The 144,179-nt window shown below is 37.0% G+C and overlaps 1 protein-coding gene and 1 long non-coding RNA gene across 4 annotated transcripts in view; one reads left to right on the forward strand and one right to left on the reverse strand.

Moving 5' to 3' along the window:
• Positions 1-24,827: 24,827 nt before the first annotated feature.
• On the reverse strand, positions 24,828-65,305 carry LOC140497556 (uncharacterized). Its single transcript, XR_011964726.1, has 4 exons — positions 65,184-65,305; positions 31,442-31,539; positions 28,307-28,343; positions 24,828-25,987 (listed from the first exon to the last, which is right to left on the reverse strand). It is a non-coding gene; the product is annotated as an uncharacterized lncRNA (long non-coding RNA).
• Positions 65,306-95,930: 30,625 nt separating this feature from the next.
• CNTN3 (contactin 3) overlaps positions 95,931-144,179 on the forward strand; it is a 429,998-nt gene continuing 381,749 nt past the window's right edge. For all 3 annotated transcript variants that reach the window (XM_072598650.1, XM_072598651.1, XM_072598652.1), the window contains exon 1: positions 95,931-96,273. The gene's annotated coding sequence lies outside the window, so the exon portion shown is untranslated. The remainder of the gene's footprint in view (positions 96,274-144,179) is intronic.

Raw genomic sequence — 144,179 nt, forward strand, 5'->3', positions numbered from 1 at the left:
TCTTCTGAAGGAGATGGAAGGAGTTGAAATCAAAGATGTATCTAAAGGGGTTGGCCTTGGGAAGGGAGAAGGGCCATGTTATCACCTGAATCCAACACAAAGGAGTATAGATGGTTATAGAAGACATCTGCCTGATTTGAGCTGAGGAAAAAAGTGTGTGTGTGTGTGTGTGTGTGTGTGAGAGAGAGAGGGAGAGAGAGAAAGAGAGAGAGAGAGAGAGAGAGAGAGAGAGAGAGAGAGAGAGAGAGAGAGAGAGAGAGAGAGCTCATGACGAAGGCCCTCTTTTTTTCGATGAAGTATGTGGTGAGGAACTCAGGTGGAGAGGGGCTACCATGAGAACCTTGAGGAGAGATAAAAAGATTTAAAACAGCTACTAGGAAGAGTGAGATATTAATCAACATACATGCATGCCCACATATAGGCATGAATGCATGCATTCTGCATATATGCAATAACAAGTTTTAAAAATTCAAGGAAGGGACAATGGAGCTGATAAATGGAAGCTGAACTTCATAGAGGTCAGGCTAGAGTTCCACGTAGCCGCTGAGATTGAGTGAGTGGGGGACTGACATGTTTAGATCTGCGTTCTCATACAATTACATTGGCTGCTATGAGGAGAATGGACTGCAGATGGAAGGAAGTTGAGGAAAGGAGACAAATTGCAAGGTTTTTATAATAGTTCAGACAAGTTGTGATATAGGCTTGAACCAGAAGAGTCACAATGTGAGACAGATGAAAGAAATTTTGTGGATATACAACCAAAAGGACTTGATAAACAATTAGTTACATGGAATGCTACCTCATGATTTCAGAAAACTCAGGTTCAGAAACTCTCATAAACAAGTTCCTATACCTGCAACTAGCCCTTATATCCAACCATGGCTGAACTATTCTGTTTTGTAACTTCTAATTTTGGGTATTTTATTGCGCATGTCTTTGCTCAAGAAGTTGCCCATGCCTATAATGCACCATTCCATCTTTGTCTGCTATTCTCACCTCCACTCCTTACAGCCCAGCTGAAAGGCTACTTTGTCTGTTGATCCTTTCTAATCTCCATAGCGGATTAAGATCTTCCCTTAAGGATCCAAGAACATGTTTTCTAACTTTCCTATAACTCATTTAATATTTTGTGTTGTTGCTGCATGCATTGATGTCATATCCTTCTCTTAAACTAAGGTGGAGTAGTGGATAGAGCCTTTTATTTGCAATCAAGAAGTTGTTCAGCTATTCAGTCATGTCCAACTCTCCTTGACTCCATGGACTTTTATCCATAAGGTTTTCTTAGCAAAGATCCTTGAGTGGTTTGCCATTTTCTTTTTCAGTGTACCCCCATTTTACAGATGATTAACTGAGGCAAACAGGAGTTAACTAATCTGCTCAAATTCACAGAATTAGTAAGTGTATAAGGCTGAATTTGAACTCTCATTTTCCTGCCTCCAAGTCTGGTACTCTATTGACTGCACCACCTAAGAAGATCTGGATTACAAATCCTGTCTCAGGTACTTTCTCACTATATGGCCATCAACAAATAACTTAGCCATTATCAGTCTCGTCTTCATCATCTATAAAATGAAGATATTAATCTCTCTTCCTTCACAAGGGTGTTGTGAAGATCAGATGAGAAATTGTATGTAAAACACTTTGCATACCTTAAAGCAATATATAAAAATTAGCCCTTAAGCACCATTAATAATTGAAAAATTTCTTATCCAAACCTTGTATTTCTCTCACAATACAGAACAATGCCCTATATACAGAAGGAGATTAAGAAATGCTGATTAATTGATATATTCTTTCAAATCCTATCCAAATGCTTAACCAAGCAGGGGAGGTAACATTGGGTATAATCTCTGAAAGGTTATAACAAGTTATAAAAGTGTTGAGAACCAGTCCAATTGTATTCTCTGGCTTCTGCCAAAAAGCCCAATGCCAGAGGGATGGAGAAGTTTAGAGGTAAAGATAACTGCTGGTATCTGTCTACTAAGACGCAAGGAGCTGTAATATGCATGGGTGGAGAACAAACCTAGACTCACTAAACTATAAGCCTTCTGAAGATTTGAAGGATGTAACTATGACAAATGTATCAACATATGTGTAAGAGACATCTTCAAATTTTGCATTCTAGGAAATGAAAGTCATTATTCTTTTTAGTCCACTTCATGTAATTGGATATGTATTTCATACCTAAGATTTTTTTTGCACTTATTGTTCCAATTAACACATAAAAGTTCCCAGACATAGATATAGTCTTAGACCTGAAAAATATTTCAAGTATCCACCAAGTCCCTAATGTAACAGACAAGTAAAGTGAGGTCCAGCAAATTTAAATATCTTGGCCAGGATCCCACAGCTAGGAATTGTCTGAAGCAGGATTCAAATATAGGTATTCTTGATTCAAATTCCAGTTTGACATCTGCCCATGGAGAAAATTAATTATTACTAAAGTCCCTGAAATGAGTGTCCTGAATTAGATAACTCCTCCCACAAGTGAAGAAGGTAACTCACCAGAAATCTCTAAAGTTGGTAAATCTCATTACCTGAGACCAAAGAAGCTTAACAGAGACTTCTCTTACTTTAGGGAAAGTTCTAAATGATAATAAGATAATTGAACTTGGTTTTACAATGCAGACTACATGATTTTTTTTTTTATTAACTGTTTTCAGAGACATAATTATTTCTACAGGGGAATGAGCGTTAAAAAAATAATTTTTCCCCCTGCCATTCTGTTTACTCATATCAATATGTCAAATGATGGATAAACAGTGCTGTCCTTTTCCATTGTTTACTTCCGTATGTTCCCATGGTGTTTTGTTGTGTTGTGATTGTATTAGCAATCAGTAAAGATAGAATTAGCAAGGCATCTCCTTATTAACATCAACCTATTAATTTACATAGGAAATTCTCTCTACAATTTCCTATTTTGCATTGAATCACCTGAGGTTTCTGAGAGACATCTCATTATAAAATTAATTGTGAAAGAAGCAATATTTTGCCCTTACCATCTTCCAGGTGGGATCCACTGACAGATGGTCTTTTATGTTATACACTCCTGTGTTAAATGCTATGGAATGAACAAATCTTATCTGTTTTGGGTGACATAAATTATTCCTGAAATTTGCAGAACAAAAAATGTAGCATGGACTTTGTCTATATTTAATATTGACTTGAATTTTATTAGAAATAACTCAAAAATTTATGTTTCATTCACTTTCTATTCTTGAAAATTTTTAAACAATCAAGCTTTACTTACTAGTAGAAAGTAGAACTAGGTTTACTAATTAATATTCTTGTTTTCATCTACTTAATACCCTATAATAGTTGTTATCTTAACTAATTATAATGGTTGACACTGCAAAGCTTCTGTGCTAACAAATTTCTTACATAGATAATTTTATTTAATTTTCACAATAACCCTGTTAGGTAAGCCCTGAAAGTATTATAATGTTCATTTTATGATTTGGAAAATAAGACAGAGAAAGGTTAAGGGATTTTCCCAAGTCCACACAGCTGAGAAAGTGTTGAAGCAGGAATAAAACCCACACCTTTATAACTAAAAGCCCAGCCCTCCCATGTATGACTCCTCCTGGGTCTCTTTGTCTGCAGATGGTACTTTGCTGATTGCTTAAAGACCTAGAATGCTTTAAGACCTTCCACTCAAAAGAACTTGGGTTGATACGTTATCAAAAGTATTCCTTTACAAGCTGTGCAACACAGGCATATTCAAGTCCACATCATCACATGTGGATACATGTCTAATTACAGTGGGGAACTCAAGGTGCCTTTCCCCAAGGCACATGACACCCTGTTTTTAATAGATGAATCATCGTGGGTTGCCTGATACTCAGATCAATTGAGTGATTTGTCCAAGGTCAAACAACTAGTAAGTGTGAGAGACAGGATTTATAAAGCAGCTAGGTCTTCCTGATTCTAAGTTCAGCATGCTTTCTGCTCTGCATTTGCATGTGTATGTACATTTCAGCACTCATTCATAATGCATGTATATACTCTATGTATGCATTATGTTTGTGTACATGTACAACATGTCTCCAAGTCTTAGTATGGTTTTAAGCTATTAAAGCTATAAGCTATTAAAGTTTAAAACCACACTAAAACTTTTGGGTCACCCTGTATATGAGCTTATATATAAATATAACCTAACCTGGGATTTCATTGGCATATAGAATTGGCAATGGGAAATCATTCTGCACTGAAACACATCTGCCTCCTGTAGACCTTCTTTCTGTCTTAGGAGATTGCCCTGTGCATTTAGAGTTTGTGACTTGTCTACAATAGCTGATCAGTGTGGGCATTCTATTCACGTTTTCCTAACACCCACGTCAGCTCCCTATTCAACATACACATATATGTGTGTATGTATATATATATGTGTGTATGTGTATGTGTATATATGTATATATATGTGTATATACACACAAATGTCCATATGTATATATATGCACAAATGTCTCCATCTATAATGTGCATTTCTTTTAAAAGCCTCTCCACACATATACTTCTCATATATAATCTATTCTAAAAAGAAACTGAGAACAGAAAAGTTACCATGTCACCCCATAACTGCCTTTTTGCAGGTGGCATGAACAAATCATGGCACTTGTTGGTTTTCTCAAGCTCTTCTCAAATAAACACTGTTTATAGTAAAATTTACCAACATAAACAGCTTCCTTAGAAACGAGCAAATACCATGCCTTTATTACTGTAAGCAGCGTAGCTAATGTTTGCTGTGTTGGCAAGAATTGTTTATCAGTAGCTAGAACGGATCTTGTTCTTTTTAGTTTATCTGACTTGCATTGGTTTTTTCCTTTGTGGTTAAAAATGGGAGAAGTATAGAACTCATTTTGATTTCAGCTAAGGAAACAAAGGGGATGCAGCTTGGAATAAATCAGACTAGCGCAACTTGGCAATAGGTAGGGGCCAAAATTAAAATAGGCTAAACTTCTTCAGGCTGCAGATAGGTTAGGCTAGAGACAGACTGATGGTAGTTGGTTGCCAATGGTAGTAGGTCATGAGAAAGCTGCCCCAAACCCTTTGGCAGGCCATATGTTATTTAGGCCTGGAAAAAAGAGAGTGTGGGTTAAGAAGTTAAGAAGACATGGAATTGGATCTTATCATTGACAGTAGCTGTGTAATGGTGGGTAAGTCATTTAACCTCTGGAGATTAGGAAACTCTTGAAGTTACAGACATCTTATCTGGGTAGGTAAAGCGAGTTTCTATTCCAACATCAGAAGCCCTTAAGTTACCTTAAGTAGGCAAGGAAATAGGCACCCAATGTTTAGGTCTGTACAATGGCATTCATAATGTTGAGACCCATCTTGAATTGGATATTAGGTACTTTGGAGCTGGGAGGGGGGAAGATTTTCACTGAACATAACCACATGGGTTTCAGGACGTCTGTAAATGGATTTTGTTGTAATATTTTAAAAACCCAAAGGAAGAAGAAAAAAATCCCTACTAACAAGCTGAGAATAATCTGTTAAACAACTCTCTTAATTTATGCTCACACATCCCATAGCTTCAATTAGAGGTGAGAGTCTTCTTTTAGCAACAAACCAACTCAGCCCCATAACTATCAGTGAATTCCTTTAACTCCTTGAAGGTTATTGCTTATTATGAGGAGGAAAAAACATCAATAATATACAATCATAATTTCAGATTTTCCCAGTTTGGCACGTATCAGGGTTACACATGTAGGAGGTTTCATTGGCCCTTCTACAAAGAATGAAGTTCAGTTGATGTATGTGTGTTCCTTTCTTAAAAGATCAAAATTATGAATGTTATATAAATATATAAGAGAAATTATGAATGTTTTTAATGGGGAAAATGGAGTTTCTGAATTGCTAAATTTAGAATTATGCAGTATTTGAGGCTTCATTTTGCTCACATTATACACATGTATATGTATATATGTATATATATACATATGCATATAATATGTATATTATATATATACTTACATAAATTTAGTTTTTATTTGATCAACTAAATTCATCATTTTTATCAGTATCCCAGAAAATGGCTAGTGGGAAACTTTCGACCCCCCAATTTCATATTAATTCAAAGCCTCAAGCCACAGAAGCTAGACTGAGACTTATTAAAGAGGAAAAGACTGTAAATTCAAGTCAGGACATAGACTTAAAGATCATTCACTAGACAACGAATTTCTGTTTAGCCTTGAAAGGGAAAATGGAAACTATAACCACTAAGCTCAAGCTAAACTTGACATAGCTAACTGTTTGGAGGAATTAAGTCACTCCCCTTAAGCTGTTCAGGTTTTATAGTACAAAGACAATGCCTGCTAGGGGTATTTCACCATCTTAGTTTAAAAATTTTGTTCTTATTCAATTGTTTCCAATTTTTCATGACCCCACACACCATAGCACATCATTACTGTCCATTCTTGGCAAGGATATTGGAAAGGTTTGCCATTTCCTTCTTCAGTGGATTAAAGAAAATAGAGGTTAAGTGACTTGCCCAGGATCATACAGCTAGGAAGTACTTGAGGTTGCATTTGAATTGTTTTTCAGTAGGCCCACTGAGTCACCAGCTGCCTCCACTTTAAAAATTAGCAAAAGTACATTCTATGTCCACATAGTGCAAGGCATCAGAAATACAAAGACAATAAAATGAAGTCACTCAGCCTCCAGAAGCTTACATTCTCCTGAAGAAAAGCTCTATAAATGCAGATATAGAAATAGGAAAAGACAACAGTAAATGCAAAATAATTTTAGGTTAAATGATGGGGATTGAGTGAGGAGTACTAACTGCTAGGTGAAGGGCAATAGGAGAAAATCTCCTGCAAGAGGTGGCACTTGAACTAAACCCTGAGGAGAGTTTCAGGCATATGCAAAAGGAAATCAGCTTAGAAATACAGTTTGGAACCAGATTGGGAAGGGCTTTCAATTTCCCCAAAGAGAAATGTGCATTTTATCCCAGAGATAAAAGGGAGCCCCTGAAGTCTCTTGAATAAGGGAATGTTCATGTTATTTTCCCCTATTAGAATCTTAAATTCCCTGAAGGCAAGGATAATTATGTTTCTGTCCTATTGGAGTACATATTCTGTAACTATCCACTCGCCTTCTGCTCAAGCTGTCTGCTAGGGTCCCCAGAAGATTGCCACTACATGGCCTCTCTGAGCTCCAGGGAGAGGCTTGCGAGGTTAAGTGGTCATTTTCTAATGCTATTTCTTATGTGTGCCTCCACCACTCTGCTTCTCCCATGATTATCAATTGATATCAATTATTCAGCCAGAATTACTTAACTTTTATAAAAGGACATTTACCAAGGTGGTATAAGCAAATAGTCAGTACAAATGACCTTATAAATGTCTTTACAGAACTCTCCTATGAATACACAGAATCTAGGGGAAAATGGGGTGAATCTTACAACAAATCTGGTAAAAGGGAAACACAGCTCCTGGTTACTGAAAATTATCATCAATCCTTTGTGAGGTTCACATGATTTTTTTCCCATAGGCATGATAGAGCATCTTTTCTTCCATAGAGTCTTCAAGATATCTTTCCTTTGACATGTCTAGTTTATCAATGGCAAACATTGTTAACTTTTTGAAAGACACTGAAAGGACTAAGATGCAGATGAAAAATCCAAAATCCTCTGACCCTGAAAAGTTCACAAGGTCCTCCTGGACACTGAGGCTGAGACTGAACTTTGGGTTCTTCTCCTGTCTCCCAAGAGATTCTCAGTGGCTTACATGGAGACTTCTACCAATCTGTCAGACACCTGAATCTCAATTCCAAACCTATTGCTAATCTTCTACAAAACCCATAAGGCTTCACCAAGTTTCTCAACCAACCTGAGGAGACTTCTTGATACACCTAGTTGAAATTCTTTTGATTGACTGATTCAAGTTGATGTACAGATATTCTTGGCTCTGATGGTTCAATTGAATGATTTGATTGGAATAAGTTCTCATAGCACAGTATTAGTGCTTACTAAATGCTTGTAATTAATTAATTAATAGAATAGCATGAAAATACCTGTTGTTTAGGAATATGAAACCAACAGCTTTGTTGAGGACAGATTTGGGAGGAGAGAAATGAGAATAGAGTCCTCGACCTGAAGTCAGGAATAACTGAGCTTTGATCTGGCCTCAGACACTTATTTCCTAGCTGGGTGACTCTGAGTTAAATCACAGTATCCTCATCTGTAAAATGGGAATAATAATAGCACCTACCTCCTAGGGTTATTGTGAGTAACAAATGAGATAATAATTGTAAATAGCTTAGCCTATCATAGGTGTTTATGTAAAGGTTAGCCATTATTAAGTAGGCAGAACAATTCAGAGGTCATTATAATTGTCTAGGTCAGCAGTGATGATTACATGAATTTGAGAAGTAACTACCTGAATGGGAAGAAAGAAACAAATCCTTAGAGTCAACCAGGTTCATAATTTGTACTTACCTTTAACTCTTCCTCTCTTCTCCTTATATCAAATAAATTGCCAAACAAGTCATTATGTTTCAACTTCATATCCCATCCAGTCATCCATCCATGTCATCCTACCATCTGTCCCCCACTGCTGATCTACAATTCCTGACTGAACCTAGCATTCCTTAGAACATACTTAAAAGCTCTACACTGGCTCTTCCAGAATTCAATGGTGACTTCCACTATCATTGGTGACTTTCATCCACAACACTCTGTGTGGGATGACCTCATTAGTAAAATTAGAGTCATGACCAAAGGAGTAAAAAAGAAAGATATTTATTCAGCATTCTTGAGAAAAGGCGCTCCCACCTGTGCTCAATATAACGATAACTGAGGAGGGTGAGGGTGTGCTCTGCATGACAGTTTTTGTAGACCCTGACCACAATATCCCCACTCTAACCCCCTTTCTCTTAGCCCATTGGCTGAACCTTGAGGGTAAAATTTATCCACGGAAAATCTACCCGAGCAACAAGGAATAAGTATACAAGAGCCATTTTTGGCAAAGGGGGATAAGGGAGTAAGCAACTTTGGTCAAGGATTGTCATGTAACATAGGGTAACATCTGGGAAAGGAGATAAGGGAGTGAGCAAAGGCAGTCTGGGAGTGAGCAAAAGCACTCTGTATCAAGGATTATCTCATAATACAAAAATAATTTTAAGAAAAACAAGATCTCTATTGTTTGGTTTCTCAGGGCCAGGTGAGACAAACAGTTCTGACACGAGGAGTCCCTAACTATACCTGATGCACTCACCTCCATGATCACCAAACTTCTAACTGTACTGTTTCCCTTGTTGACACTGAAGCTCCCTGAGGGCAAAAACTGTCACTTAAAAAAAAAGCTTGTAGCCCTAGTATCTAGCCCAATTCTTGACATATAGTAAGTCTTAATAAGTTTTACTTATTTATTTATTCATTCATCCATGTTTGTCAATATTTGTCTTCACAAGGTCTCATTTATGTTAAATATATTTAAAAGAATAAGAATAAAGGAATGCTCCTTAGTATAACAAGCTGTAACTGAAATCAAAGCTAGCATTATTTAAAATCAAGAAATAATTGAGACTTACAATAAGATGAGTGAGAAATCAAGGGCCTAAAGAAGTCAAAGACAGAGTGAAAAAAAACTCATAGGCATATTTATGAATACTTTTGGTTGTAGCTAAGAATTGTAAAGAAAAGTTTCCATCAATTAAAGAATAACTACAAATTAGGACATATGAAGTAATAGAATAACACTGAACCTTAAGAAATGATAAAAGGGAGAGATTCAAAGAATCTTGAGAAGACTTGTATGAACTGATACTTCAAAATGAGCAGAATCAAGAGAAAAATATTATTAAATGACTATAATTTGTTAAGGAAAACAACTATGAAAAGATGTAATAGCTCTGATTGATGCTGCAAACAATCATGATTCCAAAGGACATGCAAAGTAGAAGTATGCTACCCATCACCTCAGAAAAGAATGATAAACTCATGATACAGAATGAGGTATATATGTGTGCATACATACATATGCGTATATATATGTCTGTATATATATACACATATGTATGTATAAATGGCAAATATATGTATGGATTTATTTAGCTTGACTTTCTTATTTGTTACAAGAGTTGTTTTCTTTCCTTTAAAAAAAATGGGCGGGGGGGGGGGCAAAGCCAAGATGGTGGAGTAGAAAGACATACATACTTTGGCTCTTCCCCCACAGTCCGTAAAATACCTGCAAAGAATGACTCTCAACAAATTCTAAAGCAGCAGAAGCCAAAGAAGGATGGAATGGAGGAGATTTCCAGCCCAGGATGACCTGGAAGGCTGACAGGAAAGGTCTTTCACATCAGATGCAGAGTGAAGCCCAGATCAGCCTTGGCCATGCTACTCTGGGAGGAGCAGGATCAGAGCAGGCTTCAGGGATGAAATGCCTGGAAGGAACAGCGATTCACAGATCCCTCAACCCACAGGTGCCAAAGATCATTGAGAAGGCTTTTTCAACCTGAGCAAAAAGGAGCAGAGTCCAACCCTGGCCTTAGCCCAATGTGGTGGCAGATGATGGGCTGCAGAGGCTTCTGGAGGCCATGGAAGGCAGGCAGCAGTCAGCATCCATTGTTCCATTGTTGGAGCACTAAGCATAAAGCCTCTGGGGGAATTGAGCAGCTGATCTGAATCTCAGCCCTGGGTACAATCCTGGGGTGAGCAGGAACACGAGGACGCTCCTTTTGACAAAGGATTCAGAAGTCAAGTAACTGGCTGGGAAAATGCCCCAAAAAGGGGAAAAAAATAAGACCACAGAAGGTTACTTTCTTGGTGAACAAGTATTTCTTTCTATACTTTCAGATGAGGAAGAACAAAGCAAACTGCCAGAGGAAGTCAAGGCTTTTCCCTCCAGTACCTGAAAAACGAATATGTAATGGGCCCAGGCCATGGAAGAGCTTGAAAAGCAAGTCAGCAGTTTGCCAAAGGAGAGCCAAAAAAATGCTAAGGAAAATAACACTTTTAAAAAGAGGCTAACTCAATTGGAAAAAGAGTTCCAAAAAGCCAATGAGAAGAAGTCTTTAGAAAGCAGAATTAGCCAAATGGAAAAGGAGGTTCAAAAGACCACTGAAGAAAATAGTTGTTTAAAAATGAGAGTGGAGTTAAGAGATGCTAATGACTACTTGATAAATCAAGAAGTTGCAAAATAAAACTAAAGAAATGAAAAAATTCAAGATAATGTGAAATATCTCATTGGAAAAACAACTGACCTGGGAAATAGATCCAGGAGAGACAATACAAAAATTTTGGGAATACCTGAAAGCCATGATCAAAAAAAACCAAAAAACCTAGACATTATCTTTCATTAAATTATTCTAGAACCAGAGGGCAAAATAAATATTGAAAGAATCTACTGATCACCTCCTGAAAGAGACTCAAAAAGAGAAACTCCTAGGAATATTGTGGCCAAATTTCAGAGTTTCCAGGTGAAGGAGAAAATATTGCAGGAAGCTAGAAAGAAATAATTTGAGTATTGTGGAAATAAAATCAAGATAAAACAAGATCTGGCAGCTTTTACATTAAGGGATTGATGGGCTTGGAATAGGATACTCCAGAAGTCAAAGCAACTGGGACTAAAACCAAGCATCACTTACCAAGAAAAACTGAGTATAATACTTCAAGGGAAAAAAATGGTCATTCAATGACATAGAGGACTTTCAAGCATTCTTGATGAAAAGACCAAAACTGAATAGCAAACTTGACTTCCAAGCAAGAGTCAAGAGAAGCATGAAAAGGTAAACAGGAAAGAGAAATCATAAAGGACTTTCTAAAGTTGAACTGTTTACATTCCTAAATGGAAAGATAATATTTGTAACTCTTGAGACTTTTCTCAGTATTTGGCTAGGTGGAAGGATTACACACACACACACACACACACACACACACACACACACACACACACACACACACACATAGAGACAGAGAGAACAGATTGGATTCAATCAGAAGGAATGATATCTACAAAAAATAAAATTAAGGTGTGAGAGAGGAATATATTGAGAGGAGAAAGGGAGAAATGGAATGGGGCAAACTATCACTCATAAAAGAGATAAGAAAAATCTTTTTTTTTCAATGGAGGGGAAAAGGGAGAAGGTGAGAGGGGAAAAGTGAAACTTACTCTCCTCATATATGGCTTAAGGAGGGAATAAAATGCTCACTCAGTTTGGTATGAAAGTCTAGCTTACACTACAGGAAAATAGGGGAGAAGGGGAAAAGTGGGGTGAGGGTGATGATAGAAGGGAGGACAAATGGGAGAAGGGAGTAATTAGAAGTAAACATTTTGGGGAAGGGACAAGGTCAAATGAGAGAATAGAATAAATGGAGGACAGGGTAGGATGGAGGGCAATATAATTAGTCTTACACAACATGACTATTATGGAAGTCTTATGCAAAATGACACATATATAGCCTGTATTGAATTGCTTGCCTCCTCAGTGGGGATGGGTGGGGAGGGAGAAAGGGAGAGAAGTTGGAATTCAAAGTATTAGGAATGAATGTTGAGAATTGTTACTGCATGTAACTGGAAAATAAGAAATACAGGTAATGGAGTATAAAAATCTATCTTGCCCTTCAAGAAAAGACAGAAGATGGGGTTAAGGGAAGGGTGGGATGTGATAGAAGGGAAGTCAAATTGAGGGAATGGGCAACCAGAATGCAAGGTGTTATGGAGTGAGGGAAGAGGAGAGATGAGGAGAGAAATTGAAATTCAATATTTTGTGGAAATGAATGTTGAAATCTAAAAATAAATAAATTAAATAAATAAATAAATATTTGGAATGGATTTTGGAGGGAGCAGATGAGTATTGATATTAACACAGAGAAGCAAAGAAACATTTAAAAACACACAGAAGCAAGGAGAAGGAAGTTCAAAGGTGAATACAGACAACAAAACATTTTTGGTACTTTCATAACAAATGTAATACAAACATAAAAAAACATATATAACAAAAGTTCACAATTTCATACACAATCTTATTTCTCTTCTTTGTTAATTAGCATATTCATGATTATATCTGTTTAAGTTCAAACTAAAAATAAAATTTTAAACAGCTACTTTTAAATCTTCTCTTAGTGCTATGCTTTTGAATGGCATAGGACCCAACCATCTTGAAAGAACTGAAAAGTATAATCACACAGAGGATAATGGACAGTTCTTTGGTGAGTATGAGCAGGTTGTAATATATAAGTGAAGAACTTTAAAAAACAAGAATAAAAGGTAATAGGGACATGTATGATTCAAATAGAAGATGGGACAGTCTGGGACAAGGGTGAATGATGCTTGGTGTACAATCCAATTGGTTCTCTGTTTTCTTTGTGATAGTAAGTAAAAGCACAGAAAGCCAATATGCTTGATATACTCCCTCAGGCATTTATTGACAGACTCAAGCAAAACTGGCACAGGATAAGTAGGCATGGGTAAGTTCTGTTCTGCTCATTACAGTAAATTCCAAATTGATGAGATTGCAGAGTAAGTACAGATTAAGTATTAACACTTATACTACATAATATCATGGTATTATTTCCCTCTGAAAATTAAATGTAATTTAACTCTTTTGGTACCTATCTAGCAAGTCAGCCTGTAAGCTATTTCCTGTGTTGAATTCACAAATCAGTGGGCAATGTTGTGGATGCTCACTGGAAAGAGCACGGGGTCTGAAATCATAGAACCTGGGTTTGAATCCTGGCTCAACCACTGAATTTAAGGAAATCATTTAACTTATGTGTAGGTTTCAATTTATTCCTCTGTAAACTGAAAAGATTAGATTTAAGGACTCTTGAGATCCTCCCAGATCTAAATCTTTGACCATATGGCCGTGTCATATACTTTTTGGAAGTATTGGGGTTAGTAAATAAACATTGACTAATGCTTCAAAGTAAATATTTAGGTGTCCTAGCACTCCGTACCTTTTATAAAATCTTTTAGTTCACAGAACTTTGGCCAATTTAAAAAAAATGATTGATTTGTTTTCATTCCTTTCCTGTCCCCTGTACGCCCTCTAGTGGAAGTGTCTATGAAGCCTAGAATTTTCAAAGAGTTGACAAAACCAAAAAGAAAACAAGGGCTTTTGTATCCATAATTGGATCTTGAAACCTTTAATAACAAAAGCTAAAATGGTCCTTTATTGCAAGTGGGAATAATGCAATGATATTTCTGAACCTAGGTGACCTTCTCCCTCCAGTAAAAGAAGCCTGAATCCTAGCAGGTTTTTCAATTAAATTCTGAAAACAAAGCCATTGCCAGTCCGTTGGTTCACCTTCCATGTCTAGAGATGCCCAATATGAAGTAAGCCATAAATAGCTTATTGGCATAATCACAGAAAACTATGATCTGAGATGCCATGTTTAAGCTTTTGCTTTCCTAGGGAAATACACATACATACCACATTTCTTTAATATACCTGTGGGAAAATATTTTAATTGTATTATGATTTCTTGAAACTTTTTTAATGAAGCCTTGTACACACATCTCCCTCATTTCCTGCAGTAAATGTGTGTTCTTTCTATTTTGAGTGGGGCAGCAGCCTTCTCCCTCTAGGAAAAAAAAATTCTCCAAAGGATCAGGCTGATGCCTTTATATGAAAAAGTGTTCATAAATTCATTGATTTAGACTTTGGTAGAACTTTAGATTTCAGTCAAATCCCCTAATTCTAGATATTAGAAATTTTCAGTCCATATTCTCTATATTTTTCAGTTAGTTATGAAATGATAAAGAAATAGCCCATTGTTGAATATTGCTTACAAAAGCCTGCTTACTCCTATAAATACCCTCATTGAGAATGTCCTTGATTCATGAATAGATGACCCTCAAAGAGATTTTGTATAGTTGAAAAAGGTACTATATGTTGGTAGTTATGTATGTTATCCTGGTTACCTTTCTCACTACAAACAAAAGCTAAGATTTTTTTCACTTCTCTTATGTTTTCTTCTCTTTTAAATACCATTTGTATTAGTGACTTAATACCAGAGCAATTGTATTACTTCTAGTGCAGGGATATGATTTATCCATTTCATTCACTACGACTGATTTCTCATCTGTGTTCTCTTTAGTATTGTAACAGCAAACAAAGGAGGATTTTTTTTTTTTTTTTTTTTTTTTTTTTTTGCTGCTGTTCTGGATTGAATTTTAGCTAATCAAGTTCCATTGATTGAATCAATCACAAATCTTTGATTGGAAACAGTGTGTGTGTAAATATAAATATATGTATTGCTTGGAGAAAGAGTAGAGCAGTCAGAAGGCAGAACTGAGAGAAGGAAGTGTGAGCAGGCTGTGGGAACTTGCTCATGGGGAGGGCTAACAGAAAGAACGTTTGTGATGTGGGAGCCCTGTTGATCTGTGTTAATTTCTCAGACAGAAGCCCTGTCTGTTAGTCTATATGAGTGAATTGATATTATATTGCTGGTAAGGTGTATTAATATTGTTATAGCCCTGTTAAGCTTTGTTTTCCTAGAAACAGAAGCTGCAGGTAGGAGCCCCCAGAGCTTGCTATCAGGGAGAAATGTAAAGACTTTGGAATGGAACAGTGCAAGCGAGCTGAGACAAGGAGTCAAGCAGAAGGAAGGTTTGCGGACTGTGTTGCCCTCTGCATGGCTACTGTGTATAGATTTTTTTTTTTTTGTTACTATGATGGATTTGGCTTTCTAGTATTGGGATTCAACTTTGTGTTGTTTGAATGAATGTTTTGGTTCTGTCTCCCATGTAGAGGGTCTGCTGTATTTCATGATTCAGCATTGCAGTAGCATATTCACAGCTGCCATAGGCATTGTGAACATTATGTTGGTGCTACAGTGTGAACCCAAGCAAGAGCTGGGAGCAGTTGGCCCAAGGAGGAGGAGCCATGAGGTTTGGAAGTCAGCCCCAAGTCAAGATGACAGAGGACTTTACTCCGACACTGTGTATTGATTAAGGAGATTGTTCTTAGAGTGACCTAGGGGTGAATGGTGTGGTATTTTCTGCTACCGCTTAAGGATGCATTGTGCTAGGAAGACCCTAGACTGAGACCCCCTGACTTTGGGAGATGTGCCATATGATACACTAAGTGTTATGACATATATATATATATATATATATATATATGTATGTATGTATTAAATATGTTTTGTTTAAGGATATTGCTATGAATGTTATGCTGAACAATGTTTAGTTTATTGCTGAATAAAGAGTTCATTATACTATGTGATTAGACCCTTAAAATTATTCACAACAGCAGTCTTCATGTGTGCTGCCATGACTGGTGTTACACTCCTCTCTCAGCCCTTCAGGATTTGTAATATGATGATCCAAGAGGGATCATTCTCCTATTCTTACTATACTTGAGTTGATGGTCTCACAAGGCAACCATCTCTGACAATGATGCATAGGGTTTTGCTTATTTGTTGTTTTAATAGTTTTATTTATCTATTTTTAAATTTCAACATTCATTTCCACAACACTTTCAGTTCCAATTTTTCTCTCCCCCTCCCCCCACCTTATAACACCTTGCATTCTGATTACCCCTTCCCTCAATGTGCCCTCCCTTCTATCACACCCCACCCTTCCCTTACCCCCATCTTCTCATTTTCCTTGCAGGGCAAGATAAATTTCTATACTCCATTACTTGTATTTCTTATTTCCCAGTTACATGCAATAACAATTCTCAACATTCATTTCTAATACTTTGAATTCCAACTTCTCTCCCTTCCTCCCTCCCCACCCATCCCAACTGAGAAGGCAAGCAATTCAATACAGGCTATATATGTGTCATTTTGCATAAGACTTCCATAACAGTCATGTTGTGTAAGACTAACTGTATCTCCCTCCATCCTACCCCATCCCCCATTTATTCTATTGTCTCATTTGACCTTGTCCCTTTCCCAAAATGTTTACTTCTAGTTACTCCCTTCTCCCATTTGTCCACCCTTCTATCATCACCCTCACCCTACTTTTCCCCTTCTCCCCTACTTTTCTGTAGTGTAAGATAGATTTTTATACCAAATTTAGTTAGCATGTTATTCCCTCCTTAAGCCATATGTAAGGAAAGTAAGTTTCACTTTTCCCCTCTCACCTCCTCCCTTTACTCTTCCTTTGAAAAAGATTTTTCTTATCTCTTTTATGAGTGATAGTTTGCCCCATTCCATTTCTCCCTTTCTGCTTCCTATATTTTCCTCTTTCACCTCTTAATTCTATTTTTTTTATGGATATCATCTCTTCTGATTCAACTCAACCTGTACTCTCTGTCTATGTGTGTGTGTGTGTGTGTGTGTGTGTGTGTGTGTGTGTGTGTGTGTGTGTGTGTATAATCCCTCCACCTACCCAAATACTGAGAAAAGTCTCAAGAGTTACAAATATTATCTTTCCATGCAGGAATGTAAACAGTTCAGCTTTAGAAAGTCTTTTATGATTACTCTTTCCTGTTTACCTTCTCATGCCTCTCTCTTGATTCTTGTATTTGAAAGTCAAATTTTCTATTCAGTTCTGGTCTTTTCATCATAAATACTTGAAAGTCCTCTATATCTTTGAGTGACCATTTTTTTTCTTGAAGTATTATATTCAGTTTTGCTGGGTAGGTGATTCTTGGTTTTAGTCCTAGTTGCTTTGACTTCTGGAATATCCTATTCCAAGCCCTTTGATCCCCTAATGTAGAAGTTGACAGGTCCTGTGTTTTCCTGATTGCATTTCCGCAATACTCAAATTGTTTCTTTCTAGCTTCCTGCAATATTTTCTCCTTGACTTGGGAACTCTGAAATTTGGTCACAGTATTCCTAGGAGTTTCTCTTTTGGGGTCTCTTTCAGGAGGCGATCGGTGGATTCTTTCAATATCTATTTTGTCCTCTGGTTCTAGAATATCAGGGATGATTTCTTTGATAATTTCATGAAAGATAATGTCTAGGCTTTTTCTTTGATCATGGCTTTCAGACAGTTTCATAATTTTTAAATTGTCTCTCCTGAATCTATTTTCTAGGTCAGTTGCTTTTCCCATGAGATGGTTCATATTATCCTCTATTTTTTCAGTCTTTTGGTTTTGTTTAGTAACTTCTTGGTTTATAATATAGTCATTAACTTCCCTGAATTCTGCTCTCATTTTTAAAGAACTGTTTTGTTCAGTGAGTTTTTGAACCTCCTTTTCCATTTGGCTAATTCTGCTTTTTAAAGCCTTTTTCTCCTCATTGACTTTTTGGAAATCTTTTTCGAATTGAGTTAGCCTCTTTTTAAAGGTATTATTTTCCTCAGCATTTTTTTTGGTTCTCCTTTAACAAGCTACTGACTTGCTTTTCAAGCTCTTCTATAGACTGAGCTCATTTCAGCCTTGACTTCCTCTGACAGTATGCATTGTTCTTCCTCGTCAGAAAGGATGGAAGGAGATACTTTCACCAAAAAAATAACCTTCTATGGTCTCATTTTTTTTTTCCCTTTTGGGGGCATTTTCCCAGCCAGTTACTTGACTTCTGAATCCTTTGTCAAGAGGAGGGTCCTAGTGCTCTTCCTCCCCGCAGGACCCTGCTCAGGGTTGAGATTCAGATCCCCTGCTCAATTCCCCCAGAGGCTTTAAGCTGAGCTGCTTGGACAATGCACCCAGGCTGCTTCCCTGGTCCCCAGAGCCAACTGCTACCTGCTGCTGCCATCCCCTCTGCCACCTGCTGGGGCCAGTGCTGGGGGACCCCACTCCTCTCTTTCCCAGCTGGGAAAACCCTCTCACACTGACCTTTGAAGCTTTCTTTGTCACTTGTGGGTTGAGGGAGCTGTGACTCTCCCTGCTGGGAATTCTGCCTTGGAGGCCTGTTCTGGTCCTGTTCCTCCCCATGCCATGTGTCCAGGGCTGGGTACTGCTCCATTCAGCATCTCATGGTATAGACCTTTCCTCTCAGCCTTCCAGGTTACCTTTGGCTGGAAACCTCTTTCACTCTGTCGTTCTGTGGCTTCTGCTGCTCTAGAATTTTTTGAGAGTCATTTTTTACAGATATTTTGTGAGCTGTGGGGGGAAGTGCTAGAGTATATGAGTCTTTCTACTCCACCATCTTGGCTCCACCCCTGATACACAGGGTTTTAATGGGTCACATGATCCCTCCTCAGATATTAGAGTTATAATAGAAGAAGAAATTAGTGAAACCCTCAAACTATAGGAGTTGAAGGATTGGAGTAGAATCATGTAGTTTTACAATTATTTTTTTCTTATATTGAGCAGACAATACATTCCTGATTTAAACCCCTACTGAAAAGTTTCAAGGCTCCCCTCCAGGAAGTTTACCTATCAGTGTACAATACTGACTCATCATCTGGGGAGTACCTCATGCTATCTTTGATACTTTCAGATACCTCTTCTTTTCTTCAAGAGACTTGTAATCTAGTTGGCAATCAAGAATAAATATGCATAGATCCTCTAGAGGATGTAGCCTCATTTAAGGCTCCTCATTTGCAGAATGAAGGAGTTGGATCAGGTCATCTCTGTGGTCACTTTCAGGGATAATTGTTAGCTCAAATCCTCATAAAGCAATGGAAAGAACATCTTAGAATTTATTTTTATGTCCACATATTAAATTTATCTTGCACCATGTCTGGTATCATACAATTTCATTCCAAATCCATGTCCCTCCAGGGACTTACATCCCCCAATATATGTTTGTTGAAATTTAACTTTATGATGACATGCAAATGCTTTGATTTTTAGTGTTCCTTTTCACAGAATCAATGAAGGTCATAGCTGGATAAGAGTCATCCCATCCACTTCAACCAACACGTGACCAAGAAGCCCCCTATCTCAAACTTGGAAAGCACTCATCCAGCCTTTACTTATAGATTTCAAGAGGGAAACTCTTACTTTCTAGGGAAGCCATTTAAGTTTGGGGCATTTTACACTGTTAAGATTTCTTTTTCTTTCATCAAGCCAAAATACGTCTGTCTGGGAAATGTTTGTAGCTGTCCTCTCTGGGACAAAGCTAAAGTTGTCAAATTCCTTTTCTGTGCAATAGTCCTTCCAAAACTGAAGATAGGTATGATGTCTCCTTTGATTGGAATTTATTTGACCTATCTCTAGCATGATCAAATCCTTATTTTGGTTGACAAATTTATTCTGGTAGTGAAAGAAAATGTTATCTTGCATATATTCTAGGGTTTAGCTTAAATGAAAAGATACGAAGTCTATTCTTTCCCAGGAATATTCTTGAATTCCACATGCACATTTATGGAACTGTTATAAATTCAGTTTATTTTGGACTAATACTTTCACTTGAATTTCATCCAACACTTGTCTGAATGTCTTGTCCCTTTGCACTAAGCTCCCTAGAAAATCAAATCAAGTCCACGTGTATCATACTTTTCACCAGGCCCTGCTGCAAAGACGATAGGATAAAATATTTCAAGCTAAAAGGGACATCTGAAGTCATGAAACCCAAACTTCTGATTCTATAGATGATAAAATTGAGTCTAAGAGCTTACCCAAGTTCACAAATCTAGTAAAGTGGGATCTGAACACATCTTCCTGACGCCAAGTCCATTGTCCTATCCATTAATTCATACTGCTTCTTCAAGCTCAGAGCTTATCAATTAAGTTCTTGAAGAACTGAAGAGATCATACCTCCCTTGTTCTTATTTACCCAGCAAAGTATTTATTTACCCTCAATAAATTACTATCCAGTCCTGTGCTAAACCTGAGGCTCTGAAGACCCACAGGTAACTGTATCTACTTTTGGATCTTCACTTCAGTCAAGCAGGGCCCAGGATCTTAGTGTCTGAGAGCAAGGCCATTTTGTGACTTGTAATAAGATAATCCTCACTGAACTAAACTGGACAGGGCCATGAGGGATGACTTACTGCAGAGCTATTTTCATTCATGCATTCTCCAGAACGAAATTTCCTGGACAATTTTGTTTTATCCCTAGAGGGCACTGAAATATCACATTGCTGTAAGGAATAACAAGAAAGGCTACTGCTGTATTTGCATGCTATTTACATATAAACAGCTTATAATCTGCATGTGCCTTCTAATTTATATTATTATTCCCCATGTGATCATTGATTCTTGGCCTTTCATTTCTGTATTCCTCCTCTCTTGCCCAGCCAGACCACCTACTCCAGAAATACCTGGCAGACAGAAGTGAAAAAAAAAAAAAAAGAGGAAAAAGGCCAGGGAGTTAAATTAGAAAACTTTTCTGAGTTAAAAATAGTCAGCCGCTCTTAATGTATCATGGTGGGGAGGGACAATGCAAAGACTTAAATAATTCATCCTGATTCTGCCACTAACAAGATGGATGAACTTGGCCCAAACACTGAGCTTCTCCCAATACTCACTTTCTTCATGTAGGACACAAGTGAGAATGTTGGAAAAAGGGGTGGGAGTGGGGGGGAGTCAGAATATCTTTAAGGCCCTTCTCAACTCCAACATTCTAGAATTTCTCTCACTATCACCCTTTTACATTGATTGCAGTATTGCAATATTTCAAAATATAGCTCCACATCTTTCTTTAAAAATAAGTATCTTTTTTACATCTACTAAATTTCCCCCTTTGTCTTTCTTTTATCATAGAAAGGCATCTCCTATAACTTTTTTTAAGAAGAAAAACGTCGATAAAAACAACCAATACATTTTAAAAGATTTAACAATGTACAAGATATTTCATACCTGAGGACCCATTTTCCTCTGCAAGGAAGAGCAAGAGATGGGCAAGGAAAGCTTTTCATATCTATTCATTGAGTCCCCCTGCATCTACCTTGAATATAAGCATGATAAAGAACTCAGATCAAGTTAAATATTCTTTGCAAAAGTTAAAAATGCATCACTCATCATACCTCATAGTTTTCACAGATTATAAACATTTCGCCAAGTTGGGAAAATATAATTGACTACAGATCTGGATCCTGTTCTGTCCAAAATTTCCTACTATAAAAATATTATAATAGATTTCCATTAAGTGGCAAACTTGGGTCAAACCTCACAGGGTCCCTAGCTTCATTCAGGGCATTGTTCAGGTGCCCTTTCCTAAATAAGATTATTATTTATTCCTTATATGTTTTGTCTTTACTTCTCTAAGCACATTATATATCTCCTGTAATTTTTCCCTCCATCATCGCTAAGGATCGGGACTATGTTGTTTTTGTCTTTATCTCTCCAACCCCTGGCACATTGAATGATAAATAAATGTTTTTGAATTCAACTAAAAACCACTGTTATGCTTGTTTTCCAGGTAAGAACATTTGAATGGAGAATTGTTTAGGATGCTTAAGTTGCATGCAATTGTTAATGCTATATTAAGTATATAGATGTGCAAAAATGTGCAAAAAAAATAGATGGGCAGAAAAGACATGATACAATAGAAAGACAGCTAATCGCAGAGGCAGGAAGACCAATGGTGAAGTCCAACCCATATATATGTATTTATATATATATATATATATATATATATATATATATAAAATAATTATAATAAATAAATATATATAGAGAGAGCACATTTTTTTTGTTGATTGTAGTTGTGAAACTGAGAAAGTTATCAAACCTTTCTGAGCCTCAATTTCCTTCTCTGTTAAAATGAAAGGGTTTGGACTCTGTGGCCTTGAACTTCCTTACCAGTTCTAAATCTTTAATCCAATTACCCTAAACAATTTAATTCTCAGTGTCACCAGGTAAATTCTCTAAAACACTAATTCTCAGAGCAGGCACCAATATGTATTAGTGGGGGCATTTTCTCAAACTAGTTGCCCGTACTCATGAAATCACTGAACTTGTCTCCTCTTCCCTCCAACCTCTCCTCTTATTCTATTCCCACCAAAACCAATAACAATAATAATTTGTATCTAGAAGACAACTTTTTTTCAATTCTTCTCTGGACTGTTATAGTTCCAGATGAATGTAGACTCAATCTATTCTAGACTTTGTTCTAGGAAATAAAACTGAAAGGTCTTCAAATATCACTTCTGTCTCAGAGGATGAAGCTTTTTCTCCCCTCTCCAAATGGCAGTGAGTATTCTTTTCATCTTTGTCACTGTGTCAGACTCTATGAGCTGAACACTCACTATTTTGAAGAACTAGGGCCTTTCGGAGGCACAAACAAGGCAGGGATCTACCCCTTTGCCCTTCTGGAGAAGAAGAGGTGCAGAGCAGTATTCAGTGTTTTAAATAAGGTTCCTTATTTAAATGCCTAACACTCATAGACAATAAATATTAGAAATAGAAGATATAGCTATGTCTATCTGTATAATGTTTTAGATGGGATTTAGAGAGAAAAAAGGATAAGAGAAGAAAAAGAACCATCTGTGCTCTTCTGTGAAGAATCCTATAGAAGTCAATTTGTGAACTATACCCAAAGGGCTATAAAAATGTACATACCCTTTGACCCTGCAATACCACTTCTAAGGCTGTATCCCAAAGAGATCATAAAAATGGGAAAAGGACCCACTTGTACAAAAATATTTATAGCAGCTCTGTTTGTAGTGGCCAAGAACTGGAAATTGAGGGGATGCCTATCAGTTGGGGAATGCCTGAGCAAATTGTGGTGTATGTATATAATGGAATGGAATACTATTGTGCAATAAGAAATGATGAACAGGCAGACTTCAGAAAAACCTGGAATCAGTTCATTATATGAACTTATGGTCAGTGAAGTGACCAGAACCAGGAGAACATTATACACAGTAACAGCCACAGTGTGCAAAGACTGTTTTTCATAGACTTAGCCTTTCATAGCAATGCAAGGACCTAAAACATTTCCAAAGAACTCATGATGCAAAATGCCATCCATATCCAGAGAAAGAGCTATGGAGTCAGAACACAGAATGAAGAAGACTATTTTTCTGTTTTGTTTTTCTCATGGTTTCTCCCATTCATTTCAATTCTTCTGTGCAATGTGACTAATGTGAAAATATGTTTAATAGGAATGCAAGTATAGAACCCCTATAAGATTGCATGTCATTTGGGGGAGGAAGCAAGGAGGAAGGAGGAGAAAATTTGGAATTTATGGAAGTGATTTTGAAAACTGAAAACAAATAAATTAATAAATTTGGGGAGAAAAGGAAGTCAATTTGTGATTTCTTATCTGATCATTATCTACAAAAATATTCTGAACAGATGTCCACTAAATGAATTATTTGTTGTCTGCCAAAAACTATTTCGGGCAGGATTTTTAGCAGGTAAATAGGAAATGAGTTAGAAAGCATGAATAAAACATAAACAGAGCAGCTGACAACACTTGATCATCCCATAAAATCCAAATCACCATTCAGCCCTAGGAAGAGTTATTCTGCAATGTTTCGCAATAGGTTGACTAAAAGGACCATCACAAAGATATTTAAACTTCCAATGACTCCATGAGGGAAGTTAAAATATTTAGCTACCCTCACTGAGAAGAGATCATCTGTTCTGCTTTGATAGAGGGAGTTTCTACATCGAGACTTCCTTATACTAATGACATAAAAGATCCAGGCCAATCCCATTCCATATTTACTATAATTATACATGCTCAAAGAATATGTAGATTATTCTCATAAAATTTTATGTAGATAGAAATGTAATCATATGGAGGAATAGCACAGTATCTGCCACATCAAAGGTGTTTAATAATTGTGCTTGTCAATTGAATGATTCATCACTAGTTGTATTCCCTCAGTCACTATTTTTTGTGGTAATAAGATCCAATAATTTTTTTTTCATGCAGTTGGTATCTTTCCTTTCATCAATTACCTTAATAATCGTGGATTCAAACCCTTAGAAGTGTGTTGTCTCCAGCATGGAGTTCTTCTACACACATTTGGTCCAGTCCTTCTGCATTTTGCATTTTTGTCCTCATCAGTTATGTTTCTATTTTCTTAATAATCACATTGAAATCTCAGATAAGAGGATCCAAACACTGTGAATCCATCATCTTTGAGAACAAAAATGTTTTTATTTTTTAACAGAAAGTCCCTTTGGACAATTTCATTCATTCATTCTCCTTCAATTATCATCCTTAAATGTCCTTAGGTGAAGTTTAGGTGAAAATTATTCAAAATTTCTTAAAACACATAAACACAGGGATAAACTTGTTCAATGACTCTGATCATTAATATCAAATCAGACATAAAAATAGTTAACCTAAACTTACCTAAGTTATTCTGCACTATCTTAGAGGATATTCAGTATAAGCTGAAGAGCAATTTCCCTGCAGATGATAAGATCCTGTAACAGCAAGCAAAGCAGCATCTTTTGCTGCTTTTGTTTTAGTATAATCAAGTGCCTCTGATTGAATAATGTGAATAATGAAGATCTTCCCCATCAATTAATGGGCCTGAGAAAATTTGTAGGAAGGTCCACACTTTTTGTTAATATGGCATGGTTCTCAAGGATTGTGATGCCCTCTGGCTCTAAAAAGTGTATAAGTTCTCTGAGGTGTGGGTTTTATTTTAAGGATGAGTTTTTGGAAGAAGTTTTGTGTGCCGATGACACTCTTGGAAAGCTCCTAAGCAGCCCATGGCATTGAAAATCAAGATGTTGGTGCTTCCCTTTCTGGTAACTATGTATGTAGGGTCAGGCAGTTGTATCTGCCTGTTGAATTGTGATATATGTATTGCTTACTGTCAGACAGTTTGTAAGTAATGTCTGTTTATTTAGATTTCTCTGTATTATCTCTGAAGTTCAGGGTGCTGACTTTTTTCCCTGAACTAAGTGAATGACACATGTGCTTGATTGAAGTGATTGTGGACCCCTCGAAAGTTACCTTTCCTTTTAGAAATGCAGATCTAAGAGCCTGTGATAGCAAGTCCCCCTGTGTATGGTGAGGTGCTTACTGTTACAGAACCTCCCCATAATTCTCCTGTTTGCGGATGACATTGTGCTCATTTCCTCAAACCCCAGAATACTGAATAGCTTCCTAAATGAGATGTGTAATCACACTAACAAGTTTTACCTACATACACAAAGCAAATACAAAGTAAATGAAGACTGCATATTTCCAGACTCTGAAAGATCGTTGGATGGACAATCAATATAGCTTGTCCTTTAGTACATTTATCTTGAAAAGACGCTGAAAATGCACGATGAGTTATACCTGGAATAGGACAGAAGGAAGAAAGTGGGTTAGATTGCGTTTAGGAACTAGAAAAGTTATCTGAATGATCTACGTTTTCTCCCTGAGACAAAGGAGTTCCTATTTAAAAGTAGTGTTTTTTGAATGCTGCTGCTCAGCCATTACCCATGGTGGGACCCCAAAGTGTCTGAAGAATTGAAGCTAATGATAACTCAAAAGGCATTTGGCAAGATGAAAAGTGAGAGTGAGTGACTTTAACATGCCACAAGCTAAGAATTGTAGAAAAGAAGTGATGTAAAGTTTTTTTTTAACAGAGAAATGTATGACAAAAACTATGACAGATTGAACACATTGTGACAGTAATAGGTAACTAATGGATCAACCAACTTCTTTGGAATGTTAAATACAAGCTACCTAGCAAATTCAATGAGCTGCTATGGAAAATTGTTGAGAAGACAGTGATAAATATTTCAGAGGGCAGGCATAGCTGGATGAGTTGTGAACTCACTGTTGGAAGTAGTATAGAGATTAATGAGTTCCCAGAGCCATTTGAGTACAATTTTATGGTATTTCATATGATAGTTGTAGCATATAGAATCATGTTTAGTGATAGTAATTTCATTCTATATTATATATAATTGGAAGGGAATAGGGACGTTTTATTCTATATTATGCATAATTGGATGAGGATAAGGACTTATACAGTATTATTTATAATGAATGGGATTAGGGACTAGGCCTGTATCTTCTTTGGTTTTGGGAGCTCCCAATGATAGACTTCCTCTATAAATGCATGCTGGCACATCCTTTGCCACTTATACCCTAGGAAGTTTTCTGGAGGACTAAGAAAATTAATTACTTGCCCAATAATGCTCAGCAATTAGAGGAGAATCCTATTTCTGATAGTAGCTTTCTATCTCTCTATCTTCTATAATATACTATGAAAAGAGGGAAAGGGAGAAGAAAGGAGAGAGAAGTTTCATATATGTATACTTACATATATTAATATTTATAATTTGTAGATAAATATGCATCATATATTAATTATAAGTTGCACCATATAATTTATATAGCATAAAATAATAGTGTTTTAATATTTTTTCTCAAAGTTGTGTTAAGTGCTCAAAGCATTACCTTTTACCCAAAATAATTTGCTCTTTCTAACTTTGCTGTTTCTATTGATGGCGCAAATATCCTTCTGGTCATCCAAGTTTAGGATCTTTGAGTCATCCTTAAGTCTTCTCTCCACCTCACTCTCATGCCTAATTGATTTTCAATTCTTGTCAATTATTCCTACACAATATTCTTTGAATACATCCACTTCTCTCCATTCATGTGGTCACAGTCATAGTTCAGGACCTTATCATATCTTGCCAAGGCTATTGCAACAAGGTTCCAATCAGTCTTTCTGTTTCCTCTCCAACCCATCCTACTCCTACCCCAGTTGCCAAATTAATATTCCCAAAATACATATCTAAAGCATGGCCTTCTACTGCTCCATTGTTTCAATGATTCCTTCTTACCTCTATGATAAAAAGTGAGCTTATCCATTTGACACTGAAAGTCTTTCACAACCTGGATTCAACTTATCTTCCCAGGTTTAGTGCATATTTATGCACCCTCTGTTCTAGACAAACTAACCTACCTGCTGTTCTCTGCAAAAGACATTCCACCTCTGATTTCTATTATTTTTTCTTTCTTTATTTTAGTATTAGGTTATTAATCATCAACAAATATGAGCATTTCAATTTATAGAATGACTTCAACTTGTTTATAGTCAATTATTTTTAGGTTATGTTTTTGAAAGGGAAAGATGTATTTTAACTTTGCATCACTATTCACCATTGTATTATTCTCTTTCTTTACCTTATCTGGGTATGAGGGCCACTAAAGTTCTTCATTTCTTATTTTCTAAGGATAACTTTTATGGCAGAGTTATTAACTGATCTTTCCAATGCTTAATAGAACTCATTCATAAATCTACCTCTCCTGTTTTTTTTCCCCTTTTGAAATGCTTTTTTCTTTGTTTGATTGACTTTTCCACATGATTGGGTTAAAAAGCATTCTTGTTTTCTGCTCTCTCTCTCTCTCTCTCTCTCTCTCTCTCTCTCTCTCTCTCTCTCTCTCTCTCTCTCTCTCTCTCTGATTTTCCATTCTTTTCATTTATCTATTTCATAAACTATCATTAGTTCATTTATCTTCTATATACAAATGGCTCTTAGATCAACGTAGTCATCCTTAGTCTCTCCCATGAGATCCAATTTTAAATCATAAATCATGTTTTGAAATAGATGTCCCAAAGGTTTCTCAAATTCAACAGAATTCATTATCTTTACCCACCTTCAACTCCTCCTTCTTCCCAACTCCTTTATTACTGCTGAAAATAGAAAACACAATTTTGGTGTCATTCTTACCTTTACACTCTCATTCACCCAAGATATGTATCAAATTAGTTGGCAAATGTATTCATTTATATTTCTATAATACCTCTCACCACTCCATCACTAATGATCTTCTTTCAAAATAGAGAATCATCATTGTTCATACCTTTATCATCATTCACCTGAATTATTACTTAATCCTAGTTTTTTCTCTCTTGTTCAACCTTGTCTGAACTCCAATTCATCCTCCACATACCATACAAATGATTTTCTTAAAGCTAAGGTTTAACCATACAATTGCCCTTCTAAATAAATTCCAGTGGCTCCCTAATGAATCTAGGATAAAATAGAAATGCCTCTTTTTCACAATTAAATTTCACTACAACTTGGTCCCAACCTATTTTTCCAAACATTATATATTGCTATCTTCCACACACCTGAGATACATTCAAAATGTCTTAATTACTGTTCTGCCCACAATAAACTTCATCTTCCATCTCCATACTTTTGTTTAGGCTGAACTCCACCTTTAGAAATATATGTATATAATGTGTTTATTATAATTATATTTTAAATTACAGAATGTTTGGTTTTCTTCAAGAATCAGCTTCTACATGAAATCAATACTAATGCTCTCCCTCAAAAATTGTCATTTCTATGTATTCTGTATATGCATAGATATGTATACATCTACACACACATATACATTTTACATATGCATATGGTATGCAAAAGTGTGTGTACACTGACATATATGTATACATGAACATATAAGGATATACTCCCCTATTAAATTTTAGGTTCCTAGAGAGCAAATACTTCTTTTACTTCTGTCTTTTTATCCCTACTGTTCAGCATGGTGAATGGTATGAATAAAGGTACTTTTTTAAAAGTATGTTTGGTGATTGCTTAAAATTTCATTTTGTAATTAGCCCATAGATCTACTCTATGGAGAATTCATTGGATTCCCATGCTCACATTTGATATATTAATTCTTTCTGCTAGCTTCATGTCACCTATAAATTTAATTAAGGATGCCAAGATTATCACTTTAGCTAAGTTACAATATCTCTAGCTGTATAGCATAATATCTATTTCATACATTAGCATTTGATTCTCACAAGTCCATTAACTGAAACTTCCTTTGTCCTTTAGCTGTACTAATGATTCAAAGGAACCCAAACAAGGTAATCATTTGTATTTTGATTGTAGAAATATTATGGGCCAAAAGAGATGAGTGGAAACGTGATAGAACTTCCTGCTTATATCCCCAAGTCAAAAAAAGTTCTTCTTCCATTGCATAGATCCAACCTTGTGCTTGATAAAATTAAGCTCACACTTTCCCTTTGACAGCAACAGCTGCAAAGTTTTCAAATATTCTACCCTTTTAATAAATCTTCAAGATTCATTTACTATATTAATAAAAAAACCATACAACTAGGCTAACTCTTCATTTTTTTTTCTGCCATGCTGCCAATTTTATCATCATCACCATCTTTTTGTCCCATGTTTTCATATTTTTTTTCTATTGTTGTTGTGGTGGTGGTTGTTATAATGTATTTTCATATGGAGTTAAAATAGAAATGGTCCAACTTATGCCCAGATAAATTAAGTAACTTACCAGGGACAAGTTGCTATCTTGATATTATTCCTTAATGTATACAGGAGGATATAATAATTGCATTTTGTAGTGAATGACAGTATTAGGAAGTCTTCTAATTCTCTGCAAGTTCCTTACAAGCTTTCCTGGGAAAACTCTAGTAGAAGACAGGAAAACAGGAATGGTGTATATATTGTGTTTTTTCTCATGCTATATTAATGCTGTGTACTAAGTTTCTAGCTCTTTTTCTAAGGCTCTTTCTTCCATGTAGTTTGAATATTATGAAATTTGGTATGGTAATATCTAATTCTTAAACTATTATGAATCCATGTCATATCTAGGTTCTTATAGTTTGGTCCAAGATGATGCTATTGTTCCAAGAGTTTATTTATTGAATTCTTAAGAATGTTTTGTGGTTTGAAATTGTAGTATGGGTATTTATTTTTCTATTGATTTATAAAGTTCAAGTGAGAGAGAAGTTGGATCTAAAGTACTTTGTAAAATATGAAGAATTATATCAATGTCAGTTGCTGTTGGAGTTACTGATTGTTGTTATCAGTTCTCCAAATGAATAAAGATGTTTGAATTGTGTGGACCTCTTCCCATTTCCCTTTGATCTCTGCTACTTTGAAAACTCTTAACCATGCACTCTTCAAAACTGTGTTCTTTGTGCTTCTGTGACATGATCTAATAGAAAGGTTATGTCTAAGTGCCTAAGGAATTCAGAGAAACATAAGAAGCCTTTTGTGAGATCACTTAAAGTGAATAAATTAGACATATTATACACAGTGACTAAACTAATGTAAGTAATGTAAGTAAACTCTACCTAAAATCTATCAGAATTCAGTTGGCATATGATTCCAGAAGATTGATGATGGAGATCTTGTTTGTAAAAAGGTAGTGGATCTCACTTGGACTAGAATTTGTTACAAGTTGTTACCATCAATCTGTTTAATTAACATTTTCCATTGTTTTAAGATACATTTCCATTGCTTGGATGGGGTAAGTGTTTATTGGGAATAGTGTTGTAAAAAAAAAAATAAATACAACTCTTCTAAAAATATTGTATAGCAAAGGAGAAAAGAAAATGAAAAAAATTAAATGAGAAAATAAATAAATTTCTAACATTGAAAGTGTTGAACTAAGAGGAAAATTGCATGGTTGAAATAATATAATAGAAATTGCTTTAGAAAGTTATTTATAATAGACTCTCTTTTCTTAAAAATATGTATTAACTACTGAGTAGAATTTACCATTAATTATATGCACAGGATTATTTCTAAATCCTTTGCCTAATTTATAAAATCTTGGGTTTGACAATGGAAAATTCCATTTTCTTTAGGAATTGCTAATTTACTATGTACCAGCACAAGATTACAATACAATGTGCTCAACAAAATTTATAAAATGTGTTTTTTCTAAATCTCTAATATATTTGGTTGTTATAAGCAAAGGAAGCATATGAAAGAGATTAGAAATGCGTGAGTGAATTACCATTTAAATAAAGTTGACTGTGGAAAAGCTTTTAGTCTCAGTAAATCCACTTGAATGTCAGTAAACAATTGGGCCAGAAGAGTTTTATCTGGTTCTGTCTGTAAAAGAAAAAAAAACTGTAAGAAAATGGGTTGGGAAAATATTTGGTGTATAAGTAAGGAATGGATAACTATCAACATTTGTGATTTTCCAAGAAAAATAGTCTTGGTGTCACTGTACAAATGCTGCCTTTCTGTCCAGTCTCACTTTCATCATTTTCACCGATCTATCTCCTATACTGTGTTTTGGTAATGATTTACCATAAACCCCTATTTTCTTCTCTGAAAGGCCATAATAGCTATCTTCAAATATTGAGATGAATAGGATTAGGTAAGGTCCATGATGACAATTTCAATATTTACTATGGGAATCAATGTCTCCTATATTTATTTCCTTTGATAATCTGCATAACTAGGAAGGATTCCAGAGTTTTCATTTTGTTCTTTCTGTCCTATTTTTCCACTCAGTGATGAAAGTCGAAGGAAAACTGACCTGGTTTAAATAATAGTTTATAAGACTGGATTAAAGGTTTTTTTAAAAAATATATATATAATATCCTTAGATCTAAACAAAGTTGTGTAAAATGCAAGCATTTTTACACAAGATTATTAATATGTAATTCCTTAATTAAGGAAGTCTGGCAATATATTACAATGAAAAGAACATTAGTTCTGAAGCCAAAAGATTTTGTACCAAATCCTGCCTCTATCGTTTACCACCTATGTAAACTAAAGCCAGTCACTTAATCTTCCTGGGTCTCATTTTTGTCATATTTAAACTAAGAGAGTTGGACTTCTAAATTTTCTTCCAACTCTAAATCTGTTTACTACAAGCTTATGTATCTAGTAGGGAGATAAAGGGAACCTCATATTAATCTATATATGTTGTTTTCGTAACTTTCAACAAATATTGGACATCTATACCTAAGAATGACTTTCAAGTAAGAAGCCCAGTGGGTAAGGAAAGAGAAAACTGAAAGAACAGTTTGTATTCTCGTCTTCACAAAGCATTGTACATACATCTGAATGAGAAAATCACCCAAAGGTAGCAAAGGTTGATTACTTGGATCACACGAAAATGATTCAAGTGAGATGAGTCCACTGAGCCTGGAAATTTCTGACTAGTCAAGAAATAAAGGATCAGGGGTCAGGTCAATGTATTCTTCTACTCAGAAGAAACAGCATTTCACCCACTCATTGTTTCCGTTTACTCAGAAATCCGGTATAGTTCTGGCGTCTTCCTAGTTAGGCATCAGTCACTTAATGATACATGATCAAAAGGACCCTGTGTGATAGATGGTATTGCTATCCCCATTTTACAGATGAGAAAATGGATGATCAGAGAGGTCATGATGGATCTAGAGCCATACAACTAGTAAATGACTGAGTCCAGCTTCTAAACAGGTCTTCCTAATTCTAAGTCTAGCATGCCACCTCTGGGACATTCTCTCTCCCACTCAGGGAAGAATCAATGGAGACCACGGGAGACACAAACAACATTCTTCAGGCCAAAGGTGGATTCATGCCAAATATTTTTTTATGATGGTGTTAGGGAAGTTGGGGGGGGAACAATAAATAGTTTTTTTAATCTTTAAAAGAAAGGCATGTTATAACTTTTATATGACAATATTCTGGGGTCACTATTTTATAAGGATTTTTTATTGCACCTGTGAAAGCACAAAAAACATTTGAGCCCCAAAGAAACAACAACAAAAAAAACCTTTTTTTTTTTTTAACAGTGTTCTGGTGATACCATCTGGCTACGAAGTCATGGAATGCCATATTTTCAGAAGAATTAAAGGTCAGGGTTAGTGGAAAGACACATGGCCCATGTGAGTAGGCTGCAACACATGACCACTTAAGAACTATATCAGAGAGAAGGAACAAAACAGTATATCAAAAAGGAGATGGATGGCTAGAAAGTAAATGGGTGGGTCATGTGGTAAATGTAACAGATAACGTATGAATACTCTTTGCATTTCACTGGTATCTGCTCATGTTCAAGAGACTGTGAGATGGGCCCTCAGTAATGTTTATCAAACCCCTGTGCGTGGACAAGAGCTGACCAAAATGGGAAGGAATGAGCAGGGTGGGAAGTCCTCACATGGATGACATTCCAGACCTATCAAAGCACAAAATGTGTGCTACAGAAACTGTGATTTATAGATAGATAAAAGCAGGAAATTTCAAATTCTTCATCTCAGTTACTCATCCATACATATACACATATAGGAAGTAACATGCATACTCACATGTATACATATAATATATGTATATGAGTAAGTGGGGCAGCTAGGTGGTGCAGTGGATAGAACACTACCCTGGAGTCAAAACGATTCATCTTCCTGAATTCAAATGCAGCCTCAGACATTTACTATCTGTGCAACCCTGGGTAAGTCATTTAACTCTGCTTGCCTCAGTTTCCTCATCTGTAAAATGAGCTGGAGAAGGAAATGGCAAACCATTTCACAGTATCTTTGCCAAGAAAATTCAAAATAAGGTTAGGAAGAGTTGGGAATGACTGAAAAATGACTGAACTAAGTATGTACAAGTAATGCATACATCAAAGATTGGGAAGACCTGAATTTTTATAGTGCAAAGGAGAGAACACTGCATTTGGAGTCAGAGAATCTGAATTCAAACTCCTACTCTGCTATTTGCTAGCTTTGTGATTTGAGACACTTCATTTATATCTGCTGTGTCTCAGTTTACTCATCAGGCTAAGGAAGGGTCGGGGTTGACTAGATAAATTCTAAGGTTCATTCTACCCCATATCTGGTACCCTTACCATGACCTAGTTTTATGTACCATTTACTTTGATTGGAGGTATGAGAGGCTCCTTTCAGGACAAGAATCTTTTTTGCCATTTCTCCCAGACAATGAAAGGAATCAAATTGTAAGGGATCTGATCAAAATAGAAAGAGAGAGGTCAGATTTTTTTTTAGATAGATTATAGTTTTGTGACTTTTTTTGAAGAATACTGCAAGGTAATAGGGTACATTTTCATCATCTCCAGTACACTAAAAATAGAATGCAATTCTTGATGCGAAGAGCAAATATCATGCTTTTCCTGTGTAAATGGCATGAAATTACCCTTAAAAATAAGGTATCCAATGGTAAAAAAGGAGTCAAGTTTGCTTAAACTGAGCTCTCAGGATAGATGGTAAAGCATTAAAAGAACTTCAGAAACCAAGGTTTTCAAACAGGGAAAGAGGCAGCCTCTAGTGCATAACTTTTGACTGAAAAAAATGGATAAAGACCTATTGTGGAACAATAAATCAAGCCTGTTGAGAAACAAGGAGACTTAGGGGATTTTTGACTAGGTCAGATGCAGAATATAAATGCTATCACTTCTGGGTTACTGGTTCAAAGCTGAAAAATCTAAAAACCTAACAATCCAGTGATGTACACAGGGCCTCAGGAGATTTTCTGAATGTAAATTTGAAAGCAGCCTAACCTATTTGGTGGAACATGGCCCACTTTGAAGAGGCATCTGTTATTTGTACAATTTCCAGTCCTTAGGAAAAAAAAACTTTGCTTTGTTTTTCAAAGTAGACAAATTCTTCAAACAATTGGTGTTTTTTGAAAAGGGTCTAAAAGAGTTGGTGGAAATCATGTTTCAGTTGCCTGGAGTGCCACCTTCCCTCACCTTTACCTCTGAGAATTCTTACCTTCCTTCACAAGTCATCTCAAATCCCATTTCCTGCTACAAGAAGCCCCTTCTGATGTCCCCAGCTGCTACTGCTTCTCCCTGAAATTACCTTGAATTTACCTTTTTTTATTTTACTTTGTACATATTTTTCATCTACTTACATGAGTACACAATATTTTCCCTGACAGAATGTAAAGTCCTTGAGGACAGGGGCTATTTCACCTCTGTCTTTGTATTTCCATCGCTTAGCAAAGTGTCTGGCACATATTAGGTGCTGAATAAATTCCCATTGATTTGTTATATGGTTTGGTTGAGCACATAGCCATAAAAATAATAAATGATTATCACAATTTTTAATGTTATAATGATTTATTTCAGAGAAAGATGAGCATCTAGAGGATGCAGGAAGGCAAATGTTGCTGCTTAGGTAAGTGGCTTTTTGTAATGAGTAGAGGGCTAGACCTGAGGCCAGGACCCGGACTCAAAATCTGCATGAGACTATTGGATTCTGGGAAAGTCATCCAACCACTCTGAGACTCAATTTCCCTCTCCATAAAATCGAAATAATATCAAACCCCTCATATTATTGTTATGAGCCTCAATTTTTATAATATATATAAAACATTTTGCAAAATGTTAAGGCAGTGGCTTCCCAAGAGGGAAAATCCCAGTGGGCTATGGGTCTAGTGGGTCTTAAAAGTTCACAAATGGGAAAGTGGGAAAATGAATGACTTCTCACCCTAACTACAATTTTTGGGGGCGTTGGCTCCAACACAACCCCACATGCAGTTAACTGAACTCACATGGTTGTGGAAGCTCCCAACTTTTCTCCTTTGGCTTCTGGCATAATGACCTACATGTAACCTAAGCATAAGGAGATGAATATACTCTCCTCCCCAGAAGAAGTCATAGTGGCAGCAGACTCTCCAAAGCAAATCCTCTCCTTCTAGGAAATGGCCAGTAAGAGTCCCAATCTTCCCTTTCATTTGCAGTAGACAGAGTCAACAATTATAGATAAATTGTAATCAGCATTGCAGATTTTATTATGATACTTTTTGCTAAAACCCACACCTTTTTCAAACTTCTTTAAGTCAAGGGCACCACCACCATCTTTCCAGTCACCTAGGTTTCTAACCTCACTGCTATCCTTGTCTCCTTACTCTTCTTCAAATCACCTATCCAATCAGTAGCCAGGTCTAGCCATTACTGCTTCCACATCTATTATACCTGTCCTCTTTTCTCTTGTTTAGACCCTCTTGTAATAGTCTCTTTACTGATCTCCCTCCTTCAAATCTTTCCAGTCATCTTGACTTTGTCTTGCCACTGAACTCCAATGAATCTAGAACAAAGAATGAGGCTGGTGACTTTGCACAGCTCTGCCTCATTGAAATCCAATTTATGCATGAGTCAGGATATCATCCTCAAGATATCATTAGTCCTCTTTGAGAATGAAGGACAAACAGTAATAGCAACAACTCACAACTCCAAACTATTCTCTCTAGAGCAACCAAATACATTCCAAGCCACAGATTGGAGCATGTCACTCTCCTACTCAATAAGATCTAATCTTGGGTCAACTTTATCTCATCCTTTTTGAAATTTCTATTTTGTATAAATTCATATGTATAAGGACTAGTATAGCATTATGTGCATAATTTATTGATAAATAAAGGAGATTTTTTACAGATGGCATGCAAAAACAAAATGAAACACAAAAACTTGAAAACCACTTTGAAGAGAATGGTGAACTTGAATCATCAATCTAGATGTGGAAAAGGCCTCAGAGGTCACCTAGTCCAATCTCTTCATTTTACAGATAAGAAAACTGAGGAAAAAAGTGAGATTAAATGACCTACCCAAGGTCACACAAGATAGTAAACATCCAAGGGAAGATCTGAACTCACATCATCTGACTCCAGAGCCACTGCTGTATATCACACCATTGTCCCTTTCCAAATATGAAGGTTTCAGTGGTCCGATCTTTCCAACTCCCATCCTACATTTGTGTAATGTCCTCTGATAGTCTAAGGAAGGTGGTATCCATGTCTTTATTTTCCATCTCCTACCTGATATTTATCATTATTCCCCCCCACCTCCACCCTAGCTCCATAGTATTACCTCCTAGGTAATGAAATTTTTCAGGCAAGATGTGGATTCTTCTTTTTCACATCTCTACGCTGCATCACTTAGCAGTTACATCTTATGATATGGGTGCCCTCTGGAAGATAGGAAAATCTATGTATATCCACATTACATATGACCTCATATATGAGATATCTAGGGGAGGAGGTCCCCAAAAGACCTAAATTTGACCATTTCTCTCCCTTTTTAAGACCTCCCTTTTTAAGAGCCCTGGAAGACAATAGCTCTTGTGTTAGAGAATGTCACCTGAGAGTACCTTGTCCTTCTTGGACCTAAGTTTCCTTATTTATTAAATGAGAGGATTGGACTTGTGAATATCAGCGCTGTAATGACAATACCAACCTGTTGGATGTGTTGGAACGTCCCTTCTTTACAGAGGAGCCAGAAAATGGAGTAGCACAGCAGTTAATCAGAAAGAGTTCTAAATTCCAGGGTTGCTTAACATACCAGTCATCCTTTGTGAGTGAATTTTAGCTGAACTTGGAGCCACCTGCAGCTGCCAGAAACCATAGAATCAGCCTTGATGAACTCAAAAACAACCTGAGCAGCAGCTGCAAGCTCAGGACTTTTTAAACATTTTGGCTTATTGTGTCTATAAACATCTTCTCCCTTAACCTCCACTCCCTGCCCAAAGGCCTCTAGAAACTATTAATATTTCACCCTTTTGAGCAGCTGAGAGCTACGCCTTTCTGCTCTGCTTACAACATCTTCTCAAACATAAACACTTTCATAACCTATGATCGGATTCTGGTTCATTTTTAGGCCTAGGATTCCTTCCATTAACAGACTAGATGTTCTCTGATGTCCCTTCAAGATTTAGCTCTAGGATTATCACTTCAAGATCTAACCTTACATTCCAAAAGTTGATTTCCCTTCTTATAAAACTGACCTATAACATTAAGTTGCTCTCCTGGGTAGGTGAGTCAATGCTGAATTGAGACAAATGACAAGAACCTGGCATAGCATGGACATTAGGCCAGTAAGTATGCTTCAAATAGAACCATTTCTCCCATTCCTCCCCACTGAAGATCATCTTGGCTGAGAAGTGAGTTCTGTTCAAATGTATCCTGCCCTCTTTTGCAGAGCTAGTCACATTGGTGGGTCTCCAGTGATTGACCTTAATCTATCCTTTATCCTACCTTCCCTGTATGCTTTAAGTCCCAACATTTCCTCTTAGGAGTTAAGTACACAAAATTAAATTGTATAACTTTGATCATTCACTGATCAAATGGGAAATATTTTACTTATACTGAACCAGAATCTCATTCTTTGCAAAACCCCCTCATTGCTCACATCTTTGCTATCACCAAGAATACATTTAATTCTTTCAAGTGGAAACTTCAAATACTTGAAAAGTACATTCATGTCTCTTCTGAGTCTTCTCTTATCCATGCTAAATATTCTCAGTTATTTCAATTGATGCTCATATAACATATTCTTTAGTCTTCTCAACACTCTGGTCTTCTAAAATTTCTAGTTACCTTTCATTTCTTCTATAGTTTGCTAAAATATAACACCAAGCACCTAACACAACATTCTAGATGTGCTTGACCAAAGTAGAGTAGAAGCAAACTGGGATCTCCCTCATTCAGGAAGCTATCCCTGAGTTAATGTGGCCCAAGCAAATAGTGGGGGAAGGGGTGTTGTTTGTCTATTTTATTTACTCTTCATTTATCATGTCTTGTTATTTACTCATATTGAGCTATTGCTTCACTATAACCTCAGATCTTTTTCTTGAAAAAAGGATATTGTCGCTACAAAACAGAAGACAGCTGATCTTTGGGGTGTTGGTGAATTGCCAAATACTAGATAATTGGGAGAACTGAGAAATTAGAATATTCTGAAGTATGTAGATTATCACCACAGAGCTCTTATCACTTGATGCCCACAGGGGAATTTGTCATATCACCTAGGGAATACTTCAATTAAATAAACTTTTATAAAGTGCATACTATATGCCAGATACTGTGCTTGGTGCTGGACATACAAGTAAGAAAAAGACAGGCCTGCCTCTCAAGACCTTACAAGCTAGTGGAAAAGAAGTCTAGAGAAATAAGGAAGGTAGGAGCTAGGGAGGTTATAAGGGGAGAGATAATGAGTTCTGTTTTAGACATGTTGAATTTAAGATGTCTACTGGACATTCAGTTTGAGATGTCTGAAAGGCAACTGTAATAATGAGCAGAGATAGGGTTTGAACCCAGATTCTGCACCTCTAGAGTTACCTCTAGATCCTTCTCCTGTGTTAGACTTCTTTCAGCATGTTAACTGTCATTCAGGGCCAAGTATAATGTGTTCTTTGACAACTCTTAACTCTTCTTTACCTAAGCATCACAGATTATTTATAAACCTATTAGCCAATAATTTTTGGGTAAAACAAATTGTCTTTTTCCATTATACATGGAGTTTCTTACTATTTGACAGAATACTCCTTTAATAAGTTGCATTTTCTGCCTCCTGCATGACAGTAACATAATTTCACAGAAGAAGCCTAAGTTTGAGTCTTTAGTTTGAGGTCTAAGGATTGAGTCTTTCCCCTTTTAAGGTTCAATGAATATGTAATTAAATTCCATTCTACCTTACAGCAAGGAATTTCTGTTCAAGCTCGGTAGGAAGAATCAGCAGAGGGTCATTTAATGTCCCTCAGGCAGCTGGGATAGTCCAGTAGATAGAATGTTGGATCTGGAGTCAGGAAGAACTGAGTTCAAATCTAACCAAAGACTCTTACTAGCTTTGTGACCTTGGGCAAGTTGCTTAATAACTGTTTACCTCAATATCTTCACCTATAAAATGGGAATAATAATAGCACCTATCTCACAAGGTTGCTCTTTGTATTGTATTTCTTTTTATTTTGTTAAACCAGATTAAAATGTAATAGGGCAATGTTTAACAAAATTAAAAAAACAAAAAAAAAAAAAACCAGCAGCAACCCTGTGAGATAGGTGCTACGATCATTCCCATTTTATAGGTGAAAATACTGAGGTAAACAGTTATTAAGTGACTTGCCCAAGGTCACAAATCCATTCCATCCCATTACCTCTGATTATGCAGAATCTCTCTCTAACTGGCTGATAGCACTCAACTTCAGATTCACTAGAATCAATGGGTTATGATTTGATCACAGCTAAAATTGTTCTCTGAACAAAGAGTCTAAATATATTGAGGACTAAGTATGATAATGCATTTGACTCAGGAAATCTCAAGCTGCAAATTTCAATAACCTTCTGTTGGCTACCACCTTGTATAGAATAAATTGTTCCCAGGCCATCTAGAACATCATCTGTGCATAATACAAAGGGATAACTTGGATGGGTCACAGAAAACATTAGAGGGGTGTGTGTGTGTGTGCATGTGAGCATGTGTGTAACAGTTAATTAGGTCCTTGAGGGGTTGCTTATACTCATTATAACAATCTTGAAATAAGGTCAAGGGACCAAGTCCATATGGTTCCCTTTGTTAGGAGCAACATTTCTGAACTTCATTTGCACCATTACAATTGCAATTTTTTCCTCAGAGGTTCATAAGATGATGGAGAAAATTAGTGATGAAAGAATAAAAAAGAAGGAAAGGGAAAAAGGGAAAGAAATTTCCAATAGAAAATAGTATGGTGGTTGTTATTCACCTTTCATTCTTGAAGAGGACCAATGACATCACAAAGATAATGTTTTGACGTGCTTGTGAATTGGATTTAAGTGAGGTAGAGTTGTACAAAGTCGTCAGCCTCACTTTCTCCTCCTGAGTCATTGATGTCATGCTAAAATCTTTGAAATATTCAAATATATCTAGGTAGTGTAATAGGTAGAGCAATGGACTTGGAGTCAAAGAATACTGAGTTCAAATCTGACCTCAGTTAATCACTAGCTGTGGGACTGTATCTAGGTAAGTCACTATCTATCTTCCTCAGTGTTTTCTTCTATGAAATGGAGATGATTATAGCAACTACTTCACAGTGGTGTTGGAAGAACAAAATGAAATGATATTCTTAAAGCACTCTGCCAACCTTAAAGCACCATACAAATGATTATGATATTTTTAACTACGACCAGATAAACCCTGCTTTTATCTTCTCCGTACTACTACTTCTCAGTGTCGTCTACTACTCCTACTATAGTACTATACTTCTCTTACTACTGCTACTATAACCACTACTACTACCTACAATCCATTATCATACTTTGTCCTACAACAAAAACAACAATGGCCAACATTTACATGGTGTTTGGTAAAGTTTTTTTACCTAAATTAAGCTCAGCATAATGGACATTTGTCAATGTGGTTTAGATCAGTCACCTCCAGCTGATAATGCAAATTTATTAATTTTGCCTCCCATTTTTGCCACATCTGCTAAAATTTCCGGTTTCATCTTCCTTCTTTCCTTCCTTTCTTCTTTCCTTCCTTCCTTCCTGCCTGTCCTTCCTTCTGATTATTGAACATCATTGAAAAATGAAGACAGTTTTTACCAATATTGTCACCAAGTCATCAGCATGGGATAGAGAACCTAGTTCTTCCTTGTATGTCCTTCCTGTGACACATATTAGCTGTGTGACCCTAAACAAGTCACTTAACATCTCAGTGGTCTAGGCAGCTCCCTAAGACTATAAGTTGCAGAGAATGTGGAAATGTTTATTAGTATTCTTTTTTCACCCAAGTGACCCCCATTCCAACATGATAACAGCTTCAGTCACTAATCAAGCAATTAAATGGTGCAATGGAAAGTTCACATCAGACTTCATACACTCAATAGCTGTGTGACCCTGGGCAAGTCATGTCACCACTGCTTGCCTTAGTTTCCCCAAGTGTAAAATGGAAATAAAAACAGTGCCTACCTCCTAGGCTTGTTGCGAGCATCAAATAAGATAATAATTATAAATTACAATTAGTACATAGTAGGTAATTATACACACACACATATGTACATACATGCACACAGATACATATATAGATACATATATGCATACATAGTATATGTGTATGTGTCTGTATATATATATTTATTGCCTTCCATCATTTTCATAATAATAACTCACTTTTATATTAGGCTTTAAGGTTACCAAACAACTTATATACTAAAAATACATTTGAGCCTGACAGAAACCCTGTGAGGTGGGAGATAAGATTGTTTCCATTTTACGGATGAAGGAACCGTGGTTCAGAAACATTAAGCTGTTTGCTCAGGGTCAAATGGCTAATAAGAGTGCACAACAAGACTTGAACCAACAGGTCCACTTCTGTACAAGACAGTGGCTGTTGCTGCTGCTAGGGAGAATGAGTATTTCAATTCAGTTTAATTCGATAAGCATTTGTTAGCTGCCTGGTATTTGTAAGACATTGCCTTAGGTTCTGAGGATACAAAACCAAAAATGAAAAAGAAAATGTTTCAAGACAGTTGTGAAGCTCTCATAGTGATAACCCCTGACAGCCCAGCAGGCAATCCAGGAGACTTTTTTGTATAGTGTAATCATGTTTCTTAACTCATGTGTTACTCAATAGTCCACTCACACATTCCCCTGGAGGGATGGCTTCAGAAGTCACTCCCATCTTTACGAAAACGATGATCTGCAAGATTTTCCCATCCACTTGTCTCCCATTGGACTTCTCCGTCATTCTCCTGTCCTACATCCCTGCATTTCAACTTTTGATTTTACCAATTAGATTATAAGGTCCTTGAAGACAGGCAGTTATTTGTATACCCAGTGATTAGTATAGTATCTGCAACACACTAGGAAACTGACAGATTTTTTTTTTTGACTGATTGTCTGGCCAATGATTTCTAATTGGTAATCTAGTTGCTTTCTTTGAGTTCTCAAACTCCTTACTCTCCCTGCAATGTTAGTTGCTGGTGAATATCCTCTTCTCTCAATATTCTCCTCATCACATTTTTACAATTTTTTCTCAGTTTTCTTCCTAACTATTGGAGTGATCTTTCTCAATTTGCTTTATATAATCAACATCCATGTACTATTCCAGATGCATAAGTGTATCCTTTAGACCTTTTCCCTCCTCCCTTCTCCTCCACCCTTCTTCCTCTCTTTCTCATTAGCTTCCATCAGTACAATTATAATCATGATGCCAGGAGTGGTGAATCTGTGGCCTCAAGCCATGCCTTCCTTTTAATTAATTATCTCCTATTTATCCTATAGATAGATATGTAGAAATATCTATATCTATATAGTTAATATATAGTTGTTAACTTGTTTTCTCCCTCATTAGACCAAGAGTTCCTTGAGAGTAAGGGCTGTCTTTTACCTTTATTTGTATTCTGAGTAATTAGAAAGATGACTGACAAAAGTAGACATTTAATTAATACTGATTTGCTAATAGAATTAAAACAAGATTTTGATTTTTCAAAGATATCAAGAAAAGAGGAAAAGAATTTGCCAAAATATGAAGTATATATCTATATGATAGATAGGTAAACTATTGGTAAAAGTAACAAAAACAATAAATATAAGTTGGTAAAGATCATAAGCAAATGAATGAGTGAAAATGATGGGGTACGTACAGACTCTGGGAACCTCCTTGAATCTTCCCACTTAATCTGGCTTTTCATATGCAAATCTGTTACCCTTAACCTAGCCTGACCCTCTGTTGTATAATATGTCCTGATTGACTCCAGGTGTTTCCAGTCCTTGATCCAATCCCAGTCCCAATAAGATCCTCCTTGGACTTCTCCTCAAGACCCTCCCTAAACCCTTCCTCTCATCACTATAGACTACTAAACCCCAGATCCCTTCCACAGTCTTTTCTATATTTAAATTTCATCTTGCCTCCACAAAGGCCATCAGAGTCAATCTAGTTCAGATTCTATCTGGCCAGTTTGTTAATTCAAACATCACAAATGGCGAGGCTTCTTAGGAGTCAACCCAATATGGCAAATCTTTGGTAAATTTTGTTTTACTTTGGCTGACAGAAGGCTTGAATCGAATTCATTTGTCAACATCCCAGCATGTTGGTATTTTGGGGTCCCAAGAACCCTGAACCCTGAACCAATAAAGACAGGAATTTGAGAGGGAATTTAAGTGTTTACTAGGTAAAAAACACAGTGTGAAGTGCAGGGATACAAACAGTGCCTTCCTTTTTCTCAAAGAAATAGGTCTCTATCAGGAAAGAAAAAAAAAAAAACATGCAGGAGGTTTCAGTGGCAATTCATATTGAAAGACCCAAATAAGAAAAAAAATCCAAGAACACCAGACTGTCACAGAATTCAGCAAACTGTGAATGCTAATGCATAATAAATAATTCATACCAAAGATAAATCAGGACAATAATATCTTGAGATTAAGCAGGATCATGAGATTATCTAAAATGGAAGGAAAACAAGTGCCATATTTGAAGAAAGACATGGAGAAAAATTCCTAGATTTATCAAGACCTAGAAACATTGCACAAATAGAAAACATTCAGGCTCTCAGTGATGGGGTACTTGGTTGCATGTGCTTAGACCCCAATTCTAAAATCACATTTCTCTTTAAAAATCACACTTCTCCCTAGCCTCAAAACACTATCCCAGGCAATTTCTTCCCAGCCCAAGGACACAGCCTGCCCTAGCAAAAACAGTTATCTCCCTTCTTGATATAGCAGCCAGCTGCACCTATAGAACTTATTAGTTTGAACCAGCTGTGTCCTGACTGAACTGGCTGTGCACTGAGTCATAACAACATTTACTGCTCACCGACCAACCATGTGTATAACTAGACTTAGACATACGTATGCTCCCTTACATTTATCTTGTCTAACAAGACACTGATGAGATGAAAGCATACTTGCTTTCAGTTAGCATACTTGCCACATGTTTTTCTATAAAATATCCTATATAAACTTTATCTATAACTTTTTTAAATTGCAATTTCCCCAAGAACTATTGCCTGCTGAGAAGCATAATAAATCTTTGCCTTGATCTCAACAATGAATGAATTCGTGAATTCTTCTCCAGACAACCCATGCAGGGAACTCCAGCCTTGGAGTTCCTTGACAACCCCCTCTCCAGCCCTCATCATCAGCACAAAGAATCTTGCAATGATAAAAATTCCAAATGACAAAGAATTACAAAAAAGGTATTCAAGTGTCAAAAGAGAGAATTAGGGTGGGGTAACTAAAAGTTACTAATTAAAAGATACTCAAATTTCTCAACAATACGGTAAAGACACCTAATAGGTCAGGAATATTTGAAAAATATAATGACATTGGGTTTGAAGTCAAAAAAATGACCTATCTTGCAAATATGAATATTCAAAACAAGAGTAGAAAAATTTAATCTGAAAAAAAATTTAAGAAGGAAAAACTCACTATTGAAGTGATTCCTTTAAGAATTCAAGGAAGAATTCTTAATCAATAAAGAATTGTACTAGATCAAAAAGTACACAATAAAGACAACAGAGCATTGTAAGCCTACCATGAGCTATATAATCAGTTTTACAAAGTACATTATAGGTTCAAAAAAAAGGAACACAAAAATAAGGTGGGAAATACAAACCATTGTGAATGAAAAAGTGATAACATATATATATAAACAAAATGCACGTGTATGTATAGATTATTTTGTTCAGTGGAAAAAGGAGATTTGGCATGGAGTACAAAAACCTGATTTGAACTAACTTATCTTCTTTACTATCAATGTCATTTTACACAAGTCCCATAATCAAACTTGGCCTCACTTTCATCATCTGCAATATGATAAGGTTGGATTAGACAACCTCTGTGTTTCCTTCCGAATTGAGATCTCTGATCAAATGAGAGAGTGTATTCAGGGCTAGCCTTAATGTCAGGTGATCTGAGTTTCAAGTCATGCCTCTGATACATACTGGCTGTGTGACCCTGGACAAGGCATTTACCATCCCCCACAATACACACATTCTCTAAAATTAAAAATTAGAGAAGAGTTGCTAATCTGCACTGCTCAAGAGATTTCCTTCCCATGAAACTTCCTACACTAATGAAACTTTAGACTTGATTCTCTCCCCCCCCCAAAAAATAGATTATAGTTAACCTCATAAGAATGTAATAACATGCACCTAATATAGTGAATCAATTTATGCACATAAACACACCAAAATGGAGTATTTAAAAACTCTTTCTCTAGAAAAGAGTTTATTTAAAAAATGCAGAGGGAGAGGAAAAGAGTAAGGAAGAGGATAAAATTTCCCAAATCCAGGCTTCTAATTCAACCTCCCCAGTATACACACACATACACATATACATACATGTACATACATGCATATATGTACATAAACATGCATTTAAGTTATACTTGTGTGTGCACATATAATATGTGTATACATACACATCCATGAATATGTACTTCTATATACACAGATAGATGTACATATGTATACCTAATATATATTACACACATATATGTTTCTAGACATGTAGTTTAAGTGACAAAAATATCAGTCTGATAAACTAAATCAGTTTAGTAACAGAGACAGATATAGGAAAATAAAATTGATTTCACTCCCTCCAGAAATTAAGAAAAATCTTGATAACTACCTAATTTGTAACTGTGAAATACTGGAAACAATGTAAATGTCCAGCACCTAGGAAAAGCTCAGCAAATAGCTGTGTACAAATGTAACAGAAATCTTCAATGCAATTATTAATGACAGCTATGAGGAATAAAGAGAAATGTGGAAATGCTGATATGAAACAATGAGAAGTGAAGATAGGAGAAGTTACAAAGTAACAGATCAGGCTATGACTGTATCAAAGGAAACTACACGCAGACCAATAAAGGTGAACAAATAAACAAGGAAATGAAAGGGACACAAAGGGAGGATTAACCAACAGATTGCCTTCCGTAACTGTGGGTTGAAGTCATTTGTTTAATTAACTGTTGATTTAACTGCTATTCTCAAAATTCTTTCTTATAATAATTTTTTTAAATATTATTTTTATTTCTAGAATCCATATAAACTCCTAATCCTTTCCAGCGGGATGGATTGACCAGAGGTCAGCTTAGTTATATGGTCTTACTGAGTTGGTAGGCTAAAAAGAAAGAAGGGAGATGTTTTTATGGTCTCCTTTAATATATTCCCTTACGAGAATTCTTTGGGCTGGATCCAATTCTTTTTTTCTATTCAATATTTATGTTTGGGTTTTAGCATTCCTGGTTGAGTTAGATAAAATATGTTTTCAAAAGATGGGTTATCCTTTGATATGCCTCTAGACAACTGTCTGTCTCCACCAAGGGTCCTGCAAACAGGCCTCTAAGTAGATTACTATGAATTTAATTAAAACTAAAATTATTAGACATCTAGCATGTGCCAAGCACTGTGCTAAATGCTTTATTACCTCATTTTATCCTAACAACCACCATTTTACAGATAAATTGTTGTTCAACTCTTGGTTTTGAAGAGGGCCAATGACATCACAGGGTTATGTTTTGACTCATGGGTGAATTGGACTTAAATGAGGCAGAACTGGACAATCTCAGCAGCCTCACTCTCTCCTCAAGTCACTGAAGCCCAGCGGCAAGACAAACCCAAGAAGACTGCTCATGCCTAAGGATGCAGTAGATGACTTTGGTGTCTTTAATGTTTGACCAAGCTCGAAGAAGCAAGTTGTAAGTAAGACCGATTTTGTTATTCTTTTTAGATTGTAGTTTCAAGGATCCACAGCCATAACAATCAGTAGTTCTTAGGCGTTAGTTCTCACAATCATGGTTGAAAACAGTTTCCCTCCTTATAGGGATGAAGTAATGTAAAATTGTGAGGCATCTGATCAGTGAGTAAGTGAGGAACCCATAGGGATTTGGGATTTGAGTAACGCATAGAGCAGGGAGGCTAGGTGGTGCAGTAGATAGAGCACCTGTGCAGGAATCAGGAGGACCTGAGTTCAAATCTCACCTCAGACACTTGACACTCACTAGCTGTGTGACCTTGGACAAGTCACTTCACCCCAATTGCCTCATCCTGGGTCATCTCCAGTCATCCTCATGAATATCTGGTCACTGGATTCAGATGACTCTGGAGGAGAAGTGGGGCTGGTGACCTGCACAGCCCTTCCTCACTCAAAACAAAGTCAAGTGCAAGTCATGTCATTATTTCTCTGATGACATGGTCTTCTTCGGCAACAAAGGATGAACACACACACATACACACACACACACACACACACACAAGTGCTGCAGAGTGCCTCATTCAGCCTTCTTCATTAGAGTTGTTGGCACAAATTGTTCTCATCTATCCATTCCACCCCAGGAAGTCATCACATGCTTGAGGTAGACATATCCCTAACTCACCATAGGGTTTGTGGCCCATTAGTTATTCTCCGCCTGATTTAGACCATCTGTCAAGATGGTATATTGGAGCGTGACCACTACATTTTCTTAGAGCCACAAATGAGAGTTGACTGCCAGGTATATACCAAAGATGGGTAAGCAGTCCTGAAAAGGCCTTAGCAAGCCCTCACAACAGAACTACTAGTCCTCCTGAATCACTCATATACACTGATAGATGAGTAAACTGAGGCTGACAGAGGTTAAGTGGCTTACCCAAAGTAAAACAGCTAAGAAGCATCTGGGGCCACATTTGAATTTGGGCCTTCCTGATTCCAAGCCCAAAGCTCTATCCCCTGTACAACCTTGTTGATTCTAGACACCTAACAGTAGTCCTAGGAAGCTCCAAAATTCTCCTTGGAGGTTCCAAGAAATCACAATTAGAAAGGAAATTTGGCATCTTCTATTCCAGTCCTCTATTTGCTACATGAATGCCTTCCATACCATTCATACCTGACAAATGGTGAGTCACATCAGAAAAACAAAAATTAAAACAAAACAGAACTAAAAGCTAAACTAAATGATTGGCAAATCCTATTCTATTATTTTAAACCACACACTCATGAAGTGCCAACTGTGTGCTAGGGGCTGGGGAATATTAAGATGAAAAACAATACAGTCCCTAATTTCATAAAGACTGCATTCTAACGTAGAAGATAACAATATAATGCAATATCATAAAAGGTGGGTCTAAAATGCATGAAGATCTATAAGAAACATGAGATCACCTTCCCTTTGTGGGGAGGAAGTCCAGGAGAAGTATCACTGAGGAGGTAATACCGGAGATGAACTTTAGAGAGGGAGAGGAAATGTGTAATCGACATGGAGTGGGAAAGGGACGCAGTAAGACCAAGGAGCAGCTGAGACACAGCCTGGCTGTATCATAGAAGGAGGGTAGGAATGAATGTACAAATAAATGAATGAAAACACATTTAGTAAGTACTTATTATGCACCAGGAACCGTTATAAGCAGGACACAAAAATGAAATGAGTCTGGAAAAAATAGGTTAGAGCCAAGTGGTGCAAGATTATAATAGAAAAGTGTTGTTTTTTCCTTTTTATCCTCAGGGTAGTGGGGAGCAACTCAAGCCTAGGGAGTGAAGTGCTCAGAACTATTCAAGAGGAAGATTATTTTGTTAACTGTATGGAGAATATATATTGGAGAGGGAAGAGGCTAGAGTAAGAAATCAGTTAGAGGCATGTCTAGTCCATTTTTGATTGTTAAGATTGATAACCACAAGAGACAATGAGACTGGACATGGTAAACTGGATACTTCTGCCTCCAAGGCACAAAACTTGTCAACATGGTCTTTGTGAGGAGTAATCCTAGGATGATTCTTGGTCAGACATAAATAGAATAACCTCTTTTGAGATATATTTGCCAATTGTTAAGTTCTTGATATATAACAATCATGCATAAACTCAGTCTCGAGTGGGTAGGTAGTTTTCTGTTATCATATTGATGGAATTTATCTGTTTTCCAATAAGCACATGTATGAGCAGCAACATTTTTTTCCCCAAGTCTATGAACAATAACTCATCTATTACAGCAAGTTGGTTCAGTGCACAGAATATAGGTGAACCCGGAGTCAGTAAGATCCACGTTCAAATCTAGCCTCAGATACTTACTAGCTGTATGACCTTGGGCAAGTCACTTAAACTCTAGTTGACATAGTTCTCAACTATAAAGTGGGTATAATAACAGGAACTACTCCTTAGGGTTATCACAAGAACCAAATGAGATTATGTTCAGTGCCTGGTTATATATTAAGCACTTCCTTTCCTTCCTACAACATCAAATAGTTGCTTGGCACACTGAGATATTAAGTGACTTAAGTGTAAAATAACACTTCATCTGAGGCTGGTCTTCTATATTTTGCCACTCTACTTTTAGGTAGTTATTATTTCAATATTTTAAAAGGCGCTCATTACCTTTTACAATGCATATGAATTCCAAAGGCTAACTCAGTATTATTAAAAATCCAACAGTTTAAAGACAATTTTACAGAGAAATTCACAGGAATGCCACGATAAAAAATCTCCTTGTCATTGATACATAAAGGATGTCAATCTCTGAGAATGACAATCTGTCATCTTTTATATCGACTGAATTCAACATTAAATTAAAAACTACAGGAAAATAGTTAAGAAAGCCACCTGGAAAGTTGTCAAAAATGGGGCTTTTAAAGTAATTGTAAGGGCATAATCAATTTAAGAAGTTAATATAATCTAGGAGAGAGATCATAAGGGATTGATGACATTAATTTGCTACTAGTTACAGATAGCTAACAGAAATTTAGTAAGTCTCCACTAAGTATACAGAGTTCTTTAAAAAGTCTATGTGAAAAGCAAATATAGACATATATTTGTCATCTAAATGTCATATAAAATATAAATGTCATATAAAAGACATTTCCCAAAAAACTAAAAATAAAGTAATGGTGTGATTTGATACAAGATGTCATCATCTCTATTTTGAATTGCCAGTCAGTAAATATATTCCTTTCTAATTGTAAGACAATTACATAATTAATGAGCAAAGTGGGGGAATCAAATGAAGTCAACTTTCAAATTGGTAATACTTCAAGAGAAACTGAGTTCATACTTTTAAGTCAAAAATAAATTTTGGTAGATTATTAACTTGATATTGGAAACAATGGAGACAAACTGCATAGAAATGTAATGGGTTTATTACGCCATGAATTAAATTTTAAGATCTACTTGTAGTAGTCAGCATCTACAAACACATAAATGACCACATAGGCTCTTTCCATTCAATGGAAATTAATCAGTATACTTATAAATGAGGCTAATATACTCAGCTGAAGCAGCACTTTTATTTTTTGCCCTATAGGACTCTTGAATTAATTTTAATTCACATCACTCATAGAATTCAGAGCCTTAAATTTGAATGGGACCTCAAGGGTCTTCTAAGTTCAGCCTGTGCCTGTACAGGAACTCCATTTATTATGTGCTGATGATTGAGACACTGTTTGAATTACTCCATTGAGAAGGAAACCAATACCGTTAGAGGAAAGTCATTTTTGTTTCAGATTGTTCAAATTATTAGGAAGTCTTTCTTTGTAAAAAGCTAAAAGCTGCCTCAGTCCTTAACTTCTGCCCCTTGCTTCTAGGTCTACCCTCTAGGAACAAACAAACTGAGTCTAATTCCTCTTCCACATAACATCCCTTCAAATGTTTGCAGATAACTGTGATGTCTTACTTAAGTCTCCCCTTTCTAAGAAAAAATATCCTTATCTCCTTCACAAGATTCTAGTCTGGCATTTTGTTGTGTTTTACCCTGTTCAATACTGAACTCCATATGCACCCTAGCTTATGAACAGGAATAGAAACTGGCCCTCTAATGTTAGCAATACAGGCACCTTCCTGATGAGACAACTCATTAACAATGAAGTTTGGTGTTGGAACTTCCAGTTGTAGAGAATTGCTGGAGTAAATGAGAGGTGGAGTGACATGTAAAGAGAAATACAGCCAGTACATAAGAGGTGGGATCTGAACCTGGGTCTTCCTAGGGTAGAGGATGATTCTCCATCCTCTAGTCCACAGTTACTTCTATTCTGCATAAAGTGTGCTACTCAGAACAAAGCAAAGCACTTACCACCACATTTCCCAAATGCTCAAAAACCATCCCTTTTTAAAATATTTTCTACAATTTTGCAAGCAATCAAAATCCAGGTCACTCATATACATTCACTTTCCCTCCCCTCTTTCTTTCTCTCTCTCTCTCTCTCTCTCTCTCTCTCTCTCTCTCTCTCTCTCTCTCTCTCTCTCTCTCTCTCTCTCTCTCACACACACACACACACACACACACACACACACACATTAATGCACTCATTCTTCTTCTCTCCTATGGCATCTTGCTCATTCACTGTGACCTTTCAGAAGTTACTGACAGACAATGACCTATCCATCACATCCACCAGTTCTTCCTACAGTAGGATCCTAAATTTAGAAGTGAAATAAGCATTAGATGTCATTTCATCTAAACCCTTCATTTTATAGATGAGGAAACTGGGGTCTAGAAAACTGGTGTAATTTACTTAGGGTCAAACAGGTAATAAGTGGAAGAGCCAGGATTTGAACCTTACCTTTTGTCTCTAAATCAGGCATTCTCAGTATTGAATAGCATACAGCCTTTTCTTTCAGTTCCTTGAGGTGCGGTTTACTTGAAATTGGCAGCCAGAAATTGGCAGCACAGTAGATAGAGTGCTGGACGTAGAGTCAGTTTAGTTTAAATCTGTGCTTCAGATACTTGCCAGCTATGTGACCCTGGGCAAATCACTTAAACTCTGTTTGCCTCAGTTTCCTCATCTATAAAATGAGTTGGAGAAAGAAATGGCAAACCATTCCAGTATCTTGGCCAAATACAACCCCAAATAGAGTCACAAAGATACTACTGAAACCACTCAACAGCAACCACAAAAACTTGAAATTATGGAAGGGAAGATGTCTGTTTAATCTCTATCAACTTCTTACCTTGTTTTCAAGTCCATATTGAAGTCATATTTTTTTTTGGCGCTGTTCTGCCCCATCTAAAAATTATTCTACTTAGTCAACAGGGAATAATTAAGTAGGCAATGTGCTGAGTAATGAAAAGAAAAAGACCAAAATATGGGCTCTGCTCTCAGAAAGTTCACATTTTAATGGAAGAAAAAGCATACAGATAGCAACGTACATGAAATAGAACTGTAGTATAAATGGAGGACGATCTCAGAGAGATGGCACTTAAGTGGCGTGAAAGTAAGGGGTGGTGAGGGATCAGAAAAAAATCTCCTGAAAAAAGTTGATTGGAGCTGAGGGTATAAGGATGCCAGGGAAGCCAGAAGGTGTAATTAAGGAGAGAGACCATGCTAGAGCCTAAATCATTCATTATTATCATCCCACTGACTTCATGCTGTGGTCCTAACACTCTTTGATGTTTCTTTAGCTTTTAATATAGCAAAAATTTTCCTTTCTCTTATTTTGTTTTTAACATTCATCACTATCATTCTCAGGCTTAAGCCCTCCTGATACAGTTCTCATGGGATCATGTTTCTCTTTTGCATTTACATGCCCTTAGTTTTCCTTGTTTTTATATTTTATGCATATCTGTTAAAAAAAAATCTGTCAATCAATTGCATATCTACATGTGGCTCTGTAGAAAAAGCTCCTTTCCTTCCTTATCAGAATCATGTTCTTTTGTGCACATAAAATGTGAATAAAGTGTTTTCATTTTTTTAAGAAGTAACATATCAGTCCTAGACATTTTGGTGCTAAGAAATCTAGCAAAAGTCACCTACTTGAACAGCAAAAATGCAGGTGTCTTTTGGCCGCTGAGGCCCCTTCCAGTCCCAGGGCTATGCTCACATATTCTTACAATCTACAAAAGAACTTGAAGATGTATTTTTTCGTTGGTATGACCATATGAAATCAGACCTGTGACTGTACATGTGATATTGCATGCAGTGTTTATTAAGTGAGTTAAGGAGAATACCGGTATGAATAAAGGACAACATAAGATAGAGCTAGTTTTTGAGCAGTTGCTAAGTGGGTCACAATTGCTCTGCATTGAGTGTCATGACTGAAGGGTATCTTAGTACAGATTCATTGAGGACAGTCTGTGCTCTGTATGAGTTAGTCTTAGATGGTAGATATGTGGGAACTGAGACCTAGGATGAGGCAGAGCCAGATTCTCTGTCTATCCCTTGGATGGCCTGAGAAATTACAGGTCTTGAGCCTTATTTCTCAAAAATACATAGGCATAGCAGTGATCTGAAACCCAAGCTAACCAAGTCCTGATAGATGGAGATACCCAATAGGCCAGCTCTGAACTCCCAGTAGAAGCACCTGAGGAAAAGCCAATGTTTGTAGATTCTGCATGTGAGGATGAATAGCGGAAAGTGAAGTGTTTATAAGACAGTTTGAGTGAGTCTATGCCCCTGCATTATCACCTCATTGTTACTGCTGTGATTTTTTATTCTTTTTCAGCCCTAACTCTTTGTGACCCCATTTGGGATTTTCTTGGCAAATATACTAGTTTTCCATTTCCTTCTCCAGCTCATTTTACAATCGAGGAAACTGAGACAAACAAGGTGAAGTAACTTATCCATAGTCATCCAACTAGTAAGTATGTGAGGCCAGATTTGAACTCAGAAAGTCATGTTCCTGACTCTGGGTCCTGCACACCATCCACTGCACCAACTACCTGCCCAACATCTAATTAAAGAGGCAGTATTCCATAGCGAGGAGTGCTGAATTTGAAGTCAGGAAGATAAGGGTTCAGATCACCATGTGACCTGCACAAGAAACTGAATGTCGCTCTAAGCCTTTATCCCCTCCTCAGTATAATGAAGGGGCTGGTCTCTAAGGTCCCTTCCAGTTATGACTCTATGATCCTATACTAACTAAAATAGCAGCATTTAAACTATTCAGTGCTACTTCTGGGCTACTCTCCAACTTACACTCACAGGTTTATAGAAAGCTACCAGTGTGAGAAAAAATGAATGAAATATTAATGCGATGATCCTAGTTGGAACTTTACAAATTTAACCAGATAGATGTTTGCTGTATGATGTGCAAGACTTCACAAACAAAAATGCACAGTAGGGCAGTCACAGTAGGGCAGTCACAGTAGGGCAAAGTATGCCAGTGACAGCTTGCTCTATGATATGAGCCTCAGTCATCTAATATCATAAAGTAATAATTACAGACTACTTCAAAGTTTCATTTTCAAAAAAATAGAATCCTTTCCTTTAATACATATATATATATTACTCCTATTGTCTCCTATTATTTGACACTATAAAGAGTCATGGGGAAGACGTATCAGAACGTCTCCAGTAGGGAGAAAATGCATTTCTAGCTTACTGCATCAATGTGTACAATAGAAAGATGAAAAGAAAAGAGACAGACTCCCCATCTTTCTTTTACCTTCATCCTGAAATTTTTATTCTAAACTATGGCTCAGTGGTGAGAAAGGGAAAAAAAAAGATTGCTGTTGTCACATATGTCCAAGCATAAAAAAGTTCAGCACCATAACAATGACAGCTTGTTCTCTGCTTTGGGAGCCTCCATAAGTGAGATGAAAATGTGAGGGCTTAAGGAAAGCTTGCATGCCGATTGAGCTTGCAATGCTCAAAGCTTGACTTGGCTGCACCTGCTGCTCTTAGTTCTTGCAGGTGAGTTGTGGTGTGAGTAGGAATTTATTAAACCAGCCTGAGAAGGATTCACTTTTCTAGGGAAAGGTGGCATTGTTGTTGATTCTGACAGAGAGAAACGTTCCCATCTGATAAAGATAGTGGAAAAACAGATGGTTTGAAAACAAATCTTAAGAATCCTCAATTGCTTTCTGGGGACCAAAAAAAACAAAACATTTTTTACCCTGCTTGGAAAGTTAAATTCCTTTTGTAGTTTGTCTCCATCATGTTGATTTTTTTAAACCAAATTAAACTACAAAATGTCTTCAGGACGTTGATGATCAAAAGATCTGACATTACTGTGGTTACCTTGACCTCTATGACTTATAAACCACGCAAATCATACTAAATATTTATTTCCAATGTATTTCAATATCATCCTCCTTTTTAAATCTCTCACTGAGCATTCTATTCTACCCCAATATACTCTTATGTTGTATGCATGACACATTTTTGAGATCAATCTGCATTATTAACATTTTCTGTCACTTTCTCAAATCTAGACAATCAGCAAAATAATCAATTGAGACCTGATTTGTAGTACTTACCCATTTCCAAGGCGTAAATGCTCACAGTGAAAATGTATTGATTAGTTTTCATGGTATCATTTCAGCTGTCTCCAGCATACCACTGGAAGGACTATGAAGAGTGGAGAGAAATGGGCCAGAGGTGAGAGATGTGGGGGAATTAGAAACAATAGGATGTGGTGACAGACTACATATGTAAGATGAGGGAAAGTGAGCAAATGTAATATCGAAGTTGGAACCTGGGGGACTAGAAGAATGGTAAGCCCCTCAGCCCAGAAACAGCGATGTTTGAGAGAGGTTCATTTAAAGGGTCATGACAACCCACTCTTGTCTGCTCATCGTGTACTACTTTCACATCCAAAGAGAATAAGTATGTGCATTTATGTGTGTAGAGGAATGAAAGAAGAAAAGGAAGGCTATTTTCCATCCACGATTTGAGAACACAAAACTCTCCACTGGGAGGTCTCTGCTACAGTAAAAATTGATGGACTAGGGGTAGGATGTTGTGATATGTGTCACTGGGGAAACCATGGGGGATTCTGTTTGTCAAAGCAATGGAAGCTGTCTGGGTGGGCAAAGGTTATAACCATTCTGAGGGTTTCATACCCTGCGCTGCCTTGAAGATCATCAGTGAAAGGGGACAAGGGGAAGAAGTATTTAAGGGACTGGTGTAGTTTTATTGAAGGTAAGATTATAGGAGAAGGGTGGGACATGATGGATGTTACGACTGGTTGATGGTGCATTTCTTGGAGTCAGCTTCCCTGTGTTTGTGCTAAGGCTTACATGTTGAAAACCACTGGTCTAGCCACATGTGCCTCATCATAGATTTGTGCCATTGATTACAGAAAGAACAGGTGTTGGGCTTTATACTTATACCTACTGTTATATCTTGAGAGCTATCCCTATGATTCGGCTCACCATTCTGGTGTATTATTACTTTTTGGATCCTATATTAAACTCCAACCCTAGGAAGGAGCCATATGCTTTCTATCCTGTTTTACACCACCTTCTCCTCATAAACAGACCTGGGGCTACAGATGCCAGTTACAGTTGAAAGGATACCAAATGTCTAAAGGTTAATCTTGCATGTAACTGGAACAGAGAAAAAAAGCTTAGTAGCACCTCAGAATTGAATCATTGTAACATACCAATTATTGTTGAATCATGAAAACAAAGATGAAGAGCAAATTGAAAAATAAAAATAAGGTATTATAATATGCCTTTACTGCACTTTTGGCCAATATCTAAAAGACATAGACATAGCTCACAATTGCTGCTTGCTGTCCATTACATTATTCAGTGCCTTACACATAGTAGGTCCTCAATAAATGCTACAATAAATTTGTTATTAAGATATATAATTATTATTATATGTCATATGAGGGGAAGAAGCAAATATTTTTATGCAAATACCTAGTGTCCTGTATAGCTCTCTTCATACTTTGGGTCATTGACTGACAAATATTTTAGCGGTATGAATCTAACACTTCTGCACTTGAAATTATTCAAATGTTTCAAGTAGTTCTGCATACAACTTGAAAAAGAAAATCCATGTGCCTCTCTAGGCCTCAGTTCACTCATCTGTAATTGACGAAGTTGGACTAGATAACACTAGGTATCTTGGACTGCTGATATCCTACGAATCTATAATACCACTCATAATAATGACGTTTTGAGACTTAAAAAAGGTTTTACATAAGTTTTCTCTAACTGTGATTATTGTGCAGATCTGAGATTATAAACAACTCCTAAATTCAATGAATGCTTACACCTTTACTGAGCTGTGAAGTTATTGATCCCAATCATATCTCCAGAGTAACTTTGATGACTAGATTTTCTGGAACTAGTTTTAACAGAATGACTTCACCAGAATTCAATAACTATGACTGTAAAATATAGTTTTATAATATGAACATTACACAAACAACAATGGTAAACAGACAATTTGGATCAACAGCAGGGAAGTACTTTTCCAAGACAATTTCCTCCAGTTACTTGGTAAATCATTTCAGATTATGATAAAATGTTCTATCCATAATTTTTCTAGCATGATTGATTTATAGTAATATTTTGTTTCTTCTTGGAAAAAATCATGGTAAAATAGATTCTAATTCTCCAGATAATCAATGAAATATTCACCCACACAACATTTAACATCTGCACACTCAAAAAGCATCACTCAGAATATTAAATAATCACATCCATCCATAAGTTAAGTTATGTTTACTATTAGAATAAGTTTATTGACAATCTGGCTCCAACATTTGCAACACAAAGAAAAGCCTAATTGGTCTTTCTCTAAAAGATATCAAAGAATTAAACAAAAAATGAGCATATTTTAAAACTTTGGGACATTCTAAGTGACTGTTTTTCAGTTAAGACAAAAATATATAATTAGCCACCAGCTTGTTGCATCAAAGAGAAATAGAATTCAGATGGGTATAAGCATTTAAATATGTATGTGTGTAATAGAGGGAAAATGATTGAATAATAAATGCAGAAATATGTTAATATGTTATCTATGAGGTTCTAGTCCATCTCTATAAGGGTAAAGGGAATAGATTGCCCTGCAACAATCACAGCGGCCGGGGCGGGGGGGTCCTCTTTCTTAGTCATTGCTAGCAAAATTCTTGCTAGAGTCCTTCTTAATAGGCTGATCCTTCACCTGGAAGATGACCATATACCTGAGAGCCAGTGTGGCTTCAAGAAAGGGACAAGGAACAGTCAATATGGTGTTTGCTGCCTGACAACTCCAGGAGAAATGCCAGGAGCAGAACTGAGGTCTGTGCACAACGTTTGTAGATCTGACCAAGGCCTTTGGCACTGTTAGTCATGAGGGCTTATGGAAAATTATGTCAAAATTTGGTTGCCCAAAGAAGTTCCTCAGCATTGTATGTCAATTTCATGATGGCATGTTTGCCCGGGTTCTGGATAGTGGACAGTGCTGTCATGCCTTTCCGTTCACCAATGGAGTGAAACAGGGCTGTGTGCTTTTTATCATGCTTTTGGCATGTTTTCAGCCATGTTGACAAATGCTTTCAATGAGGATGAACACGGCATCAAGGTCAACCACCATACGATGGTAAGTTCTTCAATTTGAAAAGGCTACAAGCCAAGATCAAAGTGGAGGGAGTGTTGGTGTGTGATTTTCTGTTTGCAGATGATTATGCACTCAATGCAGCATCTGCAGCTGAGATGCAACAAAGTATGCATCAATTCTCTACTATCTATGCTAATTTGTCCTAATAATTAACACTGAGAAAACATAAGTGCTCCATTAGCCACCACAACATCTATACATGGAACCATTGGTTACAACAAATGAAGAAGTTTTGAATACTGTGGATAAGTTCACTTACCTTGGGAGTATACTTTCCAGGGATACATGCATTGACATTGAGGCTGACATTGCCAGAGCTAGCTCAGTGTTTGGGAGGCTCCAAAGAAAAGTTTGGGAGAGAAGAGGTATTAGACTGACTACCAAACCAGCTGTTGTGCTGACCTCATTGTTGTATGCCTGTGAAATATGGACAGTTTACCAGCACCATGCCAGGAAACTGAATCACTTCCATTTGAACTGTCTTAGGAAGATTCTGAGGATCACCTGGCAGGATAAGGTACCAGACATTGAGGTCCTTTCTTGAATTAAACTGCCAAGAATTCAAACTATGCTTCAGAGAGCGCAACTCCACTGGGCTGCCCACATTGTTCGAATGCAAAATGTATGCTTGCCAAAAAGACTATTTTATGGAGAACTCACATGGGGCAGATGATCATATGGTGGTCAGAAGGACAGATACAAGGACACTCTCAAGGTCTCTCTCAAGAACTTTGGATTTAAATGTGCAGCATGGGAGACATTGGCACAGGACTGCTCAGCATGGCATGCCCACATCAGAAGGGGTGCCGTGATCTATGAGCAAAGCAGAATTGAGACAGCACAAAGTAAACACAGGATACACAGATTTAGAGTATCCATCACAAATATTCACACGGACTCTCTGCATCCAACCTGCGGCAGAGCATTCCGAGCTGGTATTGGTCTGATCAGTCACAGTCAGACACACTGAAATTTCACTTTATCATGGTGATGTCATCGTGGTCCTCTTTGAGAACAAAGAACAAGAACAAGTGTATAAAGAACTGGCCTTGGAATCAGGAAGGCCTGGTTTCAGGGTCTATCACTTGTCTATCTTTGTGAACCCAAGTGATCACTAAAACTTTCCAAGTAATTCATTAAGAATTCATGCTACAGAGCAGTTTCATTGGTAAAGATTTGCCTGGGATTACTGACACCAATGAAATTATTAGATCATAGTATTATAGGATCTTAGCTAGAGAGGTAGAAGGGAGGCCTGATAAGAGAAGGATTATTCATAAGGATTACTTATCCTTATGAATAATCACATCCAGTTAACAAGTGTACCCTGCTCCCTTTGCTGGTGTGAGAAAGCGAGAGAAATCCCCTCCCCTCCCCTCCCCTCACTTTACTGGATGCAGTGGAAAGTAAGAATTGTCTGTGTTCCAGCACAGAGTGCATCTTCAATGAGGCCAAAGCTGCTTCTTCTCTGCTTTTTTACCCTACACGAGGGACACCTTGCTCTCTTCCTCGTCATGTTATTGGCCTTGAGCGAATAATCAGATGATGCTATTTATGGTTATTGCTAATTGATTATGGAAAGAATGTAGGCCTGGAGTTGAACTGCCAGGATTCAAGTCACACCTGGGACACTGACTGACGAAGGGCAAGTTAATTCACCTCCACGAGCCTTGTTTTCCTCCTGTCACCTAACTACTCCATGTCTGTACAACAGGTGAACCACATTTACTGTATTTCACTAGAGGAATAGGATGAAAGCATTGTTTCATGCTTGCTCTGTCTGTAGATGAGGTCAGTTATTACAGAAATATATATATATTATTATAGAAATATATAGATAACAGTAATAGTTTTATGAGGTCCTAACACTAGAAAACAGTAATAGTATTTCTAATTATCACTTGACCTGCTTAGCCTTGGTTTCCTCCTCTATAAATGGAGGAAATGTTACCTACCATATATAATCACCTCAAAGTATTCTTATAGAAGTCAAATCACCTAATATATGCAGTGATTTTTGAAACTTAAAGAGCTATATGCATGTCACCTCTTATTTTTGTTCTTATTAGTCAATCCTCTTTAAAATATTGATAATTCTTTAAGACAAATAACATAGTTTTGATTATTTTTCAATTTTATTTTAAACCACTTATAAAGATGGCATTTTATTTTTATTCTGTATTCTCTAACATTGAAATAGCATCACATACAGTGGCCGAGTGTTGGACTGTGAAGGACCCTAGATCAACAAACATTTATTAAGCACCTACTATATGCCAGACATTATGCTAAGTTTTGGGGATACATGTAAACCCCCCCCCAAAAAAAGTCCTTGCTTTCAAGGAACTCAAGGTTTATTGAAGAGATAGTATGTAAACAATTAGGTAAAAAGAAAATATATACAGGAAAAATTGGAAGCAATCTCAGAAATAAGGCATCTGCATTTAGAGGAATTAAAAGTAAAGTTTTCCAGAAAAAGATGGGATTTGAAAAAAGTCAAGAAAGCAAGGAGGTAGAGATGAAGAGAGAGAGAGAGAATTCAGGCATTGCTGACAACCAATAAAAATGCTTTGAGTTCAGAGGTGATGCACTAGATAAAGTACTGTGCCTGGAGTCAGGAAGACTCCTCTTTCCTGACTTTAAATCTAGACCCAGACACTTGCTAGCTATGTGATCCTGGGCAGGCCACTTAACCCTGTTTGTCTCAATTTCCTCAACTAGAAGTCAGCTAGAAAAAGGAAATGGCCAACCACACTAGGATCTTTGCTAAGAAAATCCCACAGGAGGTTACAAAGTGTTAGGTATTATTCAAATTACTCAAATGACTAAACAAAATGTAAGAAAAAGCAAGGAAGCATGAATCACTGGGGTGCAGTGTATATAGAAGCAATCGGTTAGATCTCTGTGTTACAAAGATTACTTTGATCATGAGGTGAGTGATCATGACCTGGAGTAGGGGAGAGACTGGAGGCATGGAGACCAAACCAAAGGCTATTGGAATAGATCTGCCATAAGGTGATGAAGAACTCAATAGTGGCAGTATCAGAAGAGAGAAATGTCATAAAGGAGAAATGTTAGAAGGTAGAAGGTGGACATGACTGAACATGGCAAAAGATTAGATATGGGGATAAAAGAGGAGTAGAAGATGACCCATATGTTGTGAGCCTCAGTGACTGCAAGTATGATGGTGTCCTCAACAGTTATACAGAAATTAGAAGAGCAGAAGATTTGGCAGGAAAGATAATAAGTTCTATTTCAGACATGTTTAAGATGTTTATGAGATATCCAATTTGAGATGTCCAACAAACAGTTGTAGATGTAAGGCTGGAAGCCAAGAGACAGATCAGAACTGGATAAATATACACGAGAATCATCTGCATAGATGATAATTGAATCTTTGTGAGCAGATGATATCCCCAGGAAATATATAGAAAAAAGAGAAGACGGCCCAAAACAGAAAGCTGGAGCAATTAGTAGGCACTATCAGAAGAAAATTCAGCAAAGGAGATCCACAAAGAGTGGTCAGACAAGTAGGCAGAGGATCATGGGGGAGCAATGTCTAGAAATCCTAGATAAAAGAGAATACAAAGAAGAAGGAAGAAATTAAACATGCCAATGACTGCAGATATGTCAAGAATGATGAGGGCTGAGCAAAGATCATTAGAGTTTGCAAATTAGAGAATACTGGTAATGAGAGAGAGCGAGACAGACAGAGACAGAGACAGAGAGACAGAGAGAGAGAGGGAATAGAAACAGAACCTTGGCTTCAATGATGAGGTTGTCAGTGAGACTAAAGAGTTAAGAAAATGACAGCAAAGGTCTTCTCAAGGAGTTCCATAGAAATGAAGGAAAGATATAGAATGTATTAGGAATGGAAAGATCAAAGGAGAGTTTGGGGGGAATGGAGGATATTTGAACATTGTAGGGGAAAAGCCAGAAGACTTTCAGTGAGAGACTGAAGAAAAGTGAAAGAATGGCAATGAGAGAGGAGAAAACCTACCAGAGAAGGGATCACTTGTGATGCAGAGGAGGTTTGCCTTGACAAGAAGGGCTACTTCTTCATGTGAGGCAGGAGTTTGATATTTATTAATCATGTTACCATGGGAAAACCACTTGCCCCCTGTGAACCTCAGATTACTCTAAGATTTATTTATTGTAGATAAGTTGAAGTCAGTATCAGTGGAAGAGTTCTCATGCTCAAGAAATCACAGAGCCATAAGATATTGATATGCTATACTATATTTCAGATTATAATAGACATAAAATAATCATGAAGATACAATCATAATAAAACAAATGTTTTCTATGAAGTTCTAGATTGGGAGCACAGATTTAGTTTGAATGGACCCCAGAGACCAAGTAGTTTTCATTTGGGAGTAGGATGGACCTGTGCTTTTATCTGTAAAGGAGACTGCCAGTGTGGAAATTCTCTCTACCAATAAAGATCTCTAAGCTTCTGCAACTCATCATCTTAGAAATTTGTCTGAAGCACTGAGAACTTAAATTCTTTCCCTTTGGTCATACAAATATACACAAAAGAACCAGGATTTAAACAGATGTCTTTCTTCTAAGGTTAGTCTCCATATGCTATGAAATGCTCATTCCTGGTCCCCATTTTGCATATGAGAAAACTGAAGCTGAAGTAACTCAAGTTACTCAAAAGACTCAAGTGACTTACTCAAGGTCAAAAAGGTAGCAAGTAGCAGAGTTAGCAATCACACCCCTGACTCCAAAATCAATGCTCTTCCACTCTATGACTGCCTCGCCAACATAATTGAATTTCCGTTATACAACACTACAGCTGATTTATGAAGGGGGTAGTCACTTAGCTACTTCATCTTCTTAAATAATCAGAAAGTAGTTGTCCTCAACATTTTGGACTTAATTTGATAACTTCTTCAAATGCTGTTGGGAACCAGCATGATGAGGCCTTTTCTGTTGATTGTGTTGTACAGAAATTTCTTATGGATGCTGCTATTTTTAAAGCTATGTTTGAACTCGCAAAGGCAACTAAAACAGTGAGCAAATGTTACACATTTGGGGGGTGGAGGACTCCTCTGATTCAAATTTAATTCAAGACCTTTCCCAAGAAAATGAAAAATGATAATGAGTAAAATTCAGTGTATAACAATCTATATGCAAATATCTTTAATTGTTTTACAGTTCCTCGCATTTGTTAAATATTTTGACATCATAGTTATTTCTAAACTGGATCTTGATTTTTCACAGACTTTTTAAATTTACATGGTAGTCTACAAGATTTTGAAAGATTTCATTGATGTGAATTTCTCTACTGGTTTAGATTGTGGCCAGCCTTTACTGTTTGCATCATGTATAAGTTTTACCTGATTTGCAGCAAACATTTATAAATCACCTACTGAGTTTAGGGTACCATTCTGAGCACTGGAGATACAAGAGCAAAAGCAAAAAGTCTTTACCTTCAAGGAACATGAATTTGAATGAGGAGGGATAAATATGGGCTCAAATAAGTGAATCTTTGTTGGGAGTCATTCAGGACACTGGAGGTTGTTTCTTTGGATTCTAGTGAGATGGTCATGCTGTGGATCTAACATTCCTCACCTTTGCCACAATTGACCTCCCTCTGTGAGCTACAGCTCAGGATTGATAGATATCCAATCCCATAAACATTTATTAAGACTCTTCAGTGTGCCCAGGCACTATGCTAAGCATTGGCAATACTAGGAATTGTGAATAAAAAATATAGTCCCATATAGTTTACAATCTAAAGGGAGAGATAACACACAAAAGGAAGCGAAAAGCAGGGAAAGGCACAGGGAAATGACACTAGGGGTTACCTATTGTGGAGGCATCTTGCCCTGCGGAGTTGAAACCAGGTTGGGCAGCAAGAAGGGAACTGAATGTTCAGGGTCTGCCTTTATTAAGGAAGGCTCAGAGTTTGGGAGGAGTCTAATGTTCCATCCTCCAGCCATCTAATCAGAGGGAAGAGGAAGCAGAGGGAGGGTTATCAATCAAAGCTTGATTTGGCACCTTGGTGCTGGGTTAAGTAGTGATGAGCTTATCCTGGGAGGGGCATCTTATTCCATGGAGTTAAAATCAGGCAGGGCAGTAGATGCAGAGTAGTAAAACTTGTATATTTTATAAAACATTGCTTGTAGAACAATATCTTGTATAGATATCATATAACATTTCTTGCATGCAACTCATCAGTGGAAATGTGCTGCTACCTCTGACCATCTGAATTCTGATTCCTTAGAGATTTGGTCACCCATGATTTGTTGCCAGACAACAGCCCTGGAAAAATAATTGGTAACAGAAAAAAAAGATGGGGTTTATATTTCAAGGAGTATTTAATTTCTATGGAGAAATAATAACATTTGTGTGCAACTCTATACTGATCCTATGAACATTTATGTATCTTTTAGACTCCCAATAGTACCTTCATAAGCAAAATATTCTCATAACTACATGAAAAGTACGTTATAATGGAGCATATGGTCATGTAAAAGAAATAATTACTATGCTTGGACAATGGTATACAAGATGCTGAACTCGGGTGACTCCAAATGAATATGAATTTCAGACCACGAATTTCAATTACTTTAAGAGACGCTAATAAAAATTGTAAATATGGCAGGTAGCAGAGCAAGTGAAATAATGTCATCAGTGGCAAGAATATTCAATGCAAAGGAATACACATATATGCCATTGACTGATGATTGATTAGGTGATATAAAATAAAGGGCGTTAAAAAGGTGATCACTGCAGAAGTTTGGTACAGTGGAAGGATTCTGGCTTTGGAGTGATAATTATGATAATATTACACTAAATATAATATTATATTGAAATATAATAATTCTATGTTTGAGTGGGTTCATATTCCACCTTTGATAATCGCTATCGATGAGATTTCCCTGTGCCTCAGTTTCCTCATTCACAATATGTGGGGAGGACTTGGTGGCCTCTGAGTTCCATTTTCCACCTAGATGGATAAATCCTAAATAAATTTACCCCCAAGATATATAGGGTTTCCAAATGGAATATATATATATAGTACATATATATGTGTGTGTATATATATATATATATATACACATCTCATACACATATACATAAATACATATACATATATATGGATGGATGTACATATTTATGTGTTATACATATCTTTCTATATTTAGATATAGATATCTTTATATCTATCTATATAAATGTATAAAAGATGAAGCCTAATAAGGACAAAAATTCAGGATTGTCTTAATCTGAGTTAACCTTTATAGCATAATAGAAATGGACTGAGGCATCAAATACAGTTAATGCAGTTCAAAACAATTCAATGAAACTCATCTCCATGGTAAAGCTGGGCAGCTGGGACCTAGAAATACAAGCTCACATTTAATTCAGTCCAACGATGAAATCTTATTATGCATTTTTTATGTGCACAGCTTTGCTGTGAGAATTACGTAGGTCCATAAAAGAGATTTAAAATATGGCTCTTGTCCTCCAGGCGCTTACAATCTCACCTGGGAGACATGGCACAGACAAAAAAAGATAAATATGCGGGACAGTACAGCATATAATAAAGTGAACTGTGTATATAATAAATCATATGATAATTCAGAAGAGATTCAGAATCATAGGGTTTTAGACCCAAAAGGAGACTTAGATCATCAAGCTCATCCAGTTAACTTTATAGATGAGCAAACTGAGGCCCAAAGGGACTTACCCAGGGTCAAAAACAATAAAACAAATCAGTTGACAGTGGAACTCAGTCTAGAAATGAGCATTTCTGGATTCATTCTGCTACATTTTTTTCTTTTTTAACATGTGAGTGGTACCCATGAAAGTTATACATGTGTCGAATTGGTTATCTAAATAAGGTTCATAGAGAAACATATCTTTGGAATCTCACTCATCTTCTCCAAAAGACATTGATTCTTGCCTGGAGTAAAGCAAAAGACTCCTAGGCTGGTCCCTCTCCTCTTCTCAGAGAAGGAATACTGTACTAGAATTAAATCTTTCTGGCCCTTAAATTTTGTTAAAGGAATTTTGTTTTTAGGTTGAAGTTGCTACTCTAGTCACTTTGCCTTAAAGAGTTGGTTAAGTAGATCAATGGATAGAATGGTGGACCTTAAGTCAGGAAGATCTGAGTTCAGATACGGCCTCAGACAGTTGTTAGCTGTGTGACTTTGGGCAAGTCACTTAATTTTGATGTGCTTTAATCTACTAGAGAAGGAAATGGCAAAACCGTCCAGTACAAATTTGTCAAGAAAAAGCCATACAGAGTCACAAAGAGTTGACTATAACCAAACAGTCAAACTTATATCTGGTGTTATAATAATTTATCAGTGCAAAATTAAGTGTCATCTCATATTGATCAAATCATACTTCAGATCTACAGCTAGAAACAGCCTGAAAAGTCATATAGTTCAGCCTTCTCATTTACAGATGAGGAAAATGGGGACCAGGAAGATAAAATGACTTTTCCATAGTCCAAAAGATAGTGAGGGTAAGAGGTATGATTTAAACCCAGGACCCCTAATTCCATAGCCAGGATTCTCTCTCTCGCTGCCTTAGAGTTACTTCTCTTTTAATGAAACCTAAGATTAACTTGCTTTTCTTGGCTAAGGTGATCTTTGGCTGCATTGGCTATGTCTCATTCTTGACATATGGAATTTGCAATTTTCTATATAATCCCTGAGCTTTTCCATGCTACTGATTTCTAACTATCTAACTCTTTTAAAAACTACTTTTTAAGCCCAGTTGAAATATCTTACATTCCTTTCTACTAAATTTCATCTTAAGAGACTTGGTTTAGTGTCCTAACTTGTCAAGATATATGTAGTATGTATGCATGTGTGATTTGTATATGTGAGCATGCATGCTTTATGTATGCATAATATATACATACTTGTGCATATTCATATGTGCACACATGCACATTTACATGATGCTTATATACAAACACAGATAGAACACATGCATAAATACATGCATAAACAGCATGCGTATATACATACATAAATACAAATACACACTCTGGTTATATACGTGTTTGTGTATGTGTGTATATCTTGACTCTGTTATCCAGTCTGTTAGCTAATCTCAAATATTTGTCATCTACAAATTTTAGGAATATGATTTATGCCTTTATCTAAGTTACTGACAAAAATATTAAGGAAAATGCAGCCAAGCAGAGATCCCTGGAGCATTCCAGGGGAGACTTCCTTCATAGTTGTTTTCAAACAATTAATGACTTCTCTTTGCATCCAACCGTCCAAACAGTTCTAATTTGTTTTAATTTTCCTATTATTTAGCTCCTATCTCTCAATGTTGTCTACAAGAAGAAAATGAAAGACTTTTAGAAATAACTGATGGCATAATGAATAGAGTGCTAGATCTGTATTCAAGAGACGTGAGTTCTATTCTGGTCTCAGACATTCCCTAACCATGTGACCCTGGGCAAGTTGCTTAACCTCTGTGTGCCTCAGTCTCTTCAAGTATAAAATCAGGAGAAGATTACCTACTTTGCAGGCTCCTGGTGAAGATCAAATGAGATATTTGTAAAAGCACTTATTACAGTTCATGGCACATAATAGGTACTACATAAATTCTTATTCCCTTCACCTAATCTTTTCTTCCCTAAAATATAGATAAACTATATAAACAAGCTGTACCAGTTTGGTAATTCTTTTTTTTTTTTTTTTTTTTTTTTTTGTGGGGTGAGGTTTGTTGAGGGAGTTGTTTTTAACGAGCCTAGTATGCCTTGTTCTCTTTGTCATTCTCATTCTTTTGGATTACCCTAGAATTGGATGAGAAAAATTAATCAGGTCACTGATTCAGAGTTTGCACATTTATATCTCTCCCACCTTTTATTTTTTTTGAAAATTGAAACATCTGAGCTTTGCCAGTTCTATAGTATCTACCCTGTCTCTATGGTCATTCAAAGAAAAATCAAATTCACCATTTTTTTTCAACACTCATGGGCATTGTTCATCTGGGCTAGGTAACTTAAACTCATCAAGAACAGCTATATCCTTTCTTACTATCATTTTTTTCCTTCCCTAATATAAATTTTTTATCAGTCATACTCATTCTGTATTTTGTAATCCAGAGATCATTCACCTGAGATGAGAAAACAAAAGGAAAATGTGAATTTGATAATTCTTTCTGATTTCTGTTGTCATCAAACTGTCCACTCTGACTAGGAGCGTTCTGCTTTCTTTATTCATCTTTTTTTTTACCCCAATACAGATGTGCTCAAGTCATAGCAATCTGGGGAAAAATAAGATTTATCCAAGGGTCAAAAATGCTGAATATAAGCAGCAAAAGTGACATCTTAACATCACTGACATTTGACCTACAGGGCAATTAGTTATATTGGTAATGCTTAGAAGAGTTAAAAGAAGAACAAAGTTAATATGTCAGTCTGATTCCCTTTGGGACTTTGTTTTTTAGAGACAACTTTGAGTGACCATCATTGGGGGATACGCATTTTACTTAACCAAATATGTCAGGTTTGCTTAATAAAAGCCCTACAGATGTGAGTCAGAGTACCATAGATTTTAAACATATTCATTTGAAGGATTAGATCTGGAGTGTAAGAAGTTGAGATGAAAATTAAAGACAGAGATAATGATCAATAGACACATCACCATTCTAATTGAGAATGTCAGCGATTGTCAGTTGTTGAAAAATAGGATTGATAACCTCAAAATAACCTCAGAATAGGAAATATCATGTTGAGTGAGTTTGAGACACTGTGGAGATAGTGGAACTGTTGAAATATTCATTTTGCAGTGAATTATACAGATGTATGGATTGAACTCCTTTGAACACTTTCAACAGTGTTCTATGGTGTGCATCCCATAGAGGGAAGGTCACCTGTGACTCGAGGCAAAGTCTTCAGATATGTTTTAAGAGTGTGAATAGGGTTCTTTTGTTTCCAGCATATGACAACTGTCACATTAAATTCCAATATTTGTCAATTGTCATATTCCCACACTAAATTGTTTCCATTTGTTTTTAGATATGCTAACATTATTAGTATTTGATGGAGAAATAGAGTTGTCTTTTGCATAGAAAGTATAACATATGTCCCTCTAACACAGTAGCAATGCCATGACAAGATGGTATTAAAATGTAAGGAAAACTTTAACAGAAGAAATAAGTGTGTCAAATAGCATCTTCATTAGCATCTATAATCTGTTGTCATAGAATATGGATTTCTTACCAAAGCGTGTGTGTATGTTATATGTGTGCATAAATACACAAATATGATATATATTTTATGCAATATATATATATTTACTTTCTGATTCAATAACTATTTCATCAGCTACTATATGTATGCAAACTTGTATGATGTACATATGTGTATGAGTGTATGTATATACGTAGTAGAAATTTACTGTCTAGCCTAAATGCGTACATACATGTATACTGGCATATATGTGTGCATACACATGCATGTGTGTTGTGACAATTTAAATTGTTATACTACTTTTAAAATCTATTTGATGACTACCTCAACTCACAAGCAATCTCCTCCCCATTTGAGGTGAATGAGAGCAAGTATTATGAATGATGTTCAAAGCAGTGTATTTCTTACACTGTATAATCCACTCCTAAAGGAATATTCCAACAGTTTCTGCTGTCTCCACAGCTTCCGAATTCCCTAAAACTGAAATACACACACACACACACACACACACACACACATGCGCACACACATGTATGTATATAGGTATATAGCAGTACAGCTTTATCTACCTGAGCATAAATCTCTATCAATATATTTATCTAGGAATCCATCTACCTCTACCTATGCATACAGAGAAACATATCTATATAGTTTGCCAATATAAATATATCTATTGATAGATGATAGTTACAAATAGATGGATGAACAGATAGATGATAGAGATAGACAGATCAATAGATAGATAGACTGTTCCAAAAGGCTTAGTGAAGTTTTCCACCTTCTGCTTCACCTATTATGTAAGTGGGAAATTTCATTCATAAGATGTGTAGAAAATTACCAGGATATTATTTTCTAAATAGAAATTTAATTATCTTTAATTATTTAAATCATTCTTATCTCACTGTTGAAAACTCTTAATTTAATCTAAATACATTCTACATTTTCTACGAATGAGGCTTAAAAGGGACAAACATCACAAGTCTATGAGACTATAGTTTGAATGATTCCGATAGCTTAACTTAAAAATGAATTCCCAAAATACAAAATGCAAGAAGTCTATTATAAAACGCATAAGAGAAGACTGTCTTGGGTCTACTGGATAGGTCAAAGAAAAGACTACAATACTGATACTTTTTAGTTTAGATAAAGCCTAGTGGTAGCCTTAAGATAGCAATTTGAAATTGCACATTCTCCCTCCTATCAATTTTTTTTCTTTTTTCTTTTTTCTTTTTTTTTTACCAGGGAGACCCACTGAAATAACTTCACATTATTCCAGAGAATGGACTCTGAAGGAAAATCGTCACTTGGAAAACATTGAATATAATATGTCCCAATTACTCTTGTAAGTGTAGTACATATGTGTTCCAGTCTTAATCTTTCAAAACGCCATTCTCATTCTGTTTAGCTCCTTAGATCTCAAATGCTATTTATCTCTTCAAGGGGTAGTCCTATGGAGGTAGGTGGTAGTGTTTTTCCTAATGCTGTGGCTTACTAGCTTCCATTAATCAGTTATATCAATTATCCAGTCAGACAATCAGTGATTAGAAACGTGTATTTACTAAAGTGCTGTAGTAAAAACAATTGGTACAGAACATTCCCCAGTCATCTGTGACTCACTTGCCCACCAGTACATAGGAAGAGGGAAAAGTCTACTCGAGCTTAGAGAATGCATGTGACAAAAAGGTACCACAGCCCTTTCAAGTCATTTTACTGGATTGTTGAAGATGTTCAAATTTTGTATAATGTGGTTTTCCCCCACTCTCAGTCCTTCCTGACTGACCTTTTTGGTAAAGCATAAAAAGCCATAAGTCAACAAACATTTATTATGTACTTGCGGAGTACTAAGCACTGGGATTTGGATTTGCTTTCCTCAGTTTCTCCAGTATGTCCTTGGCTTGCAATGCAGATACTAAATAGTTGTTCAGAGGATACTTCCAGGATGCCAGTGGGAAGATGGGCAGCACAAAATTCCCTAAATCCTTTGAAGTTCACAAAGTCTAACCAAGGTTGGGTAGGAAAGGAGAGGAAGAGGGGTCTAAGATTTTGACCAAGTCATTCTCCTCTTTTCTAATTTGCTCAAATGTTATCCTCTCAGGGATTTCGTTGAAATACTCTCTCCTGGCTTCCTGCTTGTTCAAATCCATGTCCCCTTGGACAATGATGTTTATAGTCATAACATTGTGTGACCATGTGCCCTAGCCAATCCAAACACATGTCCTTTACCATCTATAGAGTTTTCCATTTCTTGTTCACACAATCAAGATGTACTATCACCGAATTAATGTATAACAACTAAATGGAGTGTGATGATTTTAACCTCACCTTTACAGAACAATAAATTGAGGGGATCCTATGTATTTATTTTCTTTTCAGCACTACAGTTGCCTGCCTTTATCTCTTTCTTCCTCTACTTTATTCTCAAGCTTGAGAAGTTTCATGGCTCTAGCAACCTATTCTGTTCTCTTCCCCACCCAATCTTGTCTTCTCTGTTTTTCGGTCTTTGTGTATTTCTCTCTCTGAATGTCTTTGTCTCCATTTCTCTGTCCCTCTGTCTCTGTCTCTTTCTGTCTCCATGCGTCTCTCTGTGTATCTCACTGTCTCTGTCTGTGTCTCTCGCTACCTATCTCTCTCAAGAATCTTCCAGCTTTATCTTTGTTGATGTAGCAAGTTAATAATTTTTTTGCCCTATATTTCCAAGGTGATCAAGGACACCATAAAAACTGACCTGGGGAGACCAGTGTAAGATCAGGGATTTATAGATTTCCAACCAAATGTGTGGGGCAGGTAGGTAGCATAGTGGATAAAGTGCTGGACCTGGAGTCAAGAAGATTTATCATCCTGAGTTCAATCTGGCCTTACTAGCTGAACAAATCACTTAACCCTGTTTGCCTCAGCTTCTTCATTTGTAAAATGAACTGGAGAAGCAAATGGTAAATCACTCCAGTATTTTGCCAAGAGAACCCCCAATGAGGTCACAAAGAGTCAGACAGTACTAAACTAAACAAAACTCAATGACAATCAAATGTTTGGGTGGGTATGGAATGTTCATTTAGTAGACAATGGGCCAACACTCTATCCCCTAGGAGATATGGCATCCAGAGAGTAAACACAATGGCAGGAATCTATAAAGAAGTGTAAAGAATCCCAGGGCAGAAATTTAAAGAATGGATAAGCAGCAAGAGATTCATCCCCTAGCCTAATGGAGAGGGGTCCACTTTCTAAAGAGTGGACAGTTTTACCTTAAAAATGCTTAAAATCCCTACTAGTAATTCAAATGCTAATTTTAGTAGTAAAAAAGATAAAGTGACAAAATTCTATGTTGTGGAACTATTGAGTGATGGAAAGAAAATTGAAGGAGTGAACTATGACAATATTTTTGGAAAGTAACATGGCAAAATAAATAAAATTGCTTATATCATTTGACCCGGTGATATAACTACTAGGGCTATACCAACTATGCTGTTATTTAAATATGTGTGTATACAGATATATGCATGTTTGTATATATACATATAAATATATATGTGCGTACATACGTACTTATGTGCATATATATACAAAAATAGTCACGGTAACTTTATGCATAATGGCAAAAAAAATCAGGAAAAAATAACATGTTCAAACATTCGGGAACTGCTGAACAGATTGTGATACATGAATGCAATGGAATATTACTACAGAACAAGAAATTGCAAGCATGAAGAATGAAAGGAAGTATAACAGAGCATAAAAAGTGACACAGAATGAAGAAAGATATTTCTGAAACATAATATACACTGTGAATGAGTAAAAGAAAGTGAAAGTAGCAATAATAAAAATACACAAAATGAAAAAGAGAACAGAAAGGAATATAGAAGCAAACAGGACATTAAAAATATTTTATCGGCTTATTCATATACATATTCTGTTTACATATTTGGGTCTGAAGCTATAAATTCTTCTGAGAGAGAAGTGAGGTTAGGAAGAAACAGTCAGACTCTGTGGTCAGAGTCATGTTCTCCACACTATCTCTGTGCCTTCAGGCAAGTCACTTCTCTAGCTCTGTCTTTTGATCTGTAAAATTTGAAAGTTGGAATAAATGATCACCAAAGTTCCTTTCAACTTAAGCTCTTCAATCCTTTGTGATTTCTCTGACCTTTTGAGGAGGGAGAAGGGGGAAGGAAAAGAGGTTACAATAAACAGGGTAGAAATAGGATGGAGGGAAAAACAGTTAGCAATCTTAACTGTGAAAAACTTTTGAAGCAAGCATCTGAAAAAGGTCTCATTTCTCAAATATACAGAGAAATGAGTCAAATTTATAAAGATAAGAGCCATTCTTCAATGAAGAAGTGGTCAAAAGATACAAACAGTTTTTGGAAGAAGTAGTCAAATTTATTGATAGCCATATAAAAAAAATACTCTCGATCACTATTGATGGAAGAAATGCAAATTAAAATAATTCTTAGGTATCACCTCATACCTCTTAGATTGGCTAATAGGACAGAAAAGGGAAATGACCAGTTCTGGAGGGACTGTGGGAAAATTGAGACACAAATGCATTGTTGGTGGAGTTATGAATTGATTCAACCATTATGTAGAGCAATTTGGAACCATGCCCAAAGGCCCATAAAACCACACATAGCAATATCACTATTACATCTGTAACCCAAAAGAAATGGAAAAAAAGGAAAATTATCTATATGTAACTATATATATACATATGTGTCTGTATGAATAGATATGTACATATAGATATAGATATATGACCTATGTGAAAATATATATGTGCACACACATATATGTTTAACACAACTCTTCTCTGGTGGCAAAGAATTAGAAATTGAAGAGATGCCCAGCATTTACTGAATGGTTAAATAAGTTGTGGTATGTGACTGTGATAGAATACTAATGTGCTATAAGAAATGATGAGTAAGATGCTCTCAGAAAAAACTTACTTACAGGAACTGATACAATGTGAAATGAGTAGAACCAGGAGAACATTGTATATTGTAACAACGATATTGTAAGATGATCAACTGTGAATGACGTAACTATTCAAAGCAATACAATGATCCAAGACAACTCTGAAGGACTTACGATGAAAAATGCAATCCATCCCCAGAGGAAGAACTGATGGAGTCTGAACAGAGACAGAACATACTTCTTTTAATTTATTTTTCTTGGGATTTCTTTTTTGATCTATATTTTCTTTTACAACATGATTGATACGGAAATATGTTTTGCATGACTACATACGTATAACCCACATAAGTCACCTTCACAATGAGGGGGGCAGAGAAGAGGGGAGGGAATTTGGAACTCAAAATTCTTAAAACAGATGTTAAATATTATTTTTACATGTAACTGGGGAAAACAAAATAGTAAATGGAAAGTAAAAAAAAAAAAAAAAAGAAATTCCTCTGCCAATTCAGGTCAGCATCTCATCTGCAGCTTATATTAATGAAGTATTGCTGGGAGCAAAAAGTGGTCAAGGGGCTTGACCATGATCTCACAGTCATAACAAAATAGATTTAGATGCGGAAGAGACTTTAGAAGCCTACTAGTTCATTCCTCTCCTCATTTTAAAGATGAGGAAACTGAGGACCAGAGAGATTTTATGTTTTTTCCAAAGTTACATGGTTAAATTGGAATTTCATTGCAAATTCTCTGACTTCAAAGCCAGCACTCTTAATAACTTTTGCTACCACTCATGTTGTGTATATGCCAAAGGCAGAAATTGATCATGTTTTGTTTTTTTTTTTTTTTTCCCAACTCTAAAACCAACCCTCTGTCTACTCTGTTATATTGCCTCTGGGCTCTGGAGGAGAAGTGAGGCTGATGACCTGCACAGCCCTCCTTCACTCAAAACAAAGTCTAGTGCAAGTCAAGTCAGTATTTCTCTGATGGCATGGTCTTCTTCGGCAATGAAGGACAAACGCAATCCTGTGAGGAGATGTAGCTGGTTGAATGGGGACCCAGTTAGCAGGGAAACTCAGCTCCTCCTCTCCTGTCTGCCTCCTCCTTCCCTTCCCTCTCCTCTCCCAAGGAAGGTAAATTTGGATGGCCAAAAGATGCCCAGTTTACTTGGGTTTTACTGGCTAGTTTCCTTTCCTTTCCTCTCCCCTCCCCTGCCCTTCCCTTCCCTCCCCTCCTCTCCTCTCCTTTCCTTTTCTTTCTTTTCCTGTCTTTTCCTTTCCCAGTACCTTAAACCTACTGTGCTCTGAAGCTGGGATACCAATGGGCCCCTGCCTAAAGGCTCTCCTGGACCCTCCTAGGTTTACAGTGATTATCAATAGTAACTATTGCTGTTTCCCTCCCAGTCTGATGTCTTTCTTTTTCTTGGCCTCATTAAAGGGGCCATGCCCTGGCTACTTCTTAAACAGGCCTGTTCAATGAATGGCCCGTGCCTCACCCTCAGTGAGTACCTGCATAGACCTTGGCCTAAAGGGCCCAAGGTCTCCCAGTGCATCCTGGGTCACCTCCAGTCATCCTGATGAATATCTGGTCACTGGATCCAGATGGCTCCGGAGGAGAAGTGAGGCTGGTGACGTGCACAGCCCTCCCTCACTCAAAACAAAGTCAAGTACAAGTCATGTCATTATTTCTCTGATGGCATGATCTTCTTCGGCAACGAAGGATGAACACAACAACTGCCTCTCAAATTATATATTCATATTTTTAAAATGTGGGTATTTCAAACTTATGTTTTATACTTGATCAAATTGTTTTATTTATTGATTTTTTTGTTTTGCTATTACTTAGTTCAGCCAAAAGAAAAATACCATAAAAATTTAACATCTAAGGTGTTGAATAAGTCAAGATAAAATTTAATTCCTAGAATAGTAAAATTCCATGTTAAGGTATTCTTAATTTATAGAAATTTTTCTCCCTTGCCAATCTCAGCACATCCTGGTTCAGTCCTTATTTAACCACAAAGGATTCTTCTCTACTAGTCTTTCTAATGGCATTTTTGTATGAGTTGCAGTTGCTAGGTTAGAAATAGGCATTCTACAGCCCTGAAAGTTTGGAATATTTTCAATTAGGCTGTGACTTCATTTATGTAGCACAGGGGTATTAGATAGATAGATAGATAGATAGATAGATAGATAGATAGATAGATAGATAGATAGATAGATAGACAATGTGTGTGTATATGTGTATGTATACATATATATGTGTGTGTGTATATACATACATATATATATATATACATATATATATATATATACCAACAGATAGAAGAGTTCATGACACAGCAAAGGCATAAAAAATTCTCTGGTGTGTGGGACTTTATTCATCAACACAAAAGCACAAGGCATCTCTGACTCTGGAGATAATAAGTCCAAGGCTTAGATCAGAAAAGGAAATTAGAGACCATTTGTGACCACCACTGTCTTCTGTGTGCACAGACTGAAATATAGATAGGTTCAGCAACTTGGAAAAGCAATAAGTGAACAGAGCAAGGATTTAAGCTCGGATAGTAGAACTCCAAAGCCAATGCTTTTTTAACTGCATCCCAGAAGTCCAGAACACACAATGGTTTAGGGACTTGCCCAGGGACACACAGCTACCAACTGCCAAAGACAGAACATGAACCAGTGCTTGCTGATTGATGGATTGATGCCTAATACCTAGATGACAAAGTGACTAGAGTACTAGGCTTGATAGTTATATATATATATATATATATATATATATATATATATATATATATATATATATAGCTGTATGGTACTATCACTCTATAGCTGCAACTTCACAAATGCCTGTTCTTTTCCCCTTTCTCCCTCCCTGCCTTCCAAGTCCAACACTGTCCATTATACACTGATACAAAGAGCTTGAATACCTCTCTCTTTCTTCTCTCTCCTCTCTCTCTCTCTCTCTCTCTCTCTCTCTCTCTCTCTCTCTCTCTCTCTCTCTCTCTCTCACACACACACACACACACACACACACACACACACACACACACACATACACACACACACACACATTCATGTGTAATTCAGTGGGGAAATAGATAACCTTTGTGTATAATAATGGGTAGCTAGGTGGCATAGTGGATAAAGCACTGGGCCTGGGGTCAGGAAGACTCATCTCCCTGAGTTCAAATCGAGCCTCAGACTCTTATTAACTGTGTGACCCTAGGCAGGTCACTTAATCCTGTTTGCCTCAGTTTTCTCATCTACAAAATGAGCTGAAGAAGGAAATTGCAAAACACTCTAATATCTTTACCAAAATCCCAAATGGAGTCAAGAAGACTCAGATATGCCTAAAAAATGACTGAACTGTGTATAGTGAGTTATAGATATATACATGTATATACACACACAATATTTTTAGTATATATTCACACACACATGGATATTTGTACATATGAAATTCAGTAGGCAGAAAGATAACCTTTGAGCACACACATATCTATATACACATATGTTTATATACACATGTATGTTAATTCATATAACTATATATGTATATGTAATTCAGAGTGGGAAAACAGAACCTTTAAGTGTTGTGCAGCATGAAAATCACCAGAGGTTCTTCTGTTCTATTTTATACAGTAAAAATACAGACAGTGCCAGAGGTGGTCGTTTGTATTAATATTTATATAAAATCTTTAATTATATGATGTTATGAATCAATAAAGAAGTTTGTCACATGGAAGACAAATTTAGAAAGACAATCTTGCTTTCCAAAAGTCTAATGCACACACCATTGTAACAGATGCAGGAGATTGGGGCTCTGACAATTCCATTTAGCCCAGCAGTAAAAGGAGAAATAAGGAATGATAGACACATCACTCTGCCACCACTTCTCTATCCCCATCATCCGGAATTTAATGTCCGGAGTACTCCCTGACTCATTTCAGCCCATATGCCTCTACCCACTTTATGTTTAAAGCCTAAATATTTTATTCTCAAATTAGGGGTAGTCAATCCAAGTGGTTTTCCCAAAATAAAATGTTCTCCCATGTGCCAAAACCATTTCGAAAATCACCTACCGGCTTCCCAGGGGGCACATAAAGAACCAGATGTAGTAGTAGGCTGAGAAAATACTTGGATCCCATTAGAACATATGACGTACATGTACCCACAAAAGCCATCCAAAGGGCAGAGGAAATAAAGGAAGAACTCTATGGGGCATGCACATGAAATTTAAGAAAATAAGGGAAATGAATGATACATGTTTTATGGAAGCAGATAGGGGATAGAGACTGGTCTGGGCTTTCACTGACATGGATATCCCAGGTGAGAAAACTCCCTCTACCCATGCAGAGTAACACTTTTTCAAAAACTGATAATCTTAGTGAAATATCTGGAGAACTGAGAAGTTAAATAGCTTGCCCAGAGTCATAGCTAATAAGTGCCCAGGTCTTCCTGGCTTCAAGAGCAGCTCTCTAACCACTGCACTGTGCTCATGAAACACTGCTACAAGCTTCCAAATTAGATACATTTCTTCATTATCCTTTTGGAATGGGTATCTTGTTTTTGCATTGATGGGGCTCCATCAATGATTGAGGCATGCTATGACTATTCATTACTTGCTATAGCTCAATCTGGCAATGTGTGAATATTTATGAAGGCGGCCTTATTTTTTTTTTTTTTTTGATTGGCTCTCATCCTGGGATCCTTAATAAGCTGAAGGTTTACACCAGATTTGCACACTTCGGAAGCAGGGCAGCATACCAAACATGGGATAGACTTGGAATATTTTCCATAAAGAAGCACCTTGGTATATTAAAACTTGGAAGAGTATGTGGAGTCCCCCAGGCTGCTCTCTTCTAACGGATGGCCTTTTTGAAATTCTGCCTTGCCTTTCAGAAATTTGATGATCTGAATTTTACATGTAAGATCACAAAAGAAGAGGGGCAGGAGAACAGATCATCAATGGAAAGAAAGGCTTTTTAGCCTCCAGAGAAATGCCATTGAAGTATCAGATTCATGTCTTTAGTAAGAATATGATCAGTTTTGACCATGCTTGAAAGAGTACTTACTCTTTAGGAGTGTCTGGGGGGAGAAGGGGAAGGGAAAAGAAATTACTAATAATAACTATATAGATGTTTATAAAGGTGAGGGAAAAGAGTATGTGTCTGAAAAACTGAACCAAGATTTGCTATGTAACACTAATAAATAGAGGAAAAAATACACTTGCCCTCAGCAAATTTTATTTTAACATAATTATAAAAGTGAGTATGCACATAATACACACAAATCAATGTTTCAGGGATCTAGCCTTTCCTCATTGTGGGAAGAACTTTTCGGTATAGAAATTCCTTCCACCTGACCCAAAAACTAATAATAGCTTATATTTCTATAAAGCTTTAAGATGCACAAAAATTTATATATATATTATTTCATGTGATCACCACAACAACCCTGTGAGGGAGGTGCTACTATAATCTCTATATTAAAGATGAAGGAACTGAAAGTGAGATTTATATGCATTGCCCCAGACCATACATAGTCAGTGTCTGAGGAAGGATTTGAATTCAGAACTTCTTGTCACATAGTCCAGCACTCTCTTCACTAATTTGCCTCTATTGCACATTTAGAAAAGCTATCAGGGCTCAAAGTGGTTATTTGACTTGGCCAAAGTTAGATGGCTCATGTCAGTAATAAGAAGTTTGCTAACAACCCTTCCCCTGCCTTACTAGATTTCTAAATAAACTTCTAAATTTCTAAATAAATTTCTAAATGACAAAATAAACAGTTAGGTTGCTCCATAGACAGCATACATTCATTCAGTCATGTGGCTTATAATAAGGTTTTTCTGGATTAGTGGAACCATTCATAACTTGTGCTTCTCTGACATTGAATCTGAGAACCAGGCTCAATCGCCAGACATCATGAGTCATTAGAATGTAATTTCGATGGAACCTCTAATTTCAGTCAGAATCAGTTTTATGCATTTAGTTCAGCTACCTGGGAGAACATCTCAAAAAAGGCAACCACAATGGCAAAAATGATCCATGAGGCCTATTTTAAGGAAATTATGTTTTACCTTAAGAGTACTTGGAGTTATGATGTTATAGAAGACTTGATTCTCTTAGCCACTGAAGGCAAAACTAGTAGGAATGTGAAAAAATTGCCAAGAGATAAATTTAGGTTCATGGAAGAAATCTTGACAATTAAAACCATGTCAAAGTAAAAATGAGCCACATCAGGGAGGTATTGGCTTCCCCACACTAGAAGTCATCAAACCAAAGCTAGATGGCCATCCCTTTGAGTTACCATAGAGTGAATAAATATCATGGCACACATTAGTGTTCATGACTTTTGGAGTCACTTCCCTGTGGTTCTGTGATTAGAAGAAAGTAGAAAAATGAGCAGACACTGACTACAGTCACAGAATTGCCAAGCCAAAATGTATAAGCAAGCTGCTGATTCAAAAAATTGGGAAGGGATAGAAGCACAGTCACAACATTGAGTATTGTTGTTAAAAAGATAAATTTAACAAATTAAAAATAGTAGTTAAGACAAAGAGGTCAAAATATCCAGGAATCGAGGTCAAAATATCCAGGAATCGAGGTCAAAATATCCAGGAATCTTGTAATGAATATTTGACCTCTTTAGTAAGCAGAAAGATATGGCAGATAGGAACAACACAAATTGAAAGAATATGTCCAATTTCAAAACACCGTCAAGGAGAATGATAGAAAACTCTAAGTTTCATAAGCTTATAAGTAGGAAAAAGTAGGAGAAAGCAATTGAAGAGGAAATGAGATTTAAGAGAGCTTGGTGTGGTACTCAGTAAGCCTTACTTATTGAGCATTTCTAGATGAGGATAAAACAGCAGTCATTCCATTGGCAACAAGAACTAAACCTTTGAATTTGAGTTCCATTGCCTCAGTTAATGTCATACTCTAAAAAGAATGGCAGTAATACTTGGGAGTATGAATTGGGAAGAAAAACTGGACCTGCAAGAACCTGATCATAGAGGCAAGTAGGTGACACATTGTGTAGAATGTGGGACATGGGCTCAGGAAAACTTGAATTTGAATCCTGCCTCACACTCTTTCATTTGATGTGTGACTCTGGAAAAGTGACTAAAATTTCTGAGTCTCACTTCCCTCATCTGCAAAACAGGGATAATACTTGCATCTGCCTCCAACAATGTGAAAACAATATATTATTTTGGAAAACTTAAAGCATTGTGTAAAGGTTATCATCATCATCATTTAAGTCACTTTAAATGGACTAGCCAGCTAAGTTCAGAGTAGTACCTTACTAGATGTTTGAACATCAATGATTCTTAATTCTTCACAGTAACTCACTTAAGAGTCCAATAATACATTGGAGAGGGGCTATCAGAATGAGAAGACAGAGGCCCCTTTCAGATAAATTCATAGGTAGTAACTATAATTTAAATTTAAGAAATAGACCAAAAGACATCAACAAGAACATGTATTTTCAGAAAAGATGGTAAGATAACAGATAAACCACTAAAAGTTGGGTATTCCATTCATTATACTAGTGCCCATAAAATATCGAAAGAATCAAGAGAATTCTCTCCAGCAGATTATTTAAGAAAGAGATCTCTGAGAAGATCATTTAGAAGAAAATCCTGTGAGGCTTTGCATGCCCAGCCCCACCAACTAAAAATCAGTGGCTGGGCACGTGGCAGGCAGACATGCCTAGATAAAGTGGCAAAGCACTCTGAGAGAAACAAGAGGTATGTGACAGGCAAGTTAACTTGCCCATGTCCCCTAACACCACCACCTTGACCATGTCCCATTAAACTATAATGGGGACAGCCCAGGACACTGAACCTGAGAGGCATAAGAAGAATGACATTTAAAAAGACACATTAGTGTCTATTTGCCTCTGAACCCTAAGGACAAGGACTTTTTTCTCAGACATGCAGGTGAAATCTTCCATATTTGTTGTTTCCCCCATTGAAATATGAGCCACTTGAGAGGAAAGGGGTTGTTTTAATTTTTTGTTTGTATCCCCAGTGTTTCATGCAGTGCTATGCACCTAGTAAATGTTAAGAAAATGCTGCATTCATTTATTCATTCATTCATTCATTCATTCATTTGTGGAGAAGTTATGGAAAGTTATGAAGAAAAAACTGTACAGGATGGAAGAATATGGACAGATTGTGACTGGCATTGGCAGAGGTCATACTAAAGTCATTAAGTTCATAGACTGACAAGAGTAATGAAATAAGCAATTCCCATGGAATGAGGAGGGGATGATCTGATCGATTAAATTAAGTGGGAATAAGATCAGGAACTTGTGCTAAATATTCATTGAAAAAAATAAATGTTTAAATAAAATTATAAGCAAACTTTTCCCTTGAAAGCCCCAATTTGTACCTCTAAAGTTGAAATGCAATTTAATAACTTTGTAAGTTACCAGAAAGGCTGAAATCAATTTGATCGTTACATTATTTTTTCTTTATGACATATGAAGAATCCATAGACTTAAGGATACATTGCTGTATAGCTGCTTGGATACCTTGGGATAACATTTTTTTTTCCCTTCTGGAAATAGCTGAAAAAAATTTCAAGTTAACTGCTTTGTGTTTATAATGTAGACCTTGGTACTACATGAAATGTCACATTTGATGGGTTATTTTTTTTGTCCTATCCCATTTCCCCTCTACCTAGTTTGAGGTCATAATCAACCCAAATAAAACATCCAGTTAGGATTATTTCATTGAATGAAAACTTCCCCTGCCTGATACTAGCATCTATTATCCTCTGCTGATTTACAGTATCACATGGCTTATTGGAGGCTTCTGACTTGGAAATGTAGAGAGTTTCATGCTGCCAGTTCAGCATTTGTATTGATATGAGCAACTGAGCTTTATTTTTCTTTAAATCACATGCAGTTTGCATTGTAGATTTGTCATCTAATGCTTCATTTAACCTACCTATTTCTCAGGTGCCTATCATTAGCCCAATGCTCTTTTATAATTGTGTTCTGCCATGGATTTGCACTGTTAATTTTTGGGGAGCTAAGATGTCAAGTAAATAGTGGAAGTATTTGGGGTTTCACTTCTTGAACTTGGATACCTGTTTTGAAATCATGCATGCCTGAATGTTATGACCTGCATGTCAACTAATTATCTGAAGTTAAACATAGGTTTAATTGTTTCAGACCCTAAAATGACTATACAGGGACACGGTGACTATATCAGTAGATTAATTACTTGATTGATTGCACCAATGACCAAGTCTTCCCCTATAGTTACACTTCCCAATGATTATATTCATTTTCTTAAATGGTTTGTGGATGATTTATAGTCATCTCAAATAATTTTTAATCACATCTTTAATCTACAGATTTACACTTTAAAATTTCACCTGCATCAGTGAAGAAATACTTACCAAAAGAAAGTGTTCCCAGAAAAAGCAATTTTCTCTAATGGAGAACCTATAATCTTAGATAGAATCAAGAAAAAGAATAGTAAGCTATTCTCCATTACCCTAACCATTATCAAAACAAAACACAACTCAACCCAGGGGTGCTAGGAATACCCATTAGTCTGAGAATCTTTGGGGTTTACTTAGGGAATACAGATCTCAGCATTACAGAATACTACTTAATTGTAATTACTCCCCACTGTGTCTTCCTTTAGTTGTGTCCCTTATGATGAGGTAGCCCGAATCTTTCCCACGTCAATGTATATGCATATATGCTTGATCCCATCCTCTTCCATCTTCTTAAGCAGATGGCCCTACTGTCATCCCCTCTCTCTCATCTTTAATCTTTCCCTCTTGACTCGGTCTACATTATAAAATCTCCCTAGTCATTATAAAATCCTCAGTAGATCTCACCATATCAGCATCATGTCTTTCCTCCCTTTCTTTGCTAAATTCTTTGAGAAAGCTATCTTCACTCTGGGCTTATATTCCTCTCCTCTCACTCTTTTCTAAATGCTCTGTAATATAGGTTTTTTATTTTATAACTCAATTGAAATTTTTCTTTCCACAGTTACTAATGATCTAATGATCTTAAATAATAAGTATTTATTTATTTATTTGTGGGGACAATTGGGGTTAAGTGATTTGCCCAGGGTCACACAGCTGGTAAGTGTCTGAGGTCAGATTTGAACTCAGGTGCTTCTGACTCAAGACCAGTGTTCTATCCATTACTCCACCCAGCTGCCCCTAATGACTCCTTAATTAAGAAATCTCATGTCCTTTTCTCTCTCCTCATCCTTTTTCACCACTCAGCAGGATTTAACATCATTCCCTACCTCCTCTTTCTAGACTCTCTCTCCTTTATAGATTTTTATTCCACTGCTCTCCTCTGCTTCTCCTCCAAACTCGTTGACTACTCCTTCTTCATCTCCTGATTTTACTCTATTTCATGCCAACAGTATACCTCAAAGTTCAGTCCTGTACCCTTATCTTCGCTCTCGCTTTTGTTCAGTTGTTTCACTCATGTCTGACTCTTTGTGACCCCATTTGGAGTTATCTTGGTAAATTGCTAGAGTGGTTTACCATTTCCTTCTCCAGCTCATTTTACAAATAAGGAACTGAGGCAAACAGCATTAAGCGACTTGCCCAGGGTCACACAACTAGTAGTAACTCTCCGAGGCCAGATTTGAACTCAGGAAGATGTCTTCCTGACTTCAGGCCTGGTATTCTAACCATTGTGCCCCCCAGTTGCCCTAAAAAACTATTATATATGTGCGTATATATATATATGTATATATGTATGTATACATATATATATGCACATATAGTATATGATTCATATATACATATATGTCTTGTGACATACATACACAAATTGATGCACATATGTACATGTATGTGTGTGTATCTTTAGTCCCATTTCTCTCCTGAAATCCAGTCCCACATCACGAATAAACAAATTACTCATTTTAAATGGGAATCCCATTCCCATCTCAAGTTCAACATTTTCAAAAAGAAGTATAAAATGTGAAGGTTGGAAGGGTCCTCAGTAGTCATCAAACCCAACCTTTCCATGAAAGAGATCCTCACTGCAACATAATAAGTACTTGTCTAGTTCTACTCAAAGACCTCCAGAGAGGGAGGACCCTTTACGTCTCAGAGCAGTAAATCCACTTCAGATTCCTAGGACTCTTTTTTTCCCTGACATTGGCACCTTTTCAACCTCTAGCCATTGCTCCTGATTTGACCCTGAAAACAGCAGAGCCGATCCAATCTGTCTTCCATGGTGCTGCCCTTCAAATACTTGAAAAGAGCTATTGTGCTTCTTCCCCCTTGTCCTTCAGTCTTGTATTATGTAGGCTAACTGTACCCAGTCCCTTCAGTTGATCCTCATAAGACATGGACTCCAGGCCCTTAGTTTTTCTCCCAAATCTTCTCTTCTTGTGAATTCTCCTATTCCATGTGGATATGGTCATTCTTTTAGTCATTCAGGTTTCTGACTTTACTGTCATCTTGGATTCCTCACTCTCAATCAGTCATCAGCCATCCATCTAGTAAGTAGCCAAATCCTCTTACTTTTATCTTCAGAAATTTTATATGTGTCTTTCTTCTCACTCACTAGAGCTGATTCTCTTTAAAATCCTTAACAACATTTGCCTGGATTATTACAATAGTCCCTTACTTTTTCTCCCAACCTCAAGTCAGTGTCTTCTCACATCAAATCATGCTCCACTCAACTGCCAAATGGACCTTCCTAAAAAAAATCTAACTTTGACATTGCCTTACTCAATAAACTCCAATGACTCCATATTATCTCTTGCATCATATGTAGATTCCTCTGGTTGAGGTTTAAATCTCTAAACAACCTGTGTCCATGAACTTAGTCTTGCACATTATTTCCTACCCCCCAATTGTCCCTGCTTCTGGAAGAATGGGCTACAGAAAGAGACCCAGGGATAGGAAGCCATCATGATAAGACAAGAAGATCCCTGGAAGGTAGCTACTGCTGCACACTCAAGTCCTTGGCTCCATGTGTTCTCCAAGTGTGGTTCAAAGCCTGCTAGGTCTAGGCATATTGGCCCATTTGTAGTTCCTCAGACATGACACTCCATTTCCCATCACCATGCCTTTGTAGTGGCTGTCCTTCATGCTTAGAATATTCTCTCTTCTCATCTCCACATCTTAAGGCAGGTAGGTGGCACAATGGACAGAGTGTTGGACTTGGAGTCAGGAAGATCTGAACAGGAATCCTTCCTCAAAGGATCACTAGCTATGTAGGCCTGGGCAAGTCTCTTTTCTTCTCTGTTAACTTCTCTATTTCTCAAGTTCTAATTCTGAAACATGTGTATAACAATGACACTAACACTGATGTAATGTTAATTCGAGTTAAAGGTTCTCCCCCGCCCCCCCCCCCCCCATAATAGGCCTGGGTTGGAAGCCATTAAGAGAAGCTTGATTGGGTGAGATCTGTTTTGTAGAAAAGCCCACATCTTTTGCTAATTAATGAGGCACTGGGTCGTGCCTGGCTCTGAAAATGGTATATATAATCTGAAGAGAGGTTTTACTTTGGGGGCTTACTCTTTGTAAGAAGGTTTGTGTGGCAGATGAGACTCTAGGAAGCTGTTAAGAAGCTTCCTCCACCCCCTTTGAAAACCTAGATGTTGAGACTTCTCTCTCTGGTAACTATGCATGTAGTAGTCACATAGCTGGATCTGTCTGTTGATCTGGGATGTATGTATTCTTATGTTCAGACAGTTGGAAGCCCTGGCTGTTGGTCTTTATTTCTGTGCTTGTATTTTCTCTGTTGGTCTATGTAATTAAAGAAGACTGTTGACCCTTCAAAAGTTGCTTTCCTTTTAGAAGAGTAGATCTAAGAACCTGTGCTGGCGGGCCATCCTGGATGGTCAGGGTGCTTGCTGCTACATTACCTCATGGGGTTGTTGTAAGGATCAAATGAGTCAACATAGGTAAAGTTCTTTGCAAATGCTAAAACATTACAGAAATGCTCATTATTATTTGTATTATCATAGGACACCCTGTTTCCTTTCAAAAATCAGTTTATGTCAACTTCTGCAAGAGACTTTTCCTGACCACCTCTACCCAAGCGTTAATGCCTTCCTGCCTGAGGCTATCTTCCATCAATTTTGTACGTATTTTGTAGACACTTCTATCTGTACATGATCACTTCTTTCGATGGGGCTATCTCATTATTTTGTCATTGTATTCTCCTCCTCCCTCCTCTTCAGCCCTCAGTAAAATGCCTAGCACATAGAATGTACTCGGTAAATGCTTGCTGATTGATTCTCCTTACCCTTGATTAGAAAAATACATGTATCTTTATTTTCCAAATGTATTTTTTAAAGACATTAATAACATAGTGAAAACAGATGGATTGACAGGAAAATTCCCTACATCATGACAAAATTCAGTTCTCTGAAACTTACAGGGTTTAAAGCTGGAAGGGACATCAGATGCCATCTAATCTAATATCTCCATGTCACAAGTGGGGAAACTGAGGCTCAGAAATGTAAAATACTAAGTGGCACTAACAGGATTCAAACCTAGGACCTTTTACGCAAATCAAATGCTCTGTTTCTGATACAGTATGACACTATCCCATGCCCAGTAGTAATTTTAAACTGCTTCCTTTTAGCAATGATATGACTTTATCAAAGGCAATTTTCATTTTGCATCCAGGTTATAAGACCCTCAGAATCAGATAAATCTTCATATGGTTTTAAAGATGGAAAAGAATTCATGTGACTTATTAGACAGCCCTAGGCTTAACAATGATTTGGGCCTAAAATTTTCACTCAGGATTGACAATTAATGGTTAATGATAAGAAAACTCAGCTGCCTTGGTCTAGATAAGAGAATTATAGCCTAAAGCCCTCAGAAAAGAAACTGAGAGTTAGAGAACTGGTCAACACCCAGGTTAATCCTGCTTAGGGTCATTAAAGAGAAAGGAGGGCCTGGGGCAGAGCTGGATAAAATGTAAAACCACTCCTATTTCTCCCAGTCTTTCCTTTTTTTAGAATATAAGTGACCACACTGACTTAAATGGCTATAAATGTCAAAAATGCTCTTTGTCAAAATACCCTGCAGTTTCATGATAATCCTAAAACAGTCTTGAAATCAGCATGAAATATCCTACTTGCTCTTTGGTGGGGATTTTTCTTATTGTTTCTTTATTCTTTTTTTAGGGATGGAGGGAAGGCTTTCTGTGGAATACTTTCAGATTAGCATAGTATGTTCAACTACCATCATTTCCATACCAGTCACTTAAGTGATCCCAACTCCTCTCCCCTCCCAACACATATACATACATACACACACACACACACACACACACACACACACACACACACACACACTTCTGAGGAGACTGGATAATCTCAACAATCCTGATGCAAAAGCAACTAGTTCACGCCGTTCCCACCCTGTACAGGGCAAATCTCTCTTTTTCTATATCCCTAGCCCTCTTTTTCTTTACTTCCCTTGTTAACACTTTAACTGAGCTCATTTTAGGATTACAGAGCATGTCAGTGTGGCACATGCAGATTGAGCATATTTTTATAACCAATAAAGTCACTACTGTCAAGAAAAATTAGCATCATAATAACTTTTTAAACAGAAATATCATATAAATATGTAAGGCATGTTTTCAACATTTTAGCACAAGAAAAATTTTCATCTTCATTCCAAGGAGATCTGGTGCTTTTGGAGAAGACATTTTAAGTAGAGCTGTAAAATAAATACTGATTTTAATCCCACACAAGCTCATATTGGGGGAAAAAAGTTTAAAATGAAGTAACTTCATGAAGAAGATGTCATTTATAGCTAGAGTATATTTTTGATTCACCCAGTTTACATGCTTAACGTTCTCTTTGTGTAAACTAATTAGGCATCCATCCCTCTTCTGAAACTTCAAATCTGTGAGACTCTCTTTATCTCCAAGGTCATTCATTCAGTGGATAAGCATTAAGTGTTTACTATATGCTAGGCACTGTGCTAAGTGCTACCCTTAAGGAGCTCACAATCTAATTTTCTTATCTGTAAAATGGGAAAGTTAGATCAGAATGCTGCTTCTGAGGTCCCTCCTGAATCTAGATCAATCACTTTATGTCAGGAAGGGAAAAATGTTGTTAATCTTTTGTAGCCGCGCCACTTCAATGCACATTTCACAGGGTCATAATTTTAATGCTGGAAGGGACCCTATTGATAATCAAATTCAAGACCCTAATTTCACAAACTCAGACTCTGGAAGATAAAGGCATTCGCCCACATCTGCATCTCTGAAACTCACAGGATCATAGATTTAAACCTTACAGTGACTTCAGAGGCCATTAAATATAACCACATATCTATGTATATATACATACATGTGTATGTACATGTGTGTGTTTGCTATTGTAATAAATGAAAAACCTGACAGAGTTTCTGGGTAATTAATAACCGGTTTGCTAATTAGCCTAACTATAAATAAATTAATCATCGATGGTTTGTCTTGGTAACCAAAGGCAAACCCTTGGAGACACAGAATGCCTTCAATAATTTTGTAAGAGGAAATGCCCTTGACAAGTGAAAACCAACCCTGATTGGTGGATATTTAATGAGGAGGTGGGCTAGGAGTCTTCAGTTCCTCTGCTGAGAACTGTGAGTTGATAATGAGAGTCAACCATCTTCAGCAACTGGGCCAGGGGAATCCATCTCCATCTAGACTACTCTGGTTGGTTCTTCATGAACTAGGTCACCCTAATCTGTAATGGATGGGTACAAGGACAAGGGATCATTTCCCAGGAGTAAAATTCAGCCCAGACTGAACTCTGTTTTCACTCTAAACAGAAGTTAGGTCCCCTAGTTAGGTGGGGTCCTACCCAAGATTGAAGTGCATGTTCCTTAAGAACTTGCATAACCTCAACAATCATGCATCTCTTTCTGTCCCTGACTTTTTACAGAGACTTTGCCCTAAAAAAGGAAATAAAGGAGAAAAGCCTGCATCCCAAATTGATAGTTGGTTATAAACATAGTAGCAAAGTATTTTTTCTTAATATTAATTTTGTTTTAACACCTTGTTTAACATATGTTTAGTCATTCTTCATTCATATCCAAGTTTTTTGTGACCCTTTTTGAGGTTTTCTTGGCAGAGATCCTGAAGTGGTTTGCTGTTGGGGTTGGAAGCTCAATTCCGTGTGGACAGTCTCGGGCGGGTAAAGGTGGGAACTTCTAAATCTTAGAGCTCTCACGAGACCCCCCCAGGAAACGGCTGGGAATCGAGGTGAACCGAGCTATCTCGTGTATTTCCGCCTCTTCCCGTGAGAAACGTGATGGGAGAGAGATCTCCCCGCCCTCGAGATTGTCCCGGATTGGAGCACACCTAGTTACCTAACAGCACGGTATTTAGATGCAAACTATGCTGCTGGAGAGTTAAGTAGGATCAGGGAAGCCTGAAAGCTCTCTTAGCACGTGAGGAGCCAAAGAGGACACAAGGCTCCGCTTTTCCTCTTCTCCTTCTCTCCCCTCCCCCTCTCTCCCCGCTTGTACTTCTACTTCCAATCTCTTATTGTAAGATCTTTGCCTCCTTGGGAGATTCTTCTCTCCCTCCTAAGGAAGAATTCCCCTGCACTTGTAACTAGACCCTGAAAAAAAGCTCAACCCTTGTTCGACTCTGGAACGTCCTTTCTCTCATAAGAGCATCCGGTTTGGCCAACCGAAGACCTCGGGAGGTGAGGTAAGAAGACTCGGGTAGCCCACAGGCCTCTAGGCCTGGCAGTTTGCCATTTCCTTCTCCAGCTCATTTTACAGATGAGGAAACTGAGGCAAACAGGAGTAAGTTACTTGTTCGGGGTTTCACAGCTAGTGAGTGTCTGAGACCAGATTTGAACTCAGGAATACACATCTTCCTGACTCCTGGTCTGCTACCCTATCCACTGTGCCACCTAGGTCCTCCCCAAATCCAGGTAACCAAGGCTAAAGTTTTGTACTTCAGTAACCTTGAGCTCAATTCTTCACTTGATTATTTTTATTTTTTTAAGTTAGAATCAAATAGGAGCTTAGGACAACAACTCTTTGCATTTTGACAGTGTCCAGATAGAAAATCATCAAGTCTTCCTCCAACTCAGAGGCCCAGCCAAATCACTTCAAATCTCCACGCCTTCAGACAGGGCTCTGTAGCAGAACAAAGTATAGAATCCATTTACAATGGAAGAGGAAGGTTCTTCTGCTAGTGAAACCTCCAGGATTCGATTGCCCACTCCCCCTTGAAAAAAAGACTTACACCATCTAGTGTTTTTCATATACAATCATATGTTTTCAAAGTCCCACAGTAACCCAATGATACAGGTAATATTATCTCCAGTTTACAAATGAGGAAACTGAGGCTCAGAGAGGTTTTCATATGCTAGAGGCAGTATCTGGACCAAGTGACTATGACCCTGAGGCTAGCACACATATATTACATTACATTGCCACCTCTGGGTAGACAATGGAACCAATTTTTTCAAACCATTTGTGGGGGTTGTTATTACTGGCAGAGCTTGTGCTATCTAAAGATGCCAAACCTAGCTCTGAGGAAATTAAAAAAAGGAAAAAAAAGAAGAAGATTTCATGGGCTCTTACACAGAAATAGATTATTTAACTTAGGAGTCTGGCTCTGTTCCAACATGAGCTTTTGCCTAAAATTGTGCTCTATGCTTTGAGATTTTTTTTCTTTTCCTTTTTTGAAATCATCCAGCAGGAGAAACTGGCCAGATATATTATAATGGGGCCTCCTTTTCCATGTTACCTTGAATTAGATGAACACTGGTCCATTCTAGCCCTGAAATTTGTGGGATACTTAACTGCATGTCTATATTCAAGGAAGCTAGGTGGTACAGTGGCTAGAGTGCCCAACCTGTAGTCAGAGAGACTCATCTTCCTTAGTTCAAATCCAGCCTCAGACACTTACTAGCTGTGTGACCCTGGGCAAGTCACTTAACCATTTACCTCAGTTTCCTCAGATGTAAAGTGAGTTGGAGAAGGATATTTCTCCAATATCTTTGTCATGAAAAGTCAGACATGACTGCAGAATGACTAAACAATGAACACTAACTGCATGTCAAATAAATGAACTACATTGTGCCATCAGTAGTTGGGAATGGACCCTCTATTCCAACACAGATGGGTTGTCTTAATAACAGGTACATGATGTTAGTCCTTCTAGTGCTTTGGGCCCAAAGGTGAGATAAAAAGAGGAAGTTGTTATTGTTAGTTATCACACCCTAAAAATAAGGATTTGCCATCTAAATGGCTACTGAATCTTGACTGTAAAATGCCTTATAATAGGACAATCAGTGGGGCCAAATTCCATAAAACTCCATCCGGCATTCACACTGAGAAGACCCACATGTGCCTTTATTTTTTTTTTTTTTAATTTCCTGGGCTTGCGGCCCAGAAATTGAATGGAAATTTTATTTAAACCTGCTCTTGTGTGTCAACTTTCAGTAAATATCAGGTTTTCAGTTGACTCATATTGAATTTTACATTTTGAGCAAAGATTGGAGAAAGGGAACCCCAGTCCATAAGGCTGTATTTCTGTATTGGACCTGTTCCAACTGTGGCAGGTTGGCCCCTGGTGCAAGTTCATTATTACTCCTGTAAATTCCAGAAAGCTCTCTTTCTGCCACAGATACATGATTCAAATTTTTTTATTACATCCCTTCCAGCACTAATCAGCTTTTATCAGAAAGTGCAAAGCAAACCCTGCCTAGAAATGGTCTCTCCCCACTCCTCACCCCCACCTCCTCCAATCCTGACCACAGGGTTTAGATCCCTCTGTCTCATTTAAGGCTGAATCTTTACCTTCTTTCTCCTCTCATAGCGTTCCAGAGACTGGCTCCCCCACCTTTCTAAAAAATCTCTTTCTTTAACTTCTCTGTTGAAGAGTACATTCTGTATTTGTCAGGAAGCTCCATTAGGAAATGTGTCAGACTTGAAAATGTTTAAAATTGGAGTAGGAAGACCTGGGTTCTAATGTAGACTCTCTTACTTCCTGTATGATCTAGGATGAGTCATTTCACCTTTCATCCTGGTTTTCTTCATCTCTAAAATAGAAAATCAGGCTAGATAAATGCTAAATCTATGATCCTAGGAAAAGGGAAAAGTGACCCTATCATCCCTTCTCATTAGAGGTCTCTGCTATTGATTTTTTTCTTTATATATTGGGTGTTTATTTACATGTGTATGTGCTATATGCCACAGGAGAAAGTAAGCACCTTAAGAATAAAAACTTTTAAATACTTTTCTTTAATCTTCCAAGCTTTATAAGTGTGCCCTGCACATATTAGGAACTTAATATGTGATTGTTGAAATGAATTAAATGTAGGCATCTTTGTAACAGAAATTACTTAGAGATTAGCATATGGAGAATTTGGGTTGCAGTTGGTTAGGAAACTTTAAGAACACCCAAGTCTTGGTCACACCCCTGGGTTGGCCAAACGGTGCCTAAATTGCAGGTCAAAAAGTAATTTATAGTAGCCCTCAAAACTGAAATGAACATAAACAAGCTTTTCTTACCTGTCCCATTTTTGCTACGCACAGAGAATTCAAGGAGTCTAAATGTATTGCAATTTAATCCTGATGGGATGAGGCACATTATTTTTATTTATAGCTGTGGGTTTCATTCTGCCCCATCCTATGCTCACTTTTTTTAAAACCATAAATAATCCCCAGCCTCTTATCATACCACAATTACTCCTAAAGGGAAATCACTTGGCGATAAAGCTCGAGTTTGGTTATCATTGTGAAAGTTGCTAGTGTTGGAAAGTGACCCAGACCATCCCAGAGTCCACTGATCAGAACAAAAATCTTTTATAGTGCTCTCCTTCCCTTCTCTGTTTCTCTCCGTCTCTCTGTCTGTCTCTTTCGTTCTGAACTGCAGCAGAGGAACTTGGGGGCTGAGGTAAAGGGTGTTTATTTCCCTGGGATAAGGTGCCGGGTCCCAGAAATCCCCTCCCAGACAGTTGACTCTTGACTGCCCCCTTTCTCACTCTCACCTGAGTGTATCCCTGGATTATAAGGAAGGAGGGGTGAAAGGGTTGGAGTGGAGGTGGAGATGAGAAGTGCTGTTCTGTTCACCTTACCCACAGGCCAAGTTATTACTATTATTTGGGAGCGGGGGACAGGGTTTTTAACCCCTTGCTGGCCCGGGGCGCTTGTCCAGGTCAGGAAGGCTAGCTGCCCATCCCCATCTCTGGGTACCGCCTTATTTCTGCAGGGGAGGCCACAGTCCATCTGCACTAGCGGGTCCCCGGGGGGAACGAGGAAGCGTACCTTGCGATCTCCATCCCTGGCATTTCCCCAAACCTTCGCCGCTCCCAGGCCACCAGCTGGGCGGCCCCCGGGGAGTCGGGGGTGGTGGGAGCACCGTGAGTGAGACTCCTTTGGAAGAAGCAGCAGCGCTTCCTCCTTTTAGGGCCCCCTCCCCTCTGCTTCTCCATCCTCCTCTCCTGCGCCTGTTTCCCCGCCCCGTTCCTCCCCTCCGCACCCTCCCCTCTCAGCTTCAGGAGACGGAGTGACTGGGAGCGAGCTCTGTGCCGGCAGGCTCCAGCAGCGCGGAGAACGGACTGCGCTCTGCTGCGGAGCCGCAGGATCGTCTCGGGAACGAACGGAAAAGCGCTCCGGCGGGCTGGCAGCGCAGACAGCCAGCTGGGCTGGGCAGGGCAGGGCCGGGCGGGGAGCGGAGAGGAGCGGAGGGGAGGGGAGAGAAGGCAACCGAGGGCCGAAGCGAGAAGGGAGGCACGCCCGCTGGACGCCGCTTGGCCTCGGCCGCAGGCTGCTGGTGCTGGTGCTGCTGCCTCTGCCGCGCTGGTGACTGCCCATTACCCGCAAGGAGAAGGTAGATCTGTCTGTACTTCTTGGTGCCAGACGCCCCGGGAGAGCTGAGGTTTGGGGGTGGGGTGGGGATGGGGGCTCAAGGTTCTCAGAGAAGCAAAGGCACGGGCAAACTTTGGGAAAGGAGATGCCATCTTCCCAGACTCAAAGTTTTGGGTGATGAGAGATATGCCCTAGGCTGGTGGAGAGGTGTAGGTGGTGAGAAAAACTGTGCAGACTAGAGGCGCGTATGGACTTGTGGAGAAATTTTTCCCACTCAGGAGGGAGGAAATTAGGGCTATGGGGAAGTGTCCTGGAACCGAATGACCTCCTGCGGCTAGATCCTCTCCTGCCGCTGCAGAACGGAGAAAACCCGAATCTACGTACGGTCCTCCCCAACCTGAACTCCTTAGAGTTCTCCTTTGAAGAGCGGATCTAGACCGGGAAAGTTTAAGAACAAACTTAGAATTCATGCCTCTTGGGGGAATGGGGTGCAGAGAAAGGCACGGGCTAGGTTGTCAGTGGCGTAAGAAAAGAGGGTCCCTGGAATGCAGCCTCTGCGCCTCACTCAGCTCCTTGACCTGATGTGGGGTTCAGAGCCCGCCAGTCTGAGAAGATTGGGCTGGGCAGACCGCGCCAGAACGAGCTAGGGTTTTCCACTCGAAGCCCCCTGCCTGTTCTGTGAGGCTTTTGGGGTTGCTGGGCAGCGCTTTGCAGTGATCGCCCGAGTTCTTCCGCTCGCCTGAGGCCGCTTTTCCCCTTCTTCTAAGTACCAGAAAAGGCAAGGAAGAAATATGAAGCAGCAGCCCGATTCCAGGGAAATCACCAGCAGGGTGCCCCTTTTCAAGCTGCTAGGAGAACTGTTCCCATGCTCTCCGAGGATGCCACTCCGCAGACCGAGCTCCCAATCCCCTCTCCACTCGCCTGCTATTGTATTTGCTCATTGATTTCCAACAAGTAGAAGCGCCTAGAGAATTATTTAATAACAAACACTGCCTGCTACGGAGAGGACAGCCGACGTGCAGTCCTGAGCCAAGGGGAGGAATTAGAGCGCATAGCAGGGGCTTCTAAAGCAAGAGCCAGCCAGACTGTTGACATTCACAGAAGCTGGGGGGAAGTAAAGCAATGGGGAGCTGCGGAAATTTAGCTTGGATGTACAGGAGGGAGGTCACAAACCCCAGCACAGATTGCGAATGCTGGAAATAATGGGGGGTGGGGGGTGGGGAGGGCAAGTGTCTAAACAGGAATAATTTAGGAGGAGACAGACTTCTGCATCCTGGGGATGCATATACCCCCACAGAGATCATATCTCATTGTATTAAGAAGAAACGGATCTGGAAAAAGATTAAACGCGAATTAATCAGAACCAGTGAGTCATGGGTGGCACTTGAGAGATTAGGAGAGGGAGTAATTGTCTTTGAAAGAGCTATTATGTCTCAATAGCGCAGATTAATTTGTTACTTTTGCCGTGTTTACTAACAATACCTGACTTGGGTTAGAGTAGCTTGGCATATTATTCATTTCTTGCTGCCCCTTTCTCTTTGCGGGTAATGGGACTGCGTAGAAAGTTGTGCTCCGCTGTTCTTTTGATCATTCATTTGACGAACGTTAATTGTGGATATTCGCATGATCGTTCTATTAAAATATGTATAAACGTCTACTTAAGCGCTGTCTGTTAGCCTTACACGTAACAAAGACAAAACCATTGTCTCAGTTATTGACTAAGGTCTCCTAATGGTTGCCTCTTTGGCGACAGGTGGTTTATGCCTCCAAAGTGGCAATAGCTACATCTTAGGAACATGGTCAATTAATATGCGCTCGTATTGCTTCAGAGAGACAATATGGTGCAGTGGTTTAGGACACCAAGCTTGGAAACAGTAAAGGCTGGGTTCAAATCCCACTTTAGATACATAATTAAGTAGTTGCATGACCCTGGACAAGCCTCAGTTTCACCATCTGTAAGATGAACAGGCTGTAGCTAATGATCACTAAGTTACCTGTAAGGGGTAAATCTTTGATCTTCAATCAGACTGTAAGGTATATCACTTAAATAAGTGCCTGCTTTACAAGAGGACTATGGGCGCTGTGGCCAGGAGGAGATCATTTAACCATTCAGGGCTGTAGACAGCTCTGTAAGACCATACTTTGTAGAGAATGTGCCTACCTAAATTGATGAGACTTTCTTCAATGGAACTTTCATGTACCAGGGGAATCACAACCTACTTCTTGTCTCTACACTGAGACACAATGCTTGACTGATCTGCCAACTGTAAGACAGACATTGGTAGGGGAGGGGTGTAGAAATGGGTCAGATTTGACCATAATTCTCACATCTGGAAGACCTTAATGAGACTGTGAGGAAAACATTGCTCCCACTGCTCCCTACCATGTTTGAAATATATTTCTTCAGGAAAAGCTTAACTTCTTCCTGACCTAAGCAAAACAATGGCAATTATGAAACTCCTCTTTTTAAAATTATAGTTGATGGTAGCAAAACTCAGTGGAGGAAAAAAAAATAGAGAGGAGGTCCAGAATGATGATTTGCATTTGTTTTCTGTCAGATCTATATTCTACATACTCCTGGTCGTTACAAGTTAGCAAATTACTAACTGTGTTTTCTCAAATATCTGACTCTGCCATCCACTTTCTGCTAAGCCTGCTCTGAATTGTAATATCTCAAATAGACTTTGTCACTTTCCATAGTTCCGCCTTTCCTGCATTCTGCCTTTTCTACTTAAATGGTTCATACTTGGAAGTTCTCATTATCTCTTTATCTTTTGTTTTGAAACACTGGAGCTAGAATGGCTTCTTTCCAAACTCCCACATCCCTACACTTCTATTATGCCATCCCCCGGACTGGAGACTCCAATGATGGATTCAATGTTCTGTGTTTTCTAAAAGCCATTTACCATGTTCAATTTGATTCAACAATCGGTTATTAAGCAGCACCTCGGTGCAAAGCACTGGGCTGCCTTGCTTGGGGGCACTGTTGTTAACATCATTTTAAATTGTATGAAGTTGAAAGGCTTATTGGATGTAATATGATAGATTGCTCCTGCAAGTACTCGGGCTTTGAATCTTTGGTTTAGGTATCAGCAGTGGTCTAATTTCGAGCTCTCTAATGCTGTTTTGGGTCAATTCTGGCATACATCTCAGAGATGGGTGTTATTAAGAACCTCTTCTTCCACTTTCTACTTAGTACCTCGTTTCCAGTGTCTACGTGGTACTGTTTTGAGCCTTAGTTTAGGTCTAGGTCCAGAATTCATATGTTGCTTGAGTTTGCTTCTTGTTAAAGATATTTGAGTTAACAAAAATCAAAGTGTTTCCCCTTTGCCTCACCCAAATCACCACCTCCCAAATCCAAGATAGAACAGTTGTTTGACAGGTTGAATAGATTTTGAATCCAGGGAGTGATATGTTTTTCAGGATTATTATTTCTCTCTCCTATAACTACAATAATAGAAGAAAAAATTGTCTTGAAAATTTGCTCCAAAAGAAATTGACTTCTTAGCTAGAACTTTGTATATGCCAAGTTCTAGTCCATGGTGATTTCTCCTTCTTTTATGGGTAAGTTATAAACAAGAAATAAAGGTTTGTAATGGAAATGCTGACAGTACTTTATAGCATTCCAAGCAGACTCGCTACTCTGCATGTAAATATTTGTAGAGTCTTTATTATATAGGGAGTAATCTTGCAAGGAGAGGAACAGATACCTGTTTCATAAACTCAGATAAAATTATTCAGTGGGAATGTGCATTTTTTACTCAAGACATATTGAGAAACTAAATAATAGATTATAGATATTTATTGTGATGCCATATTATTCCATTAGCAGTCATAATAGTTCAGACTAAATTCACCTTGGGTTATCATTTGATCTATGTAGTCATTGCCAGTGAGAAATATTATATACTGTTGTCTCTGAAAGAATCTTAGCAATGATTACACCATCAAAAGAAACAAAATGCCAGGTCTATAATTAAATAGAGACTTTGATTGAATGGATGGCTATTGGCACTGGAGGTATAATATTTAAATAAGACACAGCTAGTGAACATTGGTAGCTCTTAATTAGTGTATGGACTTGGTGTTCTGGGGAAGTGTAACAGCTTCCTCTCCAAAAAGGTGGTGGGGGGGGCACATGGGCATTTTTTAAATATTTTACCTTTATTTTTATAATTTTCTTTGTCATTTTTTTTTTGTCTAGGCAGCAAAGAAATGAATCAAGCTCTGATTTGTAGTTTTTATGGGTTTCTGAGGTATAAATAAATGATCATACTGAAAATTTAACAACTATCTCTCAGTCAGTTGGAATTATCTTTGGAACAATTTTATATTAAAATGGTGGTCATTTGAAAGCCTGTGTTCATGCACTGGAGGATTTGAATTCAAAAGGACTAAATAAATCAGTTTGACCAAGTCATTCATCTTACAAATGTAGAAACTGAGGCACAAAGAATTTAAATGATTTGCCCAAGATAGTACAGATAGTGAGTAGGGGAGATGAACTCAAAACCCAGGTCTTAAGATTTCAAAATCATTGCCCTGTATATTATACTCCTAGTTCTAATGCATTTAATTCTGCTATGGCAGCATAGGATGTATCCATCCTTAAGACTTTTGGTGTTTCCCCTGTAGTAAGTTGATTAGAAGAGTTCTCAGTTCAATGAGATAAGCATGAAAGGAAATAAGGCTTTGTTTCTGACTTTGATCATCTCTCCCAACAAAGGATAGGGCTGTTATGTTCTGAGGATTGTAAATTGATTTGGAATGTGGACTGTTGCCATTGTGAAGCTGATGGTTACCGGGGATTCACCCTTTTATGCTTGACTGTAAAAGAGAGTCTTCCCTCTAAACTGAGTTTTTAAATCCTTCTTTGTCCTCTTTTCCTTTTAACAAATAAAACAAAACAATGAAAGACCATCTACTCTAACCAATACTCCACATAGAATCCTCATTACAACATTTCATCTAGCCTCTGCTTTATATCCTTCAAGAAGGATAAACCAACTACTTGCTGATCCAGTCCTCTATTTTTGAAAAGGATAATTATTGTGATGAATTCTTCTGATATTAATTTGGGTAGGGTGGTGGGTCTTCTACCAACCCCCTAAACCCAAATGCCCAGATTGTAATGAAAGAAAGCAAAGGGGACAGAATGAGGGATTAAACCAACTGGAAGGATGTGATCATGCCTGGCGATCTCTTTACAAAGTGTGAACAAGTTCCTCCTGGATTGAATTAGTAGGGAAGCTTGTACATTGACTGGGTAAAATATTGATTATGCCCTTGGGTGGCCCTTTCAAGACAAAAGGACAAAAATAGGACAGGAATGGTTTGAGAGTGTTCAGTTCAAAGAAGTCCAGGCAGAACAGCAGCCAGAAAGGAAGTAAAAGCCATTAGAGTGAAAACCTTAAAAAGCAGAGTAAAATTGGGAGAACATAAGAGTAAGTACAGTTCTGTTCCATAGGGATCAGACACTTGGAATCTGATAGGGAGACTTTGTGGTTTCATTGGGTATGAATCATGAGGAGAGACAGGATTTCAATGAAAGGATCCTGAATGGGTAATAAAAGCATCTCTTTGGGAATCATGTGTGATAATATATGTAAAAGTTCCCTAAAAAGCTTACAAAGGCTTTCAGAAATTCAAGACAATATAGTTGCTCTCTTTTACATCTATAACTTATCCATAGATATTGTAAACTCTTTGAAGTCAGGAGATGTTGTGTTTCTGTCTCTCTATCCCCAGGTGCCTGCTGACCTCAGTGTTTGGCACATAGCAGTAACTTAAATACCTGATGGATGATTATCGGACCTTAGCAATTCGCTGTGTTCTTTGAAAAATTGTTATGTCAGGAAAAAATATTTATAAATAGATATCTGAAATTTGGCAAATTGTCTGTGGTCATCTGTCTCATGTAGGGCAAGCAAGCAAACCTAACTGAAGCTGCAAGGCACCCTGAGGGAAAGACAGGAGTCATCATGAGCCAGGCAAGTCGGCAAGTCAAACTATTGACGCCACCTTGACCACCATCTCCTCTCAGATGCTGATGGACATGACTGAGGATCCTGAATCTAAGAGTCTTGGGAATAGGAATCCTTTTGACCCATTTCCCTCAACCATCATCCTGGGAAATAAACACCATGGAAATGTAGCCTTAAGTGCTATAGGCACAGGTACTGAGGGCCCAGAAAAGGCTGAATTCTTGTCAGCAAAGTCCATGACACTGTTAAATGGTTTAACATCAGAAGCTGATATAATTTTACTAGTTGGAAATAACTTTAAAAAGAGGCACTAACGTGTTTTTGCCACTGCACCTTAAGGACCATGACATCTTTCCATCTGTCTCCTTGCCGCTGAAACCTTCTAAGTGGAAACTGGCTCACTTTCCTATTTGTATTTCCAGCACATAGGACAGTGCCTTACCATGTAATAAACAATAAATGATTGATTGAATAGTTTGTGGAAGTTTATTTTCAGTTAGGGATCTGGAAAGTAACAAGATACCAAATGTTTTTTTTTTTTTCTTTTTTTAACTGTGATAACTTCCCATACCAGGAGACTGTAGACCTGACCAGGGTACTTGTTTGCACAGCAGGATACTTAAGAAGCTACTTTCCATTCTAAGATAGAAAAAAAGTCACTTTTTAAATTGCTTGAAAAATTTCAGAAGATGGTAATGACACATTTCAGGCAATTAAAATCAACCAGAGCAATTCTAGTGATCTATTCTCAGGTCTGTTACTCATTCAGATGGGTTCAGTAAATGTAAAGTTGGCAGAAAACTGCTGTGATTACTGGTAGTTACTAAATCTGATATATTTTCTGAATGTTTGAAAATTCAGCTCTATGGAATGTCTGTATGCAAGTTATATTCTTACAGAAGCCTCTACCATCCAATATCTTTTATGGCAAACTCAGTCCTTGAAATTCTGTAAAAGTGTGAGGAATGAGAATATTACAGATATGTCGAATGCCTGGCATGATTGCCTGGAAATGGGGAGGGAATAAGAACTTGTTATGTACCTACTATGTGTCAGCACTTTACAGTTATTATCTCACTTGATGCTTATAGCAGCCATACTTCCTACAAAATAGGTGCTGTTATTATCTCCATTATATAGTTGAAGGCAGGCAGGGATTGAATGATTTTCACAGCTAGTTAACTGTCTTGAGGCTTGATTTAACTCCAATCTATCACAACCCTGGGCCCATTGCTCTATCTGCTGTACCATCTAGTTGCCTGACAGGAGTAAAGAATAATTATAAAACTAAATTCACTAAATAGTGAATATGGAGGGGGAAAATATGACAGAAGTTAAGTAGGTGGAAGCCATATTTTGAAGGACTTTCAATACAGACTGAGAATTATGTATTTTATTCTAGAATCAGGAGGATAAAGATACTGTTCTTAGGTTCATAGACTCAGAGCTGGAAGAGACTTTACAGGCTTGGGTCAGATTAGAGGTATCAAATATATGGCCTCATGTGCCCCATAAGACTCCCAAGTGTGGCCTGAACCAGATGAAAATGTTATTGGGAAATATCTAACAAAATAAATAAAAATACAATAAAACACAGTTAACACTGCATTTTAAACCTAAGTCAATATACAACCCACAGGGATAGTTATGTAAGGTTTGGTGATCTCTGTTTTTATTCAGGTTTGACACCATTGATGTCACCATTTTATTGGTGAGAAAAATTGGGCCTTGTGAGGGTATAACATTCTTTTTCTTGCTATTATTGTATAGGTAATAAGTTGCAGCACTAGTTTTTGGATCTAAGTCCTCTGACTTCAAATCCAACACACTTTCATTCACCCCTTGCCACTTGCTGTAGAACTGAGAATGATCAGTCTGACATCTGTGTTGAAGATGGGATGGGGAAGGGAGATGAAGTAGCTAACTTACTAAGTTTTGAAGAGGAAAGGAAGCCTTTGAAGGTAGCTCCTTTGTCAGTAATTGCAGAATCCTTCAAGTCTTGTTGATCCAAGATTGGTGAGACTGTCTGAGCTCTCTCCATACCATTATGGTTTGTGAACTGCTACCAACCAGTTCCAGAGACTGGCACAGCCACTGGGGCAGAGACAGACCACTAAACTCAGGTAGTGACTTTATTTTTATTTTTTGTCTCCAGCACTTAGCACAGTGCTTGGCAGAGTAGACACTTGATAAATGTTTATTGATTGGTAGTAAACTTCTGACTTTCTTGATTCCTTTCTTTGTGATCTCCATATTGGTCATAAGCATCACCAATTACATCCCCACATTCATTCCTTTCCCCCCACCTATTCTGGCTGTCCCATAGGAGAGCAGCAGGTTATATGAGAAGTAGGTTATTTCAGAAACAAAAGCAAAAATGACATGTTTTTGTAAGTTTTCCTTCTACATTACTTAATCAGCCATCATCCCTTCTGATTTTTTCTGATATAGCCTCTTTTCTCATTCTTCAAAAGCCCATGGACTCTATGTCTATGAGCTGCCATCTTTACCACACATGTACCTTGAACCCTATTATAACCACATTGTATTCTTGTCAGGAATCTATATTAGCCCATGAAATGGCCAGTCAGTGCATGGGTTCAAATAACAAGATCCTAAGAGTGACTGAATGAGAAGACTTACAAAGTTAGACATGTTTACTGAAGAGCACTCAGGAATACCTGGAAATCAGCATATACTACCCTGCCCCTCCCCTTCAAGGTCCCCATCGAAGTCTGAGACATTCCCACTGGCTTTGAATGGGTAGCTCTACTCAGCACAGCTTTTCTAGAGCCTCAGATCCCTACACACTGAGATAACTGTCTGGATTGCATCAATCAAAAGTAAAAAGAAACATGCAGGACACTGCTTCAGTGATGAAGGAGAGCATTGGTTTTTATACATCAAAGAAGGACTGCTTGGAAAAATATTGGCAGGGACCACATGATATCTCCTGGAGGGATGGAGTGGAGTGCGGGAGAAACTTGTACAAGCTGCATCAGTGGTATAGAGGAGGAGCTAAAACAGCCTTGCAACATGAAGAGGAAAGTGATATTTCTGGGAGGGATTTGTCTTCCAGTGTTTGGATTATGGACTCATACCTTTCTGAACTAGTTGATGGGCTACTAATTTTCCTCTGGATTAGTCAGAACAGTTCATAAGCATATGTTAATCATTTACTATATTCCAGAATGTCTAGGAGTACAACTAGGGAAGTTAGGTGGCACAGTGGCTAGAGCAGCTGGAGTCAAGAAGACCTGAATTCAAATCCAATCTCAGATACTTATTAGCTGTGTTACCCCTGGGCAAGTCACTTAACCCTGTTTGCCTCAATTTGCACATCTGTACAATGAGTTGGAGATGGAAATGGCAAATCACTCCAATATCTTTCCCATGAAAACTCCAAATAGGGTCACAAAGAATTACACAGGACTGAAATGATTGAACAACAACCAAGTAAGCATGAATTGGAGAGGAGGTGGGAGATCAGTCCTCATAGCTTCTCTATACTATCTTATCCTGGAACCAGAGCTAGTACTTACAAAAGACTACTTTAGCTATTTAGCCCATGAGCTAGTTTTACTCTTGGCCAAAATAATATATATTGGCCTCAGAACAAGAAAAATCAATTAGAGACCTCATTAAGCAGTATATTTGCTTTCACGATAATGTTGGCATGTGGACAAAAGGTAATGGCATTCAATTTAAGCTTTTTTAATTTGAATTTTTTAAATGAGTCCAGAGACTAAGTACATTTTTAATTCTTCAGTTGACCTGTGATCATATTAGCATGACTGTTCCTATCCCTTACGAAGATCATGACTCAATAATATTTTATCAGCTCGTGTAATTCTTATGTAGTCTTTCTCTAAATCCTGAGTCTATGAATTATCAAACATGGTGGAGGCCTTTCACCATTTTGTATACAAGCATAGGCTATTATTACTCACTTAAGCACAAGTTACTGCTCACTTATACTATTCGACTGTTTAGTTAGGTTTTGCTGTGGCTAGTGCTGGGCTTGGAGTCAGGAAGTATTGAATTCCAATCTATCCTCAGGCCCTTATTAACTGTGTGGCCCTGGGTCAGTTAATTAATTCTCCAGTCTCAGTTTCCTCATATTAGGAATGATGATCGTAATATCATCCAACTCTCAGGATTGATATGAGGAAAAAAAGGTAATATTAATAAAACCCTTTGTAAACCTACAGTGCTGTATTAATGCTTACTATCCTCCTCCTCCTCATCAATCATCATCATTCATCTTCTTTTTCTGATTAGATAAATTTTTGATAGTTTTATACCAATTTTCATAATCAAGTCACGACTGTTCATAATAGGAATCCTAATTGCGCCCACTGTGTGTCTTCAAATGAGAAAATATTCATGGAGAACATGTATTATTTACATTATGGCATGATGCTGGACAAGCAGCCTATTCGGTTAGTTTCCAAATCAAGATATATATCTTTAATTTGTGCTACAGATAGACGAGTTCCTGGGCCCTGCAGTGAATAGGAGAAGGAAATTGGTTTAGAATTCATTTGGGCCCCTCTGTGAACGCTAAGCTGCTCATTGCCACAGAAGTCATCTGTTTGAACCAGTATTCTCGTGATAATGTTGTATAACTGTGGCTCATCGAACAACATGTCAGAAGGATAAAAACAAGCACTGAGCCAGAGGGCATTTTCAATATGCAACAATCCATAAATGCATTTAGCTGGTTTCTCCCAAACCACTCAAACTGACCCTACTGAAAGTTAGATAGTATTAATAATATGTATTTTAACTATGTTTATTTAAGAGTTTAGTATACCGAAAGTGTTGTGTTTGATGATGTGTATACAAAGATATGTACAACACAGATACTGTTCTTAAGGCTCTTATGGACTAATGAGTTGGGGAGAAAGATCAATTAGAGATAATTCTCATGCAGGGGAAAGCTAGAGAGGAACCTAGAGGTCTAGTTGGTAAGGTAAATTTGTTGGGAGAGCAATAACTTTGATCTTAGAAGCGAGAAGGGGAAACAATATAAGCTTCATGGACTTGAATTGGGATTGTATCTGTCTGGAAGGACAGAGCATCAACAGATGAAGACTGGAAAGAAAAAAGGGGAGTCCAGTTTTACACGAAGTATAGTCGGAGCAAAGGCACAGAGAAAAGGAGACAAGAGCAAGAGACAGAAAACAATCATTTTGGAACATAGAACTAGAACTTTGAAGAAAGAGGAAGAGTATAAGGCCTGATAGTCGTTGGTAAACAGTTTTAAGTACAAAAGTCATTGTAATCTTACAAGCATCTTAAAATGTAGAGATGTGACAAAAGTGAAGCAAGGAAGGGATACTTTGAAGACCAGTTAGGAAACAATTACAATCATTTAAAAAAAGAAAAAGAAAACTAAATTAGATGTAATGATATTGGTGAGGAGAATGCAACTGTGAGCACAATTGTAAATGTAAAATTATTAGCAGTTGGCTGCTGTTGGGATGCTGTGGTTGGGGAAGAGGGATGAATTAAAGATGACTCCAAGGTATGAGTCTTGAAGTATGGTGGTACCATTAAAACAAAGAAGTTAGAGGATGAGGAATGTTTAAGGGTAGTGGGGGAGAGGGGAAGATAATTAGTTCAGATTGGACGTGTTAAATTTGAGAGTCAGTGAGTCACATAAATGGAATTGTACAATAAGCAACTGGAAATATAGAACTCTAACATTAGAGTTTATAGGTGAAGTTATAGATTTGAAAGTTATGATAACTGGATAAATGATAATATGAAAGTTATGATAATGATAATTGAAATTTATGATACATGGTAGTAGATGTGATCACCAAAAGAAATGGGCTTCCAGATAGAACTTTGGCTCATACTCCCATTTCCAGGTTAGAGTGAATATGGGAAGTTTGCAGATGCAAGAGAGAAGACAAAATTGTTAGGTAAGAATAGAACCATTCAATTCAATCCAACAAGCATAAAAGAGCTTATTAATATGTTCCAAGCACTGTGCTTCCTGCTGGTGATAGGCAGGAAGACAGAAATGAAATAGTCCTTACTACTCTCAAGGAGCTCACATTGTATTAGAGGAGACAAGAAGTTATTCAGGTGACAAAACATTTTTTTTCCTTTTCTGCATCCATTATTTTCAGTAGATGGTATTGAGGAAAACACAAGTTGTGACCCCTAAGGTCTTCCATTTCTTACTGAGAATTAACAATCTTTGGCAATGCTATCTTGGTATTTTTGTTTATTTGTTTTGTGCTAGTAAAATGTATGCCTGCATGAATTCCCAGAAATGGATTCCATGAATCCATTTGGACAATTCTTGGGAGCACATTTGTTTATCTTGGATAAATTCTTTGGGAAAACAGCAGACTGTTTTATTCTTGCAATTAGGTCAACAAAAAGCTGTCCTACTATCTTTTTAAAATAATATTTTGTTGTTTCCTCAATTGTATGTAAAACATTTTTTAACATCCAGTTTTTAAAATTTTGATTTCCAAATTCTCTCCTTATCTTTTTCCTCTCCCTCCTCCCTGAGATGGTAAGTAATGTGATATAGGTTATACATGCACAATCATGTAAAACATATTTCCATATTAGTCACATTGTGTAAGAAAACACAGACCAAAAAAAGACAAAGAATGTGAAAAATAATATGCTTTGATCTGTATTCAGAATCCATCTGTTCTTTCTCTAGAGATGGATAACATTTTTCTTCATGAGTCCTTTGAAATTGCCTTGGATCATTGCATTGCTGAGAATAGCTAAATCTTTAACTGTTGTATAGCACCAATCATTGTGCGGTACTGCTGTTACTGTGTTTTGTTCATTTAATGTAAATATTTCTAGATTTTTCTAGAACCATACTGTTCAACATTTCTTATAGCACTATAGTTTTCCATTATATTCTTATAACACAACTTGTTCAGCCATTCCCCAATTGATGAAAATCCCCTTAATTTCAAGTTCCTTGCCACCACAAAAAAAAAAAAAAACTGCTATAAATATTTTTTTTTGCAAATAGGTCTTTTTTTTCCCTTTTAAAAAATCTCTCTATCTAGTAGTGGTATTGTTGGATCAATGTCCCATCAGTGTCCCAATTTTCCCACATCCTCTCTAACATTATCATTTTCTGTTTTTCTCGTATTAGCCAATCTGATAGGTATAAGGTAGTACCTCAGAACTGTTTTAATTTGCTTTTCTCTAATTAATAATGATTTAGAGCATTTTTTCATATGACTATAGATAGCTCCGATTTTTTTCATCTGAAAGTTGCCCATTCATATCCTTTGATCATTTATCAATTGAGGAATAACTTGTATTCTTATAAATTTGATTCATGTCTCTGTATATTTGAAAAATGAGGCCATTATCAGACATACTTACTGTAAAAAAAATGTTTTCCCATCTTTTTGCTTGCCTTCTAATCTTGGATTGATTGGTTCTGTTTGTGCAACAAAACCTTTTGAATAAATAAAAAATTATCCATTTTACAGGTTGTAATGCTCTCTATCTTACTTAATCATAAATTCTTCACTTATCTATAGGTTTGAAAGGTAAACTACTTCTTGCTGTTCTAATTTGTTTGTGGTGTTACCCTTTATGTCTAAATCATGTACTCATTTTGACTCTAACTTGGTATGTGATGTAAGATGTTAGTCTATACTGAGTTTCTGACACACTGTTTTCCAGTTTTCTCAGCAGTTTTTGGAAAATAGTAAGTTTTTGTCCCAGAAGCTTGGGTCTTTGAGTTGATCAAACATTAAAATACCATGGTCATTTACTACAGTATCTTGTATATCTCTATTCCACTGCTTTACCACTCATTTCTTAGCCACTACCAGATTGTTACGATGATTACTACTTTATAATACAGTATGAAATCTCATATGGCTAGGTCATCTTCCTTCACATTTCCCTCTACTCCCATTGATTCCCTTGATATTTTTGATCTTTTCTTTTTCCAGATTAGTTTTATTATTATTTTTTCTAGCTGTATAAAATTCTTTTTGGTAGTTTGATTGGTATGGCACTGAATAAGTAAATTAAAGTAGGCAAAATTGTGATTTTATTAGCTCCGCCTACCCATGAACAATTGATATTTTTCTAGTTGCTTAGATCTATCTTTATTTGCATGAAAAGCATGTTGTAATCGGGTCCATGTAGTTCCTAAATTTGTCTTGGCAGATAGACTCTGAAGTATTTTATATTGCCTGAAGTGATTTTTCAAAGGAATTTTCTTTCTATATCTTGCTGTTAGATTTTGTTGGTAACATAGAAATGCTGATGATTTATGTGGGTTTATTCTATATTCTGCAACTTTTATGAAATTGTTAAATTATTTCAACTGGATTTATAGGTGATTCCCTAGGATTCTCTAAGTATATCATCATATCATCTGTAAAGAGTGGGAGTTTTTTTTCCTCATTGCCTATTCTATTTCCTTCAATTACCTTTTCTTTCTCTTACTGCTATAGGTAACTAGTAGTAGTATAGTCTACTACTATATTGAATAGTAGTGGTGATAATGGGCATCCTTGCTTCGTCCTTGATCTTATTGGAAAGGTTGCTAACATAGCCACATTACACACAATGCTTTCTGATGGTCTCAGAAAGACACTACTTACGATTCTAAAGAAAGCTCCATTGATTCGCGTGCTTGCTAGTGTTTTTGATAGGAATGGCTGTTGTATTTTGTCAAAAGGTTTTTTTTTTTGCATTTATTGAGATAATCATATGACTTCTATTGGTTTTGTAATTGATTTGGTCTATTATGCTGATAGCTTTCCTAATATTGAACCAGCCCTGTAATCCTGATATAAATCATAGCTTGTTATAGTGTATGATCCCTGTAATATATTGCTGTAAACTTCTGGCTAGTATTTAATTTTTTTTGCATCAAAATACACTATGGAAATTGGTCTATAATTTTATTTCTTCTTTTTTCCACCTGTTGGTTTATGTTTCAGCACATATTTGTGTCATAAAAGAATTTGCTAGGATTCTTTCTTTACCTATTTTTCCTAATAGTTTACCTAGTATTGAAAGTAATTGTTCCTTAAGTGTTCCACAGAATTTATTTGTGATTCCATTTGTCCCTGGGGAAATTTTCTTAGGGAATTCATTGATGATTTGTTTAATTTCTTTGTCTAATTAATAATCTAATTTCTTAGACTATTTAAGTATTCTCCGTCTTCTTCTGTTAATCTGTGTAATTTATATTTTTAGAAATATTCATCCATTTCACTTAGATTGTGTGATAGTAATTTAAAAGGGAAGGTATTTCCCATTCATTAATACACTCATGTGACCTGCTTAAGTCACATGGAAGCCTGACTCACATGAGTCTGTGATGGGAGGAACTTGCCAAGGTGTGGAGCAGGAAAAGTGGAAAGGAACTGGGAGGAAATTGGTCAGAACTGATGGAGAAAGAGAAAACAAGCAGCTGACTAGTGTGAGTGGGAGAGCTTGTTTGTGATTTGTTTAAGGGAGCTGGTTTGTGGGAAGCCTAATGAGGGGGAGGGTTTGGGGATGGTGTTGCCCTCTGCATTGTTATTGTGTATGTATTTCTTTGTTTCTACGATGGATTTGACTTTCTAGTGCTGGGATTTGGCTTTTTGGTGTTTGAATAAATGTTTTGGTTCTGTCTTCCATGTGGTGAGTCTGTTGTATTTCAAGACTGAGATTTGTGCCAGCATATTCATGGCTGCCATGGGCACTGTGAATATCACATTGGTGCTACAGATTGTTAGATTAATTGCCATATAATTGGACAAAACAGCTCCTAATAATTACTTCAGTTTTATCTTCAGTAGTGTGGAATTCACTCTCCATTTTTGTTACCGGTATTTCTTTTTATTTTAAATCAAACTAACCAATGGCTTATCATTTTTTCTCATTAAGCCAGTTCTTAGTTTATTTATTCAATGACCTTCTTACTTTCAATTTTATTAATCTCTCTTTTGATTTTCAGGATTTTCAATTTGGTGTTGAATTGGGGATTTTTAATTCTTTCTTTTTATAGTTTTTTTTTTTTAAGTCGCATGCCCAATTCAATGATCTGCTCTTTCTTTGTTTTATTTATTTAAGCATTTATAAATTTGTAAATTTCCCCTTAAGTATTGCTTTGCCTGCATCTCATAAATTTTGTTATGTTGTCTCAGTATTGCCATTCTTGTTTATAAAATTATTGATTGTTTCTTTATTTTGCTCTTTGACCTACTCATTCTTTAGGATTAGATTATTTACTTTCCAATGTTTTTTAATCCACATTTTCATGGTCCTTTAGTTAATGTAATTTTTCTTGCATTATACTCTGAAAAGGATGTATTTAATATTTCTGCTTTTCTGCATTTAAATGTGAAAATTTAAATCTTAATTCAAGGTCAGTTTTGGTGTAGATTCCATGTACTGCTGAGGAGAAGATATATTTCCCTCTATCTCCATTCGGTTTCTTTTTTTACTGAATGTCTACAATATTTAACATTTCATAAATTCTATTCACCTCCTTAACTTCTTTCTTATTTATTTTGTGGGTAGATTTCTCTAGTCCTGAGAGGACAGCATTAATGTTTTCCACTAGTACAGTTTTACTGTCTTATTTTCTCTTGCAACTTCTTCAACTTCTTTTTAAAAAGTGTATACTATACCATTTGGTGCATATATGTTTAGTACTGAAATTACTTGTCTATGATAACCTTTTAGCAAGATATAGTTTCCTTCCTTATCCTTTTTTAATTAGATCTATTTTTGCTTTGTCTGAGACCATGATTGCTTCTCCTGCTTGTTTTTTGGTTTTTTTTTACTTCAGCTAAAGCATAATAGATTCTGTTTCATCCCCTTCCTTTTTCTTTGTGTGTGTCTCTGTGCTTCAAATGTGTTTCTTGTAAACCACATATTGTAGGATTCTGGTTTTTAATTCACTCTGCTATCAGTTTCCATTTTATTCATGAATTCTTCCCATTTCCATCTGCAGTTATGATTACTGTGTTTCCCTCCATCCCAGTTTACCTTATTGACCACTTATATTTTCTCTTACCTGTTTACATTTTTTTTTGTTGAATCTTGTATTTGAAAATCAAATTTTTCCCCTGTTCTGTCAGGATTTTTCATTAGGAATTCTTGAAAGTCTTCTATTTCATTGAATATCCATTTTTTTCTCCTGAAAGCTTATACTCAGTTTTGCTGGGTAGATAACCTTACTTTCTTTGCTTTCTGTAATATATTCCAAGCTTTCCAATTAATATAGAAGATGCTGAATCCTGTGTAATCCTGCCTATTGCTCCATAATATTTGAATTTTTTTCTTTCTGGCTGTTTGCAGTATTTTTTCCTTGACCTGGAAACTCTGGAATTTGGTTACAATATTCCTGGGTGTTTTCATTGTGAGACCTCTTTGCAGGAGGTGGTTGGTGGATTCTTTCAATTTCTGTTTCACCCTTGGTTCTTGGTTCCTGCATAATTTCTTAAAATCTTATGTCCAGGCTCTTTTTTCCCATATGATTTTCATGTAGTTCAATAATTCTTAAATTATGTCTCCTGTATCTACTTTCCAGTTCAGCTGGTTTTTCAATGTAGTATTTTCTTCTATTTTTTGTCATTTTTTTTCACTTTTGATTTTTTTTCTTTATGTTTCATGGAGTCATGTGTTTCCACTTGTTCAATTCTGATTTTCCTGCCAATCTTCTAACTTGTATTGAACTGGAAAATTGTCTCCCCCCTTCTTTTTGTTGGTTTTGCCACTTCAGAATTCATTTTGAGGTTATTTTATAATTGTTGGGGGGTGAATTTGGGAGAATTCAAGTGAGTTCTTGCCTTACTCTACCATCTTGGTTCTACCCCATTCTGTCCCACTGTCTTTGAGTAGCAAATGAGAAAACATCACTATTCTTCTCTTTTTCCCCCTGACTCATGATAGGTGATGTCTCACCCAATAGGTTCTGTGGCTCTGTTTTCTTATCCTTAGAAGGCAAGTAGTTACTTTCTTCTCCTAGCATCTTGCTACCTCTTCTTTAGAGTGATATTCAAAGATAAGCTTTAGTTACAAGTATATAGGTATCCTTTTGCCTTCTCTTCTTGCTTTATTCTTCTCTCTGATATTCTTTGACTTAATCACATTCTAACAAATATGATTTCCCTTTAGGCACTTCAAATTTTCGTTTTCCTTTCATTGAAAATTTTTTTCTAGGAATAGTCCCAGATTATGTAGTATATTTCTCAAGATTGTTTACTTTATTTTCTAGTACACAGCCTATACTATGAACATAAATATTAGTCATTTAGCTGTGGAAGACATAAAAATATCACAAATATCACTCAACATAAGCAATGCAAAATGAATCCTGCTCTCCAACCTGATTGAAGCAGGCAGCTCTCTTTTTTCTACTTTCTCTTGTAGGATGTAGGAAAGAGATATTAGACTTCCAAATGTAGTCCTATCATTGTCATCATTGGAAACTATAGTTAATTTTAACAGGATTCTTCTAATTCAATTTAAAACTCTACTTGAAGTTTTATGTTTAGGTGTATTTCAGATGATCTGGTGACTCTCACAATAATCTTTAATTATTCTTCCTAACACTATTAATCAATGCTTTACAAGTTAATAGTGCAATTAAAACAATTCTACTATATCACCTTTCCCTTATCAAATTGAGTAATATGATAAAAAAGGGAAAATGAGGGATGTTGGAGGAGATGTGGGAAAACTGGAACATTAATGCAGTATTGCTTGAATTGTGAACTGGTCTAACTATTCTAAGGAGCAATTTGACCAAAGGGTTTTAGAACTGTAAATACCCTTTGATCTAGCAATACCACTGCTGGGTCCCTATCCCAAAGATGTGTGTATGTGTGTGTGTGTGTGTGTGTGTGTGTGTGTGTGTGTGTGTGTGTGTAGGGAAAAAGGATCTATTTGTTCAAAAATATTTATAATGGCTCTTTTTGTAGTGGCTAAGAAATAAAAATTGAAGAGAGACCATCAGCTGGGGAATGGCTAAACAAACTGTGGTGTATGATTGTGATGGAATATTATTGTGCTATAAGAAATGATGAGCAGGATGATTTCAGAAAAACCTGGAAAGACTTACATGAACTGATACAAAGTGAAGTAAACAGAACCAGGAGAATATTGTACACAGTGACAGCAATACTGTTTGATGAAGAACTGTTAATGACTTAGCTATTCTTAGCTATACAGTAATCCGAAACAATCCCAAAAGACTAATGATGAAGCATATTTGCTTCCAGAGAAAAGAACTGGTACTGTTCTAATGCAGACTGAAGCATGCTGTTTTTAATTTTCTTTCGTTCTTTTTCTTTGAGTTGTCTTCTTGTATGTAATGAGTAATACAGAAATGTTTTACATGATTGCACATGCATAATCTATATCTGATTACTTATCATCTCAGGGAAGGGGGAGGGGAGGAATAGGATTTGAAACTCAAACTTAAAATAACTTAAAACTTAAAAAGCTTAAAACAAACAAAACTTAGAAAACTTAAAAACTTAACAAAACTTAAAACTTAAAAAAACCTTAAAATAAACCCAAATTAAAGAAATTGTCTTTAACATGTAATTGGAGGAAAATGAAATATATTTGAAAGAGAAAAAGTTAATAATGCTCATAAAATTCCATCAACTTAGTACGAGTTTTAGTGATGTCCTTGATAACTATGTCTCAGCTTGTCAAAAAGTTTGTATTTGTTGGTAGGAGTGTCTTGGTGTGACAGTTATGTTTACATTGGTGAAAAATTTGAAGGAAATTAATTCATTTCAATAAATGAATATAATTGATTTCAATGGTTTTTCTTTTATTTATTTATTGGCATCAGTGACTTTTAAAAGTAGTTCAGAGTCTATTTCTTTGTAACTATGTGTCATGCCTTCTCATCTTTATCCTTTCTTCTAGCTTGTCAGTGATATTTTATCTTGGATCAAACATGTTGGTGTTCAGACAGTTCATTCTAGTATTGAGGTAGCTAGGTAGTGCAGTGCACTGAGTACTGTACTTGGAGTTAGGAAGAGTTAAGTTTGGACGTTGCCTCGGACAATTATTGACTTTGTCTCTCTGGGCAAGTCACTGATCTTCAGGGCTTAATAACTTCTACTGTATAATCAGAATACCAATACATCCCCTCTTCTCACCTCTCTAGTTGTTTTGAGTGTCAAATGAGAAAACATATGTAAAGTGCCTTACAAACTTGATAGCTCCATTTAAATGATAGGTAGTATTAGGAATTATGGTTATTATTGCTATTATTATATAATTCCCATATCAGTAACTAGTCATTTCTTATTTGCCAAAGATTGGAGTCTCATTTTTTTGAGTTAACTTGGTATTCATATGAAAACAGCCATAGCAAATAAATGTATGAATCATGCTTTAGCCTCCTTTTCTGTTTTTTTTTTCTTTCTCAAATTCTGAATCACTTTTTCAGTATTTTTTTCACTGACTTTTCACTGACTTTTCCTCAAGCTATGTATTGAAGTCCTAAGGTATTAAGGCATAAGTTGACTTAATCTCGAGGATCTTAGTGAGTTTTGTATTGCATTTCTTTGTGATTTTATCCTTTACAATAGATATTAACACATAAGCTTTGTTTATCTTTATAGCAACTTTTGCTTTTGCTTCCATGAACATGAAAAGGTGAGATGATCTTGAACTAATGTGAGGATGTTGTTTTTTGTTGGCCTCTGTTTTTTTTGGTTTTCATGGTCATTGTGACAAAATGGATGTAATTATCAGTTTGCAGTCAGAAAATGGTGAAGTTCAAATTCTTCTGCAGATATTTGTTAGTTATGTGATCCTGGATGAATCATTAAAACTCAGTTTCCTTGCTTATATAATGAAGATGGCATCAATAACTACAGACTGATTGGCTTCTGCATGGTCACATGACTAGCATATAGGGGAGGCAGGAAATGAACAATAGCCATCCAACTCTGAGATAAGTATTCTTTCTATTAGACTGTGCTTCATGTTATCATGTGTTAATAAGCTCTAATATAAAAGTTTCAGAGTGTGTATTCTTGAGGACAGGAACATGATTTATTTTTTTTTATATTTCTGTTGATTGCCCTGTATCATACATACAGTGGTCACTTAATAAATGTTTGTGGATTGGCTTAATGAATGTCAGATAAACTCAGAAAAATCATTAAGGGATACAGATAAATGTGAGGAAGAAATGGTTGTAAGATCCTCTCTCTAGAGATAGAAAGAACTGTCAAGGACACGGAATCCAACATTGTCATTTTTCAGATGAGGCTAAGTTACTTGTGGCCACAGAGGTAGTAAGTTCCAGAGGCTGAAGTGAAATTGCACAACATTGCTTCCTCAGTGTGTGTGTGTTATCCATACCACTTCTGCTCTCATTTGATACATGATAATCAAGTTTTGATTATTTTAGACCTAGTAAGTAAAAGCAAATGAGATTTGACAATCAATAGTCTAAAACAAGCCTAGCAATTTAAGGACTGCCTTAAATTTCTTATCTGCCACCAACACTGTCATAGTAAACATCATTATTATGCATTTATTTTTAGTATTGAGGAGTTATCTAATTTTTGTGATTAAGCTCGATTACCAGAAATGAGTCCTGATGAGCTGACTTTTATGAAAACTGTCACCTGCACTGATATCTTTTTGCTGCAAACATGGAAAAAAAAAGAAAAGAAAAAAAAGATATAATATTTGATTATGTTTTTAAAAAAATTTACATATGCAAATTGCAAATCAGGAAAGAGAAATTCCCTAGTCTGCAATAATGCAAGTTAACAAGAAGTGCATCCTGAGGGAGTGATGTTCTAACTTTCTGTTTTCAAAAATAAATGTGCTGATCAATATCATGAATAATTAAATGAAAGGAGTCATGGGATCTGGGTTATTTTTTCTTTTTTGTAATTGTAAATTCTATTTCACAAAGTCCTGGCTCTGTAGTTATGGGGTGGTGAGGGTGGTGGTGGGAGGAACTGAATGAATTACTCCTCTAATCATTGTTTAAAATAGGCAAACTAAATCCCACTAATATCTGATAAAATATAGTTGAAATTTTATTTTATTTTGCCCTAAAATATTCAAGTATATAAACACTAGGGCTTACTCATAGAAGAGAGCTTAATAGTTATAGCTTTCCTGACTATTTTAGTTTCTGAATGAAGACAAACTTTAATGAGACTAGGTATCTTATTGGAGGTTCTGAAGTCTGAGCCCACTTCCTTCTAAAAGTATCCTCTCCATTTGGAGAACTAGCAAAGAAAGAGGACATGTTTATCCCCATGGTTGGTACATCTTCCTGCAGGTAAGATCAACAAAATATCTATCTCTGATATTAGCTTCGTAGAAGACTCCATAAAAGAATTTAGTACTGATAGATCGGATCTAAGAAATACACTTTTCTTTATGTTCATAAGGTCTATTTTAGAGATTCCTGTGTTTGGATGATTTTTCCATAGAGGAAGGTATGGCATCAAAAAAGCTTTCACATACCCCACTATACCCCACTTTGATGCTTAGACTCAAGTATGTGGTGGTGAGTTGAGAATCCAGAGTTAAGTGGCTGCCTTTGTACCTGTGTGAAGGAATGGTGCTACTCAAACCTCTTTTGCCATTTTGGCTATTCTACCAAGTTATGGGATTTCAGGGAGCAGAGAAAGACTTTACAATTCTTTCAGTTGATGTTGAAAGTTTATTGCAATCATGCAAGTCCTCATTGGGTGGACTCATTCAGGGAAGAAGCCTGTAACGTCTTATGTACTATGCCTCACTGCCACACATTGGATTTCAGTCTTTGACTCAAGGGAAATGAATTTGCTCATATGATTGTACTCAAGACATTCTCTCCAAATGTCTGTTTATATGATGGACTGTCCATACATCTAGCCATGGGATAGCCTCTCCCTACACTCAATCATAAGATGACCTCTCCATGGGATGATAATGATCATGGGATGGCCTTTCCATGTGCCTTTCTGTGGGATAGAGGTGACTTTGAGCACCTGCATAGTTTTATGTTTCATTAGCGAAAAGGACCATTTTACATAGGACCATTTACAAATTCAGCAATTCTGAATAGAAAGATAGATGTCAATTACCCATGAACACACAATCATGAGTAGATTACATAAGAATCAACATAGGGCTTGTCTGGTGTCAGTGGCTTCACTCATGGACATTCGCTAATCACTCTGCATGTCTCTTGTTGTAGGTCAGCCTTCCTTTTAAGGGTGAAGAGGCCTTTTGTCTATGTAACTTACTTTACCAGTTGTCCAAAGATACCTGATGAAGTCATACTGTCAATCTAATCCAATCCAAGGAACACATATTAAGGACTTACTATTTGCAAGAGACAAGGGAGTAGGCATAGAGGATAGAGAGTTCAATAAATAGATATTATAAGCCTTAAAGCCAAGAAGACCAGTATTCAAGTTTTTATCTCTACAATATTCTTTCTGAGTGACCCTGAGAAATCACTTAAATTCTCAATGCTCTCAACAATTCTCCAAGACCATATATTGCAGAGAGATTGTCAACCTGAATTAACAGAGGAAATTTCCTACTTGAGGGTTCCGTTTACCAGCAGGTTGCAGGACCAGTCTCTATCACATGGTTATTCTTATATTTGTGCTTGACAGCCAGCAAGTCCTCAAGGTAGAAAACTTATATTAATTAATTAATTACATTAGTTTAGACTATTACAGCACCAGTGCAATATTCACACTACCTACAGGGCCTGTGAATATGCTGGCACGGTTCTAAATAGCAAAATATAACAGACTCTCTACATTTATTCAAACATTAGAATGCCAAGTTATCATAATAACAAAGAAATCTATACACAATAACAATGCAGGGGTCACTACCTTCCCCAAGTCTTCACTCTGGTAGGCTTCCCACAAACTAGCTCCCTTAAACAAAATCACAGACAAGCTCTCTCATTGAAGTTAGTTGCTGCCTATTTTTTCCCAGCTTTGACTAGTCTGACTAGCTTCCTCTCTGCTCTGCTTCAGCTCCACCCTTCAGCAAGTTCCTCCCACCACAAGCTTCATGTGACTATGACTTAGGCAGATCACATAGGCCAATTATGGATGGGAAAAATCTTCTCATTCCATTAAAAATACATTAACAATGCACCTATTCTTTGGAAGGACAAATATTGAAGCTGAAGGTTAAATACTTTGGCCATATAATGAGAAGACAGAACTCATTGGAAGAGAACCTGATGTTGGGAAAGTTTGAAGGCAGAAGGAGAAGTTCAGAGGGTGAGATAGTGTCATGGAAGCAATGACCAGGAATGACCTTGAGCAGACTTCAGGATAGAAGGACCAGCATGCTGTAGTCTGTGGGCTCACAAAGAGTCAGACACAACTGAACAACCAACTACAACAAAGGACAGAGGGTATAGAACCTCATTCCCAAGTACCCCAGAAAATGACATGACTTTTGTCTCTACTTGCTAGACATTAAGTACCCTGCAACAAACTTCTGAGGATTTTATTTTATTTTTGAGGATTCGGGATTTTTCTGAAGTCAGGAAGACCTATATTCAAATCCTGCCCTAAATTCTCAATATCTATGTGATCCTGGACACATCATTTAACCACTCTTAGTCTCAAGTAGCCTATTTGTAAAATGGATATGATAATATCTACATTACAATGTGTTGTGACAATCAAATGAGGGAACATATGTAGTGCATTTTGTAAATTTTAAAGCACATTTAAATTTAGCTGTTAGGAAAGTTATGTCCACCTTTCCCACTCGAAAGAGGCAAACAAAGGGACAGCACTGGCTGTCCCATCCATGACAAGCCCCATAGATCCCAGCACTGGGCAGGTGGGTCTAACCTGGGGAAATTGAAGCACCAAGTTCCTGCTGGTTCATGCCTAGGCTGCTACATGCACCTTATGGTCAAATGGTCTTCGAGTCTGGGGGAGTATATTTCTATTACCAGAGGCATTCATTAAAGTTGTCATTCAAGGAATATGACCCAGACTGCTAAGAGAACATTTTCTTCAGGATCTTATCAACTCACTTAATGCCTTTTTATTTCATTAATCCAGTTCATGCTAATTGGAGCTGGTAAACTCTCCATCTATCAACCACATAGTTGAGAAAAAAAAAGGCTGAAGATCAAATGGATTCCTTCTGGAGACAGCTTGCCCTCTAATATCAGATACAACAAGACATTTACTCTCTGGCTATCTGAAAAACTTGAGGAAAGGAGTCCTTTTCAAGTCCAATTACTTTACCTTTAATAGGAAAACTTTTCGTCTCTCCACTCTTACTGAAAATCGTTAGTGTCATGGTCAGGACAATTTCTTGCTTAATATGAACTGTTTTTCATTTTTCTTTGATAATTACAATTATTGAAATCCAATCCAATTTTACAGACTTTAATAGTATGTTATTGAGATGAGTATTGTGCCAGAGTAGCTAGAGACCCAGCCTCACAATCTGGAAGACCTGTGTCTTTAGCTCATGCTGGTTGTGTGATCCTGGGCAAAGCCTTAAGTTCCTCCTTGCTCTAGGCAACCTTCTGATAGAAGAAAAGTTGGGAGAACTTGGGAGTTCCCTATATCCAGAAATCACAAGCTAAATCTCCATCCCTATCCTAAATATATGCTGAACACTGTGTTAGGCACTGAGGACATGGAGTTCCCTGCCTTGAAGAAGCTTACATTCTGCGAAGGATTGGAGTGGATCAGTGTGTATAAGGTGAATGGTTGCCCAGTATATGTTACAAGTTGGAGATAATGGGTCTGCATGGACACTGATCTCTAGTGAGGAAGATTCCAGTTAGGAGCATTTTTGCATTTGACCAACAGGCTTCCCACTTCTCCTCCTCCCCTCATCCAGCCTCCCTAGTCTTACTAGTTTGCTAATAAAGTTACTTTGGGTGAGTGTCAATGCTTGGTGATTCTCACCCACATTCTCCATCTTAATTTTTCTTTGTTCTTTTGGACCTTAGAATGTTATTCTGTACCCAGTTCCTCAATTTTTTCCCCTCACAACTTAGCTAACTCCTTCTAGCTTATTTTTCCCCAATATCTCTTTTGAAATAATTCTCCAATGTCTTTTCCCACAATTGTCAGTTAAAATATTCTTCTTTGTTCATGTTGAGTAGGACAGTAGGAAAATCTCTGAACTGCAGTCAGAACATCTGAGTACAAGCCCAGGTTCTATGTGACCTTGGACAAGTTGCTTTCCCCTAGGACTGTTCAGTTTGATAATCCCTAGGATCCTTCCTCCTTTGAAGAGTCTATAATTTTTAGTTTCTCCTTTTTTTCCTCTTTGCCTCTGTCTCTGTGTCCACCTTTCTGTCTCTCTTTTTATGTCTGTCTTTCTCTGTCTCTTCCTCTCTCTGTCTGCCTCTCTGTTTAGGTGTCTCTCTCTCTCTCTTTCTCTCTCTGTCTCTCTCTCTCTCTCTGTCTCTCTCTCTCTCTCTCTCTCTCTCTCATGGGATAAAACAAGTATTTCCATCACATAGTATAATAGTAAATAAAAATTATTATACTTTGAATATTGAATAGGTTTTATTTTGCTATATTCTGATTCCAATATATAATAGTTCTGGGATATTATGGGTTAAATAAGATTTGTAAGCTTACCTGAGAACTTAATCACTATTCATGTTTTCATGGGAAAAAATGCTTCAAAGTCATATTTTTTGGAACATAACTCCTTTGCAAACTGGAATTTTGAGAAAGAGAAGGGAGAGGAAGAATGTGATGATTTTAGTTCATTAAGAGGTCCATTGAATTAACGGCCTATTGCCCTTCATTGATCAATAAGAATACTGAAGATGTGTGGCTTAGTGGCTTTTCCTGATTTGCCTCCTTGTTAGTGTTACAGGGAGGCCTTAAACCCAGACCATGCCAGTTTAGAATTGTCTCTCTGTCCATCAAAGCATCTTGTTTTTTTTGTTTTTTTGTTTTTTTTTTTTTACTATATTTACTTTACGCATAATTCAAATTCTGTCTTTGCATTTGTTATTTCTTCTCTCTTGCAAAGGGGTGTCAACTCCTAGAAGACAAAGATGATTTCAGTTTTGTCTTTGTTTCCCTAATGGCCGGCAAATGCCTAGCACATAATAAGTACTTAATAAATGCTTGTTGAATGATTGAAGAGTGGGTATATTGGATAATCCATAGGCTCATTATACCATAGGCAGCTAGATGGAACTGTAGCTAGACATCTGGGCAAGGAGTCTGGAAGACCACAGTACAACTCGCACCTCAGACACTAACTAGCTTGGTGACCCTGGACAAGTGACTCAATCTCTGTCTGCCCCGGTTTCCCTAAGTGTAAAATAAGGATTGTCATAGCACCTAGTTCACAGGGGGATGTGAGGATTAAATGAGATATTTGTAAAGTATTCAGTGCAGTTCCTGGGACATAGCAGATACTCAATAAATCCGTGTTCCCTTCATTGCCTGAAATGTGTTTTGAAGCCTTTGGGGTTATCAGTAGCTATAGCTTTATGTCCATATCTGTAGATGTGTAGATATGTCTGTATCTGTAGATATTGATGAATCTGTTCCCATACATATAAACATCTATATACACACATATAAACATATCTACAATTTATAGATATATAAATATGTATATGTGTATCACTATATATTCATATATAGGTATATAAATATGTATTTATACATCTCTATATATTTATATATAGGTATATACATTTACATAAAGGTATATAAATATATAGAGATATAGAAATGCATATTTATAGGCCTGTAAAGATATAGAAAAATATGTTTATATATAAAAACGTAAGTAGAAGATAATTTTAATAACGATAGGAAAGAAGAAAGTGTATTGTCCTTGCTTATTTCACTTTGTTTAATAAAAATAACTTGTTTTTGTAGTTAATAGGGGCACAATTCCCTTCCAGAAAACATTCTCAGTCGTGTTCAGAATTCTTTCCTTTCAAAAGTTAGTCTCTAGAAATCTAAAACCAAGCTCAAACAACTGTGCCTGTCTTTGATATTCAAAGGTAAAACACTATACTGGAAAAAAAATAATTTGAAACAAGTATCTCTGATAAAGTCTTCATTTCATATATATATATATATATATATATATATATATATATATATATATATATATATATATATATATATGTAGGACTGAGTCAAATTTTTAAAAATGCAAGTCATTCCCCAAATGATAATGGTCAAAGTATATGAACAGTCAGTTTTCAGACAAAGAAATCGAAGCTATCTAAAATCATATGAAAAAATGCTCTAAAACGCTATTGATTCGAAAAATGCAAATTAAAATAACTCTGAGGTAATGCCTCACACCCATCAGCTTGACTAATATGACAAAAAAGAAAAATGTTGGATGTTGGAGGATATCTGGGAAGAGTGGGACACTAATTTACTGTTGGTGGAGTAGTGAACTGAGAGCAGTTTGTAATTATACCCAAAGTGTGCATACCCTTTGTTATAGCAATATCTCTGCTAATTCTATATCCCAAAGACATCCACAAAAAGGGAAAAGGACCTATGCCTACAAACATATTTTTAGCAGCTATTTTTGAAGGGATACCCATCAATTGGGGAAATGGGTAAACATGCTGTGGTATGTGATTGTAATGGAATATTATTGTGCTGTAAAAAATGGCAAACAGGATAATCTCAGAAAAACCTGGAAAGTTCACTTCCCTGAACTGATGCATAGTGAAGTGAACAGAACCAGGAGAACATTGTACATGATAACAGCAATATTGTACGATGCAGAACTGTGAATAACTTGGTTCTCAGTCATATGATGATCCAAGACCATCCCAAAGGACTAATGAAGTATAATATCTGTCCACAGAGAGACAGCTGATACTGTTTGAATACAAACTGAAGCATGCTATTTTTACTTTTTTTCTTTTATTTGAATCTTCTTGTACAAAATGACTAATATGAAAATGTTTTACATGATTGCACATGTATAACCTGTTTCTTATTGCTTAGTTCTTTCAGGGAGAGGGGAATGGAGGGAGGGATAGAATTTGGAACTCAAAATGTAAATAAAAATGTTTAAAAAAATTTTAAAGGTAAATCACTTCCACTCAGGAAAATGATAGGAAGTAGAAGAGGAAAATAGGAATTCTGAATCTGTGTGTGATACACTCAATCTTTTAACCTTTTCAGTACCCTAAAAATGAATGATTGATTGGCAGGCAATTTAAACTAACTTAAGCTGAGGCTTTTACAGGCACCCATGCACCATTGATTAGCCATATAGTACACTGTATAGTTATCATTGTGAATGGGAATCATCTAAAAACAACAACAGCATGTTAAGCAATCATTTTTCTCAGATCACTTACTGTTGGAATTGCTTCCCTATCACCTTAACACACAAACCACACACCCCCAACACATTCTGCCTTCTCAGTATCAAAGAGAATATTATCTCAAATGATTAGAGCAAGCCTCAGCTGAATTGTTTCTGTCTTAAAATTAGTTTTACAAAAGATAAGATTATTAACAGTGGGATGATTATCAGAGTGACTACTGTAGACTTGGATAAATAGTGGAGGAATATTGTTTTATTCTGTAGGTTTGCCAGGGAATAGGATCTCCAGAGAGCATTATGATAAATTATGATTAATGACACCTCAATTCTAGAGTATTACAAAGGACCTTTTAGAACACACACACACACACACACACACACACACACATTAAACACAATTATGGTATCCCTCAGTAATAGAATAAATATTTCTGAAAGATTTGTATCAAGTGGTGTACTTATAATAGAAACTCTAGTGGATGCTGATGTCAACTAGACAATCAGAGATCTATTTGTGTGGAAAATTGTCCCTGGGCTATAAGAAGAAAGCAGTTATTTTGAAATCGCACATTTAAGGAAAATTCTGGAATACTATTACTTAAACATTTAACAATAATTTTGACATTATATTGAAATTAACAAAAATTTTCTCAGATGGCAGAAGAGTGTCACTGTGTAAAAAATCCTTCATATTTACTTATTTGCTTCCATAGGCTATCCTTTTTTCTTTTCACTATAGAGATAACAGTCACTAAAACATTGGCAGTTTTACTATTTATCCATCAGTGGCGCCATTTCTGAATTTAGTAGGAGGGGAAGGTACTACATCCTCTTTTTTTTTTTTTTTTATATTCTTCCTATCATTCGGATAATGCTGTGTTTTCCTTAATACTATGCTGTTCTCATTCTTGTCCTCCTTATTCCAGACAAACTGTACTACTGTGTTCTCCATTTCATTTTACCCTCTTCAAGATCCATACCTCTGTTTAAAAAACATCCTTCAGTGTTTAAAATATACTTCTCCACATCTTTATTTAGTGTTTGGTACCACTCTGCCTTCAGACTCCAACTCAGTTGCCATGTCATCCATGAAAGTTTCCTCATCCTCCCACTTTATAGTGAAAATTCTCTTTTCAAAGTTCTTCTGTGCACTTTGCCTGACTCTCCTTTGCCCCTCTTATTTGGATACATACTACTTTCCCCCAACCAAATACCTCACTCAAAGGAGGTGTTTAATACATATTTCATCGATTAACTTAAATAAAACAAAGAACTGCTGTGTCTTTGTTTTATATGGACTTAAGAAAACTTGGAACTCAAAATCTTGTGGAAAGGAATGTTGAATGCTAAAAATGAATAAATAAATGTAAATCTTAAAAAAATAAAAATATGGACTTAGACCACAATCTCTGACAGCATTTGATGGCAAAGTGTAAAATTACCTTTATGTCCTCAAGGACTTTTGATACTGCTGTACAAACTTATTCTAGGCATGCATGGTGCATAGTTGTTCAACAATTGGTTAATATTCCACAGTAACGTATAAATTAGTAGATTGTTCTTGTGTTGAAAGTTGTTGCAAACCTAATATTTTTAACTCTAAGTGATGATTAGTGATCAAAATAGATATGAAACCAGAAAAATAATAAAAGAATAAAAATGATATATATATGTGTATATATATATATGTACTGAAAATAACTTCAACTTGATATTTTGAAATCCTATTGATGCTGAAAAATGTGAAATTGATAAAAGAACAAACATTGAGACAAACTGTCGATATTTTCTCTAGAAATTTAACAAATAAATATCAATCACCACAATGAAGCAACCATAGCATCTTAGAAATTCTCTCAACCAGAAAACATTTTTTGCTAAGCAGGGAGATAGTGAAACCAAAGAAAACAGTGAGTAAGAACATTAATTTGTTCGTAAAATATTATGGACGGTGATGGTAGAAGATTAAGAGAAATACTGGAGGGAAAATAGGCTCACAAAAAAACGTGACAAGAACATAAATTAATCGAGGTCATCCTGAGAGAGCTGCAGGACAAAATTAGGACAGTCTACACAAATGGAAAAGTTCTGCTGAGAATTTTAAAACAAAGTTTTCATTGTCATTGAAAAGAGAGCTAATTTATATTAGTATTAGAGTCTCTTACTTGCTGTAAATACAATTAGAAATGGAAAGAAAGAAACAGAGTGAAGAAGAACAGTTGAACCAAAACAAATATACACAGAGATGGTGCTAAAGAAGACACAGTTGGGAGAGGGGGACATGGTGACAAATTGATTCTCAAATAGCTAAAAGAAGAGACTAGCAAATATTTGAAAAAATGCAAATATTCCTCCACCTCTTTGCCCCTAAGAGAAGCATGTGAAAAAAAAATAGTAGGAACAATCAATGCCTGGTTTCCTACTATCTTCAAAATCTTTATGAGAATATTCCATGTATATATTAAAAGGCATCCTTGATTAAAGTGCAAGAAAGATCTGTTTTGTCATAGATCACATCTTCATGTTACATGATTGATACAAAATGTGAAGGGAACACAGAAACCCTTTGTACTAAGAGTGTTTGTTAATTTAAAAAAAATAATGCATTTGATAAAGCAAAATATGAGGTGTTTCTCATACATATTTAACTCATAAGATTCCTCAAAAAGATGCAACGACAGAGAGGACTTTGTTTGATTCTATGAGTATTAATAAAAAGTGAAGCATAAACCAAGAAGACAAGTTTGCTAAAGATTTTTGTCTCTGAGTGACCCTGGGCAAGTCTCTTAAACTCTATTTGCCTCAGTTTCCTCATCTTTAAAATGGGATTAATAATAGCATATGTCTTCCAGGGTTGCTGTGAGGATCAATTGAGATAATATTTGTAAAGCTCTTAGCACAATACCTAGCACATAGTAGGTGCTATAAAATACTGTTATTATTATTATTGTTAAGACTAGAATTTTCTATAATGCATCCAAATGGAAGAGGAATTCTTTGTGTTAAAGGGGTTATTAATCTTTTCTGAGTCATAAATTCCTTTTGCAGTCTAATGAAGTCTATGGGCTCTATCTTATAATTTTTAAAAAAGTAATTAAAGGAAATTTTAAATTTAAGTTATTCATTAGTGAAAAGGAAGATGTATTTTTTTTCCTATCCAAATTCATGGAGTCCCTGAAATTTCTCCATCAACCTGCAAGAACCGCTATTATTATTGGTGATATATTCAGATATCACTGTTAATTGATGACATTTTGTTGATTTCAGTAAAGCCTGGAATGTTGCCAAGAAGACTAATAAATTTAATCCATTGTCATGCAAATGAATTGGGCCTATCTACATGAGAATTACCAAATGGATGAAGAATACCTCTCGTCCAGACTTTAAAGCTGAGTTGATAGCCCAAATAACTGTACCATCAGTGGATATACATTAGGCATATTTTGTGGATTTATAATAAGCTGACAGTTGGACTGAGTAGGAGGAAGAGAAGAAGAAAGATGTGTTTGGAAAACTGGATAGAAGTAAATAAGCAGAGCAATTTTGAAAGGTAAATCCTGAATTTATTATGTATTTAAAAGAAAAGCAAGGTGTATAAAATAAAGATTTGTGGCTTCACATAAAATTTTTTTCTATTCTGCTTTGTATATGAAAATGCTTACCTTATTTGGTGTTAAGAAAAAAATATTTAAAAAAGAGAAATTGGGTGGTGATATTCTCTCCTGTATTTTCCCTAAAACAAAAGCCCATTTTTTTTAACCCTTACATTCTTTCAGGGATTTCATATGGATGAAAACATAAATTATACCACAATATCCAGAGAATTAAAATTATCCATCACCTAAAGGATACTTGAAAGACAGTCGTGCCATATCATTTTGCCATCATAGAATTATGCCTTAAAATCATTAAGATATAAGGCTGAAGGTGGAAGTAGGCCAGTCATTTGAGGAAGTAATGTGTGTTCATCCTTCATGGCCAAAGAAGAGCATTCCATCAGAGAAATAATGACATGACTTGCACTTGACTTTGTTTTTTTGAGTGAGGGAGGGCTGTACAGGTCATCAGCCTCACTTCTCCTCCAGAGCCATCTGAATCCAGTAACCAGATATTTATCAGGGTGAGTGGAGATGACCCAGGATGAGGTAATTGGGGTTAAGTGACTTACCCAAGGTCACACAGCTAGTGAGTGTCAAGTGTCTGAGGTGAGATTTGAACTCAGGTCTTCCTGACTCCTGCACTGGTGCTCTATCCACTGCATCACCTAGCTGCCCCTTGAGGAAGTGATAGATAATAGATGAACAGCGCAGGTGTTCCTTTAATTGAGATACATTGTCAAGAGACTTAGAGGATGGACCCTAGCACATTTAAGTGGCTGTCTAGTGGAGGACTTTTTAGCCAACATGGCTTTATTGAAGTCTTGAATTTGACATTCATGTCTACATGATGGATAAACATTTCTAACCGTACTATATAATTGTTCCCTCATCTTTTGAATAAAGCTTCATTTACTTTAAGGTTAATAATCCTTCTAGATACCTGTCTGTTTTTTGTTAAACTTTATGAATGAATGAATAGTTTCTATTTGCTGCTTTTAGTTTTCTCACTTTGTTGTTGTTGTTTCAATTATGTCTGACTCTTTGTGATCCCAGTTGGGTTTTTCTTGGCAAAGGCACTGGAGTGGTTTGCCATTTTCTTCTCCAACTCATTTTACAGATGAGGAAACTGAGGCAAACAGGGTGAAGTGACTTGCCCAGCACACAACTAATAAATGTCTAAAGGTGGATTTGAACTCAGGTTTTTCCAACTCTCTTCCTGGTGCTCTATCCACTGTGCTACCTAGCTTTCCATTTTTCTTTACTACCCAAATATTTAACTTCTTACAATCAGACCTCTAATCCTGAGGGGGGGGGGCACACTAGTGAAGATCACCATTGTCTTCTTAGTTGCCAAATCATAGAATCACAGAATTTCAGACTTAAAAGGGACTTCAACAGTCATCCCATCCGACCTAAACCTGAAAAAGAATGTCTGTAACAATATATTCAACAAAGGTCCAAACAGTATCAACTGCAAGATCTCAGGTGAGAGAGAACCCAGTAATTCGTGAAGCAACATATTCTACTGTACTTGTTTGTAGCACTTTCCTGATAACAAGTCTGAATTTCTTAACGCTTCTTTCAAGTGAAACAGTCTCAGAATATGATTTTTCTCTTTTCTCTCACTTTTCCCTCTGGTCAAAATTTGGAAAATTTGTGTGACCTCATTTCCAAAGAGAGATTATTGGTAAACGTGTATCCATCTATCTATCTATCTACCTATCTCTCTCTCTATCTATCTATCTACCTGTCTGTCTGTCTGTCTGTCTGTCTATCATCAGTCCTTTCAATTGATTGATCAATTAGTCTGTTTACCTATCTAATCTTTTTATTTAATACATACATTATATATGTGTAAATATATACATATATACATACACAGAAACACACATATATACACATATGTGTATATATGTGTGTGTATATATTATATATATTTATGTGTGTGTGTATATATATATACATATATATACATATATATATGTATATATATATCCCAGATCTATGCATTTATCACTGTAAGGCATGCCCAGTGAGGAAACACCTTCTTACCAATGAGGGTGGTCAACTTTTAGGAGTTCCTAGTCATGAAGTTGACTGGTGCGTTGCAGCATTAAGTGATTTGCACAATATATGTCAGAGGCAGGTTTGAAGTCAAGTCGTCTTGAGATCAAGGATGGTTTCCTGTCTTCGTGCTGTATCTCCGTGTTATATGCTAGTATTGTTGTTAAGGATTTCTTTCCCATTCCTCATCTCTGTAACAGTATAGCTCAGACCAGCCCACCCCTTCTCCCCTTCTATGGGGATTGCTTCCCCCACTAGATGGTGAAGATGTGACAGCAGTGACTGTTTTGCTTTATATTTGTATCCCCAAGACTTAGCACTATGCTTGGAGTAAGCGTTTAATAAAATCTTTTTTTCCCCTTTCTTCTTTTCATATATAAGAAATATACGAAATATACTTTTAAAAGTAGATTTTCAAGTTGATTGCCAAGTTAATAGTTGCTTTACTAATCTGTAAGTCAACTTGAACTATTAGGTTTCTATATTCTTCCAGATGTGGTAGGTTCTCCTTATAGTCGATGTGCATGGTAGTTTCTATTAAATCTCACTCTTTCTTGAGTAAAAGTGTGTGTCTATTTTGCAAGGCTCAGTTCTCTATGGCTAATGAACATTCCAGGAGTGCTGGACCCTCCAAAATTCAGGCTGTGGTAGGCTGCATAAGAGAGGCAAAGGGAATGAGTTCACAGAATCATAGATCTAGAGTTGAAAGGGATCTCAGAAGTCATCTATTCACAAATGCTCTCAAAATGAGAAGACCGAGGTCCAATAATGTGAAGCCCCAAAAATCTGAATCATCTCATGGAGGGGGAGGGTAGAAAAGGGGCAAAGAAAGAATTATTTGTTAAATCCCTAATATATGCTAGCTTTGTGCTAAGAACTTCACAAGTATTATCTCATTTGAACCTCATGACAACCCTGGGAGGGAGGTGCTGTTATTATCTCCATTTTCCAGTTGAGGAAACTGAGGCAGACAGGTCAAGTTACACTCCCAGGGTTGCACAGCTAGTTTCTGAGGTCCTATTTGAACTGAGGTCAGTTAAGATGACTCAAATTCAAATCTAGCCTTAGACACTTACTAGTTATGCGACTCAGGCTAGATTCAAATTTGTGTCATCTTGACTCCAGACCCAGCACTTTATTCACTGTACCATCTACCTATTGCCTCAAGTAGAAGCAGTATCTGAACCCAGGACCTTTGACTCTAGAGTCAGTGGGCTTTCCATTTTACCATACTTTCTCCTCCAAAGGTTTTCTTCTAGATGGCATAGAAATAGACAAAGCTTGGCATTCAAGTGGATAATCAGGTTTGACAAGGAGTCGCTCTTAGCACCCTGTCTTCAGTTTGTCATTTAATTAATTGCTTTAATTTCACATTATGATTCAGTTGCTGTTAATGTTTCCTCCACTGCTAAATACTGCAGTCCCTCCATGCCCTTTTCTCAAGGCTTCCTAACCTTGGATTCTTGATGTATGTATATATGCGTACATACACCTCAAAACACATATACATATACATATATATATATATGCATATATTCTGATAATTGTATGTCAATGTGGTTTCAACGTAATTTATTTCTTCTATGTAATCCTTCAGGGATTTAAAAATATTATTTTGAGAAAGAATCCATAGATTTCACCAGACTGCCAAAGGAGTCCACCACAAAAAATAAAGTTAGGAGCACAAGTTTTATTTACTCCAGTGATACAGTTTATTCCCTCGATGTCTTCATGAGTCACTCTTTGTGTGTGTGTGTGTGTGTGTGTGTGTGTGTGTGTGTGTGTATGTGAGAGAGACAGAGAGAGTTATATTTCTGGCAGTTACCATGCCAAACACTTTATAAATATTATCTTACTTGAGACTCACAACAACCCTGGCAGGTAGGTGCTGTAATTCCTCCCATTTTACAGGTAAGGAAGCTGAGACACACAGAAGTTAGTGAAGTGAGTTGCCCAGGTTCACACAACTAATAGGAGTCTGAAGACAGATTTGAACTTAGATTTTCTTGAATCCAGGTCTAGCATTCTTTCCATTGCACCAATTACCTGCCTCTGTGCTCAAAACAGTTTGTTGATTGAGGTTGACCCTTAAGCGCTTAGTCTCTTTCCATTCATTTCAGCTGGTTCGCAGACTCAAGGCACTGAGTTTTCCCTTGAGGCTTTTCCAGCTTAACAAGACCCACCCGAGTACAACAGCTCAGGTCTTGGGCACATAGTACCTGTGTGACTTTGGGCAAGTCACTTGACCTCTGTTTTCCTCAGTTTCTTCCTGAATGACACCTCCCTTGACAGATACATGGGCTGTTGTCAGAATCAAATGAAATATTTGTAAAGCTTGTAGCCAAGGACTTGGCCCTTGGAGGCACTACGTAAATGCTAACAATCCATTCCTTTCCTTTTCCTATGCTTCACTAGCAATAGCTTTCATTGAACTGGGGTGCTCTCCAAGCCATACTCAGGCACAGGGGCAAGAGTACAGTCTTCAGGAACTGTCATCAATTACATGTTCATTTAGAAAGTTTCAGATCCGTCAACAGAAGCCATATTTTAATCAAATATTTTCTCCTATTCATTTACTCCATTAAGAAAAATCTACTGGAGATTGTATACTTTTCTTTGTTTACTGTCATACTGGATAGCATAAGGATATTTTATTTCTATTTGTAATTTGAAGACTTCTAGCAGGTTGTCACAACTCTCCAAGACTTTGAGGAAGCAAAGTCTGAATGCCAAGACAGTAATTTTACCATTATCCCAGTGGGTCTGTCTTCTGTTTGATACATTGCAATTTTAACAAAGAAGTTCCCAAGAAGGTAAGAATTTCATACAGTGTTTGTAGAGAAAGATGAAATGGAGTGGAACAGCCTCCATTTATCCTTCCCTGATTTACTTTCAATGTGGCCCAGCATCGCTGTCTTATGGGTATTAATAGATTCTTTGTTATCCATACCCATCTGTCATTAAGGGAAATTCGTATTTTGTTTATTTGTCTTAGTCATTAAAAGATTTATACTGAACACAACCACTTGACATAAAATTCAGAGAGACAGCTTTTAAAACTTAATGAAGGGGAATGAAATATTTATTATTATACAAACTCTGACTTTTGGATAAGTATATTAATTTGAAACTTAAGATTCTAAAGGAGGAAAGATCATACTCGTAATCCAAGTTCTGCCACTGACACCTAGCTATGTGGCTTTAGGCAAGTCATTGACCACTGTTGGAAAATGGAGATTTCCTGTGGAAAATGAAGGCATTAGAGTGTATGATTTTGACTTCCCTGCAGACTCGAACATTCTATAATTCTAGTTCATGTATCTGGTATTATCTAAATGGCCCTTCATTATACATACTGTAAAAATGAAGTCATATTTTAACATAAGTTCTGCTGCTGGCTAACTTGTGTTGCTGGTCTTGGCCTTGATTTTTCATCTATTGAAAGAAAAAGGACATTAGGGTAAATTATCTCTAACATACCTACTAGCTCTGAAATATTATGCATTTATTTCTGACTTGGGGGCAGGGATAACTTCAGGCTTTTTTTTGCCCTCAATTTATTACATTACAAAGCACAGTTGGTGACCCTCAGCTCAAATCCTACCTCAATCATTTTCTAGCTGTGTGACCTGTTAGGACTATTAAGGGCTCCTCTGAAATTCTTGAGTAGCCAGAGCATGCAGGAGGCCCTGAATGTGTCAAGAATGAAGCCACCCTCCACCCCTACCCAGCTGACATAATGTATTATTTGCATCCCCACCTGGACTCCCTTTGTGTCCTTGGACGTCAAGACAGGCACTAGCCAGTCTGCACTAGGCTTGTGCAACTAAGCCTTTATAGATAAGGAGGCCATCCTATCTTCATGGTCTAGCTTAGTTCCCAAGAAAAAAGAATGTGGCTTTTGCCTTTGCCTAGCTTTTCCCCTTTGGGGGGCGGGGGGGTTGTCCTTTCCCCAACTTTACTGTACCTTTCCCCTCTCATGCCAAGATCCTTTAGGCAGAGATTCTAATATCTCCTTCATCTGACTGTCATAGAAATGAAAACTTCTGTATGAGCTGTGAACTCTCTGGGTTCCACAATGCATGTTCATTTCTAATTTATTTATAATATTTATATAATATATAATATTTATAATAAGCCTAGTTTTCACATAAGTTTTGTGAAGTTGTGATTGACTGTTTCAGGGCAAACCACTAAACCTCTCTCAGTCTCAGTTTCCTCATCCTCATTATAACAACAATAAAATCTAGAATTCCTATAGTGCTTTAAGGCTTGCCAAGCACTTTACAAATGTTGTCTCATTTTATCCTTACAGCAGTCCTCAGAGGCAGGGGCTGCTGTTATTCTCATTTTACAAAAGAGAAAACCGAGACCCAGTTGGAATGAAGAGACTTGCCCTATTTTCAAGTGTTTGAGGCTAGATTTGAAAATGGAGACTTTAATAGAAGTTTCCTCAGAAGAACACTGCGAAGATCAGTGGAGAAAATATGTTATATACGTATAATTGTTGTTATTGTTGCAAATATTTACTTTCAGTCTTTTTCTGGGTAATGCTTGATTTTCTAAGAAATGATCTGGTATCACACATGCCTGAACAGGTCTCCAAGTGATAATCTTAATTCAGTTTATAGGCTCACTTTTTTCCATAATCCATTTTTAAAAAAATCCTTAGCATAATGGTATCCAAAAGTAGTAGAGATGGTCTTCTAACCTTTGAAGGAAAAAAAATGTATTTAATGCACCAAATTATGCTGAGCTAATCCATGCTTGAAGTTCAGGAAAATTTAAGTTAGGACGTTCACAACAACTACATCCTGGTTTCTTTTTCGCATGTCAGCCCTGCTGAGTTACTGGGGAAGCAGTACTCTTAAATCTCTATGCTCAGTGTGCATAAAAATCTCAACTACAGTATTTCATTCAAGTTAGTTCTCCTGGCATACATTTCCCTGATCTACAAAAGAGGATTAAAAAAATGGAAGAAATTTAGCCGCAGTAGTTATTTTATTATGCAGGTTATATATTACAGAATTTCCTGGAGAGAGTTTTACTCATGGTGAGTCATGACAATACCTCATAATTTCACACATGCAATTATTTTATTTGCCGTTCCCAACAACCTTGGAAGATGTGTCATGTAGACCTGTTCTTGGATTCAGTGAGAAAGCCTTGAATTCACATTCCACTGGCATCTCCTGCTAGTTCCATGACCCACTCCCAGACAACCTTCTCCAAAGCCAGACCCTATCTGAATCAGGAGTTTGTTTTTTTTTTTCAGTAGGGGTTCCCTATGTCTACTGGGCCAACTCACAAAACAACTTTGTAAGAAAGAGAGAGTAGGTCTTAATTATTCCTATTTTATAGATTCAGAGGGATTATGACTTGTTAGGGTTAATTGCCTGCCCCTGCCTGGGATGAACAGAACTCAGATCCCATATTCTTAGCTCAGCACAAATTTATTCTAGCTGTTATCATCATTCTACTACATCAAATCAAATGTTTAAATGAGAAAATATATACAAAGTGCTTTGCCAAAAAGAAAACAAAATTACATAAATATTAGCTGTCAATTATCGTTATTTTTATACCACATAACTTTTTTTGCATGGAAAGTCAGCAATTCGGCTCATTTTAGTGCTCATGGAGACATTTTAATTCAAAATTGAATGGAAACAGTCCTTTGTTCCCCATAAAATACCTGGCCTCTTGTATGCTGCAGAGATGGGGAGTATGTGGGAAGGTACTCCAGAGAATACAGTATTTTTGCCAAAGTAACAACAATAGTAAATGAGATTGAAAAGAAAGGTAAGTGAAAAATTATTGTCATGAAATTCATTCATCCGTACCTCATATTTTAGATGACGGAGATGACCCCTCTCCTTTTTATAGTCTCAACTCTCTTTTCCTTCCAGTTTACTTTCCTTCTTTCCTCAAATGCCCCCTCTAGATCTCTCTCTCTATCTGTTGAAATCTCTAGAAAGGTGGTAGAATCCAATAGGAAGGGTGCACCAGTTCTGTTGCCTAGACTTCTGGGTTTAAAACCTGACTGTGAATTAATGCCTATTGGCCATGGGAAAATCACTTAATCTCCCTAGTCCTCAGTGTCCTCATCTGTAAAATAAGAGAGTTGGACATGATGGTCTCTAAGGAGCTTGGGTGGTGTATGGCATAGAGCACTGAATATGGAGTCAAGAAAACCTAAGTTCAAATTTGTCCCAAGATACTTTCTAGCCATGTAACCCTGGGAAAATCATTTAACCTCTTATCTGCCTCAAGTTCCTGACCTTTAAAATGGGCAAAATGACAACATCTACCTCCTAGGGTTGTTATGAGGATAAAATGAAGCCATATTTTGTAGTGGATAGAATATTAGTCTGGGAATCAGGAAGACATCTTTCTGAATTCAAATCTGGCCTCAGATACTAGCTGTATAACCCTGGGAAAGTCACTTAATCCTGTTTGCCTCAGTTTCTCATCTGTAAAATAAGCCAGAGAAAGAAATGGCAAACCACTGCAGTATCTTTGCCAAAAAAAAAAACCTGAACAATCATTTCAAAAAATTTTTAGAGGAGGAGGATACAATATCCTTAGTGAAGCCTTGTCTGGTGTTCCTTCCCCATATCCTCAGCTGAAGGGATCTCTGCTTACAAAGATTTCTCCAAACAACTGGCCTCTCCTTTGCATTTCCCACACTATTCATAGTATGACACATGTTCTTAGGTGCTTGACCTTCCCTGTCATTAGTTATAAACTCTGTGAGACCAACAAGCCTGGTCTCTACCCTTAACTTGCACATAGCAGGAAGCAGTAGAGTGTTGACCTTGAAGTCAGGATGACCTCAGTTTAAATCCTACCTAAGACATTTACTAACTGTGTAGTATGGGGCAAGTCATTAACTTTCTTTCAACTTCAATTTTTTCATCTGTAAAAATGGGGATAACAAGCGCACCTGCTGGCATTATGTTATGATAAACAAAGGAGATAATATATGTAAAATATTTTTGCAAACTTTAAAGTGAGTTTTGACTGTCTTTACCATTACTATCACTACCACTATCACTGTCACTACCACTACTACTCCTACCCCAGTACTAGTACTGCTACTGCTGCCATAACTAGTACTGCTGCTGCTATTACCACTACTACTTCCACCACTACCACTACCACTACCACTACCACTGCTGCTCTTGTTACTGCTACTACTACCTGTGCTGCTACTGCTGCTGCACTGCTGTTACTACTACTACCACTACTTGTACTGGTACTACTAATACTATTACTTATCATAATGAAAATAAATGTATGATATGATATAATGTAGTACAATATAACATAATGTCATTATTACCATTACTAACAAATGAAACAAAGAAAATATATAACAAATGTAGAAACTTTTGACTCTTGAAAGCAGGAGCTATTTCATTTTATCTTTGAATCCCCCGTGTCTATCACAGCAGTGAAAGCACATAGTAAATGCTTAATAAAAAAGAAAGTTTATTGAATTGAATTGGCTGCTAAACTCACCATTTTCACATTTGAAGACTATTGTTTTTGGAGGCAACACAATCTACCTGGTTCTTGCTCCATAGAAGACGACAGAAAATACACCTGAGCATGATTTCTTCTTGAACTAAGCAACTTGAATCCTAAGAAGTGTGAAGAGAAATGTGTTTTCCTTTCTCAAAAGCATCTTTAATCCATTACTGCATTGATCTAACATGAAAAAAAAAAGGTGAATGAAAGCCACAAAATTGTGGACAGTAGTTGTTTGACAGGATAAAAGATCGAAATGTGTAGTTTATTTTTTAAAGAGATGACAGTTTGGAACAGATAATTGAAGCAAATATTCTGAAAGAATTCTTCATGATTTTTAAGTAGGGGATGTTTGAGAGCTAGTTATGGTACACATATGTAGGCTGAATATTTTTCTGCTGCCTTGGGGCTACTCAAATTTACATATCAGACATGCAATTTTCATTATAGGGGGAGGAATGCCAGGAAAAGATGTTGGACTAGGGTAAAGCTTTGGGAAGGCAGCTAAAAGAAAAAAATGATAGATATCAATATATGGAGCCAGGAGCTATGGCTTATGGATTGATCCAACAGCCTAAGAATAATTTAGTGAAGGAGACAGGAAAGAGCTTGTTATGATCAGCTGCCTCAGAAATAGTTATATTGGAAGGCTAGAGTGGAGAGGGCCTGAAATTGAGACTTACGCTTTCCTTACGGATATCTTTAAGAAATGGCTTCAGATTTTTTAAAGGAAAAATAAGGGTTTTTCGGAATCTAAAATTAATCTAATCTAATTTACGAATCTATACAATAGAGTCCACATTTTTAATTACCCTGTTTGGTCTATTACATAAAAAAGATGTTAAGAACTCTCCCCTGAAATAGTCTTGTACAAGAGTTTTCATGGTTGTAGCGATTTTCTTACCTTGGAATTTTAATTCGGATACTGTTTTTAGAATGGCACAGTGAAGTGTCCTGAATTTGGACTCAATAGAGTGGGTTTGAATCTTTGTCCTACTGCTTGTATGATCTTAGACCTCAGTTTTCTCATTTGTAAAATCAGACAGTTTAAGTACATGATTTTTAGGGTCTGTTTCAGCTTACAATCCCTGATCATATCATGATATACTTGGTTTTTAAAAGAAAAGTTAGAGTCAGAATGCACTTTGTAACTGGTAGGTAGAGAACAAGGGGACTGACCAGCCCATGCTATGAATGATTGCGTATATTTTAATCACAGGTCTGCCATTTATTGAGTATGTGACCTTAAATCACTTCAGTTCTGGACTTCCTATTCTTCCTTTGTAAAATGAAAGGATTGGGCAATTAGGTGGTACAGTGGATAGCACCTTGGGCCTAGAGTTAGGGCGACCTTTGATCCTCACAACACATCTGAGAGGTAGGTGAGATTATTATCTGAAGCAACCTAAAACTGAGGCACATAGAGGTTATATGACTTGACCAGGGTCACAGAGATAGCATGTGTCTGAGGCCAGACTTGATCCTCCTTACTCCAGGGCCAGTGATTTACCTCCTGCACCAACTAGCTTCCTGAATATTTTTAGAAGACAATAAAATTTGTAATCTTTGTTTTTCATGTCCTCATTTCTTCTTTAATTTTTTTCAACTGTCAAAAATTCACCATAGAAAGAAAATATAACCCCCTCTTTTTGTTTGCTGGGTTTTTTTAAACAAAACAAATAACCTAGAAAAAATAAATTTCCACATTGGCCAAGTCAAAAACAAGTAAACAAAAAACCATCTTATTCTGTTTTTTGAGTCTTTTACCTCTCTATGAAGAGGTCAATAGCATATGAGTCCTTTGATATGGTGATTGGTCATTATATTGATCAGATTTCCTAAGTCTTGCAAAGTAACTTATGTTTAAATATCATTGTCATTACAGAAATTGCTCTTCTAGCTATGTTTGCTTCACTCTGCATTAGTCCAGACACGTCTTCCCAGATTTCTCTGAAACTGTCCCTTCATCATTTCGTACAGCACAGTAGCAATCCAGCATATTTATAAACCATCTTGTCTACTCATTTCCCAATTGATGGATACTCTCTCAATTTCCAATTATTTTGCTATCTCGAAAAGATTTATACCTATTTTTGTACATCCTTAATTGGATTTTATTTTACTTAGAACAGATCTCTCTTTTTAATTCCCCTTCTTTCTTCTCCCCTTTCCCTTCTGTTTCCCTGTTGAGTGAAATATACTTCTGTACATCGTGTGGGTATTCTTCTCTCCTTTCACCAGTTCAGATGAGGAAAATTCCAGCTCTTTCTTACCATTCCATCCTCTTTCTTTGTAGAGATTTCTACTGCCACACCTTGATTATGGGAGATAATTTCTCCTGTTCTTCCTCTACCTTTCTTCCTCTAGTGTATTCCCCTTCCCTTTTCCTTTTCTCCTTTCTTTCTTTTTCTTTTTTTCCTTTCTTCTTTCCTCTCTCTCTCTCTCTCTCTCTCTCTCTCTCTCTCTCTCTCTCTCTCTCTCTCTCTCTCTCTCTCTCTCTCTCTCCCCATCAGACAGAACAGAGTCACTTTTAGGCCTTGAGACTAATTAGACTCCTTTAAAGATGCTTGATGGTAAAAGAGTTGTGAAGTGATACACATGTCATTGCCCTATATCAAAAGGTAAGCACTTTATACCTTTCAGTACCTTTTGATTGTTCACTCACCATTACCTTTTTGTTTTCCTTGAGTCTTTGTATTTGCTCTTCAGAGTTTCTGTATTTTTAAAATTTAATTTAATTTTCATTAACAATGTTTGGAAATCCTCTGTTTCATTAAAAGTCAGTAGTTTCCCCTTTAAGATTATACTCAGTTTTTTTAGATAAGTTATTCTTGAATTTTAACCTATATATCTTGAGTTCTGTAACATCATATTCCAAGGCTTTTTCTTTTTCTTTATAAAAGTTGTAGCTAACGTGTGATCCTGACTACGGTTCAGTGGCACTTAGATTTTTTTTTTCTTTTTGGTTCGATGCAGGTTTTTTTTTCTTTGACCTGGAAGTTCAGAGTGTTCATAGGAATTTTCATTTTCATGTTTCTTTCAGGAGGTGGCTTGGCAGAGCCTTTTTATTTTCACTTCACCATCTGGCTCTGAAAGATTTGGGTCATTTTTATATGATTTCTCAAAATATGATATCACGACCAATTTTGATCATGACTTCCAGGTCGTCTAATGATATTTAAATGGTCTCTTCTCAATCTGTTCTGCAAATGAGTTGTTTTTGCTATGAGATACCTTACATTTCTTTCCCTCCTGCCTTTTCTCCTTTTCCTCCTTCTTGTCTTTCTCCTCCTCTTTCTCCTTCTCTGTCTCCTTCTTTGTCTTTGTATTTTGCCTTTGTTTTGATATTTCTTGTATCACTGTGTCCCTACTCTCCTATTTGTTTCATTCACTTTTCAGGGAGTTTACCGCTTGGGCAAAGTTTTGTACAGGTTGCCTAACTGTTTATTCCCTTCCAGTTCTTTCTTTCATAGTTTTCATTTATTTTCAAATTCTTCCCCTCTAGTTCCTCTCATTTCATTTATGCAACTTGAAAAAAAAACTCTTCAAAAAATCTTTTTATATTTCTTCCAGGAGTTTTAATTTAATTACTTCCCAGGTTATGTTTTTTTTTTTTAATATTTCATGTAGTTATGGAAGAATTTCTCTTCTTCTGAGTTTGTGTCTTGAGAGTTCCTGTCTTCATAAGAACTTTTTAAGGTGGGATTTTTTTTTTTGCTTGTTTGATTCTACTTCCAGCCAACTTCCTGACTTCAAGCATTATGTTGGGGCCAGGTTCTGTACGCATCTGGAGAAGATGCCCGGGATGATCTTGGTGCTACCATTGGGGGTATTGAGAACTGTGTTATTGTAGGATCTCAGGGATAAGTCAGACTGGGGAGCTGTAAGTTTTTTGTGATCTCCAAAAGGTCTAATCCAGGGCAAAGTCTGATTGCTGCCCCATCATTCAAGCTTGGCAAGTTCCTGACCTTGAGCTTGAATTGGAACAACACGCCTAAGGGCTTACTCCATTTGGAGTTTCAGCCACTATCAGACAGCTTAAAAAGTGTTGGTTTTCTGGTATGGAACTGTATGGTTCTCTTTGGTCTGGGACTTCTACTTCTACTCCTTTGCAGGTTTTAATATGGGTTAGATGCTGGAGCTGATAGGTAGTTTGGCTCTTGGTGTCAGAGCCATAGAGCTGCTGTTTATTTCTGAACTTTCTCCTTCCTCAGTACCCACTCAGGGCTTAGGACTGTTCATTACCCTGGAATGGCAAGTCTAGACACAGGTTCCATTTTTAGTCAGCCCTGATTTTATGAACCTGAACAGAGTAATAAGTGATAGGATTTCTAAATGGCACTTGTTCCTGTATCTTACCCAAGCTTAGGCCTCTCCTTACTGATTCTGTGACCTCTTTCCCTCCTGGTATTATAATGCTCTTTTGGTGGGCTCCTGGTCTGACCATGTCCCCAATGTCTGATGGCTTTTTCACCTGTTTCCCCATGCTGACCCAGTCTAGAAAAATTACTGTGATTTTTTTTTTTTTTTGAGTTTGATCAGACTTGGTCTGGTGCATTTTCAAAATCTTTCAGGAAGAATTTTGTGCATACATGAAAAGGGTTGCTATATTTCTTCCTGCCACTCTATCATCTTGACTTTACTTCCTTTTCTTTTTAAACCTTGGATGCTCTTAAAATTCAAGAAAATTAATTTATTAGCACTGGTACTCTAAAATCTGACTCATATCCTATATGTATTGTCTCTCCCAGTGAGAGCAGGGACCATCTCTTCTTTTCTTTTTGTATCCATAGCTCTTAGAGTCATTCTGAACATTTTATGTTTTTAATAAAAGGGTTTTTTTTCATTTATTCATTCAGAAATGCATCTATTCAGAAATGGGGATACTATCATTTGAGGGAGAACATACGAAAATGACAAAGATGGAGAGATCATGAATAATTGAAAATAACTTGTTCTGTTCTATTAAAAAATGAAAAATGTATTGAATAAATGAGAGGGAACCATAGGATAATGCTTTGAGGTCATTTTAGCAACACACACATGATAAATTTCATTTTCTTCTTTTAAAAAAAAGTCTTGAAAAAGTGTAATAGAATAAGTAATGTTCAGGAATCCAGTTGAAGAATGAGCCCCAGCAGATTTTAAGCCAACCACTTGTGAAGTTTGATGTATGTCTGGGAGTTCAAACTTCCAAGAGAGAAATTGCTGATATCACTTGGATTAACGATCTGCTTTAGTATCATCGTTCCCATTTTATATAGACCATGACCACATTTGGTAGGCATTCTGCTTGAACATATCCATTCATCTAGAGCACCATTTATAAGTAGCAGTGGAGGAGGTTGGATACTAGAGAACTACAATTTTAAAATTCTGTATTTGGTCTCAGATGAGATGTCTTTTTCTTGGTGTCCAGATCTCAGTTCTGGCAGGTGTCTTGT

The sequence above is a fragment of the Notamacropus eugenii genome, chromosome 3, assembly GCF_028372415.1.
Source record: "Notamacropus eugenii isolate mMacEug1 chromosome 3, mMacEug1.pri_v2, whole genome shotgun sequence".
NCBI lineage: Eukaryota > Metazoa > Chordata > Mammalia > Diprotodontia > Macropodidae > Notamacropus > Notamacropus eugenii.